Source organism: Tetrao urogallus (assembly GCF_951394365.1).
Source record: "Tetrao urogallus genome assembly, chromosome: 6".
Lineage (NCBI taxonomy): Eukaryota > Metazoa > Chordata > Aves > Galliformes > Phasianidae > Tetrao > Tetrao urogallus.
Window position 1 is genome coordinate 8,312,956 of NC_136819.1, and position 144,179 is coordinate 8,457,134.

At 38.8% G+C, this 144,179-nt stretch overlaps 2 protein-coding genes across 12 annotated transcripts; one reads left to right on the forward strand and one right to left on the reverse strand.

Moving 5' to 3' along the window:
* Window positions 1-3,232: 3,232 nt before the first annotated feature.
* On the forward strand, window positions 3,233-26,153 carry DKK3 (dickkopf WNT signaling pathway inhibitor 3; the record flags this gene model as incomplete). Its single annotated transcript, XM_079537104.1, has 7 exons — window positions 3,233-3,424; window positions 5,313-5,450; window positions 5,916-5,999; window positions 20,008-20,100; window positions 22,055-22,199; window positions 23,645-23,801; window positions 25,907-26,153. The coding sequence occupies 7 exons, from the start codon at window positions 3,233-3,235 to the stop codon at window positions 26,151-26,153; spliced, it is 1,056 nt and encodes a 351-aa protein (XP_079393230.1).
* Window positions 26,154-30,249: 4,096 nt separating this feature from the next.
* Window positions 30,250-81,071, reverse strand: USP47 (ubiquitin specific peptidase 47; the record flags this gene model as incomplete). Of its 11 annotated transcripts, none has more annotated exons than XM_079536635.1 (29): window positions 30,250-30,424; window positions 31,043-31,173; window positions 31,260-31,307; window positions 32,909-33,039; window positions 34,479-34,597; window positions 35,606-35,721; window positions 36,833-36,913; window positions 37,088-37,263; window positions 39,239-40,016; window positions 41,300-41,419; window positions 42,422-42,537; window positions 42,809-43,016; window positions 43,855-43,959; window positions 44,759-44,871; window positions 47,377-47,432; window positions 47,747-47,823; window positions 49,072-49,203; window positions 50,296-50,463; window positions 52,377-52,529; window positions 52,620-52,715; window positions 56,756-56,905; window positions 57,488-57,567; window positions 58,364-58,509; window positions 59,175-59,271; window positions 61,486-61,624; window positions 62,704-62,817; window positions 63,622-63,822; window positions 66,770-66,829; window positions 80,943-80,981. In XM_079536635.1, 29 exons carry the CDS (start codon window positions 80,979-80,981, stop codon window positions 30,250-30,252), a joined length of 4,125 nt encoding a protein of 1,374 aa, XP_079392761.1. The 11 variants fall into 11 exon arrangements, with proteins under 11 accessions (XP_079392761.1, XP_079392762.1, XP_079392758.1 ...); XM_079536636.1 differs by having other exon boundaries at window positions 61,486-61,621; window positions 63,619-63,822; XM_079536632.1 differs by having other exon boundaries at window positions 63,619-63,822.
* Between the last annotated feature and the right edge of the window lie 63,108 nt (window positions 81,072-144,179).

Genomic DNA, 144,179 nt, shown 5'->3' on the forward strand with positions numbered 1-144,179 from the left:
AAAATGGTCAGAAAGTTAAATACCAAGCTGACCCAGCAGAATAACTCTAGCTTTTTGTACTTAAGAGTTATTCAGTTCTGACATCCATGAGTTTCCATATTGGAAAGCCTCGGTGAGTAGGAATACTTTTTTTTTTTTTTTTTTTTTTTTTTTTTACTATAACTCAGAGCTTTATAAATTTGTGTCCCTATAAAACAAGGATCAGTAAAAATAGGAGATGTTTAATACTGTTATCACATCCTTATCTGCCTGAATAGTTGAATAGTCTTTTCCCCATAAAATACCATTAACTTGTATTACTAAAGCAATCCATTTCACAGAGGAAATGCTCACTCCTCACATGCTACACAATATTTTTCAAGACTGTAGTACAAATATGCAAATTATTTTAGGTCATAATCACTCAGTTTGTCACTTGTTGTTATTCCTCTCTGCCCTTGGCTGCTGTGGCACCTTGCCTTTCAAGCTGCTCTTAGCAGGGACTAAACTGCTACCAGAGCACAGTCTGCTGCAGACTGCCAGCTATGACCACCTGTAATGCTATAATGTGATGAGAAGTACAGCAGTAATAGCAGAGTAGCACAATCCTAGGCTGCAGCAAGTGAGAACAAACCCAAATGCAGCAGCCATAGGCACAGAAACAAAGGGGAAGAGGAGAGAGAGAAAAACAAAACAAAACAAAACAAAACAAAACAAAAAAACAAAACTGTTCACTTCTGGAAAGCTTCCAGCAGGCAGGGTGCACCAGCAAGATACCCTTACCTCCTCTGCCAACCCTTAAATGAGGTCTGGAAGGGGTGGATCCTGGCTCCATCCCTTCCGGTCACTCAGATGCATTGCTTGCACCTGAGCTCCCTGCTTTGGCCCTGCTTTCCCACCAAGTCCTCAATCACTGCTTCAGGCCATGACTCAAAATTTCCACTACATCACCCATCCCTGAACTGGGCAGCTTTCCCATGAGCCTCACATTGAAATCACCAGCCAAAAGCCTTGAATGGGTACTTCGGTGTAGGCATGCTGCTTATTTGGAGAGTAAAGGAAAGAAGCACTAGAGATGGTAATAGAGATGGCAGTGACCTCCTACCGGTGCTCACAAAATGCTCTGGAGTTGATGGGATCAGCCTGGCAGTGGGTCAGCCTGGCCATAAGGTACAGCCTTCTCAGGGGGAATTCACGTGAACTGCCAAGAAACATATGGCTCAAGATGGAAGAAACTGCTAACACCACTTTTTAATTCCCTTTCTTAGCTCTGCTCTCCCTCTCTCTCCTTTACTTTTTACTTCAGCAGGGAATACAGTCTTCTAGTTTCTTGAACTTTTGTCTGCTGGTGAAAGATTTGGTCTTTGTTGTATTGCTGTATGATGTTGTTTATACTTAAACACTTCAGAGGGATGCCTTTTCATAGGTTGGCCAGACAATTTGTTTTTTTTTTTATCTGCAGCTAATTGAATGATTGTTCACAGTACAATTGTTGGTAAGGGAAAAGAACTCAATTAAATGGTAAATGAACATGCCAAACAGCAGATGTTTGAAACACAGAACATGGGATATAATGCTCTGCCTTTAAATGAATAAACAATGTGCGGGAAGAAATAAATCAAACATGCACAACTCCCTACCCTACTGCTTTCAAGAACATGCTCTTTTGTCTCAAAATTCATCCAAGCAGAAGGCGGTTTCTGTTCTCTAGAATCACTGATTCAGATGACAGCTGCCTTTGACAGGAGTGCATTCACTGTGACATTTTTACTTCCAATCAAATGTAAGGATATTGTATTGAGGTTGACCTAAGTCTTACAGACTCTATGTACTATCTCTGGGATGTTCTTTTCCAAATATGTTTCCAGTTCAAATTTTATCAGTTTATTATACCTTCCTGAATTCATAAATTAATGTCTAATAATAAATTATACCCTGTCAAACCACTGTGTGGTTTTGTACGATGAAGGTTTTTTTTTTTTTTTGGGTGTGTGTGTGTATGTAAATATACATGCTCAGGAGATGTTCTCAAAATATTCAGTTACTCCTCAACACTAAGAACATTTAAATTCTTATTGTTATTGTGTCACTTGTAGCAATTGCCAATGGCATTATTAAGCTGGTCTAAGTGAGCAAACAGGAAATCTAACCATAAGGACAGAGAAATATGCTATCTAAGCACATTCCTGCCAGTGCAGAATCATTTCATGTGTTGTATTTCCTACACTGCAATGGAATAAAGTTATTTTCTTAATTCCTAACACATTTTATTACCTAAATGTCATAGTTTGAGAAGATTTTCTTAAAGAAAAAAAACAAAACAAAAAATCCACTATTGTACTGATACACTGAAATTTATGACATATCCAGAGGGAAACCTTCTGTGGCACCAAACAAAACTGATGTTAAGGGCCTTCTCCAACCTAACCAGAACCACGTTCCTGTGATTTGCTGTGGCTGGAAGGCTGGAGGAAGGGTTTCCCTCTGGAGACATGGGCTCTAACCATCCCTGCTGCTCTCTGCTAGCACTCTGCAGCAAGCCTGCTCAGTCTGCCAACAACACTGAAATTTATACTGGTGATAACTGTAATAATCCATTTGCGGGACATTTTCAGAACATATATTTTCTGCAAAAATACTTTGCTCATTATTACCTCTCCTCCAGGCTCCAAGGTTAAATGAGGCGTATGGGACAGTTTTCTCTTGGCACCACACTGCTCGACCGTCTGTGGAATCCTTGGGGTGCAGCATGGACAGGAAAACTAGCACGGAGGCAGGGGAAGATGCACGCAGATACAAAATGACGACGTTGTCTGGATTTTTTGGGGGGGAAACAAGTCTGAAAAGAAGCCATCGTGTAGGGCGAGGTGCTGGGCAGGCAGATGCCGGACGTATCAGCGGCTGATGGCAGCGCTGGTAACAGCTGCTGAGCTGCCTCGCTGGAGACAGGGAAGCAAAACTCATAACGGAGATGTGAGGCAGCTCCCTCCATCCTCTTTGCATTAAACCTGTTGGGAAAACCAACGGAAAGAAGGTCTGCGCCCTGCGGGGAACCCATTGAGCTTGTTTACCACAGCATCCCCCCACGCCCCGCGCCACTCGCGCTTTTCCCGCTCCCCGGGGGCTGAGGGGCCGGGCTAGCCGAGGCGGGCGGGGGGCTGCGAGGCCGGCCCGGCGCCGAGGAGCCGCCCGCCGCCCCGCCTCCGCGCCGGCAGCCCGCAGCGGCGAGCGGCGGTGGCGAGGAGCGTCGGGGATGCGGCGGGGAGCGGGAGCGGGGCCGCGGCGGCGGCGATGGCTGCTGCTGTTGGCCGTGCTGGCGGCTCTGTGCCGCGCCGCCGCGGGGAGCGGCGGGCGGCGGCGGGCGGCCAGCCTGGGCGAGATGCTGCGGGAGGTGGAGGCGCTGATGGAGGACACGCAGCACAAGCTGCGCAACGCCGTGCAGGAGGTGAGCGAGGCGCGGCGGGGCGGGCGGAGGTCCCTCTCGGCGCCCCCCGCCGCCTCCGGGCCGAGGGCCGCGCGCCTCCTTCTCGCGGCGCAGCGCGTGCCCCCACGGGGCTCGCGGCCGCGGGCGAGGCGCCCCTGCGCCTCAAGCACCGCTTTGAGTCGCTTCCGAGCTTCCTTACGCCGCTCCTCGGCCCTTACCCGCGCTCTGCACTGCGTTGGCGGTGCGCGCCGCGGCTGGCGCTGAGAGAACCCCCGTGCCGCGGCGGGAGGGAACTCTGCGGGCAGGTGTCTGAGCGGGCCCGGCACCGAGAGGCACGGAGCGTGGTGAGGGGACGGGCGCGGAGAAACGTTGGTGTTGTGCGGGAGCTGAGGCGGGCGAGGTGATCCCCGACAAGATGTCCGGCAACCCCGAAGAAATATGCGGGGAAGCGCCTTGTTTTTAACGTAGTTCCGTGTCTCTGTCGCAAATAACCTGCCCGGAGCCGCACAAGACCCCCACGAACGCCTGACCGCAGCCGCTGCCTCGCATCGCAGTCACGGCATTCACTCCCGCATTCCTCTCGCTGCTGGGCTTTTTTCCCCGTCGCGTTAAGATCTTTCCTTCCAGGCGCTCTTTTTCACTTAGAAAAGTTGCAGAGTCCAAAAATCCTTTTAGTCGCGGTCCACCAGGGACACGGGCCTTTGTTTACTGTAATTAGATCATTTCTGACCCGCTACTGTTATCTGGGTGGTGCTGGGTTCCATCTCATGGAGCCTGTAAACACGTTGAGACAGAACTTTTTAAAAAAGCATGCTTTGGAATGCGAAAATTATGCTTAGTTATAAATAAAGACATAGCAAAAAATTTCTGCCGATTTTACCATACTTATATTCTGGATTGAGGACTGGTCTGCACGCAACACAAAGATGGGTTCTCTGAGTTTTGTGAGAGCAGATATCATCTGTGTCTTCCTTATGGGATGGTTGCCTCAATTCCTGAGCCAATGCTTTGCTCTTAGGGAGGTTTGCAACTGTCTTTAAAAGTAGCGCCAAAAAGAGACATTTTGTCTTGGAAAAAATTCTATTGTTCACCCTGGCTGAATTTATCATGGAAGCATTAAGGTTGGAAGAGAGCTCTAACATCATCCAGCCCACCTACCACCACCAACATTGCCCAGTGAACCATGTCCCTCAGTGACACATCCACACAGATCTTGAGCATCTCCAGAGACAGTGACTCCACCACCTCTCTGGGCAGCCTGTTGCAGTGTTTAGCAGAAGTTTTTCCTAATTAGTTACAGAAATTGCAAATAATGAAAGAAAATAAACTTGCTCCAGGTCTATAGTGTTTACAAGGCTGCCCTTTTGCTGTGATTACTCTGTTTTCTGAATCAGAGAGTATTCTCCCATCTCTTCTGTGGTAAGTCTTCATCTGTCAAAAACAATGGGAACTGAAAGAAAGAATGAAATCCTGGCTGTGCGTACTCTGACCTATTGGACTCTTGTTGACTTCAAGGGGCTTTGGCCATGGCTCTGTCCTGCCAGAATATTTTCTCTTTGTCAGGTGGGAAGGACTGAAGTGTTCAATGTTTTTTGTGGGAAAAACAGAAAGCCTGTGCAGATACCAACCATCACTAGTCTCAATACACCTTATCCTCACAGGAATTTGACTTCAGCTGTACCATAAATGTCCAGAGCTCAGGGGTTTAGCTCCCCAGTGTTTCTGTAGTCCCATGAAAAGAACTGCTGTGTTTGCTGTCTGAAACAGCTGAGTAAGCACTCCCATACAGCGGGATCTATAGTAACAGCATCACACAATTAAGCAGGGCATTACTGAGGGCTGGAAAAGGAATGTTACGTGTTCCCTTTTGCATGATTGCTGCTAATTTTCATTTCGTTCCATTTGTCAGATGGAAGCTGAAGAAGAAGGGGCAAAAAAACTGTCAGAAGTAAACTTTGAAAACTTACCTCCCACCTACCATAATGAATCCAACACAGAAACCAGAATTGGTAATAAAACTGTTCAGACTCATCAAGAAATTGATAAGGTATGTGAAAACATATAAATGAAGGTGTTTGTCCTCATGATCTTTTCTTCAAAAGTGTTAATAATTTTGCATGTTTTGGGAAGAAATTTGAAGCACAAACTTTATTGGTTATGACTATTTTGTGATCTTACTTATTTGCTTTACTGATTACTTTAGAGGTATATGTCATAAAGTTTAATGTGAAATAATTATTTTGAAGATAAGACAGGTAGGGAAATCACATATATCATAACAGAATGATTATCTCATTCGTCTTCGTTATGGCGACATTTAAAATAGTCAAGGAGGGAGCTTGGTCATCTACTTCTATCTCCTCAACTAATTAAGGTTTTTATCTGAGTGCCTGAAGAATGGGGAAAAAGAAGGCAAGTTTTAATTATAGGGGAATACAGCAGTCAGAGTAACAAAGGACCATAACTAATAAATGCAGTTTAATTTCTTGATTTTTTGTGTGTGTCTTCTCAGGTTACAGATAACAGAACTGGATCAACAATTTTTTCAGAGACAATTATTACGTCTATAAAGGATGGAGAAAACAAACGGAATCATGTAAGTGAATACATATTTTCCTCTTGAAAGCTAAACAAATGCTTTCAGTTCATAATTCTGAAGAATGTGATAGTTTGTGACTTGACGTATCCGTATTTCCAGATGGTTTAAACACAGAAAACTACTAGGTGTAAGCAGTCAGAATGGATTTTATTGTAATTTGTTTTTGTTTTTAATTAGTTTAATATAAGAATGTTGTATTATAAAATATAAGGAGAGATTCAACTTTGTGGCTGGGGTGCTTAATGGGAATATTGAATTTGTCCATCAAATGTAAGCACTGTACTCAAATAGTGAAGATAGTTACACAGCCCTTTCCAGTGACTGTGCATAAAGCCTTGGTATAACAGTGCTACACAAATGCCCTGTCCATGCTTTTGGTTTCATGGAGAAATTCCTCAACAGACTGTAACACTTAGAAAACTTAAAAAATTTTCTGTCTTGAGGAATCAGCGGAAAAAATGTGCTTCTGTTTGCTTTTCAGCCTAGCCTTGTGGTAAGAGCTCTTTGTGAAATGTCATTCTGGGGAGGGGGAGAGCAGAGGACAGCTCCCTTTACCCCAGGAAACATGATTGTTTAAAGGTTTGCAAAGAAAATTAAAAGGTAGAAAATATTCTTTGCCCAAGTCTTGCAATCGCAGGTACATTTGCTTAACAACAGAAATCTAGTAAGAAGTTCTTGCCCTAAACACAAGCTCAGGACCTTCCTGAAGTGGAGAAGTGAACGTATCAGGTGATTCCACATTTTGTATGAAAATAAACTCAATTTTTTCACATTTCTGGATGAAAAGAAAATAACACAAGTGGTTTGTGTAATTAACTATAGCTCTAAGTATTAACAGTCATTTGAAAAAGGGTGGATACTGACATTTTGTTCTGAGGATGGAAATGTTGATAGCAGAGGCCCAGAGGAGGCAGCCACTGGGAACCAGACCTCTGTTCTGAAGCCATTCAGGTACCTTTTGGATTGGTGACTGTTTAGAACAGCATTTTTGTTTTTATTCTTATTCTGCCAAATAAAAGAGATAGGCACGTGCTATCACACAAACTCAACTTTTATGCTTGTAGAGAAATTGAATGCTAAAAGCCAGATCTGCTTCGTAGGTGTGCTTTGTAGGCTTGTCATGTAGAAGTTAATGATTTACACCGCTCTTGCTCTTTAGGTACAGAATTGGGTGGTAAGAATTCATCAAACACCTCAGCAAACAATCTACTCTAAAACGTGCACTGTTCGCAGTTATAACAGTAATTGATAATGCTTACTTAGTTCATATTTATTCTCTGGGGTTTTGAATCCTGAAGCAACAATCTGACAGGTAAGGAAATAGGTGTCTTAGGAACCGTGTGTGTTGGAGTGATAACTCCACATACAGACGAGTCAGATCCAGCACTGGAAAAGCAGCTTCACAGAAAATAAATTGGGCCTACTTTTCAAATCACAGTGCCCGTACTACCCTATATCTCTCTGCAAACAGGTACAAGCATACATATCTATGAAACAAATATATATATATATGCCTACATATAATGGGGATATGCCACTAGAATAACATTAGGCATAATCTTTCCCCCTCTCCTACTCCCTTTCCTCCCTCAGACAGTATTTCTTTCTGACTTTGCATCATAAAGGTATTCTCTTTAGACTGTGTTCTTTGTTACTGGGTGGCTGGTTGATAGTATTTTGGTGGTTAGAAAGACTATCAGTATTTTAAGCCTCCAGGAGAACAAGGCTGCTTGCCATTTCTGGCACCAAGACCCAGCTCTTGAGAGGTGCTGCGTTATTTGGAGGCGCCACTTACATTCCCAGACCAACATTCACTTTCTCAGATGTCAGTGAGGCCTGACAGTTACCAGCACAGATGTCAGGCTTCAATCCAGCAGGCATAGGTAGCGTGTTTTTATGTCTGTGCAGGGTTTTGCATTCACTTGATTTTGAGGTTTAAGGTTTAAATATTCTATAATTTACTTCATAGAATCATAGGGAACATAGCCTATCATCCAAATTAATGTAGGAGCTCCAGGAGAAAACTCAGTAAATACTGAGTACAGAACATAAAGTAATAGTGCTCTTTATTGTGAGGTGAAAATCGAAATATTTTCTAGTTTGTTGATTACTTCTATTTCAATTGTGATACATTAGCCTAGCCAATGAAAATGAAGCATGAAAAATGAAAAATAAAAGGAAATGAAATTTGTACTGGTAAGACTTGCTGCACAAAGATTAGTTGCTTTTCTTCGCAGTTGCATTCTGAGTAGTACTTTATAAAAACTCTCTTCTAACTCAAATCCTTTGTTCCTAAGTAAAAACAGGTTTTTAAATATGCTAATATGAAGGCAGTGTATACCAGGGAACTGGAGGAGTATCATGCACTTATCAATGGGCTTTGGCACAATAAAAAGCATTCCTTTGGGCCTTGGAAACAGAAGCTCTTCAGCACACAGCTACACCTTCTAATTGGTTAGAAAGTAAAGGTCATCTTTTGTGTTGTATTTCTTTTTTTCTTTTTTCTTTTTCTTTTCTTTTTTTTTTTTTTTTTTTTTTTTTTTTTTTTGTGGGAGAGTAAAGGGAGGTGATTCCAGTATGGTTCCGTGTAAGGTGTTTGCTTTCTTGCTCTCTCTGTGGACAGATGGGTGTCTGCCTATATGCACAGGTGTACTTGGCACTGCCTTCTGCAAACACAGCAGCTGATCAGTCATTTCAAACACAGATCCTTAGGAGAGAAGCCCTTTGATACTAAGCTATTATTTCTGCTGTCTGGAACACTGTGGCTCTGACAGTGAGAACAGTACTACTATGGAACTGCTTTTACAAGCTGATTTGATGCATTCTGGAAGTAATTGTGTTTGTTGTTTTTACTGACTAAATATGGCTTGACTCTGATAAATGAATTTAAGGAAGTAATTGAAGAACAAAAACTTCAGAGTCCTACAGGTTTAGTTGTAGAGATAGAACAGATAGCATCCCCGTGATAGTGACCATTTAAGGGATTTGTAAGCCTTTAAGTAAGATGTTTGTCTTTACTCTGATAGTAAGAAATAGAAAATAATTAATATTTAATTTCTGGGGTTCTAGTTCCCCTATCAGCTTGCAAGGTAGAACTTTCTAGAGCAAAATCTGCTTTAAGTGGCCAAGCTGTAGCACATAACCAAGCTGTCAATTCCCTGTGATTATACAGAACTGCTTGATTTCTTTTTGAGCAACTCATATATGATTTCCCTAAGCTTGCACTCTGGAATTTATACTGCTCCAAAGAGAGGAGTTTCTACCAGTGCTGAAATGAAAAGGAGCTTTGAAAATTGAGAAAGAAGCATTTATTGAATGGAAATTGCCATTTGTTCATCAGCAGCACTGCAGGGGAGAGGCTGGTGGCAGAAATTTGAATGTGCAGAATCTTGCTGTTGATGTCTGCCCCCTCTGGCATGTTAGTATCTCAAGGAAGATGCTTGTTTGGGGTTCCCTGTCCTGTGTTTGGGTTGATTATTATTTTTTTGTTGTTATAATTTTTCGCAGAACTTCTAGTCATAGTGACTTGCAGTTGACAACCTTAACCTGTCAACAGACAAACTTAGTGCATTCTTGTATTAAAATCCTGGTCTAATTCTAGCCAAAAATCCCATAATATCTAAACCTAGTAGTTTTTGTATACTTAATCATTCCATTCATTTGTACTTTTAATTCACTTTTCTGTTATATCAGCCAGCCTGCTCTGCTTGGCAAAAAATGCATGGATAGCAGTCGTTTAAAAGGGGGAACTATAGACAGGTGGTTAACCTGTCTGGTGGCAGCAATCTACCCATAGTCTTCAGATATTTGACTGGAAAAGACCTGAAGCAGCCAGCCAAATTGAAGCTCGTGTTGGGCTTTCCGATCCCAGTTAGTACAAGAGGATTCTGATAGTGATCATGGAGGGCCTGGATAGGGATACCAGTATACTGCTTTAAAATGAGCAAAACCATCTCCCAGCTTTTCTTAGGGAGCTGGGGCTCATCAGCCAGACAGGTTTCAGATATTGAACATTCTGCTGAAAGCCCCTTTTTTTCTCTCCTCTTTCTAGAATATGAAGCTGATGGGAAAGTGCAGACATAGCTTGTGAGGACAAGTAGCTTGTGTTTGTTAGAGTAGAAAGGGGTGTGATAGATGAGTCCAAAAGGAGAGAGGATGTAGCAGCCTAAGATGGAAAAAATGCACAAATAGCATTTTGAATTGCTCTTATGCACCTTCATGATGTATATATTCTTTGTAGAACAAAGGATATACCCTACTTTCACTGAAAGCTGTTATGGAATGTGTACGTATCCCTGAGTGTTTGTATCTCATATCATAAGCACAAAATGCATCTTACTCATGCGAAAGGTATTAAGGAGTTTAGTTCAGCACAGGGATGATAGGATGGCCTTAGTGTCAGCCAGGGTGTGCCTTTAAGACCAGAAGTTTATCTGATGTTCACTGAACTATAGCCAAAAAATCTGAATATTAGCCTCAATGCATGGAAAGAGCTGCTGTATGAGTTCGAAAAATGTGTGTTACTTCTGTTCATGCAAGAGGAATCTTCTCCAAGGAAGAATGGTGGGGAAATTCTGTGATCAGCTGAGGTGTCAGAGGCTGATTCCACGTCTTTATTTACTGATGTTAGTCCAACCCTGTGTAGAAGGCTATGGGTCCACAGATTATCAGGAATGGATGTTGTGTGCAAACATAAAATGATTTTGTAATACTATGAGGCTACAATGGCCATGATGTGAAGAAAAGCGAAGAAAAGAATTTCATGGATTCAGATATCATGCTTGGTGAACTTGAACAAACAAGCGTCAACAGCTGCTAGACCTTATCAGAGTGAAGAGAAGCAGGGTGCTTTTTGCTGAGAGACTGGGCAAACCAGGTGTTTTAGGTGAAAACACAACAACAAAAAGTCAGAGGAATACAAAGATCATTATCTCTTTTTTTTTTTTTGGCCTTAGAGTGTGGCTCAGATTTACAGACAAAGAACTGATATAACAGCAAATGGGTTACTCTAAATAAAGGCACCAAATGCTGCTTTCATTTGTGTCAGTGGAAGTCTGGAATAATTCAGATAACTTCAATGAATTTACTTTCCTAGTAGAAAAATAAAAAGAGTGACTGGAATTTCTTTCATGTTTTCCTGTGGTTCAAGCTGAAGAGGAGCTGCTTCACCATTTTTTTTCCTGTCTAACTCCTACCCTTTGAGTAGCTAAATAGTGAAGGGAGAAAGATTTTTCTTGGAATAAATTTCTCCTTACAAAAGGAAACAAACAAAAAAAAAAAACAAAAACCAAACCACCACCCACCCAATTCCTGTAACACACAGAACCTAACATTGATTCACTGTTCTGAGTCATGGTGTCAATAAAAACACAACAGTAAATCAATGAGTTTACTCCTAGAAAGCTACAGAACAGAATTCCTCTGAAGAGTCAGTGCCCATCCACTGCTTCATCAGTGTTCACCTGACAGTCATACACCATTCCTAAAACTTCCAGCGTTCTTGTTGTGGAAATCTGCCTTGTCTGAGACTTTCCATCTGGGGCAGTTATGCCATCAGGTTTGGTTATCTATTTCCTTGTTTGAGTATGGGTTGGTAGAAATCTTCTGCACATAAGCGATGGTGAGGGAGCAGTGTAAATCAGAAGAACAGTTGTTTACCTTTTCCTTGGTTTTAGCAGTCTTCTCACTTAGTCGTTGAGTTTAGGGAATGAAGGTTGTCAAAGTGTCCTACAAATAAAGTATAAGTTGTAGGGAGATATGAAAACAAATCATCGGGAATATTCTTTCTAGTTCTGTTAGATGTACCTATTCAACTTAAGAGAAATTAAATGCTCATTTGTGTCAGGTGACAGCCAGGAAAGTAAGACTTTTACATAGGCTGGTGACAGCTGTTAAGAGATTATGGTATCAACAGTCATTATACAGCAGTGGAAGTTCATCAGAAGTATTTCTTCTGGGCAGACACATGTCCACATTTTTTTTTTTTCCAGTGGTTTTGTTTTACACAGTTTATTCAGCTCTCTGGCTCTAGCAGTTTTAGCTGAAGCCATGTTATCTAATTAAACAGTAAGTTTTAGCTGTTAGAATGTGGCAAAGGTTTTAGGAAATACAGGCTGAATTGTCATGTGTAAGGAGGCTAGGATGTTGGCTCAGTAACACTTAATTACATATAATTACAATAAGCTTAAGCTTTTTCTAACCTTTCCCTGGACAACAGATTCATCAAAATCACTAGAATTACCTTGGCTTACCTAGATGTGAGTAGGAGGAGAAATAATGAATGTGATCCGTGATTGCTTGGCCTTCTATACAGAGTGAGCATCTGCCTGACCTCACGAGGGACTACAACACTTCGGTAGTGCTGAGGAAAACCATAGCAGTGAACTCAGGAGTTATCACATCATGGTGGCTTATAAGGAAAATCCCTCTCCATTTTTTTCTACCTGTTCAAATTCTAAACTTTATAACGAGAGCACGCCTCCCAAAAAGTGACATATTGTGATATATCATTATCGGTGGAAAGATTTTTGGAACGGGAGTTTCAGATTCGCTTGCCCTGTTCTGTGAATTTACATCACGTGAAGAATCCCTGAAAATTGTTCCCTTAGAAACCCCCCTCATCCTAGGGGCAGGAAGAGGCATCTTACAGCAGGTTGATAGACTCACATCTCAGTGTCAGGCAGTGGAGAATCTTAGTGAGCTTCCTGAATTCAAGATATATCAGAGACCTCAGCAAGGGAACTCTATCCTTAGGCAGACATTCATCTCATTTCTTCTCAAAATCTTTCAGCATTGGAGACAATTCACTCCAATGCTTTTCTACGTTCACTATAAAGTCTCTGTTGCTGTAATTTAAACCCTTGTATCTACAGCTCATAGAAAATACATTATTCCCTTTTCTCTATGGTAACAGTAGTTATCCACACAGTCAATTCTGTTATAGGCAAAAGCCATTGTAGGTGAATTCTTATCCATGCATTTCTGTTCTAGTATTATCTTAGGGCTGATGCCTTAAACACAGCAAGTAAGTTTTTTGAAACTGTAAGCTACTGAGAATGTGTATCACATAAGAGCAAGGCATGTAAGATTCAGGCTTTGAAACAAGTTCTGTAATGGATTGGCTACAGATTGGTAATACATCTTATTCCCAGTGTTCTACGCTTAACTGAGCTATTAAGATCAGCAAGGTGCTATTGAGTTCAGATATCCTTTGGTAGTGTTTCTCATTGTGCACAGATGTTTCACATCCTTGCTGTGTACGGCTACTCTGGATTGTTTTTATAAATATTCAAAATTTACATAGCTTGGTAGTGAATCATGGAAACTCTGTAGCTGCCAATTGCAGAGAGGAGACTCCTACATAGGAATTCAGTTTCAGAATGCACCATTTAATGAGGGCTGTATTTTTATATGGTGAACTAGATACATAGGCATAATGTTACCATAGAACTTTGTAGCACATATAGAACTTTGTAGTTTCACAGTGCTTCTGTAACTGTTACTATGTCTCAAGATATTTAGAACAAAAACCAAAATCCGACAGACCACAAGGATTTAGATGCATCTTTCGGTTATCAAAAGCCAAAGAATTGTTGTTCTTCCATTAATAGAACCAGAAGTAGGGTCATTTTTCAGTTGAGACTGTTTATTGCAAAATCATTGAGAGAATTTCTTTCATATATACAGATCAATATTTCAACCTCATTTGATGATCTCAAACTACGTGAAAAAGTTTTCCTCACATGAAAATTAAACATGGAGCACACCGCTCCATTGGTTTTGGGTCTCAAATTCTCTAACTTCAGAACATTCCTTTTCTTGTCTGATTACTGAGCCCTTGTATATTTACAAAGAAAAAAAAGAGTAACGGAGTGGGTGGCATGGCACTGAATTGCAGGAAGGCCTGAGGGAAGATTTTGTTGGAATTTCTGCCATCTTGCCTTGCTGATGGTACACACGGAAAGAACAGAAATGTCGTGCTACAACCCATCCTGCCCGCTCTAGGGCTGAGAAGAGAGCTCTGCTATTGCAGATAACGACTGCAATTTGTAGCCCAAGACGTATAGAAGGCTACATACATAGAAGGCACAAGCAGACTTCTGTTCCTTTCTTGGGCGGCTACATCTGAATTTTCAGGCTAAGTTAGTTCACTGCCAGATTATTATTTCTATTTTTTTCTTCCTGGCAAATTTGAATAGTTCTCCTGATATGCCTCCCCTGATAACACTGCAAAATAGATTGAAATAAGTTACATTACCTTGTTTTCTACTCAGGAGCATTTACAGAGACTATATTTAGTCTTGCCAGGATCAGATTATTATATTGCTTACTTAGAAGAACATAGAGAGAGAGGAAAATAAAGTGAATACTTCTGCACAGGGACTTGCCATTAAATTATTACAAGGTTTTTACTGTGAATGAGCAAAGCATGATCTGACAGATCACGTCTTCTGTCAGTATCCCAAAGCATTGGTCAGGAATTTTTTATTTTTCGCTTTTGTGCATAGTTTCTTTTTTTTTCTCTATAGTCTACGCTCATTGAAGCTGTGGATACTGTGATTTTATTTTATTTCTGACCCGAAATATGAAGAGCAGAAGGGTCTGATATCCATGACAGGATGACTGTATCTGTGCTGCAAGTAGATGAACAGAAAGCTGTGAACTTCTTACATTAGTTTTGGTGACAGGTAGCTCATTGACTACAACCTCCCCAATTAATGCCCTGGACTTTTTGACAGAAATGGCTAATGTAGCTGTTTTTGTTGCTTTTGGAACCTTAAGTCAAGCTTAGATGCCTTTGTGTAGTGTCCACTTCTGTCATGTACGCATACTTCACGTCGTCGATATACTATCATATAGAGAGCCAGAGATGTTAGCTTATTAAAATGTTGTTTTCTTAAAAGAAGGAAAGGTGAGATCAGTTGTATTGAGAAGTTCAAGGCAAAATTGAGGGAACGAGTTCTATTTTATTTGTTACTTTTGATCTCAGAAGCCACATTCCTCTTGAAGAGCCACATAAATAGACATCTTTCCCACATAGCTCTGGCATGTGATTAATACCATAATTTGCAACTCATGTCTGATCTTTTCAGTACGTCTTTTTTTAACAGTAGTCCTTGTTTTTATGAGCACTGTGTACTTGGCAGGACAGCAGCAAGATGTTTGCTCTGCTGGAAAGTATTACAGAGATTCTGAGATATTTAAAGGCAAATTAATTTGTATCTCAGTATGAATGCATTATGTGCTCTGTCTAGACAACTAAGAGATTAGAACTGGAACACTACTGCAATTCTGGTGCAGTTTCCATAAGACAATATTCCATTATGTGTATTTCTGACATTTTTTTAAATACACGTAATACATGTAGGATATAAAATAGCTTTTTATGTCTTTTTCCTTAGCAGTCAGCAGCTTTGGCCATCTGTTGGAGTAAAAGAGAGCAGCCCAACATGAAGTGGCCTGTAGAAATGAAGAACTAGAAGGGGATATGCAATCACAAAAGTAACCACTAACTTTCAGAAGTGCTAACTGCTAAGAAGTGCCAGTTTCAACACAAGCAAGTGCTTTTGTTGGAGCACTTCAGATACGGTTAAAATTACGTCATCTCGCAGATACAATCCAGTGAGCCCTGGGACTAGCTGGGAGGAAGCTTTAGCTACCATTTTTGGATGATAACAAAGACTTTTATGTTGGAGAGGAAGTTTATTTATATTAGGGGCTTTTAAGAAACTCGTAAAAGGGCTTTTTGTTTAGAGAAGATTTTGGAGCGTGGTTGTCGTCGTAGAATGTAAGAGGTGCCGTAACGCATCCTCCAGGTCGTACCAAAACATCTTTCTATATTTGCTGAACCAACTCTCTTTTTAGCTTTGCTTCCTTTGTTGTGTAACTCCTGACAAAACTTTATTACCTTTGTGGTATCGGCGATATTTGTCTGTTTATGGCTTGTGAATTTGAAAGCCATAGAGGTTTAGGAATGAAATCTTTGGCAAAATGGACTGATTTGGCTTACAGCTGTACTGACAGTGCAAAGGCAAAGAAAAAAAAAAAAAGCCTGCTTCTTTTTCTTAGTCTCAAAAGGTTTGTAATCACAAAACACAACTGGATCAAAGAAAGCCAGCAAAGTAGGCCATATGGCTCACAAAGGGAGGAAAATGCTTTTTTTTTCCTATTTGAATCCCACTGATGTTCTCATGTCAGAGCAAGCAGTCGGTGCACCATGTCATAAAACGGCTACTGAGTTCCTCCACTACTATTGCATCTCACCCACAGGAACATTTTCTGTTCTATACGCTCCCCCTGAACCTCTGTTGCCAGGTCTGTAAAATGTATTAGTCACCATTGAAAGCATGAATATAGTCACTGACAGCTTCTTCCTCTGCTTTGGGTACTAAGCTAAAGTGTTGAGAGCCTAGAAGGAAAGCATAGCTTAACTTCAGGTGGTAATTTGCCCGTCCCAGACAAACACAGGCTGAAGATATGAAGAGAGAAGAGAAAACTTCATATGAAATTATCTTTGAAGAGGGACTTTTTGGTAGAATGTGGGAGGGAGGATGAGTGGCGAGAGGGAACAGACCAGCCAAATGTAACTTCTTAATTTAAAATCAATGGTTATTTTTAAAGTCAGAGTCAGAATTGTCATGTAAAATCAGAATTTTATAGTCTACGCTTGAGGTGTTATAAAAATATGTAGTTAATTAGGAATGAAGGAAAAAAAAAAGAGCAAAGTGAAATGATTTCTGTACATAATATATCACAGCAGATGGGATTGCTGAGGTTTCCATAGCAAGCAGCAGAAACCAGATAAACACTGCAAATAAAAGAGAGTTTCTGCAAGTAGATTAGTAGATCTGCTTTCGTAATTTCAAAAGGGACATCCTTTACTTCTCCCTCTTTATCCTTAGAGCGTTACATGGGCAGAGGATAACATGATTCAAACTACAGTTGGCTGCACTCCGCCAAAGACAGTCTGCCTGAACAGCCTGTATTGCCTTCTAGGTCCAAGGCAATTAGTGGTGAGGTGTAAAGATCGTTGATCAGACTGAAAACTTTTTTCTTCTCTGCCTTTCCATGCACATGGACACATTCAACAGGAAGGAAAATGCCCTTGTCGAAGCCAGTTACACCACTTCTCACACTCAGGCGAGTGTTTCAGATTTCTGGCAGTTGAATTACAACCATGCTTCACTACCAGCACCATCAATCACTTTTGAAAATCTCAAACGTGGAGACTATTCATTTATTAAGAAAGAAAGTGACAGCTTTGGCATAATTTGCCAAGGACAAGAAAACTGAGTTTTGTTTCAGCAGCTGTCGTTTCAAAGGTTTAACTCAAACACAAGGAACCTTTTCCACGAATTTCAGCATTTCATTGTTTGTTTTTTTTTTTCCCCTTCCTTTTTCCTTCCCCCGTGGGTTTTGGAACAGATTCTAACCCTCTGACCCCCAACTTGCTTTCAGGTGTTGCTGAACATTCGCTATAGGGTACAGTATCACATTCTTCTCCATCCTGGCATCAAGCTGTGTGTATATACTAGTTACTCATTAATGAGCAGGCAGTTCTGCTTTCATTCTGTATTATTATTTAGTACTACTCAAAGAGTGTATTCCTTGGCTGCTAGGTTAAATGAACTGGGATAACATCTTCAGGGACTTCAGACAGGTATACATCACTAAAAGTGCAGCTAATTCTGTCTTTAAGATGTCTGCTCATCTCGTGTGCTCTGTTGCATATCACAAGCCACTTTCTCTCTCCTCAGTTTCAACACCTCTTGTAAGATCAGTATGTGTACAGAGAAGTTAGGCTGATAAGATTATCACGTTGGAAAAGATAATCAGAGATAAATGAAAAGCACTCGCCAGTGTTCTAGACTCACAAGAAACTCCACAAGGATCAACCTCCAGAAGAGACCTTTCCTCAGTGCCAGCCAGCCCTTAAGTGGGTCTAGGAGAGGTGCAGCCAGGCTCCACTCCTTCCAGTAGCATAGGAGAATTGCCTTCACCTGTGCTCCCAGGGCTGGCTCAGTGCTCACCTCAGGTGATCAGTCAGAGGTTCAGGCCGTGATTCAGCAGTTCCCATACACCTCTGCAAAAGCAGTGTTTTGGAAAATACCTCCCTTTGCAGGATTCCAGAAAGACATGGAAATGTTCAGAGTCCATTGCAGCTGATGATGATGATGCTCAGTTTTGCTTCTTATTTAGCAACTGTTGAGTCTCAAGGTAGCCTGATTAGAAAAGACCTGCAGCGTGGTTAGAAAGAATGAAAAAAAAAGATAAACAGTTACACATGCAGATCAATGTACAAGGATTACTGAATGTTTTACACTGACTTTGGATTATAAAATCTGAGTGAAAGAAGCCGGTTTGTAGCGTGGCACAATTTTTCACAGCTTTAAGAGTCTATGGAAACAAGCTTTTTACATGCCAGGAAAGGAAACTCTGAAGGGTTTTTTTTCCCCAGCTGAAAAGCTCATGAAATCTGGGGTCTAAACTGGTGGGATATTATTTGATAAGGGGGAAAAAGCCTTTGAAAAGGGATTCAGTAGTTCAAGAGAAAGCAGCAACTGGAGAATTGCAACTCAGCTGTTAGCTGGCTGTAGAGGTAGAGAGAGGGTTATTCCATAAGCTCAAAAATAATTATGGCAATATTTCTCCTCTGTGGAAAGGGACATTTGGAAAAACTGACTACACAGACCTGGCTGTCTGCCTGAAAGCGGAGGTAACGGGAATGAAATCGTATAGTTTATTCTGAGTCTGGCTTATACAAGGGGATTCATGAAAGAAGCTGACAAAGCTACAGATAGAAAATTGGCCAGGAAGAATATGGAAGCTGAGGAGAAGTAGTGGCTAACTGCTAACTTGGAACCACGACCATTTAAAGATAGTGTATAATGTCAGGATTTGGACCCATCTGATTCTGGAGCAGCACAAAAGCAAACAAGCAGAACGTGCCATTACTGTGCTGGAATAATGAAGCTGCAAAAGCATTATGCTGATTTATAGCAGCCTAAATCCAGTCACACTAACCTCTTAAAACAGCTGAAATGACTGCTTCTTAACCAGAAGCATGCAACCCAAATGTAACTGTACTTGAGAAGACTACCAGTAGGCTGTGAAGCACTTTCTGCAGAGAACTTGGAGAGTATTTATTTATTTATTATTTTGTATTGACTAATAACAAAAAGATAGCATCACCTTAAGATGGTACAGACAGGTGGATGCAGTAGGATGGACTGAGGCAGAAACAGTGGCTATGCCTTATTCTTGTCCTGTTTCAAGCCTGGAGAAATCACATTCCATGTGAACATACGTTCCATGCAAATACGTTCCATAATTGCTTGATTTTCAAGAGGTGACCATTAGGAATGTTTAATGTCATAGAAGCACTACATTTTTCAGCACAGAAGCTGTTGTTTGCCTAAAAGCTCATGTTCTGCAAAGCTGCTTTTTTTTTTTGTCTGAGAAGAAAGTAGGGATCAAAGCAGTTATGAGGAGAAAACCACACACCTCCCTTCTACCTTAGGGCTGTCATTACTTGCTGAGGGAAGTGAGCCGTGCTGCTGAGATTCTGAGATACTCTTCTTGGCTACTGCTGCTGGGGTGTAGCCTCTTCCCTTTGCTCTTGTCTCATTTCAAAAGACAGCAAATAACAAATCATGATAAAACTCTAAGTAAAACAGCTTTATTGCAAATGTCTCAGTGTCTTCAAGTTGTGTATTCTTGTTGCTTTTTCTTTTCCCCATTAAATAACAGAACAATGACAGACATAATTTTCTCCAGGTTACTGGTGTAAATGTATAAACTGGTATAAACTGGTATAAATACAAGTGTAGTCACTTAATGCCCTGCAGCCACATTGTCCTGTTACAGAACTGGGGCTGTATGAAGAATCAGACAGCTTTTTTCATGATTCCCAAATAAGAAATAGGATCAGTCAAGGCCTGGTATTTCAAGAAGAGGTACAGTTTCCTGTCATAGTGGTAAACTACATTTTTATCCTTTTCTTCAGGAGTGTATCATTGATGAAGACTGTGAAACGGGAAAATACTGCCAGTTCTCCACCTTTGAATACAAGTGTCAGCCCTGTAAAACGCAGCATACAGTAAGTGCTGAAGTGATCTGTGGTTTTATGGAGTCTTTAAAAGCTTACTACGTGCATTACTAATGTCAACAAATTAAAGCTGTCACTTAACAAGACGCACAGCTTTCTGTTAACACAACCAAGTTATAAGGTTTTTGTTCTAATAAGCTTTTGAAGCTCTACTCTACTCCTGCTGACGAGTTTATGTTGTTAGGTTGCCTAAGGACAGCATAAACAAATGCCCTCTAGATAGCCAGAAGAATGGATACAGAGCGTGCCACTTCTTCAGGCTCAGCTGACAGTTGGTCATCTCCAGCTTTTGATTCTCAGAGCAGCAGTCTGAACTCTTCCCTGCACCGACAATTTGTGCAGAGCTGTAATGCTGCTGTCCCCATAAATGATCTTCTTACGTCGTTTACCTTATTTGAATCCTTGAACCTAAGGAAGCTGTAAATCCCTGTCTTTTCAGTTGAGAAATGATCTTGGCAATAGCTGTGGCTGTTAAATTACCTCCTGCAGGTGGCAGCGCCTGAGAAATTCAGGCTTCTTCTGTGGTGAAAATTCAATTTAAAAGTAGTCTGCTGAAAAAGGGCTTTACCTAAATGCCCCTTTTCACCTATGTTCCGCTGATGGCCTTTCATGAAACAAATTGTTCTTCAAAGCATTTGCAGGCCATTAAATTACAGCCAAGCAAATCTTGCAGTAAAATTATGTGATCAATTGGATTATGAAAACCTTTTCTGAAATTCTGGAAATACCTGACTGATCATTTCAAGAAGCTGCCCTGGCTTCAGTGGATTCAATGCTTACTCAGGTTGATGGCCTGAATTACAAGCTCTTGTCATTAAGAAAGCTTATTCTTCTTGTCTTGCAGTGATCATTTTTCATGGTAGCACGGAGTAATTAAAAATCAGCTGGGTGTTACTGAAACTAAAAGCTCTACTTTTCTACGCACTGCTCAGTAGGCCATTTGTAGCAGAGAGCAAAAATTTGGTCCTAGCTACACTCCTGTTGCAAAGTGAGCTCAGACTGAAGGTGGCTGTATCAGCTCCCTGACCTGGACCCCCCACATTTACATAAGACATGCTATTACATACTACATAATTAGCAGTGTAGTCCTACTTCTTGCCCTGGGTTAAGTACCTCCCATGGGACTCACTGGCAGAGAAATTCTGACTTTGTATGGCTGCCCAGACAGGGCTTTACACAGACAGAAAAAAAGCTGTGAAAATGCTGACCTACTGGGAATCTTAGATTACTATCAAAAACCTAAAAAAAGAAACAAAATATCTTAGTGCTTTCATTGGCTTGATTTATTACGTGTGTATAGTTGAAACACTGGGACAACTGTCAGTCAAAGCTGTGTTCACCTTGAGATTTGCACTTCTGATTTTCACAGAACCTTTTCTCCAGAGAGATATTTTTATAAGATTCTTGGGTACAAATGGAATCTGGTTCTTCTTACAACTAAAAATTAGATTTTGGTAAGATTTTTTTTTTTTTTTTCCATTGCTCTTTAAAAGCAATCCTTCTGAACAAATTGTAAACGGTGGACTGCATTTAATAGTGGAAAAAAAATAATCAGTGATGTTTTCCACTGGCAATGTTTATTATTTTTCTTGATGCCAAAGGCTGTCTATAAGTACAGGACACTGCAGGATGTCTGGTTGCTGACCAATTTTCATGACTATGCTAAAAACCAAATCAAATTTCATAGGATTGAAAGCATAAAGGTATAGAAGGAGTGCCGTTGCTCTGATGGGGATGTGCCTAACTAGCAAATACTTTTATATGTACTCGAGTTGAGAGCCTGGAGAATTCTGTTCAAACAGTAGGAATATTGCATCTACGTGTTTAAAGGAAGTCTATGCAGCCATCTTCAGAAGCAAGGTCTAGATTTGCCTTTAGCTGTCTGTTGATGCAGGCAATTAGTGCTACAGTGACAGTTTTGTCATCTGCTTTTTCCATCTGCAAGCATTGCTCACGGGATGTTGAATGCTGTGGAGACCAGCTTTGTGTGTGGGGTGAGTGCAGGAAAGCCATTTCAAGAGGAGAAAATGGCACCATTTGTGAGAACCAACACGACTGCAACCCAGGAACGTGCTGCGCTTTTCAGAAAGGTACACGAGTTTTGCTTTTCATCCCATTCATTTCATAATGCAGTATTAAAATTCCGCTCTTTTGCTCAGGTGAAGTGGTTAAACGTGTTTGGACTGGGATGTGCACTGTCTTAACTTTGTTATAAAAGCTTTAGTCACGTTTGGAGCAAGAATCAGCCCGACAGAGGTGCACAATAGCGAAAGAAAAGCCGAGTGCACATTAGAGGGGAAGAGCATGAGAAGCACAAAAATATACTGCCACGAAAGAAGGACACAGTCGTTTAGAAATCACAGAGGTCTGTGTCAAGTTCTCACTCAGTATAGCAAAAAACAGAATTTTAAATCTATGAAAGAAATAAATGAGATTACTGTAAGTAGTTTTTTTCTTCGTATCAGAGGAAGCAGGCCATCAAGTTAGACTACAGCTGTACTTCAGACGTGTCAGCTTGGCACGCAACACACAGCACTGTGCAGTGCTGAATAGACAGACAAATGCAACGATGCTCCAGATTATGTTGTCCATCTACACAGGAACACAGAACTTGGCTTACAAGAGAAAGAGAACAAGACAGCAGACCTGACATCAGTCCTGAACCCTGCCTAGTCAGGGCTTAGCTTCTGTTCTCTGCCTACCGGGTTCTTCAGTTCTTCACAGCGTTTAACCTAGGACACCTGAACTTACCAGTAACAGGATATAATTACAAATCTCTTTTTACTCCAGGTAGATACTTCAGTGGTTTTTTTTTGTTTGTTTGTTTTTTTGTTTGTTTGTTTGTTTTTAATTCCTGCTAAAACAGCAGATAACTTAGTACTTTCCCTGAGAGTTGGCATGCCTGCCCCCTCAGAGCCTGCTGGTAGATCAAGCTGCTAGGGCTTTTCAGGAGAAAGAGGGAAAAAGCTCATTTGAAACACCAAAACTAAAGCCAGAGGGGTCTGTTCAATTTTTCCATGTTAATTTAGAGCATTACATAGTGAACTTCTAATGTTAACTAAGTTTGGTTTCAGCAAGTTTCAGAGCAGTTTTGGCTTCATGAATTGTCTTCCTGAAACAGTTACAGATGTTGACAAGCTTTATCAAAATGTCTTTGTAACCTCTGACCCCAAAATGAGAAAGACAGACCATTCACTATAAATGCCTGTTGCTTTTTTCATGTAGCATGAGTTTTGAAATCAGAAACCAGTAAGTCATATACATATGCACATGGATACACTGACCATTACAGAATAACTCTGAACTCTCCACACTTTATTCTGCCATACCACAAGTATATAAACTTGGAATGTCTTACTACCACCTAGTGAAATGAACGTTTATTTATAGCTCCCTAATCTGTAAGGGGACTTAAAAAGACATCAAGACTTTTTTTTTTTTTTTAAGTATCTTGCACATATATTAAAGATCAGCTCATCTCAGTTTAGCAGACAGTTGTTAACTTCTCGTAAAACTCATCTGCTCTGGCATGCAGAACTGCTGTTTCCTGTGTGCTCTCCATTACCCGAAGAAGGTGAACCCTGCCACGATCCTTCCAACAGACTTCTCAACCTGATCACCTGGGAACTGGAACCCGACGGAGTCCTAGAGCGATGCCCATGTGCAAGTGGCTTGATCTGCCAACCTCAGAGGTAAAGATCATCATGTGAGCAAGGGAAGTCCTTGAGATTTTGTTGGGTTCCTCTGATGCAGACAGAACTCGCTGACCCTTTCATCACACTACAGAATGTTTTGACGGCTTTTCTCATCACTAGTTTTGAAACTGTTTCAGACTTTATGCTCTGTCCTATGCAGAAGTGCCTGAGTTTGGCAAAGGCTAATTCCCCAAGTGAATGAAGTCTGTGCATCAGGCTTCTACGGCATTTTAATTAAAAAAGTACTAACAGATGTTTAGTTAATCAAATATCATTCCAATTTCATTCTGCAAGTACAGCCCTCGTCCAACAATCTTCTGTTAGTCCAGGCCTCTATTGGATGTTTCACTTGCTCACATTACATACATACATTTCAGTACATTCAGTAGGATTAAACAGGCATGGTTTTGTACTAAGGATCAGCTTCACAGAAGGTCATTTCTAGCACAGCAAAAAAATCTGACTTTGCTAACATTCAGTTAGACTTGCAGTTTAGACTTGAAAAACTTCATACTGTGCAGACCTCTTCAGTATCTTCATGAGTTTCATGGAATACGAAATAGACTGACTCCATGTTTTTCTGCTAGAAGCTAAACCTTCTCACATATCACGGCTTTAATCAGTCTTTAGAAGGTGAGTTATCTGCATTACCAGCAATTTCATTAAGGAGAAAATGAGACCACTGAAGTTTTGCACTAAAAACTTTCGGAAGACTTAACACGTTACCTGTGAAAGAATAAAGTTTGTTGCCACGCTGCTAATTTCATTACGTTAGCTTTTAACAAGACAGCAAAGCTGTGATAGAAACGTAGGCTATACATAGGTTAACATTTTCTTCCTTTGGTGCACAACTCTAGTTCTTATGCACAGAAAACAACTGGATAGTAAAGTTTCACATACATGGTCTAAGGAAGCAAGCAGAACTGATCCCATCCATCCTGCAGCACAGGAACTGCAGTTAACGTGCAAGTACCATTAGTCTCAGTTAAGGTATGTCAGCAGATACTACATTTAGGAAGGAGAAGGATACCGAAAAACACAAATCAATTAGGAGGTGAATTAAACAGAACCATCCAGCTATAGCCACACAAATTTAGGGTTATCATAAGTACATAAATATAGTACATACCACCTGCCAGTGACTCACGGCAACGTAATGCTGATTCTGTGAACTTGAATGGTGAATTGAGAGAATGTACTTTTTATTAAGAGAAAGCCCACCTCTGCTTTCAATGACTCTTGGCTAATATCATTAGTAACTGATAAAGACATTGAAAATACTAGATTATGTCCTAGAGAACACGGATAGTCTTCCCAGAAATGAAAGTCTCAGAACGCCTAAAAAGCAGAGCACACAATTAAAAATGTACACAAAATAAGCTTAAAGAACATCTTCAGTCCATTTACCCTTGATGCCAGTGAAAGAGAGACTGCAGCTTTAAGCACGTGTCTGTTGTGAGGTGCCTGGCACACGCAGCAGTCACCTTGCAGTCTGTAACAGGGACGTGTGACTATGCTGTCCTATGCACTGCAAAGTAGACTCATGATGATCGAATTCCATTCCTCTGCCACAAGTCTAAACCATTCTTACTCCTTTTAAAAGTTCCCTGCATCACAAGTGGGACATCATTTGCAGGCAACCAGAGCCACTTTTTAGGCACATACACCTATATGCCTACTCAGATCCAAATAGATAATACTTAGTTCTCCCAGCTTCACGGTTTCGTGACAGACAGTCTTCTGCATTTCTTTTAAGCCAATCTTCTTACCTTAGTATTACATTAAAAAGGACTAACCATGATTGATTCTTGCAGAGGGGCCAGACTGCGCTGATGTCCACTGCCACCTTGTGTCGTAGTATCAAACATGCTTTGCTATTAATCACTTGGTTCTCATTCTGTATGTAGAGAACTCTCAACTTTCCAGCTGTGAAGAATGCAACAATCAGATGTTTACAAGGTCATCTGTGGTAGACCTGACAATTCTATATAGCTAGTATGCTTTTACAGGGGCAGGATATTATGAATTTTATTAAGAACTAGCAAAAAAAAGAACATGAGAGAATGTAATATATGACCAGATGTCTTTCTTTCTTTTTCCAGCAGCCACGGTACTACATCTGTGTGTGAACTGTCCTCCAATGAAACCAGAAATAATGAAAAAGAAGATCACTTAAATATGGATGAGATGCCATTTATTAGTTTAATACCCAGAGATATTCTTTCTGATTATGAAGAAAGTAGTGTCATTCAGGAAGTGCAGAAAGAATTAGAAAGTCTGGAGGACCGAGCAGGAGTGAAGCCTGAGCATGACCCACCTCATGACCTATTTCTGGGAGATGAAATATGAAGTTCAAACACCAGACAGTTTAGTTAGTTCTAGAAATTTTTGTCTACTGTCTTGCTTTAACAGATACTGCTGGATAGAAGTGCAATAAACATCTTCATTGAGCATCCGTTTTTGTGCACCCAACCTGCATGTTCAAACTCATGTTGAATTCACTCAATCTTTGGACCAAACCTCCCATCAAAGACAAATGAGAAAGCTATCAGTGTCTCCTCGGATTAATACTTTTGCTTGTACATCAGAAATAAACGTATCAGTACTTGTACTCATTAAAAAAACACATTAAGCATACATAATTTCAAGTTATTAGCGACTACAGAAACAACTTCTAAGGATTTCTTGTACACACACTTGGAGTTATTTTTCTGGACTAAGAACCACTTTATACCGCCTCAGTTTCCAATTTCAGCAATTGTTTTTCTTTTTTTTTTTTAAATAAAATATGATAGGTGAAGCTGCAACGTACAATTTTGGGTGTCACATCACCGGAAGGACGGAAAGAAGGGATGCTTACCCTTCTTGATGAACGTACTCAGAGCTCCTTCCTTTTTCTTTTGTGTGTAATGCAAGTCGTATGTTCAGCATCAAACTTCACTATAAGAACCACTGTTCTACAGGTGCAGAGTGTCCCTTGAGTTCTGCTCTTCCACATGGAGTAGTCCTTGCATTCTTCCACTGCATGAGGTCCTACTATTAGGAAAGTAGCCTACAGGATTTTCTGCATAAACAACAAATGGTGTTTACATATCTGTACATACACATAACTTCTTCTAGACAGGAGGCTTCTAGACAGGAGTTTTCAACTTGGCAGTTTAGGGCTTTGTCTCTCAGTGTCAAAGTGAAGTGTTAATAATTGCAGAAGAGCCAAACAGGCTAAATACAAAGCATACAGATTTTCTTATATACAGACATACATAGGAATACAGCTGCAGTTACAAACAAGCTATGCCTTGTAACTAAATACAGTGCCTAAGTACATATGGCAGCATTCTTTATGAACATACCCCTTAGGGTAATTCCAATTAAGGTTCTATACACTATTAATTAAGGGTTCTATACACTCTACTCCATCACTTAGCCTTGGGAGATAAAGAAGCAGCGAACACAAACTCCTTACTTCAAGCAAGCAGTGAGACAACTTTCTTGTTTGTGTTTTGAGTCATGCTTCTCCCTCTTCACTGTCTATATCCAGAGAAGATTCTTTAAGAAGTGGTTACTGCTTTTAATATATTTCATAGGTATTAATCTGTGGTACACGTGAGTATCAGCATTACCATTTTAACACTGTTGATTTAAGAAATCAGTATCAAGCTAGAGTAAAATCTGATTTCTTTCACTGACTCTCAGCCATCTCAATGGTTTGCTACAATGGTTCTTCCACTGTTAATGACTTTTGAGAGTATGGATTTCACCATCCATTACTGAACATGCTGAAAGATGTCACAAAGCTCCAGCCACATATTCTCAGAGCTTCTTCCCAAATAGCATCCCCTACTGCTTATGGGGAATCTGAACAGCAAGTGAATTAATGAGCAGCTGCTGATTGCATGCTAGCCTTCAAGACTCTCACCACTGCTGGTCTATAAAAGACTTTCAACAAATTCCTGGGGTGTTGGAATCGATGTGAATTGTTTTCACTAGGAACAAGAAGGATATTTGATCAGAACAGCCTTTCGGTTTATGGAATCTTTTCCACCACCAACTCTCACACCAACTCACACACATGCATGCTCTCTGACGCGGTTCACATTTACCTTTCCTCTCTGTCCCTAAAACTAAAATTTGAAATTCCTGTTCTTTACAGACAATTCATCCATACAACGAAATTTCACTGTGATTTCCCTGGTCTAAAGTAGCACTTCAAGAGAGCAAAGACTACCCTTAAATATTACCCTACTTAAGAAGGAAGATGTAATTCTCCCTTCAAGTTTCCCAATGCCCCAGTCCCTAATAATACGCATTGCTATTAATCAAATCTCCATATAACTAATTTAATTAGAAACTCAAGGGCCTTTTGTTTCTTTAAAATGCAAACTCAAAATGATCAGAACGTAAAGGAAACGCTGAAAAGTCTCCCCAAACAATCCAGAACGTATTCCAATACGTTTACACAGAAGGAAGTTCACCACTGAACAGGAAATTATGGAGGACTGAGGGGCATCTCATCGAGACTTTTGTAAGACTTACAGGTTTACAATGAACTTCAAAGGAATGTGTTCAACTGAAGCTTCCCAAATGTGGCTAAGGACTAAGCAGTTTTTGGAATTCTTTTCTTAGCCCTACTTGTTTTGTTCCTCTTCCAACAACTCAGGATACATGGGGCAGTCTGAACATACATAGTTGGAAGCTTAACAAAGCTGCTCTACCTACGGGATGGTGCGCACTCTATGCTTCCTCTGCTTCCCACTCATTTATATCAGAGATGAGGTGGTACAGGTCAAAAAAAAGGAAGAATGAGGGAATTCCTCCATGCAGCGTCTGGCTCTCGAGCTGCTAGATTCCTCAGGCTCTTCATGTTGCTGTGCCTCAGCAACCAGAAAACTGAACATTCAGTTCTTCAGACTCCTTTTTTCTCTCTGTAGCAAAACGTAGCTGCCAGCCATATTTGGAGCCTAACAATTTTACTGGGAAGGAATTCAATGCTAGCAAGGAAACTTAAAAACACAGTGTGAAAATAAGCCTGCAGGAACAGCAGAGAGGCTACAAAATGCTTCCCATAATACTGGGTACGGAGTGTGTGTGAATAGACACACATATACAAACAGGCTTACAATTCTGACATTGCCTTGGGAAAGCACATTTCCATGAAGTAATTCTGACATTCTTCAAACAAAACCCACAGCATTTAATGAATAAAACACAACAGAATGAACAAATGTTTTATTGGCATGTTCATTGTTGTAAACAGCATCTGGCATGAAAAAGTTTACCAAAATCGTTTGATTGTTATAAATTAGGTGCTTTTCCAAAAACTAAGGAGAATTGTTCTCTATTGATCTTTATGGACCAAAGCAAAAAAAAATGGCTGTTCCTAGGCTTTGCAAGGACATCATGTTGACTGCATCAATCTCTGCATCACAACCTGAACTACCAAGTTTATATGCCGAGGTGTTAAAGGTTGCCCCAGTACTTAACTACATATAGCTATGGAATCAAATCCAGGCAAACATAAAATGAATTTCAATGGGTGGAGAAGAAGCAAACTTGTAATAGTCTCAAAAACAAGATGTACAAAAAGTAGCTAAAACAGAACGAAAGCTTAATTAACAAGGAGAAATACAACCCTAAGGTACCCAGCACTGTCAAACAAAATGAATACAAATTTAAATAGGCAACTACATTTTCAAACTCAATGGATGGTGATATGTGAAAAGAAATACCATGGAAAACAGCTGAACTGCAGTTCTGTTATATGGACAGGGCAAATTTTATTTACACATTGGATGAAATATCATAGAGCTGCTCACCAGCTTCCATAACCTGCTAAAAACCAGTTTACCTTACAACAGCGCTTCTGCAAAAAGAACCAACACCTGCTGGCCGCTTCAGACAAACCTCTGAGACCACCTGTTTCGTGGAAGAGTATTCTCAGACCTCACAACTGCAGCACTTCCATCACATCTTCAACCCCTTTTCGCTGCTTTTTAGAACCCAGGTGTTAACATATGCTTCAGACTCTCTGATGAGGTAATGTGTGTATCAGTGAAACAAACAAAAAAGGATTCTTTCATGGCCTTTGCACAGCTTTTATTATTAAGCTATGATATCCTGTTTGAGGCTAGTTTCACTAGCTACTATGTGCACACTGTCCTCAAAAATTTCCACTCGTTTCCCTCCCCACCCATTTTTTAGTTCTAATCTTTTATTTGCACATCCCTTTTAGCTTTACAGTACATTTGACTATAGTGCACAATATGATTCCAAGTCAAACAGCGACCCAACAGGGCACTGTGCTGCTGATTGGTAGCACAGCCCAATCAGTGCTGGTGTCAGCGCTTTACACCTAATGAGCGTCCTGCCGTAATGGCACTACACAGTAGTAGTGAACCTTCTTATTTTAAACAAAAAAAATTCCCCAGGGAAAATGCTATAGCAAATATCAGTCTTGAATCAAATCTTTATTTGGTGCTCCATCCAGATAAATTTTTAGTGCTTTCTCTTTACGAGGAGAGTAGGTTACTCGGTGTCCAGTTTTCTGGAGTCTGCTGCTTTCTTTTTTCATCAGTTCGTTTCTCTGTTCATCTGTTAATTCCATTAATTCTTCGGTTTTATCCCTAAAAGGAAAACACACGTCAAAAATCTACGTTCAATTAACTACAATAGTGATTAGATTTCTTTAGTTCTCCCCTGCTGGTGCAGCTTAGTAAAAAAAACAACCCAAACCAAACCAAGAACTAAACATAACGTTCCACACAAATGCTTCTCTTCTCCAGTGACTAATATTAATCCTAGTCTGCTTTTTATTCAGTATTCCTACAGTAGACCAAGCAGAAAACAGCAAGAACCAAGACTATATTCCATCTACCTGATTATACTTACTCTCTGTGAATAATTATGACTGTTCTTATGACTCCACCACAACACCAACAGCTAGAGGAAATTCAGATACACTCAAGAACAGCAATTTTGTATTTAGCACTGACTTGAGAAAGAGAATTGAGCAAAAGGGAACACTGTTTATTTTCTTAAAACAAGCAAACCCAAACAGTTAGTAGTCAGGTTTGTATGAAGCTGAGAAGCCCAAATATTACAGTTCCATGTTCTCAATCCTCTCACACAAGCATTTCTCCTTTAAGAAAACAAATAGAATGGTTAAGCTTCTGTTGATTGCATCACCCCTCGAATCTTAAGCACAGATTTTATGCACTACTATTCTGTAATGAAGTACGTACCTATAAAATATTACTGCACCGTCATCACAAATGTACAGAGGCCAGACATTCAGTGTCGATACTTTAGGATTCCAGTCCAAGTCTTGGTGAATCTCTAGGACAGAAATGTCACATGGAAACGTTCCTCTACCCTGAGAAGGAAGCAATTGCAGATGAAAAAGTTACACAATCACATACACCAATTAAATGCAGAGGAAAAAAAAGAAAAAGATCTTACCTTTGCAAACTCAATATTTTCTAAGGGTATTCCGCTTAATTCACTCAGCTGTGAAGTGAAAAAAATGGATGTAAGTACTATTCTACAACATCATGCTACATCTACACAAATCCACAGACCTGCCAAATCTAGAAGCTAACATACTCAAGTTGTCACATGATGTAAAGTGTTAGTACAAAATTGCAGTGACAAAGTGCACACTTTCAGAACTTTTGAAATTACCAACGTGTCACACCAGTGACACTTCGTGTGGCAGTTTCATCACATTCCTGAATTCATAGCAAGGCAACAATAAAATAAAAACAATTAATAGAATCCACGACACAAAGTCACCAACTGCCTCGAGTTAAATCTTTAGGTCCAGCAGTTTCCTTTCTGTATCAAATGTAAACTATCACAGTCAAGGGGGGAAGCGCATGAAGCTGTAAAATACGGATGCCTTAACCTCATCTACATACACCACACTTCCTACCATAATCAAGAATGATAAGGCTTGGAAGGGACCTGCAGAGATCATGGAGTCCAACCACCTGCTAAAGCAGGTTCCCTACTGCAGGGCACACAGGTAGGTGGTCCAGGCAGGTTCTGAGTGTCTTCACAGAAGGAGACTCCACAGCCATTCCAGTGTTCTGTGACACTCACAGTAAAGATGATTTTCCTCATGTTCACGTGGACCTTCCTGTGTATCAGTTTGTTCCCATTTCCCCTTGTTCTATCACTTGAAAAGAGGCTGTCCCCATCCACTTGACTCCCACCCGTTAGGTATCTGCTGAGCAATCTCATGGTGCACACAGACTCAGCACTGCCTTGGCCTTAACTCGAAGAGAGGCTGCAGCCTTGTCTCCAGGGCAGCGCAGATATTAACCTGGATTTGTTTTTATCCATGGCTGATTATTTCCCCAAAATTCGGGGATTTCATTTCTAAGATTCTTGCCTCAGCTCTTCTGGTATGCTGAACTAAAAAGAGCAGACTAATAGCCAGCTTAAGGTTCCAACTCTCATTTCCTTAGCAAACAAGATTAACTCAACAAATACTAACAAAACCCAGCAAATTTCTGAAATATATCAGCCCTACTATCTGCTGATAATTTGGCTAGCAGAAAAGATCTGGATGAACACCTCTGTTACTACAGATGTCAAATTCAAATTTATCATACTGGTGTGACCAACAGAATTAGCAGCATTCCTTTAGAGAGGCTTTCAAGTTGCTCCCTGCAACTTTTTCCTTTCTTAAGAAACCCAAGAAAAGCTGACTTCCTCTTCAGATAAAAATGAAGATGAAAGCTGAATGATGCTCCTCTTTCCAGCCTATACAAAAAATCCTATTAATATCTGAATTAAGACTGGCAGCCTTGATAACAGGATTTTTGCTGACATCAACATCTATGGGGTCCTTCTTCCATCTTAGTATTCCTATATGTAAACAATCATTCCTAAGAACCACATGATAAACCAAATTAATCAAATAGCCCCATTATAAAACACACTCCCCACTCTAGACTTCTGCTAGTATGGCACACACTGTTGAAAAGTTCCGGTCTTAGGAGGAAAAAAAGTACTAAAGTCACGATACCGCTGTGCTTCCCAACAGAAGACATGAATAAGACATTCAGAAACCATGAGAAACTTGCATGGTTTGTAGATTTTACCTTTTCTTTTAATTCCTCAACACCGCTGCTTTCTAGCACTACTTCCTGGAAGGAATCTAGCTTCATCTCTGATGGCCTCCATCGTCTTGATAAAACTGCAAGTTGTGACATGGATTTCATCTTTTCTATTCCTTAGAAAGAGAAGAAAGTTTATGACATTAACACCACAAAGTGGTTTATTTAAAATTAGGAGTTACCCATAGCAAATGCACACTCAGGTATTGAAGGCTCATTACACACACATACAAACTGCCCATTAAACATTACGTAACTGTGAAAATGCTGCAGGCAGCCTACTAAGGAAGAGGAGAAAGAACAGGAAAAGTGGGACTCGGACTTAATTTCAAGCAATCTGCCATAGACAATATCCCTTACAAGCAGTGCCATGTACTCCTCTGCAGGATGTGTTCTTCCATCCCATCCAGCTTAGTCACACACAAAATATCCAAACACCCAGTCAGAGGCTGACCTTCTGATCTTGCATTTGCACGGCCTTCCTCTGCAATCTGGTAATTATTCATGTGCTTCACTTTTCTCAAAGTAGAGCTTTTCACATTTCACTTCTAGCTTTCACACACTAACTACACACTTGTTACTGAAGTCTGCTTTACACCTACCACCTTTAAAATATGTATTGCCTCCAGATTTCTTATACCAGGGCTTTCTCTGGTAGACAGGGTAACGCCATGAACATCACAATCAAATAAGCATAAATAATACAAAAGGGCTGATGTTACCACTTCTAAACTGGTTTAAAATTTAATTTCACCTATAGAATACACAACTTCAACATTTATGTCTACTATTACGTGCTTGTGGTGCATGAAACCACCACTGTTCAAGCTTCTAAACATCTTCTACAATTCTATGACTGCGTTTGTGCTACCTTTCAACACTTAAGCTGTTGTCCAAAATGAAGGTACAATCAATGAAATCCTTCTTGGCATGTCTGAAGCAATTATCTAAGCTTCCTTCAGAACCACAGAACAATTTAAATACGCATGTAACACTGACAGGACATAAACCCACTATTCCAAGGAAATTAGCTGTAAAATGCTCTAAGTCACATTATTTACTTGACTAACGTGCTTAGCTGAAAAACAAGATGAAACAAGTGCTGACAGAACTTTAAAGCAGTTGACCTTATGCTCCTCCAACAACAATTCAGGTGTGAGCCGATACATATTTCCAGTCCATCTGCAGGACTGCAGAACCTCCAATGTTCATTTTAATATCTTGCATGTTTTGACATAATTGCTGAAACTAAAAATACCATCATTCATCACTTGTCCAAAAGAGCTCACTGTACTGGAGCAACAGTTATGTTGGACTTCCTGAAGCATGCATGCTTGTGAAAAAGTTTCTGAACAAATGCAATCTACATTCCTTATCTATACGTGATGAGAAATGGCAGAGAAAAAGCAGCATGGCCTAACTTTCTCCCTTAAGTTGCCCCTGAAAACACACGTCAGTTTAATTAGTCTTGCATGAAAAAAGAAGGGAATTGCATTTTCTACTGTTCTCTAAATAAAAGCTCTACCATGATCTTCACTTTCTGTATAATTATTACCATCAAGTATTTCTAGGAAAACCTCCCAATTGCTTGAAATATTGATATCTTCTTCATAGATATGATAATCCAGAAACACAGTCCCTGGGTTCTTCCAGGTTTTCTTCCGTAGACGAAACCTGTAAGTAAATGACAGAGGAAATTCAACCAATTAACAGTGTCATGGAGTTACAAATGGAACATTGTTTTTTTTTTCTTTTTTTTTTTTCTTTTAGTGGAACTGAAATGTAACTCATTCACATGAGGGTAGGTAGGGCTTAGCAGCAGTAATTTTAACATCCTGAGATATTCCTGACAGCATGCTGTCACCAGTCTGGTAGAGCAGCATCAATCAAAGAAAACAAGCCTGCACATGCTTGCTCAGAGCAAGAAATCCATAAGAACTTGGAGGAAGAAAGCAACTTCTTATGCAGCATAGGCAGAGTACTACCAGAAGCTTCCAAAAGTTATCCCTGCCTTTCTTGTTGTTTTTGTGTGAAGAGATTAGTATGGAAGACTGGTATCTGGTTTACATTCTTGGTTCTACTGCGTCAATATGCACGATAAAAGCATGAGCTTTATTCAGATGCAACTAAATACTGGTATGAACAACTAAAATGGAAATAAAGACAAGCAGAACACTAATAAGAATGGTTTCTACACACAGAAGCCAAATACTGTTATGTGCCCAGGAGCACATATAGCATTAGACAACACAATACAAGTGTGGCAGACAAAAATCCTTTGGCCAAGTCATAGTGACATAAGTAGAAATTACCTGGTCCAGATCTACATTTTTACTCCTTTTCTCAACAGGAAACGTTTTTACTATTTTATTCTTTTTTATGTGAACAGATTTACTTAATGCTCTTCTTTCTGAATAAAGCTAACATTTCTTTCATCTAAACCTGTAGTCATTTTGCACACAGACATTTCAAGGTAGATACAATTCCCTCTATCATTTTACATGGAAAAAAAGCCAAAAAATGGTGAAGTTAATTCTTTTCACAATTCACAATTGGATTTAAACACCACAGTAACTTATTTCCGCTCCTTTGCTAATATTCTTCCTTCCCACGAGAGAAAAGATACACACTTTAAAGTAATATTTAGTCATTTAACTTCAGCCCTGGTTGCAAAATGTTTACCTGTCAATTGTTAAGTCCAGGCCACACTGTTCTCGAAGCTGAGGGAGCAGCTCCTCTTTGGACTGCCGGACGGTCATTCCCTTCGCAAAAACTGCATCTAGGAGAAACTTGCATGGCTGGGAACATGGCAAATAGAAAACATTAGAGAAATTATTGATAATACATATCATTAATGATTATATATATAATAGATATTTATATATAAAATATAACTAACAGAAAAAAGTAATTTGTCTTCTAATCTTGTCTCTGCCCTTGAGGCCAGTCCCACTCACCTAGCAAAATAATTATTTTCTATAAACAAGACTGATTAAAATCAGGATTCAATTACAGTGCAGTCACCCTTTGACAAGCCCCCCAAAAACTACCAAATGCATGCCACTGCAGAAGTAGCATCAGGTTCCCTTATTACTAATTGCTGCCATTATATTAACATTTCAAACAATTTGGAAAGTGCTGATGAAAGAGCTTTCAAGATAAATAAGCCACAGGATGATAAATATGCCACTCTCTTGGCTTACACTGGGCAGATAGGCCAGAACACCACGACTGGAAGTTATTCTTGGACTACTCTCACCGTCTGCTTAACTAGTTCAGTTTCAGTACCACATACTTTTCCTTTATTAATATATATATATTCTGCAGTTTGGTCCAAACCATGAAATCAGAAATTAAGATGCACATTACATCAACTTTTGAAGACTCCTATCTGTACAACGAGATCAACTTCCCACATCTCAAAAGATGCTACAAGCAAGTGAGCCGTATTACTACAAGGTATTTTTGTTTCTACACTCCTTTAGGACTGCCCTGTGCAGAAGGGATAGGCACCTGCCTACAGCCACCACCTGCCCTGCATGATTGCAGCAAGTTCTATTTGTTACCTATTACTGAAAACAGCAACAAGAAGCCAGGACAGTTTTTATTTGTAAAGAGTACTACATAACTAAACACATTTAAGGAAAACAAGGAGCGATCTTTGTTTGTCCTCTACTTATACTGCAGAAATAAAGATGTGAAAGGCTGCAGATCACATTCCAACTGCATATTCTAAGGCACATGAAAAAAAATAGCCTGAAATTCCCTTTCTTAATCTAGGGAAAGCTGCAGAAAAGCTCAGAAAAAAGGGTTCTATTTAGCAAGGTTTCAGAGGAAAATCCAAGTGCCACAGCACTTAGTATAATTTTCATAAATCACTATTAATCAATCTCATTTACAACTCCTTACCTCTGGTTCATTTACCAAAAGCTGATAGACTTTGACTCTGTATTCACCCTTCTTAAGGGCTCTTCCAAGTCTAATAGTTATCTGTAAAGATAAAGTAGTGTTAGAAGTGGCATTACAATCAAAATCACATTTGATAACAATACCAAGATTAAAGCAACGATTTAAACCAGCAACTAACAACAAGTTGCAGTTATTATCTTAAACTTGGCTATATTGTACCAACGCATTTTTTCCCCAAAATAAGTTCTGAATAACCTTGTTGTCATCAGAAAATGATGAAAGTGTCTCATTGAGCCGAACACTCTCAAACTCTTGATTGTTGGCATAAACTCTAAAGACTTTGAAGTGAGAGGATGGAACTCCAACAAAAGGCTCCAACTGTTGCTTGAAGGCAGACAGTGTAATTCTTTTATCAACGTGCACCACCAACCCTAAACAAAAATGAAGATGAAATTAGCACGGAGCACTCAAAGTGAAAAAACACAGTCTATTATTTTCATATATATAACCCTACTAATTATAAAGGGCATTCCGGTAACTTGTACGAGCTTTGTTGCATTTGAAATGTTTATGGGCTGATACTCCTGAAGACACAGCAGTTCCAAACTGCCCTATTTTTCTAACAGCAACATTTTCAGAATGAAAAGGGTTGGTTATAACTCTATTTTGGAATGTCACATGGTATCACAAGGCAAGCTCAAGTCTAGATTAAGGACTTTTCACACTGAATAGTTTTGCATTTACAAAAACATTCTGGTTGCATAATATTCTAGAACATAAGTAACTTGCCTTTAGAAATCGTGTTTCTTAATATATGTAGTTTGGATATAAACCACAAACTATACTGTCTTGGTTTCAAGAGGGTCAGAATTGATTTTTCCTTTAGTGTTTGGTATGCCATATTTTGGCTTTCAGAGCCAAACAATGCTGATAACACACTGATGGCTTAGCTGTTGCTGAGTGGCAGCTTCAGAAGGCCAAGGATATTGCAGTTTTCAGTTTCTCATATTGTCTTGTATGTCTCTACTGTATGACATCGTGTGAAAATAAATAAATACAACCAAAGGGAATTGGCCAGGACAGGGACAGCTGCTGCCCAGGGACTGGCTGCTAATCAGTTGGCAGGTGGTGAGCAATTGCACTGTGCATCACCTGTTCTGTAAATATCTATTATATTATTATTACTCTTATTATTGTTTTTAATCTGAACCCACAAGTTATTCTTTGCCATCCTACTGGGAGGGGCCGAATGAGCAAACAGCCGTGTGGTGCTGAGCTGCCCACTGGGGTAAACCACAACACTGAGTACTTTTTATTTCCAATGAGTCCAACACAGCCATAGCGTACAACAGAATTTGCTATATGAACAGTAGTTGACTGAGTTATAAAAACCCGTCCATGCTGCTGTACTAAGAAAAGCTTTCAGATGTCCACTCGTACAGAGCACCACAAAATGTGCCAAAGGTACTCTAAATAACATCTGCATTTAACCAGACCTACCAAAAAAAGGGAAAATTCAAGCAGTTCAAGCAAGAGTAGCAACAAAGAGAAGTCTTCCCAATCCACCCCTTCCATGAGATGGTTTTTTTTTTTCCCCAAACTCTTGTAACAGCTTCACTAAAATTTCTCTCAGTGCAATTTTTATTAAAGAAACATTTTCACTTCATTAATAAGATTGAATCCTTATCTATTATTCTTACATCAGGATTTCTGGATTCAGTGTTAAGCCTTTGCCTTTCAAAGGTTTATTATATCCAGCTGTTAATCTTTCTTCTGTTAATCATAAAACATACAGAGCCACTGATTGCTGTTTCTGAATAATTTATCATCTTTATGACCTTAAGATCTCTCATGCTGAATGCACACCACCATTCTCACATATGCCACATGCTTCTTTTACCTTCTGTGTTTCAATTAATATAAAAGCAACAGTCTACTGAATTAACCGATGAACATAAAGCATACTTGAATTTTCATCAGGTAGAATGATTTGGATTTTTCAGCTTAACTGAAATGTTAATAGAATTATTGCTCTGCGAATCACAGTAATTAACCACGTTCTGAAACAGCCAAACCATCCTCAGCACATAAAATGACTTTCCTTTCACTGCAAGATAATTCAACTTCTCCAGAAAATACCTTCACCAGGAGAACAGATGCATCACAGACAGATGTAACATGTTCTTAGGAAGAAAAGACAGTGTTTAAGTACACTGAAAACCTAACTGATATTGTCTGCTTGCAACTGAACGTGGCACATCTCACCCTCGCACTTTCATTAGCTTTAATTTGACATAAAAACACGTTTTTCAAAACTGTAATTAGACTTGAAGGAGCATACAAATTAAAAAATAAACTAAACTTCACGAGCATTTAAGGCACACGATAGTAGACAAAGATACATACATTTCTGCTTATCTCCTGAACCTTCATCTGCAGTGTAGGGTTCTGACTTGAAGTACACATATTGTGTTTCTCCTCTACTCTTGCCGCTTTCATCATATTCGCTGTCTGTTCCAGAATCTTCTTCTGCCGTGTCCCAGGTTTCTTTCTTCCCCTGATTTGCTTTTGATCGCCTACTACTTGTGATACTGTGAGAATCAAGTCCGTTAGCCAAGGGAATCGGGGCATTGTCCACATTGCATAGAGTATCACTGCTGTGACTAGAACTGAGGATATCGCTGTCCACTGAACTCGTACTCCTGTCATTATTTACATCTGAATCCGACCGTTCCTCAGACTGGAGATTCTCTGGATCAGAAATCTGAATTTGGTTTTCAAGTTCTCTGTTTTCTACCGATGCTGAAGAGTCTATTTCATTTGAAGGGGATTCGATATTTTCAAAATCGCTGGCTTCTGTGCTTTTGCTGCTGTCTCCATTATCACCCTCCTGTTGCTGCTGCTGCAGGGACAAACTTTTAAGCTTCTCAGTGCTTTCTTCCAGAATTGCCTCAACACATTTCATGTTGCCTGCAGGTCCTTTTACCCTTTCACAGGCTTCATCCAAGTTGCCCAAATCTCCAGTCTTCTGATAAACGGATTGTCTAAACTGAGATCCAGGCGACTTCTCTGGTAACGAGACATACAGCCTGATTGTATTTGCATGACGATCCAGAAGTTTCCATAAGTGAGAATCCGTATATGCCACGTGACGATCTAAAGACTCTGAACTTTCAATAAATACCTAAACATAAAATAATAGTGGTTTTACCAGGTAGCATTACATTAAATAATAAAAGCAATAGCAGCAAACACATAGGATTGAGCATTCATTACATCAATAAGAAACGCAGTCTTTAAGCAAACATTTTTAAATGTATCTTAAGACAGAAACTAAGGAATCACAGCTTAGTAACAATTTCCCTTTTTTTATTTTCATAATCATGCTCAGATTAGAGTGACCTGTAACCAGGCTGACCAGCTGCACTACACATTATTTACAACACAAAGCTTTAATCTGTACAGTAACACTAGCAGCAGTAGTAGCAAGATCAACAAGTACAGTCTTCACTTTCTAGTACAACATCGCTAATAAGAAACCTTGAAAGGCATACAAGGGTAAACAATAGAGCAATTGAGAATACAAGCAACCAAATTTCTCTTTTTCCTTTCTCAAAGATCACCATGTGAATGTGAAAGGCTTTAAAGTAACTGGATAACAAGTCAGTGACATTATTTTGCTCCTTTACTAATCTTTGCTCATCCACTATACTGTGATCTTGAGCCTAAGTTTCAAAGCCAAATGACACGTAACATAGCTGGAAGGTGTGCTACTGTAGTACAGAGAACAACACTACCAATGTTATTTAACTACAAACATTACTTAAGTTTTCAGTTGCTCTTTTTGTGAATGCTTGTCCTCAGTAACACACTAACTTTGGGTTAGTCCTGAAGTGGTCGGGCAGTTGGACTAGATCTTTAAAAGGTCCCTTCCAACCTTTCTATTCTATTCGAGCTATAACTGGAAATAATAAGTCTTTTCAGAAAAAATACAGAATTGGCTAGGGGAATTCCTGAATTTAAGATTAAGATCTACCAAGAACTTGCTCTTAGCTTTGAAGTTTGCTTCATAAGATCTTTAACAGTGTTGAGAAGCTGATCGTAAGATTTAAAAGCTAAGGGTTTCAGAGTAATGCTAACCACTCTGTCCTAGGAGATGACTACAAATCTCTGTCATAAGGATTTTTAACTCAGCACCATATGAACCTCTGATTCTGATATAACCAGATTTCTGATTATGAATCTGCTCTACCTTGTCATGTACACTAGGTTTTATAAACAGCCCACAGAATTTGCTGACACTGTAATATCTTCTAGTTTCCAAAATATTAAATACTTCAGAGAATAGTAAAATAAGTGACTGCTATCCTTTGTAAATTTTATACAGGCTTCCCTCCCACTTGCAATACAGTCTTGTAAGATAATGCCACGTAGATACATGGACAGTTTCAAAATCAGAACATCTACCTTATTGCTTCTAAAAAAGCCTTCAGCTTTCAGCGTTTTGCTGGGAACATTCAGAAGACGCAAATCATTGTAGCACCGTTCTAACACCACCCGCGTTGTTTCAGCAGGCAGATGCGTAGCCTGAAATAAGACAAGCACAGGAAGTTAAAGTGCATTATACAATTTCAAATACTGCAACATGAACAATCATTTTAAGTGAAATGTGAAGTTTCGTATTGATTTAAGAATTGTAAAGACAGCAGCAGGAAAATCACCACAAACTGTGCAGTCTCAGTTGCTTTCTTCCATCCTTTGACACATAACAGCTTTTTCACAAGACCGGGAGACTAAAATGGCTTGACTTTGCAGACAACTAACAAACTTGGCAACTAGTAATAAAATCAATGTCAATACCATTCTAAGGGTACAAAACCAGCTGAAAATCAAAAATATTTTCAAGCATCAGGTTTTGTGCACATACCCTTAATTCAAACCTCATTCTACAATGAATATTATGAGGTTACACTGAACTGAGTCATACAGAACTAAGAGAAATGGCTGTTTTCTTCCAGTTAAATGGAAGCACCAATATTCCAAGGCCCGAGACAATGTCAATTACAAGTCCATAGTCAATTCTACAGCTTTCTAAGTGGCTGCTGGGATGAGGAGGGTTTGTGGAAAGCATATGGGCAACTGTGGCTACTAGTTTTAATTACCAGAGCCAATGGGGGGAAGTTGCATGTTGTATCAGTGATATGGTTAAAGAATTCAACAGTTCTGCTATTGACAGAATAACTTACTGATGTGATTGAATTTACAAGTCTAAAAGAAAACCGGCTTGACCCTTCAGCTTCTCCAAAGACCAGATTATCTGGTTAGTTTGTAAACATCAGGGCCAGACAGTAGCTAACTCTGTGCAAAAGTCAGGGTAGACCTACAGACAGATCGAGTAGACTGCTCTTTTTAGCAGCAGTAAGTAAACAGACAAGCTCAACCGCAACAACTAACCAAATCTTATGACACACGGAACAAATTGTGCTGTAAAAGTGCAAGGTCTTTATAGTTTTTAAAGTTACTACATATTTTTAGAGCAAGAATAAATGAAAATTGTGTAATACATATTTGTGAACAATGGTAAATTACCTTTGAAATTAGCTGTTTGAATTCTGAAACTGTCTGATTCAAATAAGCTCGTACACTTATTGGAGGAGCAACAGATTCAGTCTTCAGGTCAACTACGTGAACTTTTACCATGACCTCTGTAGGGATGAGGAGAAAAAAAACCACAGATATATCAAGAAAATTCAAAAGGCAAAAAAAAGAAAAAGCGTACCATTGTCTGATATACTGGTTAAGGGGTTTCATTAAATCCATGCAAACAGCAATGAATTTGAAAAGGTGTACAATTTCAGAATTTCATTTTTAATGCCAGAGGCAAAACTGTTCTATATTATCCAAGTCTTATTTCCCTACCACCATGTAATACATCTGTTTCCCCTGTCTTTGTCTATTTGCAATCATGTGACTTACCACCAGGCTTATAGCACTGGAAAATTTGGTCAGGTCTTCTTGTTTCCAACAGTAAGTCAAACATGTACGTTGATTTGACGCCTCCAAGCAATAAACCCATTGGTGTATCCTCTTCTCCTTCGTAAGATCGTTCCAAGTAGTCATGGAACTCATCGTATTTGACAAGACGACAGCAATCCAGAGGGACGGCGTCTTCTAAATCCATCAGCTAAACAGACAAAAAGAAATGCCATTTAATAATGGCTTTTTTTTGGGTTTAGTTCTTCCCTTGTAAGCTAGAAATCTCAGTGCACACACATTCAATCATTTAATCTACTGTGTTTAAAAAAAAAAAAAAAAAAACAACAGGTACATTCACAGTGTATGCTATACATAAATGATAAACACAGCCACAGAAGCCTGCATCACAACCCAGAAAAAAGGGGATTTTGAGATGCAAGTATAGGAAAACACGCTATATCAGATACCAAACAGCATCTTAGACATCTGATGAAGTTATGTGCATTAATCTTCCAAAAGAAATGTTAAATTATTCCAAATCCATACGGCCTTGCCTGTAGTCCATCAGTCAAAGATGCGTATGTCAAGAACTAGGAGTAGGTAAGCAAAAATACCCTTCCTTAGCTCTTTGTAAAAACATATGCTTTGGTGCCTACTGATGTTCTGTATTAGCTATGCAGGATGTTTCTTGAAATTACTCCCTCACCATAATTCCATTGCAAAATTCTTACTGAAATATCAACATAAATGACCAAAATTCTTTCAACCTACGGAGGCTATGGAGAGTCTACCAGAAATTCCCACTGTGATTTTAGAATAAGGGTCGTATTGCCTTTTAAAAGGGCAGGCTGTATCACTCCCAACAGACATCATCTGACAGCTAACAACAGACAAGTCAGTCAATACTTCCAACTAGAACTCCACTTCAAAAAGGAAAAATAAACCAACAAACAAAACAGCAAACAATCCCACAGCGCTAGAAATTCAAACATCACAGTAGAAAAATTATATCTAATAATTTTAATATTCTAATATGCATAGCATACCTTGTAAGCTATTCCCACAGCCTCCTTCAGCGTTTTATCCTTATGAACTTCTAATTTGTTTTCCATCATTATCTGTTTTGTTGGATGCATACAGAACAATTTAATCTGTGAAACAAAATAAAGAAAAAATTAACAACAGTAGTTTATTGTACATATTGAAATAGATTAATTTACAAACTTATTTTCAAACTATCTAAAATGTATCCTCAGCTCTCATCCAGCTGTAGGAAAGCTTCCCTTCAGCTGGTTAAACAGCTGCAGACAGAACACACAAACTGCACAGTAGATAGCACTGTATTCTGTCACACAAAGTTAAAATTAAAACTTTCCCTCCAAAACAAAACCAAAATGTGCATAGGAAGAGCAAATGTGAAATTCCTTTTTGATGTATGCACATTTCACAGATGTAGGAAACCTTCCAATAAAGCTAGTTGGTTCTCAGGAAGACTGGGTAACAGACATGCTTGTAAATTATAAATGTCGTTTTGTAGTTATCTAATTTGTTGCCAGAAAAAGAATTCTTCCTTTCTGCTAAATTATTTGTTTAAATCAGCCTATGAAACATCAATCCACAACTCAAAGGGTCACAACACTTGAAGATTTCATAGCATGAGCAGTCAGTGCATGGCATTTTCAGCAAAACACATTTTGCTGAAATCAAGAGATTCTGAGCTAGAGTTGGTTTTTGTTTTTTTAAACACTAGCTCGTTCACATGGAAGATATGAAGTCAACAAGAACCTCTAGTTATTACCTCTAACAGGTTCCTCCACAAGCTTCCAGTAGATATACAATTCAGATGTACATTTATTACGAGCACATTTGCAATGTAATAACAAATAACAATTAATAGCAGAAACAATACATGGAAAATTACTGCTATTATTATTCAGTAGAAATTCTAACCTTGCAAGTGTTGCGCTCAATTTCCCGTTGCCTCTTTTCTTGCTCTTCCAGTTCTCTCTCTTTCTGCACCAATTGCTTAATATGGTCAGGATACTCGTGTGACTCAAGAAACTCTATCAGAAAAGAACACAAACAACAGAACAATCTGTCCTGTTCCCTTTTTCAAGATTTAAATGGAACTGAAATCAACTGCTTCCCTTGGCAAACTATGAGGGCTGCTCCAAAAGCAATGCCTCCTATTTTATTAGATTGGCCCACCATGTCATAGGCAGATGTGGGTGGTATGACAGAGACTGATCCCTCCCACCAATATTCCCTTGAATTTTGTTGCCATGTGACAGATGGCAGCAGAGGCGCTGTCTGACAGAATGGCATCTGATATGGAAAAAGGGATGAACAAAGGTGTTTCACTGAATTCATCCATGCCGAAAAAATGGCACCACTGACGCTTATTGAGACTTACTGAAGGTCTGTGTTGGAAAAGTGTTCTGTAGCTGAGAATTTATCAAATAGTGCTATTGTGTTCTATCTGCTGTAGTTTCCATTACTTTCAGGGCAACCTATATACATCAGCAATATCAGACCATGTTATTAGTACAGGAAAGTTAATATTTCAGTACTGGTAGGGAAGTTTTGCCATTGTAAATAAATACACTACAACTGACTGCTCACAAGAGTGCTTTTATAATAAAACAAAAATCTGTTCTAAAAATGATTGACCTGATGAAAGTTAAAGTATCATCTTTATTGTGATAAAACATAGCCCTTAGTACAGTGTACTTCATGATATTTTGTCACATAAAGTAGAATACGCAATATTTCATCTTAAAAACGCAGCCCTCACAATCCTGCAAGACATCACCAGAAGGATCTTGGCAAACAGCTTCTCAAGGCTAAAAAATGGTTTTAAGAAATGTGAAATAACAGATTCAGTTTCTCCATGTTAAGCAATTGTCCATCAGAGAAGATAATGGAAAATCTTTTCCAAAGAGGGTTCTTGGCGCAAAGATTTTCCTCAGGAGTGTTAAGTTCTATTTAGTTTTAACCTTCACACAACCTGTCATCAATTCTTGTTTCAATTACTTAAATACTGAAACAACTGTACCATTTTTTCCTTCAGACTTACTACTTCATCTATCAATAGATGAAAAATTGTTTAAACAGCATCCTCCTTGCGCTTACGTTCAAAATGAAGATAATCAAAGTGTCTGCTTCAGGTACTATTACTTTAAAAGCAGATTTATTTCTACAAGCACACTGTGCACATACCATGAATTCTCAGAAACGGAAGCCAACAAAATTGGTTTTATGGGATACTTGAGTATTTTTTCTCCAAAGAAAATGCCACTGTTCAATTTTATGGTGAAAACAGTAGAAGTACTCTGTTTGATGAAATAGACTTCCGCAGAAAATGTGGTTTGCATTTATTATGCTTCAAGACACAAAAATATAGTGACATAGAAGTAATTGCAAGTTATTAATTTTATTAAAAAGAACTATAAAGTTAAAGTTTAATCTTTGATTTTTTGTTTGTGTTTAAAAAAGTTCATTTTAGTTATCCCTGCACTGATAATTTCTATCCTTATTCTTCCTAATGATCATCCTCAGATTCTCAATATTTTGTTAAAAAAGTTAAAGGACACTGGTAACTAGTTCATATTTCTTATCAAGTATTTACAGCATTAAAATACAAGAAAAAGTGTGCTTTCCCCCCCCCAAGGATCTTCTACTCCCTTCTCCACTGGACATACAACTTCCTATTATCTGCACATCAAATGCTGGAATTCAACAACCAGCTCAAAAGCTAACCTCTATTCTACCAAACCATGATTTTCTACTGCATCACTTCTGTGAGGTCAAACAGATTTTAACTGAGAAACATGATTATTTTTAAGAAAAGAAAATATATTTTTATAGCTTCCACAAAAGAAATGTATTCTGAAACTGTATAGTTGTTAGTAACATGAACGATCTGACACCCTATCTGAATGAAGTCTCCAAAGAGATATTCCAGTTTGAATACAAATAGAATCTTCATTTTTCACTGAGACATTTCAAAGAATAATCAACCTGTCAGCTACTACATGGTGCTGGGCATCTTCCAAACTCTGATGCGCTAAATCAGACGTAAGGAATAAAAAAGAATGTAACACCTCAGATCTGTGTCTTGCTCTATAACTCAGAGTATCTTGCCTGCTAAGAAGCTAAAAGCAAAGGCTGATTGTATCATGTAAAACCTAGCTGACAGGAAGTTCACGACTCATTTTTAAGTGAAGAAAATATTTTTTGTTCTGCTACCAAGAATGGCAATAGCAGAGCACCTCAGTTTATTCAATCAACCAGCATATCAGGCATTCAGATCCATAATGTAAAAAAAAAAACCAAAAAAAATTGGGATGGCTACATAATTATTATGAATTACAATTAACAGAGTAATGAAAAGCTGTAAAAGAGTCCCCTATATGAAAGCTACGTCAGCTTACCTTAAAAAAAAAAAATAAAATAAAATCAACACCATCAAGCCCTTCTCCCCCAAAATTAGGGCTCTCATTCACACAAAAATGTTTCCCTACTCCAAAATAGGATCGTATTAGTTTAGAAACTCGAAACATACTTACTTGCATTCCTTGCTGGATCCTTCAGTCTATATATTAGCATATATGCATTTGTGGAGCTGGTGGAGAAAAAGAATATTTACCTGAATTTATCAGATAGGAGGACATCGTTCATTTCAAAAGTTGGTTTATTTCCCCATTACTATCAGTAAAAGCTACATTGCACTTATCTTAGTAGCACTCAAACCACAGAAAAATTTTCAAAAGTCAACATTATGCTATTCTAAATGAACTTAAGCAGCAGTCACGATAGCTTTTAACATTACTTGGAGTATCAACTCTTATTTTGAAGCTAACCTGTTAAGCACAAGTCTTCAGCCATTCCTTTGCTTACATCAGCCACCAGAAAGGAATGTAGGGCTGCAGGACTTACCTAGCAAAAGCACTGGAATAATAGCCTCTGCTTCCAGAAGACCCACCATATGTTTTCTTAATATCTTCCTGAGTTATCTAACAGAAAAAAAATAAAAAATAAAAATAAAAAAAAATAATAAAAAAAAAAATCAATGAAATGATTATTTGAAAAACTTGTGATAATTGGTACACACTCATTCTCATTACAAAAGATGGCATTACTTATTAACACAATATTAATTGTTAGTATTTCAAAAACGTTCCAGATCTGCTTTTTTATAGACTGGAACAAAAATCTGTTTCAATGTGATGATCAGCTTCTTCATTTTACAGTGAATTTCACAGATCTACAAATACACTTCTCCAAGCAAGGAAGTATTCTCAGCGTATATAGGAAGGCCAAACTCTAAATCCAGCAGTCTGTATGTGGATAAAGGCTTCTGTTTAAACCATCCCTTGCTCAGCATCAAGATTTTATTGGCACAGGATGAGAACTGGCCATAAAGTCTGGTATGCTGGAGCCTGCTTTTTACAACCTTCATCATAATAGAGAGAGAGAGAGAGAGAGAGAGAAAGACAGAGAGAGAGAGAACTACTATGCTTAAATTGTTATGGGAAGAATGTGCTATATTCTACTTATACAGAAAACAGAGGGTAACACAAGGAAACTGAAGGAAAGATAAATGTATCAAGTAGAAGCTACAGACCAACTGCTCCAATCATATAGGCTGAATCAGAACACAGATGACCTCACATCTCAGTCAGCTGAACCAGGTAGACTCAGCTGTGACACTGTCCAGACAACTAATGTTGCAGGTTGGTTTTACTGCACAGTTTGAGCAAAAACAGATCATGCCTCAGACAATGGACTAAAACGCAACCTGACCAGCAACTATCAAGAATATAGAAGGGGTCATACTGAGAACTGGTGCCACAGTGTAATTGACAGCTGGTAAACAATGGTCATACACTACCTGATATACACTGCTGCCTGCAAGTAGAAAGTGTGCTGTGACTTTGACTGCAATGCAAAAATTCAGGAGGGGTGAGGGGAGAATAGAAATAAAAAGGCTCCTGCTTCAAAGAGGTAGGGGCTAAGATCTGTAACCAGCACCAAAAGCATGTGGCAAACAAAACTGGAAAGGGAGGGAGGCAGCTGGAGAAAAAGAAAAACAATTAATAGTCCTGCTACTCTCCACCCTTTGATTCACCATAAAAAGGATACATCAAACAAACAAACTAGAGTGCAACAGCTCTGTCAAATGCAGGCGAAAAATCACATGAAAAATAGGAACACACTGATTCATTTATATGTACCTAAGACAACAAAAGCATCAGTTTTACCTTGCTAACATGTTGATCATTAAAGCTGTACCACTGGTCGTCACTAAAAGACTTTATACAGGCATAGTAATGGCCACCAGCAGCACTTCCAGAATGGACCATAACAGAAAAGAGTTCATACAGTAAAGAATTCTGCAGAGAGAAGAAAAAAGGTGTAGTAAAATACACTAAGAAAAGGTAAGCAAACTATTTTAAAAGTATTTTAAAACATTAACTCAAGAATATAAATAGTTGTACGTTACAAGAGAGATCCGTGCAACAGGAATGCATTACTGCAGCAGATGCAGTTTCAACTCCAATATGCTAAATACTATACAGGAGTATATAATAAAAGAAATAAACATGAGTTTCCCCCTTTGGCTGCAGGAGAGAGTTGGAGGAAGGGGAAAAAAAAAAAAAAAAAGACTTCAGACATGGAAGTGTGGTTTTTGGGACAGCATTAATGCACTAAGTCAATTAATGTGTCTCTTTTCAGAACAAACTCTGAATGTGAAAATAGACTAACAGAAACCTACAGTAATTTCCATACCTAGAAAGAAATAGCAGAGTAACACAGTGAGACATGAAATTAGCATTACTGAAAATAATCCTCAGGCTGAAAAATACATAGACTCTGAAAATATAAACTATGAGGGGCTCTGATTCATAAAAAATGAATCAGAAAAATTCACAATTTCTCTTGCTAAACTAAGATACTTTTGCAGCAAATGCTGCAAAAGCAGCACGCTTTTGACCACACTCTTCAAAATAAAACACTGCTTATTATTTCCATTTGTGTTGGACTGACCCCATTCAGTAACTAAGCAATCACTCAGCCTGCTCTCCCTGAGTGGGATGCTGGAAAGAATCCCAAGAGTAAAAGTAAGAAAACTTGTGGGTGGAGACAACCATTTAGTAACTGAAGGAAAGAAGACAGAAGTGGCACAAAGGCAATCTCTTGCTACTTGCTATCAGCACATCAATGCCCAGTCAGCTTCTAAGTAACATTATTTTGTAAAGAACAAACTCCCAGCTTTAACTGCTGAAGATATTAGATGGCATGGAATATCCCTCTAGTCAATTCAGGTCACCTTGACACTGTATAAGAACTGTGCAGTATCAGCTAAAAACACTGGTGTGGTATCAACACTGTTTTAGTCACAACTCCAAAACTGAGCATCATATAGGCTCCTGCAAAAAAAGTTAAATCCATACCAACCAGATGCAGTACATTTCTAAACATACCTTTTCACTGCCTACTTTAGCAATTCTTTCTGCTGCGCTGTTGCTTTCGAGGCAGATTCCTTCATCAACTCCATCATCATTAGAAAAATCATTGCTCATCTGGTCACTGTGACAACTGCCCTCATTTTCTGCCCCGCTATCAGTGCAACTCTCAGTCTGAGGAGACTTCTTAAAAATAAACATTAATATTATACAACATTTGAAGTCACACGGAACAAGAAATCACATTTGAGAATTACAAATTAAAATCTGTAAAATAATGAAAAAAACTAAATCCTACAGACATCTGCAAATCAATGCAAAGATCTGATTTATTTCTGTCACAGCGTATTTAGTCTGCCTTTTAGATCAGTGTTTCCACATCTTGCATGAATCTAAATGGTAATTACTTGGCAAGCTTACATCAGTTACTAGCCTATCCCATTTACAAAGTTTATTCAAATACTTCTAAGTCTAATAGCAGATGAGAAAATGCTGTTATAACATTCCCACATTAATTAGAAGTGATTGAACCAGAAATATTTTCATTCACAGTCAAACGTTTCCCGTCCCAACTCAATGGACAGAGTTCAGCAGAAGACTTATTACTCTTCTAATAACTTACAAGCAAGATGTCACCCACAATACAAATGCAGTTCATTAAGTACAAGCTGATTAAGTACAGGAAGTGCTATTTCCTGATTGTCTTTACTCCGGAAAATTCATCTGATTTTCTAAAAGTTTATAACAGTCTCCAGTTCTCCCAGATCAATCCCAAATCATCCTCATCTGGCTCCCTGTTAACATTCTGAGAGCTATGGAATTGTTTACAAGGTATAACTTGTAAACTGCAAGGTTTTTTGTTTTGGTGGTTTTTTTTTGTTTGTTTTTAAACACAGACAAAATATTTTCATTTGCATATCAATATAGTATTTCTCTTATATGACAAACAGGAGTCCACTCCTGGGTAAATTATAGACACTAAAAAGATGCTATCAAGTGACAATGCTTTCATTGTCAGGCATGTTAAATACTTCTTGGTGAACGTAATGGCACAAAACAAATCTTGGCCAAAACTAGAAACAGAAAACAGAAGTGAATTTTTTTCTCCCTAGACGGAAGAAAAAAATTCATGTTTTCTGGACTATCTTCCAGTATTCTGTTTCAAAACTTTATGTTAGCTCTTGTAAGCAAAACAGATTCACACTTACATAACATTTCACTCTGGATTTGTACAGGGTAAAGATCTGAGACGTACTTTTAAATCCCTCATTAAGATGTCATAGAATATCAGAGTTGAAAGGGTTGGACAAGGATCACTGCGTCCAACCCTCAGCTCCACACAGGACCACCCAAAACCCAGACATCTTAGAGCACTGTCCAAACGCTCCTTGAACTCTGGCAGCAAAGTGCCATGCCCACAGCCTTGGGTAGCCTGTTTCAGTGCCTGATCACTTTCTGGTCAAGAGTTTTTTCTAAACACCCATACTAACCTTCCCCAACGCATCTCCGTGCCATTCCCTTGGGTCTTACTGCCATCACCAAGAGCAGAGCGCAGAGCTGCCCTTCCGCTCCCTGGGAGGAGCTTTAGGCCACCATGAGACCTACCCCTCAGCCTCCACTTATCTGGGCTTCTGTGAGCAAACCAAGGTACCTCAATCATGTCCTCACGTCTTGTTCCCTAGATCCTCCATCACCTTTGTTAATTTCCTTTGGATGCTCCTTACTAGCTGTGTGTCTTTTTTGACACAACTCAAAAATGCACACAGTACTTGAGGTGAGACTGCAACAGTGTGGAGGAGAGTGGGATAATTTCCCCACACAACTGGCTGGCAGTGCTAGGCCTAATAAGATAAACCAGAAACATGCTTCTTTATGGAAGCATGGAAAACCTAACAGGAATTAGAAAACATGCTCCCATTACAAAATACGGAAAATCCTCTGACAGACATGAAAAATTCCGATTAATACATTGCCACGGCTAAAGAAAATTTTACGTAGGTGAAAGCTAAAATGGCTTTCATAAGTCAACCCTTGAATTTCCTCAACAAGAAACTTCAAGAAAATGGAAGACTACTTTTCTTTAAAACAAAAATCTTTACCTCATCTTCAACATCAATGAAGATACTCATGTCTAACTCCTCAGGAAAAGTCATACGATCATTCAGTTTAATTCTGTGCATAGTGGTATAATCAAAGTCAAATCTCTTCAGTTGTAACGTCAACAGATATGGAAAATGCAAGAACCGCAGGCCCTAAACAAAGCAAAGAGAAGATTATGCTACCATTGCTAAGACTAATCTTTAGCAAAAGTAATTTTCACAAATGATCTGGGCAGTGCTTACCTTCCTTGCATCACACTTCTTCTTACATCGCTCACAAAAATACTGATTGGGGCCATCAAGAATCTCAGGCTGAATGAAAGCATGCAATGCTTCTTCCTAATAATGAAAAGAGGTTACCTGATTTTTGAAGAACTTTTACAACATATGTATAAATAACCTTATCATAGAGTTACAAACACACACAAATTACTTGCATCACCGAAATCAGAAAATTTGAATAACAAATTCAGATTTTTGAAAACTGAATTAAGTGTCATTATGTGACTTAGAGGTTTCACTGTTTATCACATATATTGTGAGCTGTGCTTTAATATTAAAGCTCCCCAGAACTTGATTATTTTTGAGCTATGCAATCATTCATCTATTTTTCAATTGTTATATGATTAACGTTGCTGTTCCTCAAGATCATTAATTTGTATCTCTTCCAATTTTCTATGATGTAATCTTTAAAGCAAAACCAGTTTTGACTATTAGGACATTTATTAATACAATTTCAAATATTCTTTCTAGTAATAGTCTATAAAAAAAAAACTAGTGAAAAAATTTCTACCTTGTGCAGTCCACAATACCTCCTGCCTGCCAATTTTGTAACTGTTACCTTTGAAGAGGTAACCCTTGGGAAGTCTCAGAACTAGTAAACATTTCTAACATCCCCAGTACATACACTTCAAAAGATACCACAAGAGATGAAGTAATAGATCTGTATGAAAAAAGGCCATTTCATCTTTCTTGTACTTCACTGAAGCACAGGTTGGAAGGAACTTCTGGACTATCTCCAGTTAAAGTTTTAACTTTCAGCATAGTAAAATGCCATAATAAACACTTCAAACTAATTTTTGCGTGGCTTAAGATAGGTATTTAAGAATCCAGTTTTCTACACAGAAATGCATCATCATGCAGTTAGTAGTTCGATATGAACGTACATTACTGCTTGTATTTACTTAATATCTGTGAACAGAAGCAGTATAGAATCTTTATGAGAAGATGCATAATGACTAACAATTAAGCAAAGCTTATTAGAAAAAGCTACTAATTTCCACCTCAGATTTTTAGAGCTCATACAGTTTTTCCACATCCAATACATACAACTAAAAATAAAAGACCTTACTAACCTAGCTTAGATTTCTAAGACATTAAACAAAAGTAAGTACCACATCATCCATATTCTTATTTTCTTTCATAGTTTTAGTTTGGCCATGACACCACATACAAAGCAAGTTTACAGAAAAGTAGTTCTAACTCGTCTCTGCTCAAAAAAACAAAAAAAATCTACTAGCACTCATACTTAAACCTTCAGCAGAAAAGTTACAAAAGATAATGATCTCTAAAAACATTTACAACTCTATTTGCCATATCTCCAGAATACCGTTATCAATGCTAGTTATCAAACCATTTTTGCCCAGATAAGTTATGGATGCCCCATCCTTGGGGTTGTTCAAGGTCAAGGTTGGACAGGACCGTGGGCAGCCTGGTCTAGGGTAGGAACCCTGCCCATAGGAGGGAGATTGGAATTGAGGTTCTTTAACACCGTTCCAATTCAAGTCATTCTGTGATTCCATGAATTTCCACTGTTTCTAGTAACAATTTCAGCACATCAGCTAGATCCTCACTGAATCCACTCCTCTCTCAGCTATTTTTCACCTGCAAAATTCTTATGGCTTAGAGTAAAAAAAAAAATATTTTTAGGTCCAGTCTACTAATGCCATCAAATTCAGGCATACCATTTTCTACAAAATCAATTGTGTTAATTGTTGCCCTTGTTTACCTACCTAAAATAAGAAGCTATATATTTTGTCTGTCACTCTACTGATGTCAAAGAGACCAGTTCTGGTTTTTTAAGCCATGCAGATAGTTATTGAAAAAGAACACTCTTCAGATAGGTACTGACAAGACCTCAGTGCCCAAATGAGGTTACAGCTGTGCTACTGTAGTATATGAGGTGAACATGGGGTATAGAGAATTGGAAAAAAAACTTAAAATGCAGACCTTAAAGACAAATACTTTTAAAATTATATCATTTAGGTAATAAAAAAAAAATCTAACATCCTTTCAATAAGTTCTTTAGTGTTCTCATTTAAGTAGTAACATATATTTACAATTGAACAAAACATTTCAAGCAGATTCATTTTTTTGGTAGTACACAATGTCGAACAGTGGGATAATACACTTCGTGTGGCATTTCTACAGATTAACCTTACTTTAAGCTTGTACATCCATTCTCTCTTATTAGAAAGTAATGGAAAATCACTTACCTCTAACTAGAGTTCTTTGAAGGTAGTATCCTCCTTAGATCCCCTATCTTGGGTTGTGTCGCCTGCTGCAAGTTCCCTCAGGAGCTGACTAGCAAGGTCTAAGAAGTTTTACATTCCCTTCTATAAGCCCTATTAGCGCATGTGTGAAGTTTTTGATTTCTCACTTACATCCTTTTACCTACACCTACTAAATCACCATCATCTATGGATCAATGGAGGATACTACCTTCAGAGAATTCCATTTAGAAACAGGCGATTTTTCCCTTCTCCAAAAGCAAGTATCCTCCATATCTCCCCACTGCTGAAGACTACAAAACTAAAAATCACATCTGCCATAAATAAAGACAAGTGCAGGGAGGAGAATCAACTTAATATAATCAGAGTAGAAATTTAAAAAAAAAAAAGCTCAAAAACTGAAGCATCAATACAAATTGCAACCATGTAACTCCGTAACAAGTCTTGAAAACTATTTTTCTTGGAGTATAGAAAACCCAATAAAGGCTGATTGAATACTACTGAAAGTAATCTGATATTTAAGCCCTTTTTTGTTCAAGCATCCTGCATTTTTAAAAGTTCACAAATAATGTGTCTTTAAAAAAAAAATTTTTTTTTCTTTTGTAGAAAAAGAAAAGTTCTCTTATTCTTTTGTAGACTTTTTCTACTGAGGAACCTAATTTCAATTGGAGACACATATACAACATATCGCTGAATGCAGAATGCAATTATGGAGTAAAGCTTTCATTGTTTTCCTTAATAGACCTGAAAAATTTTATCATCAAATAACAGAAATTAAAGAATCACGCTTTATGGTATGTTTCCAGAAATGTGTTAAAAGGTGAAAAATGATGCAATCTATATAAAACATCACTATCACTGGAACTGCAGCTCAAAACACAGCTTTAAAAAGCTGGATGTTTCTCAGAAGTTTAAAACACTATAAAAAAGAATTCAAAAGATCTTACTAAACTGAATTCTTTTTGTGAGATCAGTGTCCTTCATATCTTTACTGCTTCTTAAGACTGGTATTTGAAATACAGAGCACCTTGAGCTTACAAAGCAGTTTAATCTAGATTCTGACAATTCTTAACAGAATGCTGTTAAGAACTACAAAATACTAGTGCTTAAAAAAAAAAATGCCAACATACTAAAGACAAAAGGTAAGAATACTTGAATTATAATAAGTAACACTGGTAAGCCAATTATGCAACATGTGATTGTTTAAATCAACCTTTACCCAAAGACTTCAATTTATTCTTCCTTTCTCACAACTTCATCCATATTACAGACATTTTAAGCCACAACAGTGGATTTCCATTTGTAATAACTTATTTTCATGGAACAGTGAAAAAAAACAAAACAAAGCTTCCACAAATATACTAATATAAATGCTTGCCAATGTCATCACTTATTTCAGAAGTGAACTTCAGTAAGCACAGCAACAACACTGCAATTAAGCTAAAAATTCAGTCCATCTTCTGTTCTTTTACTAAGATTTTCAACAAAGCTATGAAAATTTAGCAGATGTGCCAATAAAGAGAACAGCCCAAAGAAAACTTAACAATCTCAAAAAATATTTCGGGTAAATGCTGAAAATCAGGAAGAAAATAACTGATTACTTCAGCCTGAAGGTAATAAGGTTGCATTTCCCCTCCCCTTATACATGCACCAGTAGGACTCATTGAAGGGTAAAAAAAACAAAACAAAAAAATAAACCAATAAGCCAAAAAAAATCTTCTAGAACTTGCTAGCTGGTTCACTGCACAAAGACGAACACCCCAAGATGGAGTATCTAGGATGATACTTACCATGTAACAAATTATACCACTGTGGCATTATGTATTCTATGTGTATGGATGCACTATTAGTCAGCATAATAGTACACACCACGCTAGCAAATGCCTGGTTGGAGCCATATGGACGGATGACCAAAGGAATATCCAGGTACGTGTCGATTCTCCAGCCTTCGTAGCCACATTCTAGACATCGTACATAGTCTTTCAGTTTGCCTTGATACAGCTGATTTATAAGATCGGCCTGAAACACACAGACATGTAACACTGCTTTAAACATAAGTAAAAGAACGTTTCCTCTCTTCAATTTTACAAGAAAATATATTTTTAATTTAACTGCAATAGCTGCAGTCAGCACTGTCATTTCCCAGCAGGACATCCAACACCCGACTCTTGTTTTCCCCCATTTCCCTGATCTACCACTGCAGAGAACGTGCCTCAAAACAGCTTCTCAAACCACGTTACATAAGCTTTGCAGCTTGAGCTGCAAGATCTCACTAAGTAACCTAAAAAATACCACTAGTGAGAAAGTTATGAAGTAGTTACACAACCACTTCCTGCGCTTCAAATAAAGAATATCCAAAGTCCAGAATCCTTCACTTTTAACTGGTGGAAAAAAAAACACAACCACAAACACTCAGAAATGTAGTGTAGCTCCAATAAGAAATAAGAACAGCATACAAGAAAGTTGGCAATTTCTGAAGTCTGCCAATAATCTTGTATTTAAAAACAACTTTTTTTTTTTTTTTTTTTTAACAAGGATGTGTAAAAACAAGCATAAAAACCACCACACCCTGAATTACTGGAACAGTATTGATACAATTACCTGTTCTGTTTGCTTCCATTTTTGCTCCAAAGCATCAAACATAACTCTACAAAGCTCCTGTACATCATGTTGTTGCCACGCTGTTAGAAATTGAAAATAATGAAAATAAGAAGTTATCTACCCAATATGAGAATGCTTCCCAAAGCTATCAATTTGTTTTCAAGTCTCTTCCACATTTACTGCACTAATCTCTGTTGGGGCAGCACTCAATTCCACAGGCAGGTAAGTCAGCAGAACAAGCAACCAGTATTTGTGCATAAACACGAACTCTGCATATGAACAAGAACAGCTATGTACACAGAAGTGATAATATGCACTATTTTAAGACAGAACATAAATGGTTCTGATTAACCCCTATTTCATGCTTATCCCTCAGAACTCTAAAAGCTGCTGTTCTCCATCCCATTCACCCTTCCATTACACGAAATGATTTGTACTATGTAATTTCTGTGGAAAATCAGCTGATTATGGAGAAAAATTGTACTAGATAAGTTTCACAATATTATTTAATTTAATGGAATTCATAATTTTCATCTTAACTGAAACACATGCATTTGACATCAGTGATTCAAAATAGATGCAATTTTCTTCTGAAGAGCAACTTGTTTAAATCTATTAACAACTGTAATGATGTCTTAATTACAAAACTAATTTTCTCTTTAAAAGCCTAGAACTCTCAGATGTTATTTCTTTAGAAAAAAAAAAAAAAAAACCTCTACAATCAAATATCAATTTAAGCTACTTTGCTTCCATAAAATCAAAGTGGATTCTAATCATTAATTTTAATTATTTAGGTATTTTTCTCCATCACCATCAGTGTAGGCCATCAGCAGAAACAGCTCAAGTAAATCACACAAACTTAAGAGCTGCAATTACCCTCACTACTATCCCATCCAAAACTCCGCGTAACATCTGTTGTTTCAATTGCTCTTTTCTTGCTGGTCTGCAGTAAAACAAACAGCCTTTGAAGCTGGTACGGGATACTTGTCACAGGATCCTCTTCAGATTCTTCAAATTCCCATCTATTCACAACAAAGTATTTGACAATTAAAACTACTGTTAAAATATTATTCAAAAGGACAAAGCAGTATTTCAAGAGGTCTGTCAGTTCAGAAGTCAAGAGAAGCTCTCTCAAGGTGAATTTCTCAAGGAGAGCAAAAAATAATTCTCCTTCAACAAAACCACTTTCCATTTCTGCAACACAAGACGATGCTTTAAGTGTATAAATCTAAAAACATACTAATGAAATAATTTTGAAACCGCTTACTGTACTATTCAGACATGAACAGTACCTATGACTTCAGATGAAGTCATATGTGTTTTTGTTTTCTAGATGCAGCACATTCATTTAAGAGCTTGTGTGTGCCACACCTGAGGATGGTAGTAATATCAGGAGGTGCTAAGCAGAGAAGTTACACTAGACTATCAGGTTTGAAGTATGAAATCCTCCCCCCTTCCCCAGAAAATTTCTCCATTCCCTTCACGTGTTCTGCTCTTTGTCTATCTACATCACTCTAATAGCAAACTCTGATTCTTTAGTGGGTAAAGTTCAGATGCATTTCAATATCCAAAAGACAAAATTTTGACAGGAGACATTCAAAAGGGTTTCCTACCACAAGATACCGGAACAAACGTGACAGACTTACTATAATAATTTTAAGAACCTGTCTGACTCATATATACTCACTTATATAATGCATTTCTAAATTCAGGAGTCATGAAAAGTGTTTGCAAAAGGCTGTTCAGATAGCAAGTCATTGCTTGGTTTACCAGACCCACATAACCTAAAAACACAAAGGAGATGGAAATAATGTAAAAAGATGGCAAATCACTAGGAATTAAAACACATTTTAAAATAAATCAATTCTAGGATTATATTCACTAAGCATTGCATCCAGCTGTTATCATCTGTCCTCATTTGACTACAAAAAGTGGGGGAATATTGCAATCACTCATTTCAAAGAGAGCATTAAAGACACTGTTTACACAACAGATCATTTCCCCAAATTTCACAAAGCTGTTTCAGTCATCATGAATCATATATCAAAATGACTAGCAATATTTCATGTTGTCTACTCCACCAACAGACATAGGTAAAACTAGAAATATGTTAATACTTGAAGATATTATAGAAAACTCTAGAATTTGTTAAAAAACATTTTGTATAGCAGCTTGCTCATTGCCTGTATGTCAACTAAAGAATATCCTAGTTGTAATTCAATTCTGTATCTGCATGGATTGCATTAAATTCTCTGAACTATAAATCAAAGACCTACACAGTGCCCATGTATACATCTTTCACAATCATCTTCCACACTAACTAAAACAGCTACCAAATTCCAGCTCAGTTACTAATTGAAAAGAAATTTATATTATTGTCATTTTAACATTTTCTCCAAAGCGTATAACATTAATAGCTGATAAGTAAACAGAATACAGAAGCATAATGTAATAAAGAAATGAAATATTCTTACTTATTCCCTTAAGCTCTTAGTAATAGTATTAAATACATCTCAATTACTTGTTAGCAACAAAAAGGCAGATACTCCATACCAACACATTCTGTGAAGATACTAACTTGGGCAACATATATATTGTTCCTCTAACACAACTCATCATTTCAGTTTTATTACATGGAAAAAATGTGGCAGATAAACATTCTCATTTGAAAAGAAAAAATCTTGACAGACATGAATGGATGTAATATAACGCTGTATTTGTGTCTGCTCACATATCATGCTATTAGAAGTTGGTTTCACTAGTGAGCTGAGCTGTAACATTGTGAACACACAGTAGCATATAAGAAAGTAAAAAAAACCCAAAAACACTAATGCATGTTGCAGAACTCAGATTAACAGCTCAACAAACACCTAAGGATTAAAAAAACCTGCCTTGAGCAGGGGGTTGAACCAGATGACCTGCAGAGGTCCCTTCCACCTCAGCCATTCTGCTGCTTCTATGAAAAACTCAATTACAGCTGAGCGGTTGTAGAGAAGATGGATAAGAATATGAAGTAAAAATCTAGACTAGTATGAAACACAACAAGAACACCCCAATCAGGTATTTCATGCCTGTAAGAATTTAGCACCTATCCATCTTCAGATACAGTGCATAGCTTGTTAGCATGACAAAGCTATGACTATAAAAACATTGAGGAAAATCTGAGCTAGTTTTTGTTTCTCTCTCTCTTCTGGCAATTGCTTGAACATTTTTTTATGAGCCAGAGCTAGGAAGCAAACACAGCAAAAGGCTGTGATGCACAGGTTGTGGGAGGTGGCATCAGCTGCCAGCTGGGCACAGGCTGCCTCGGCCTGCCCAGCCTCACAGTATCTGCCCTGGAACCAAGCTGCACTCCCCTTTCCAAGAGGGAGTTTCTGCTCACTGCTGGCATGCCATGCAGGGGAGTAATGCTTCTCCTGGGGAATCACAGCAGAAGCAGAGAAATCAGAACTGGAGGGCTTACAAGTGTGTTAATTTTAAAAGTGTGTTAATTTTAAAAGTGTGTTAATTTTAAAAGTGTGTTAATTTTAAAAGTGTGTTAATTTTAAAAGTGTGTTAATTTTAAAAGTGTGTTAATTTTAAAAGTGTGTTAATTTTAAGTAACAACTGGAGCGCAAAGATTTGAGAGCAGGCTGTCTGAAAAATATCATCAAGTACTCAATAAGCTGCAAGTGAAAACACATAGCTTTCTTGGGATGAATACTTTTCAGTAACATAATCACAACTAGTCAGCCAAGTAGCAGATTAACACTGAAATGAGAGGGATCCCTGGCAATTAGAATTGCATCGTCACAAGTAGAAGCTGGGATACAGCTCTTCTGTTCATAAAATATGAGAACAGCCTGGAAAATGTAACAGAAAATGTATCAGTGCAGAGTGGTTTTTTGTGATTCTTTTTTTAGTAAAGTAGAATTAATTTCAAAAATCCTGAAGATGCTGCTCTTTTAAAGTACGATACTTAGAAATCAGCAAAGCATTTACAAGAGAGAACACTATACCTGTCTCTGACTTGCTCAGGACTGAAGAGTAAGAGTAGCTTTGACTGACATAGTTATTGGTACAGCTAATAGAGCCCTCTCTCGGAAGAGGACCTATAAATCTGTCCTGGGCACTGTCTTCCGTTGTACCTGACTCCTCCTAAAACAAACACATTTTATGCAGAAATTAGACAACAAATTATTTCTCTCACAGCTTAAATAAATAAATAAATAAATAATTGTCTTAGTATATCATTTTTTAATTAACACAATAGAGAAGATTTACAATTGTTAATGTAACTTAAGTTCTGCCCTCCAAATTTCCAATGCATTGAGAAAGCATTCTTTGCATTAGTGGATAGCCTTTGCAATACTATACATGATCAAATACAGTACTCTAACGCACACCACAAAGCAAGTTTGCAATTTATCATCTCCTGTTTCTCAAGTTTACTGCACTGACATCCAAAACAAGATTTTCATTCACTTTTTAAAATGAAAAAAGTACAATTCAATATTCTTTCACAATTACACTGCAATTCTAACTTGCACATATTTAATCTTTCCTTCTCAGATAATCAAGTCTACAAAGGCTAAGTATGCTTTATGTTGAAATATGAACTGAGTAACAACTCTTAATACATCAATGCCTTTCTGATTCATGATTTAAATAAACCATGACTGTGTTTATCTTTCAATGCATCACATCTTTGACCAACAGCAAATTTCAAATATTTTATTATGGCAGACAATTGTTTGTAGCAACACTGACTGATCAGGTTCTTTTTATTAACAACATTGAAAACAGCTAACTCTGCTGTTGATGCCAGACTACAACTTCTGAGAATTGCCAGTGGCCTAACACTGCTTTCAAACAATCATAGGAAAAGAATAAAGTATATGATGGAATTGTTAAGATTGGGATTAACAACAATGGATTGTTAATTCTCTCTAAACGTGTCACAGATCAATCATACGATCCTAAGAAGTTAATCATACCAAAGCATTAATACTTGATAGGCATGAATAAAAAATGACTGCTCATCACTGCTAACAGAATTGATCTTAATTCAAGATAAACCTAGGAGTGTTACATAGTCTAAAATTCTGTTGAGAAGTCTCCTGAGGTACAGTTTATATGAAATACATACCCCAGTTTTATTTTCTAACAATATTATATGAGCAGTGCACACGACATAAACCTTCCCACCCAATACTAAACCTTAAGAATTTACTAACCTGCATTATATGAGGTTGCTCACCATCTTTGTCTGTCAAATGCAGAAAGTTCTTCTTCCCTGGCTCAAAACCAGCATCAAGAATACTTTTGTCACTGTTCTGATCTATTGGAGTCTGTTAAAAAAATAAAGCGCTTTATTTTTTTAAACAGATTTATATGCAATTAATAGATTTTGTCCAAGTACATTGCTTGAAGTAGCTTCTGGCACACTAAGATGAAATGAAAATAAATAACAATTACCCAGTATAAACAAAACTTAATTCATCATTAACACTGGAAGAGCTTGATACACTGTCCCACTAACAATACTAAGTGTTATAATACAGTTTAAGACTTGAAGTTGGGCAGTCTCTTCAGGAGACAAAGACACTGGTCTACAAATTTCCTGCAGAATATCAAACCATCAAACCCTTACATAACCTGCACACAGTTTTGTTTTCTAGAAGAAAAAATATTCAGCAAGCATAAATACGTACTGAAATATACTTATGTCTATTTCTCAAGGAATTTCATAGTCTTTTAAGCACATCTCTAAGAGTAGTATTAAATAAAAACAACACCAATTAACAGCAAGTCATAGAAACAAAGTTAGGGTTTTTTTTTTAATGATACATTCGAACAAGTATCAGAAGAAGCACAGGAAGTTACTACACGGTATTATTTCTTAATGATTAAATCCCTATATCAATTAAGAGCACAATTTGAGATTAAAATGTAGATAGAATACAGTAACGTCCTGGCAAATCAAAATACTGGTGTCAGCCAGTCTGGTGCACCTATTACTAATTTTTATAGTGATTACCTTAAAAATAATCACTATTTCATATCCACTGCAAAATGAATAGCACTACTCTATAATGTTGAGTCTTGAATATTCGCTTATCAACAGGAAATTAAAAGTATTTTTGCCATACCAAATCAGTTACGTTGTCTCCGTTTCCCCACACTAAATCAAAGGTTCCATTCTCATAGCCCACTTTTGAAGCTACGTCTTCAAACAGCTTTTTAAGTGGTGTGGAAGCTGGCACATTCAAGGTAACGCGTTCATTCACTGTCTTTGAATTTGTGGTATCTTGTATTATACACAGCACTCTGGGCTCCTCAGCAGCACTTTCCACCTAAAATGACAGCAGGCAACATGTCAATGAGTAAAGCTAAGAACACCTTAGAATTCAATTAAAAAAAACAACAAAATCAAGATTTCACCAAATGTGGGAAATTTATTTTATGATTTAAAGGATCCTTTCCTTCTCTTACATCTGCTTTCACAAATAAAGAATCGTGCAGTTTTGAAAAAGTTATGTCAAACCCTTCATTTTCGAAGAACAATAAGGAATTTAGATAGGTAGAGAAGAACCTCAAGTTCTGCACAGAACGTTTGCCTTCAAATATATAGAAGAGTGCACCGAAGCAAAGACAAACTTTCAAACCATCACTTCAATCTGATGTTTGGTTCTGACATGGTCATAAATGCTGCTTTTGTGATTTCTAGGAACGTAAACCAGATCTCCAGGCTTCCCAATCAACCTGGAAGCTACCCAATAAAACAAACAATTCTCCTAATCATATCACAACCAACTTTCTTCTACCAAATCCACAGCTGGGTGAGTTGTAGGAGCAATTCTTCCATTTGATTTAAAAAAAAAAAAAAAAAAAAAAAAAAAAAAAAAAAGAACATTGGCCAGACTACTAGGAAGTTAATATATCATGACAAAAATATTTAAAACAGCAACTTGAATATACTTGAAATTAACAAAGTGAAAAAGGCAATGAAATGAAGGTAAAATTTTATAGAGCCAGAAAATTCCCCAATGCTTTCCTGCACTGAAAAACCAAAGGGAAGCAAAGATTTAAGAAAATACAATCAACTCTCTGTTATCCAAAGGATACAACAGAATAACTAATACATAAATACGGGAAAGGTGAGGTCAGTAAAAGGAATAATTAGTCCCAATGCCTCAGTCTTTTCAACTTGTAACACAAAGCATTAGTGCTGCATATCAGATCACTCAAATGTCACTCCAGGGCAAAGAGCACATCATCAAAAGAGGCAAATAGATGCATGCAGTTCCATCACCATTTTCAGTGGATAAAACATTAGCAAACAGCAAGAACTGTGCACATGCTAAAGCAGTCAGCCACGTCACAAATATGCACAGAATAAAGAACCATAAAGAACTAAACAAACTTGAACATTCTTTGTATTTCTACATGAGCAACCTCATCACACAGAAGACCATAGTGCTGCAAGATCCTCATGAGAGGTCCTAAACACAAAACATTTTCTTCCTCATGAGAGGTCCTAAACACTTTCGTTCACCTCTTTATTTTCCAAAACAAGATCAGTTGGTAGTCTCCACGCAACTCAAAACCAAAACATCAGGTAACTGCAGCATCTACTTCCATTGAGTACATAATAGAAATGAATGAGAAATGACAGAGAAGGCAAATACAGCTACTTACAATCTGCAATACGTTATGTTTCCTACAAGACTGATTTTTCTTAGAGATTTGAAGCCCAATTTCCCTGGGTTTGTCAACTCCTCTCAAAATTTCAACACAGAACGTTAACTACTTGCTCAAAAATATCCAAGTCCCCACTTCCAGCTAGTCTGCAACATCTCCACACATTTCATCTCTAATGGAGAAAGAGAGGTTTATGAACTACCTTCTGAGAAGACACACAAAACTACCCCTGGAACATTAACTACACATTAAAAAGAAAACACTTCAAGAGTCATAAACAACTTGAACACACGCAGACTAAAATCAAATTCCACCAGTGATTGCTTCTCAGGTTAAGTTATTTCCATTATATTTTTCAGCACTGACTTTTTTTTTTTTTTTTCCAATCCAACAATCAGCATACAATTTGACTCTTCCATTTTCTGGTTTCAAAAGAGAAGCCTATGGTCTGGTGCAGGTCCACTTCCTTGATTCTTCTGCAGAAGACAAGCAGCAGACAAGAAGCAGTGGATTCGCAGGACCATCCCACTCTTAGGGCCTGGGTTCCCCTGCAGCAGCAGGGGCCTGCTCTGGGACTAAGCCCACCTCCTCCATAGCACAAGATAGGTTAGAGGTACTACACTACCCATACATGCCCTGAAAAAATTACATTAACCCTAGTTTCAAGAATTCCCAGTAATTTTGTGCTGAAAGAACAGCAGCTACAACTGCTATTTACATGAAGTATGATGGTGCTAGGAATAGAAGTTCTCAATTTGAGACCCAGTTACTTTTTGTCATAATGCTTTTACACATCCAACACCACAACTCTCCTTTCCTTTGCGGAAGACAGCACTATAAATTCAACTCTTCCTATTCAAAACTTTCTCCCCTGCTTTTGGTTATAAATTAGTCATGACTAACACTGGAGTTACTACTAACATGCATTATCTGATAGAGAAGTACGTACAGGAAATAAGATAGAGAACAATTTACTGAAGATTTCAGAAGACTTGCTTGTGCTAGATGTTCCACACCAGACACTGCTCATTCACAGCTGCAATTCTGACAGACTGAACTGGTTTAACTCAGGTATAGTATAGCAAAAAGTATTAAGCCACTGTTTGAGCTGTCACTGTTTCATGTTCACAGTAAACAGATGAAGCAAAAATCATCTTGATCCAATTCTGTTCATGCTTTGCATTCGCACATGCTATCTGAACTACCAAACTACAACACCTTGTTTGCGGCTACTTCACAAAAAAATACCATGAAAGGCAGTATTAGCCAGAGATCAACCTTTAGGCTATTTTGACAGACTCAGCAAACCAAGCCCTCAGAGTAAACAAAACCTAATTTCAATTGCTACATAATCTGGTACACAAGACAGCTACACGGTTACTGTTTTTGATGAAAAACTAGAGGGCTACAGAAACGCACTCATAAAGGCACATAAACATAACAGCAGAAGCTTTGAACTGAAAAGGACTAATACACACAATCTTGGTATTCAAGAACATGCATAAAAATTCAAAAGCTCATGCTCAAGTTAAGAAATCTAAGCGACAGCATCATGCTGTTACTGTGAATTATTTTATAAAGTTGATTTCATCTGTCTACCTGTGAAAATTTCTTCTTCAATTCAGCAAAGGTACTTTGTCTGCAACTCCAAAACATATCCTACAGCACATAAAAACAAAATTAACAAGTCATAACTCTTTAAAATCATAATTGAACTTCTTTTGCAAGAAATCAGTTTTGCAATATAAAGCAGATTACTACTTGATTCCAACCCACCACTCACAGAAAAACTTCAAACATCGCAACAACAGCATTCAGTCCACGTTACGTGAGCATTTCAATTCTTATCAGAGATGTTACATGACACATTAGTAAGCCATGACACTACAGACTACACTGCACAGAAAAAAAAGTATATAAAAATCCAGCAGTAATAATTCAGGAAGTAACTTCATACTAATAAATTCCTTCATTACATTAAAAAAAAACAACAACACCTTTTACCTCAAATAGCTCCAGCGCAAGAATAGCATATGAACCTGTAATTCAGTTTAGTTCATTACAAAGCTGTCAGTTTCCTATGGAAGTGCTCTTTCATGCCTCAATTATTTCCTATGGAAAGGCTGGATGCGGCCTGTCCAACCCGCAGCCCGCACAGCACCCGGCACAGCTCACACCATGGCCGCCCCTGCACTGCGCCATCACAGCAGTGGCTCAGCAGCCCAGCCTGGAGCACACCCAAAACCAAACGTGGGTGAGTTGTTGGCCAGTTAACCAGAGCAATGGGAAGGTACAGCGCAGTGCCAGCTCAAGTTACGGCAAATAACTGCAGGCGTTTCGATACAGGCTAAATAGCAATCTGTGAACAGAAGAAAATTTGCAGCTGTGCTTTCCATTCTGATAAAGAAATATAAGAAGAGGTTACAAAACTGCTCAAAAATCCAATTTATATTTGTGACTCTGTTTTCAGTGGACATAAATTACCTGTACATTTTCAAATGGAATGTGTAGAGGTACAATCAGATATTCAACTCAATCACATCTCTCCACTATATTTCTGTAAGACCTCCCTCCCCAGTGAAGGATCCCTCACCTCGCAGTCCCACTCAGTTCATGTCATTGTTTTCTGTCAGTACGCACATTTGTGAACAATTATTGTCAAGAATGAAGTACAAGAAGAGTAAAATTTCATCAAAAATCTCTGATGAAACCCTTGAGACCTCATCACAGAGTTGCAATCACTGCTATTGAAGAACCAGACTGATGCATTATCATCACAGAAAAAGGGTCAAATATCCCACTAGCTTTACTTCTGTGTTACTAATTTTTTTTTAATCTTTTACTAAAAATATTTAGTTAAAATATGTTTTGTTACTTACACACATTAACTGTAGTATATATTTTACAGAGGCTGCTCCAAAAGTAAAGTCTCCTACTATATGATGTTGGTGGTACAGCAGCGGGGACTAAACCTTGCCACCAATAATCTGTTACATATTGCTGCTGTGTCACGGATGGTGGCAGAGAAGCACTGTGACAAAGTGGCATCTGCCACAGGTGAAGCAAAGGTGTGTCACCTTAATACTTCTTGTAGGAACGTTTGCAGCCATTAGCATTCATCTGTGCTTGCTGAACATTTACAGAAACCAAATGGTGTGGATATAGTGAGGCAGTGACTGGTGGGTTTCAGCAGTGGTGACAGAGGCCATGGATCACCCCCCCTTGTGTATGTTTTGATGAGCACAACATCCAGGTTCTTGTTCATCACTGGCAAGAACACACAGCAAAGAATGTTGACTATGTTGAGAAAGGTTTATTGTTGCTAAGAACTTGCTCTATCAAACTAAGTTTCTGTGCTCATTTGTATCTGTTGTAGTTTCCATGAAAACATACAGAAAGTATATAGAAAGCATTACTTTTGGAGCAGCCTCCATATATGTGGTCCAAGACCATACCCCTTTACTCAGGGCAGCCCAAGCAAGCCAGAAGGTTGGACACCCATGATGTTTATTAACATGAATCCATTTTGAACTATAACAATCAGAAAGATCAATGCAATGGAATGGCGATACAAGAGGTGTAATGGCAAAGGGACTAATGCAACAGAAATGTCTTACAAGAGAAGGAAACTGGGACTGCTTATCCATCCCTGAAGAACTAGGCTCACAGGGGAAACTCCACAAGAGAGGGATTTCCAGAAGGAGGTCCTTCCCCAGTGGCAGTCAGCCCTTAAAAGAGGTCTGTGAGAGGTGCAGCCAGGCTCCACCTGGTCAAAGATGAGAGTTGCCTTCACCTGTGCTCCCAGGTGCTCAACCAGCAGTTCAGACCATGACTCAATAGTTACCATGCATCAGCTGAAGGCAATACAGGGATAAATTACTGACTTTCCTTATTCCCAAAACTTGTAAAAGAAAAGTCTTCCTTAGCATTACCTATACAAAATTATTTTCCACCTTTGGACAAATATCAGATTATTTTCTTATTTTTCTGAAGGAGACAAAAAAAAAAAAAAGAAATTTGGAAGGAGCAATGATGTTATCTGCATCTTTATTCTCCACTGCATACACAGTCAAGATGAACAAAACACAAACTGACATAATCTTTATTAACATGCCTTATTTGCCTCACCAAATGACCTACAAAACCAGCCAAAATTAGACCACTGCATTTTCAGCAGGATGACACATAAGACAACATTTTCTTTTATACAGAGAAGTTCTGACATTCTAGTTTTAAAGCTGTAATAATCCCAAGTTAGTTATTCTATCTAGTAACTCATCCTTACACACACCACACAGGTGTGCAAATTCAGATTTGACAGACTTTTAAAATAAAAAACAATTCACACATTTTTCTCGCTTACTCATTTCATCTGCTCTCAAGTAAAAGCTGTAGACATTTTAATGAAGACTTGAAGGTGAACGGAATCCCTGAAGTATGATTTGGAAGCACCTGATTTTTAATACGAAATTCAGAGTTTATTACCCTCTGCTGAAGACTTCAGCCTTTCATTTTCACCTCTGGTTGGCCTATATGAATGGATGGCCCTTTCTTTAGCTTGAATTCTTTCCTTCTGGAGACAGGCCCATCATATCTGTCACAAGGGCACACAGTTTTCCCATACACTATTCGAGTTGGGACATGCAGCAGAGATAAAGGGAAGGACAGGCTTCAGACATCACTTGAATCTGACAGATATATCTAAAGGATATTTATTTTAGAGGAATGCTCTTACGATGGGTTCTCAGTGATACTTGATTTCTCAGTGAAGGACTGCTGGAAGATTTTCAAGTATTATTTCACTCCAAATGAACTCTGAATGGCAAAAAATCACTTGCAATCTTTCACTTAACACAGCAAATACAAACTGAGCTTACAAATTGTATTATTTACACAATGCTCAGAATTTTTGTCACCAAAAGCCTCCAACTCCATTGACAAATCACACAAACGTGCCAACATTCCAAAGGCAGTATTCTACACTTCTCAATTAAAATATTCACTGTGCCCCTATGAATATCCTTACTAAAAACAATCAGTTTAATTCTGTATTTTACAAAGAATCTCTTTTCAATGTGGAAATGTACACTTCAAAGTGAACTTAGGAGAATAAATATTGTGCTACACAAAATCTTAAGCTTTGCCCTGTTTAGAATGACCCTGGAATTCACCAAACATATTTATTATGCCTCACAAAGCAGACTGGCAAGCTAACCATAGAGTTCATGCACTCTGAGCTAACGTACATGAAGGTAAATACAGAAATACTCTATTGTCATTTCTGGAAAAAAAAAAAAAAAAAAAAAAAAACCAACAAAGAAAACAAAACAGTACCAAGTCCTTGGCCAAGCTAGATGCTGCCGCATGGCTATAGTGCAATTCAGCGTGCCCAACAACCACAGCTTAGGGAAATAAATTGCATATGCTCCACTGCATAAGCATCTAAATAAGTGAACATTGGCAGCTACTTCTTCATCATCAACAAACTTCCATTTATATAAAGGAGATTAAGATCCCAAATCTGCACTTAGAAAATTTCTGACTATGTTTAAACCAGATTTGGAAAAAAAAAATTGTAATAGCAAACAACAGGTCAAATATCGGTGGATATTTCAGAGAATCATTCTATTTAAGCATTTTCCTCATGTAGCTTTCAAAAATACATGGCAGATTAGCGATCTATACGAATGCCTGTCAATGAGAACAGGTAGACTGCAAGGCGCAGGACAAAAACACTGTTCTGCTAAAATAATTCAAGTTGTAATTCTGTATACACTGACAAAGGAAGCACTGTTATCAGTGGCATTCACAAGACAAACAATGGTTTTGACAGTATGGATCCGTATGTGCCAAAACAATACTGAAATGCAAAACTGTAGTGGTGTAAACATCGTGTTGTGACTTGCCATTTCTCATCTCTGAACTACGTTAATTAGAATTCTGTCGCATACATACTAACCTTGCAAGCATAAACCAAAAAGAAAAATATACATATATTTTTAAGCAACGGATGGCAAACCCAACATTTTGACTCCTTTTCTGGAGTTTCATAAAACAATTTTCAGAGATTGGAAGTACAAGCTGGAGCCAAACTTAATGTAGACTATCTACAATGTTTCCAAGCTTCATTATTTCAAATAGATAATGACAGCATGAAGCAGTAAGCAAAAATCACAAGTTTCTAGAGCTTAAATAACAGATGTGCAAAGTTTAGCTGCCAAGTGAAGTCAATGGCCTGCTGAGATTTAATATGATCACTTGTAACAAAATTCTTAAACGTCCACACTCCAAAAATAATTGTCACAAATCACTGCAGTACAGAGGGAAGATAAAGAGACAACGGAAGACATAATGCTCACATTCACAAAATGTCTCGAATGATGAAGCCCAAAACAGCAATTCTCAAACTTCACGTCCCACCAGCAGCTTATGGCCCTACACACAGGGTAGTACTGCCTATGACATCACTACACGTGGAACTTCAGGGTATGAATTCCAAATCTGTGTAACTGCTCAGGTGCAAGTTTCCAGCAGTTACAAAGTTAAATTTTGTAGCTTAATGCACACATAAAAAAAGTAGCCTGTTCCCATAGATTTTACTTCTAAAAGTAAAGTTCTACTTTAGTATCACTTTAGATTTTGTGTGTAGAAGCATTCAGACATTACAATTTAACTTCCTCTTTTTCAGCCACAAGTTGCTACTGGATCAGACCCTTCAGAAGCCACAGCCATACTCCAGAGCTTCTTCACATACTCCAAAAGGTCCAATTCATTAATCTAGATACATACCAACAGCTTTGCTTTTTGCACAGAACATGATGGAGACCAAAGACCTTCGGAACACACAGCAGGAAAGGAGAGAACAATTGCAGACCATAGCTGCCATATCCACTCTAACAACCCTCTTAACCCTGTGCATTTTCAATTATGGATCTCAGCATTCTAACAACCCACAGCTCACTTCCCCCCTGGGCTGCAGTAGTTGTGCTCCATGCTTTTGACAGTGCAGCAAAGATCCAGCTTCTCTGCTACAGCCAGGAGAGCAGATATACGCTTCAGAAATGAAAAATGTGGCTCTACAACCTTTGGAATGAGCAAAGCATTGAACAAAAGTCCTCCATCCCTTTGGACACTGATGCAAATTACAAAGCTAATAAAGAAAAAAAAAAAATTGACTCATGTTTGCTGTATTTTAGAAGAAAGGCACAAATTCTTTTAGGAAATAAAAGCGTACTGGTTTCATTACAACAGAGCATCTCACAAACTGTTACAAAAGATACCTCTGCAGCCTAAAAGGAGTTAATTGGGAAAACAAAGCATGCAGAATTCAATGCTAATGTCTAACGTAAAACTTTTTAAAAATTATTTTAAAGTTCAATTCTAGTAAACATGACATCATTTTTCTGAACACTGGTATCATAAATTCACAACGAATCACTTTGAGCTGTTAACTAGATGTATCTTGTGTTACAGTTTCCTCTTCAGCAAAACAAAAACCCACAAAACTGATACATTCACACTTTACTAGGAACAGCAAGTAGACTGGAAAGTAAGGGGAAAAAAATATTTTAACTTTAAATAATATATATATGCTTTGATTTTTGTTTAACCTCACTGTTTATCAACTTTTAACACCCACCTGCTGTGCTGGATCAAAAAAGATTTCAATCAACATATTCACTCCCCACAATTAAAGAGACTTTGAAGGTATCATGCAAGGAGATTCAATAAGAATTTACAAAATATTTTAGAAAACTGTCAGAGTCAAAATACGAGACTCAAACACACAGACTGGCCCAATCGTGTCCCCCATGATGAAGTTCTACATTCAGTTTCAACCCTGTGAATGCCAGAGTTAACTATTTCACATCACACACAAATTGCTTCCCTGTTTCAACTCCAACATTTGCAGCAGTACACGCTTGGTTACACCACTTCCCTCTACTTCAATCTACAGCATTTAGGTGTGTTTTCATCTCTGAGTACTTGATAAACCCTAACTGAAACAAATTTATGCCTAAATGAGATACCTAAAATCACTGCCATTTAAAAACAATTGTGATACTCTTATACTATAATACAAACATACTTGTCTATTTTGGAAACTCACCAGGATTATTGAATTTACAATGCACTGAAAGCATTCCACAAACGCAAGGTAGCCTGAAAACTTCAAATACAACAACACCTCACTTGTCCAAGCAATTACAGCTCAAATAGTTGCAGCGACTGCTAGAAGCAGCAGCTGTGTTCCTGCTTGCTTATTTCTAACCCCCAGGCCCCCTTTCTTAAGCTTGCACAGCTTCTCATGCTGCTCCATGTTAAGCTGCCTCAAGTCGCTAATCCTTCTTAAAATTAACTGCTTCTTGTTTTGTGTTTGTTTTTCTGCTGTGTCAGTGTTACTTTACAGAATGAGAGGAGCAATTCCTCCTTCTACTTTGTATGACCTGGAACATAAAAAATAGCACTACTCCAATGATCACATTGCTTTTTTCTTCACCCAGTTTCCAGCTTGCTGTAGACAGAGGAGAACTGCTGGATATCATGGAAGAAGGCTGGAGCCACAGCTAAGAATAATGACACTGGCCAGATGATCCCCCAGAATGCCTTCCTCTAGTGGATGACCTGATGAAGACAGAAGAGGGAGGGCATGAAACTGCAGCAGAGCCACTGGATTCTCAACTGCATTGGAGAAGAGGTACATGTTTCACTTTCTTTACTGCTGCATCTGAGTCTCAGGGCAATTACTTGGTTTTCAAAAGCAGGAACCTTTCTGTGGTAACAAAACTTCAAAGAAGTTAGAGTTTGATACCTCAATGAAACAGAGTAGCAAGCTGGCTGTTAAAATTCACTCACTAAATGTCATTCAAAATAAATACAGTTAAGTTACTATTTCCTCTACATACTTTTAAATCCAATGCTTCCAACTTACTAAATATGCCTGAAAAAACACTATGCCTCAGAAAGAGTGTGCTACACAACTAGCGTTCACCTTTGAGAGACTGCTTCTACTTCTGGGGATTACTGGGTCAACAGCAGTGTAAATAGCACTTAGAATAGTAGAAACAACAGCCAGAAAAAGCTGGTATGAGGCCACAAAAATATATTTATCCTGAGCATCTGAAGGACTGGAAAGCGTATGGGGGGCATGTCTGAGGACAGCTGAATTAAGAGATAAAGGCCTCTATGTTTTCAGAGACTTGACTCTTTGTTCTCTATTTTAGAAGACCATATATGCATCTTAAGAACATCTCGAAGAACCTCTCTTACTCTTCCTCTGGTCCTTTAGTCCTTCAAACATGGTAAATTAGAGGTGATTTAGAGATTTATTCTTTCCCTAAAAATTCAACACAGCAACTGTCAAAACCAAGAAGTATGAATGTTTCTCTGCACATCCTACAGGAGACATGAATGCTAACAAATGAAAAAATGAAAAGAAAATCCATGGATAACACAGAATACATTCTCAGAAATAACAGATGAAATTTTACCATTTAATCAACTAAAGCACTGGACATTTTAGGTATTTCACTTCTATTTTAAAGGTTTTCATCTCAACGAATCATATTCTTTCTTTCTGTGACTCTGAATCACTTGATTTCTACAGACTTTTGTACCCAGACTTACAAAATAGAAGTTTGCAGTCCTGAGACCATCTACAAAATCTGAAGACGCGTAAGTCCATGGGATCTTGTGAGATGCATCAGCAGGTCCTGAGAGAACTGGGAAATGAAGTTGCTAAGAAGCATCCATCATATTCCAGAAGTCACAGCACACTGGTGAAGTTCCCAGTGACTGGAAAAGGGGAAACATAAACCCCCACTTATGAAAAGGGAAGACTTGGTAAGCTACAGTGCAGTCACTGACCAGGATTTTTTTCTGGATTTAAGAGTTGTAAATACATAAAGAAAACTGTCTGACTAAGGGAAAAATGGTCTTTCAGAACAATTCTAAAGTAGCTATTTTATTGCAAAAAATACTGGCAGATACACTTAAAATATAAGTTTCTGTACATTTGACATTAGAAGGCATGACTCCAAAGTTAATTTTTGTCTACCTGCTGCTGGAGAGAGAAGAAGTTGGAATAATGGATCAGCAGAAATTCCTCATGTAGTTCTCCAGCTCTACTGCACTGAATGAAGGATAGGTCAAGAATATAAGCACCAGGAAGCCTAGGCATAAATTCTATCTGCTGCCATTACTGCAAAGGATTCCAGAGAGAACATGAAACACTGAAGCAGAAGCCTCCACAGAAGGTATGCAATGACAATGCACGCACAACAAAGGACCTTGTTTTTCTCATGTTTTACTAATTGATGAAAACATTTTGTTTACAAACAAGAGACTAGCTATTACTAACAACTGTTACACTTCTTTATCTTTAATCTCAATTACTACTGATCAACAGTAACTGTGACAAACGAATAAACATATGCCTTCAATTCCTTTGGCTCCTGCAGCATTGTACCAGACTTCTTTAAAAGTGCAAAACTCAAAATCAATCTCTTCTCAGATGTTATCTACTGAGAACACACAGTATATCAAGTACATTTCACATACACACCTTACAAAACTAAAGCATTTACTAAAACAGAATTTATGCTTGAATCTTTACATTATCTCCAAGGTGCTCTCATCACATCTTCCCAAGATGTGAGATTTCACATTCAGGTTCTGTTCCAAGAAAATCTTCCTTTTGCCATGCAATGACTTCTTCAGTCACAGAAGATTGCCTTTTTAAACAGTATGGACTGTGGACCTACAGAACAATTTATCTCAGAAGAAGCATTTTTGCTTAACTTAACAATGCTGAACACTAAACTATTTTACAGAACTGATCATCTGAAAATGTATCTGCAGCCATAAAAGGAGCCTTACAGTCACATAAGTGCAGTCACGATCCTCAGACTAAGTTCAATCAAATAATTTTTACCATTTTACTCCGTAGTTTTTTTAGAACATGGACAACATGTTCTTTCTGAAGTTATTTCAAGAACCAGTGCTAAGACCTTTTCTTTGACACAAGTGTATTACATGCCAAATATTGCAAAACATGAACAAAGAATTGCCAACAGACTGTCACAGCGCATGAAGCTGTGAATAAGTTGGATACCATTTTATCTGGGTTTAGAAGAAAATCTGAAGACTTGGGAGTTTCCAGTTATCATATTATTAATTATGATGTACCAGCAATGTTTTGAGAATATTGTTTTTATCAAGACAAGAAAAATATAATAAAATGCTAAGGAAGCAGCTCACATGAAAGCATGCTACATGCAAATAAATAAAGTATAAAACATCAACTTCAAGTGTTTGCAAAAGAAATCAAAGATTCACAAAAAAAAAAAAGAAAAAAATCAATTATGCAACTCAATCACTCAATTTTCTAGATATAACTTCCACACAAGCTTCAGACATAAACCTCCAAATACTTATGAATACAACAAGAGTAGAGCTGTAATTGGATATCTTGTTTCTACACATTTTCTTTCTTTCTATTACTGCATTTAACACACCAGAAGTGTTTATGTTTTAACATAAACTGTTAACATACAGGAAAAAGGTTTAAAATAAGACTTTTCTATTTCAGTATTTATATATACTGAACTCATGGCAGCCTAGAATTTAATACAGACATATTTAGAGTACAACCTGCATCCACGTGATTACTTCACAGCTTAGAAAAAGTCCACTACTATTTTGAGAAACAGCATGGAACTGCTCAAAAAATTAAGGACCGTACTTGCAGTGCATTTAGTAACTTTAATCAGTGATCCACAAAACACTAGAGAACACTATTCATCATGTTTAAAAATGCATTGCAGCAACAAAAAAAAATAGCGTTACGCTACTTGTCAGATCACTCTATTTAATAACAACCTTAGCTAATAACATCTACAGACTGATGTTCCAGTATCAAGTAACAACCTCTTAGGCAAAAACTTAACAGATAATCTCAATAGATAATTATCTTGATAGTCTTTCTTGTACTACATATTACGCAATAGCAAAGGGAATTAACCTGTAACTCTAGGAAGCCCAGTGGCTGAACAAAGCAGGGAAAGATCTTGCACATTACTCTCGTGCCCTGTTCACCTAGCTGCAGTATTCTCTGAGCATCATTCAGTAAACACCTGTTTGCAAGCACCAAACAACTCAGTGGACTTCTGTTCAGGTTCTGTTTGCTAAATTTGACTTCCCAACTTGTTCAGTCAGTGAATGTGGGATTGTGAAAGACAAACTACGTCATACTTTACAACAAAAATAAAGCATGAGAAAGAAAGCAGAGGAAAACTGTTATGTTACACTACCTGTAACTATTTGTTCTTTGATTTTAGTACATCGAGAAATATAACAAAGGCAACATCAACATTAGAAAGAACAAAGTCCTTTCGCCAAAAAAAATGCCAATAACTTACTCTGATTTCCTGTTCTTCTCATGAAGAAGTTTGTGTGATATCTATCAAGAAGCATCTTCGACTTGTTCAATGCAGGAGATTAAAATGGATTAATTAGTGAAGGGATGAAAAAACTCATTAGTTAGCTGAGAGAACATACACTGCCTTTGATTAAATGGCAGCACTACAAAGCATACGTACTTATTCTGACAGGTGTACTTTGAATAGCTCATGCTGGAACTTGTTGAGAAAGTATCTGCACAACATTCAATTAATTAGTGGCACAGACATTTCAGGAAGCTCATGGCAGCATCCACTTTTTATATTATGGCCAGTTATGAGCAACTCAAAAAAGTTAAAAAAAAAAAAAGTGGATACAACTTGATTTCCAGTAAAAGTTTCTGTAAAGCGTACTTATCAGTAAAGAAATGCTTACCTCTTTTACCAGCTGTGTTGGTTATAATATTGTATTATTTACTATTTGGGATTTATTTGTCAAATATAAGTTTCAGGTCTACTTTCTTCTCAAGCACTGGAAGCCACACAAGTGTTTTTCCCTCCTAATAGCACCACTTATTTCCAAATTGATCCTACTGATAATTCCCTGCCTCCCTGGATAAGATTTCATTGACCAGGGCAAAAAATTAACTCCTAATAACAAAAGAATTCTTCAAGACTGTCTAGCATTTACTAGGGTGAGCAGTGTCCTTATGTGACCCAATGACTTCTGTTTTACTTGGTATAAACGAACACTAAATTGAATCTTCTCCAAAGATACAATTCTCTCTTCTCAGAAGAAAGGGAATTAAGAATTGCAAGGAAAGGGAGCGAGAACCACTTCACACAGAATATGAATACTCATTCCCCCATTATTAAGGAATCATTGCTCACACAAGCAATGAAACAGTCAGGAAAGTATCAGGCAGTGAGTAGTAAGAAAGCAATAATTAGCTTACTAAATACTTATATAGCCTGGACAAAAATCCCTAAATACAGTCTAAATACTGAACAATTACCTGCTCTAGTACACATCCTCCAAATAAAAAAAACATGCAATACATGCAGTTCAAAAAACAGCAATCTGCACTTCTGTAAGCACTTATAAACAACCTAATACATACCTTACTGTTCTGACAGCAAAGACTTAACATTGATGTGTCCTAGTGTTATATTTATGGTGACCTCAAATAAGCCTGTAGACAAGAACCAAAACCCTTTTCCTGTCATTTGATTAGTCATTCCTCAGACTGGCCTAAAACAAATATTATTTTTTTTTTTACTCCTTAATACTGGAATGCAAAGGCAAAAATATGGCTGCACACTCATCCTTTAGCAGATGCTGGTTCATATCTCAGTTTAATCTTTGAAACCAGTTAAGACAGACAGCTATATAAGTGATAATTACTCGGATCTTTAGGAAGGGGAAAAAAAAAAAGAAAGAAAAAAACACAATGAACAGTAATCCTTCATTCATCCCCAAAGGGCAGAACTGAAGCTCTAGAAGACCTGCTTTGTCTCCAGCCACTGCTAGTGACTTATTAATATTTAAAAGATGGATGAGAACAAGACCTGCAGAGTTCTGTTTACTTGTAACTCAGTACTCTCAACCAACAGTGAAGCTATTAATGAATCTCAGACTTAACAGGAATGCTGTAGCATAATATTCATTAAGTTTCTATCACTGAAATGAATATAAAATATCCTGAAAAACACTGGACAAGCTGAAGATAAATTTCTATGATATATAATCAGATGAGCTTAACACTTGATCTTTCTCCTCAATTTGACTTGCATCCCCACAGAAAGTTTGATCAGCTTCTACAGATTCCAACATCTTGAAGAACTGATGCTGTTCCATTTCATTTATTTACAAAAGGCATAGGACTACAATAAAGAACTTGAGAAAACTCACTGAGAAAAAAGTAGCTCGCAGTAATGTTGCCTATGTAAAAAGCTCACAGATTTCATACCATATGCTTAACATAATCACATCTATAATCACACATTTTAAGTATTTATCTTCCTTTATCCATACTTTTGCTCTATACAGATAGAAGTGCATGCAAAACCCCAGACCAATGAGTTGGTTAAAAATACACAGCTGAATCATACATACAGTCTGAATACAACTTTAAAGCCAAGTGATACTATTAATACATATAAGAATTTAGCTGAGGCTGTTTCTTTATATTAATCAACTTGACTCTTCCAGTTAGTATAAGTACAACAAGGTTTCTCCTTCATTTCTGTACCAAAATGAAAGAAGTTACCTTCATTCCTCCTTATCTGTACAATTCTACACCCACAATTTGCTTCTAAAATTCAGTATTTAATTTAGTTAAACAGTTGTGCTCATGGATATCACTTCATTTTCCTGAAGCCTACAAACCTGCAGTCCCTGCCTCACAAGCCTTCCCAGGCCAGCGACATCTGATGAAAAACAACAAGAAGAGTTTGCATAACTAAGCAAAAGTAAAACAGAAAAAACTGAATGTGCAAGGAAAACTGAATGTGCTCAGGAAATGAAGTTTCTGCCACCACTGCTCTAAGCACTCCCCAACACGGCCCACAGCACTACAGGCTCCTTTTTCTGAACAGTATCTCTCAGGCTTGACACGTGTCATTTGCCTATCGCTGCAGGACAGAGGCTTCGCCTTCCTCACACAGCCTCTTATCATCAGCCTATGGCTGAAAACAAGCCTTCTCCCTTCCTCCCCGCACCAAGGAAGAGACGAACAGCCCACTGTATATTTACTCGACCTACTGCTGAGTCGAGCCACGTTTTCCGCGCTGCCCGCCGTCGGCAAAGCGCTGCTGCCCGCACAGCTCCGTACCTGAGCGGACCACACGGCGCCAACCGGGCGGAGACACTCCCCGGCTGCCATTTCGCAGCCGCCCGGGGGCTGCCCCGCATGCCGGGGCCCCGCACTTCCCACCCCTCCGCCAGCTGCCGGCCCTCACCGCACTCCCCGCCGGCCCCAGCAAGGACAGCTCCGCACCGGCCTCCCACCCCCGCGAGCGGCCCCAGCTGAGCGCGGTCGCCGCCGTCCCGCCCGGCCCCAAAGGCGGCCGCCACGCAGCTCAGCCTCCCCCCGCGTGCCATGACACAGACAGGTGCAATTCCCCGGCCGGCCCCGCGGCCTGGCACAGCCCCGGCCTCTCCCCAAGCCCTCCTCCCCCAGTCCGTCGGCCTCAGCCCTCGGAGCCCCGCGGTCGAAGGGCCTCCCGCCTCCTCACAAAGACGCGCCACCCCCCCACCCCGCACGGAGACGACCAGGCCGAGCCTGCCCGCCGCCAGCCCCGGCACCTCCCGCAGCCGCCGGGCCACCGCCACCCCTTCGTGTGTCACCCGGCCCGCGCTCCCCTCGCCTCACCTCTTTGGGGACGAGCTGGTTCTCCTCGCTGGGCACCATGGCCGGTGGCGCGGCGCTGGGCCCGCGGCAGGCAGAGCCGAGCGTCGTCGCCGTCGTCAGCAGCAGGAGGCGGAGAGACGCCGCCGGCTCATCCTCCTTCGCCGCCACCCCAGCCGACGAAGGCTTCCACCCCCTCCGCCAGCGCCAATCAATGAGAAAACGGCCGACGTCCGCTCTCTCGCGAGAGTTGGAAGGCCCGGCCTCAGCCCACAGAGGCCCCGGCGGGTCGCGGCGGTGGTGTGGGCGTGTCGGCGGGGTTCGCCGCCTCGGTGGGTGACGGTTCCACGTGGCTGTGTTCATGCAGTCTCTTACTGAGTCCGGTGCTCGCCCTGTAGCAGTGCACAACCTCCACGGGAAACCGAAGGGCAGAGCCCGCCCCGAGCTCCCCCTGCGCTCGGAGACCTCGCAGTCCTCTCTGTCCGTTGGGGCGAGAACGGAAAATAATCGTGTGCGAGGAAGCCGCCTCTTTCCTTTCTCAGCTCTGCTCGCTTTGGGGGCGGGTGTTTATTGCTCTTCCCAGTCTTCCAGCGCACGCGAGAAAGTAGCAAAGGATTAAGCCGTGCCGGAAGGACGGGCAGCTGTGCGTTGCCCGGCTTCACACCTTGTGGCAGGGGATCGGTAACGGCTGCGAGGGGATCCTCGCGCCCCTCGTGAGGGAGAGGCCCCGACCATTGGGCGGGAGCTTCTGGCGCCGCGCGTGCCTTTTCACTCGCAGTAGTAATGGGGGCCGGGCAGGCAGGAAGAGGCTGTGCCGGCTGTGCGCTGCCTTTTAGTCAAGATTGTCGCTTCATTTTACTTTTTCTTGTATGCTTCTGAGGTAATTTGCCTGTTCAATGTGCAAATTGAAAAAGGAGCCAGCTAGGCTTGTCCCCAGAAATGCAGTGTGCTTTTAGTGGTGAAGTCACGCTGTGGATACCTGAAGCGTGTTCACTTTGGTGTAGAGTGTGTAAATTGAGGGATAGCATTCCATTTTCAAATGGAGTATTTCTGTGGCATCAGTTAATTGTTGCACTCAGGTATCAGTTTTTCCGCCTTAGGCACTCAGAAAATCAAATACTAATCCATAGAATTACAGAAATGCATATTGCTAGGAGCATAATCGTGCTGTTCTGTCTGCTTGACTGTGTAATAGTGAAAAACACTTTAGTTGGCTAATGAAGAACAGCCAACCTGATGGATGGACTTCCTTTGTGGAAATACTTTTCTCATTATTTTAGTGTCCCCTTGTGGAAAAGTACAGAATTGAGGATACTTTTGGGATTTGTATCCAATAAACTTTTTGAACAGTGCTTCAAAGGCATCATTTCTTTGAACAGCATTTTTATTTTCATCTTGCCAATTTGCGGTAGTAGATGCCCCACCTCATAGTTTTTATAAATAACATTCCTGGAAATCAGCACAAAAATCCCTTTGAAAATAGCATAAAACAGTTTTTCAGCATGTTCTTGAAGTGGCCTTGATTGCATGACTTTACAGGGCCAACTTTATACAGTAGAGGTCAGTAGGACCTCTGGGAGTGCCACTCCTGCCTTCTGGGTTAAAACATTTAGCTCTTTGCAGCCTCTCATCTCCTTGAGACACCTGAGCACTAATAAGATGAAATCAGGTACCAGTACAAGAACATGTGAATCCCTTGCTTTTAAGGATACCCAGTGTTAGCACAGGGTTGCATAGGCAGGGCTGCCCTTTACAAGTGGTGAAAACCATGGAATAGGTGTGTGGGGTTTTTTGTTTGTTTTGTAGGAAAGTTTAGAATTAATGCAATCCTATCTTTTGGAGAACAATAGTTTTTTTTTTTTTTTTTATAATTAATATTAGTTCTAATGCTGATTAGTTTTTTTTAGCTTTTTTTTGGGGGGGGGGGGAAAGGATTTTTGTAAGGATCTCAGTGGGTGAAAAAGTTAGAATTGCTGAAAAAAAAAAAGAGAAAAGGTAGAGTTTATCAACAGTTGTCAGTATCTGGAGAAGCACTGCCTTCTGGTCATCTTCTATTGTCCAGTGGTATCCAGAGATCCATGAGATTAGCAAGCAACATGGGATGAAGAGCCAGAATAGAGACAAGCTTCCAACAGAAGGTGATAAAATCATCAGAGCACTGACTGGGTGACACCAGCAATGGTATGTGACCGTGATTGATGAGGCTGCTGTTACTTTTCTGTCTGTAAATGCCTCTTTTCTTTAAGGGACCAAAACTTCTAGAGTTTTTTTTATTTGTTTGTTTGTTTTTCTTGAAGCACTGTGATCTTACAGGGTTTTCTCTTACACTTTGAGTTTAACAATGGGTAAAGCCATGGGGCTCAGTGAGCACAGAGGAAGTATATTGATCTATTGGGATAAAGTATTAATAATCACAAATGTGTCTAAAAATGTGTAATCACAAATGTGTAGAAGTTTTTGTTTTATGAAGAAATACTATTAGATTCCATTGCCAGCCTTTAAAACTGTACCCAAAACTGTAGCTAGTGCAGGATGTGTACATGAAACGTCTTCAACTTCTGTTGAAGATACTTCTGTACATCTTCAACAAAGAAATAATCTACAGTTAATAATTAAATCTTGAGGAGCTTTTGTAATTTGATTATGTTGCAGTATCTAATCTCTTTACATGAGCTTTATTAAGAGAGATCTTCATAATTCAAGCTTCCTGAAGAGAATCCTAGCCTTTTAGACTGTTTTAACACGATAAACATGTAACTTGTCTTTAGTACAAAAGAAAAAATTGTTATCTCTAAACAGAAATGCTAAACATGATGCTAGATTTGTGATTGTGTTTGAATTACTTAGGTTATCTCTTGTCAAACTACTGTTCAGAGATGTATTAGTGGGAGTCACAGGTGTTGAAAAGTCAGATTTCAGTTAGTGACACTTTACTAGTTTTAATCAGTACAGTACTGTAGTGCAAATACTGAGTAGGTGCAAATACTGCCTGAAGGAGTGATGGAGCAGCTGGTGGGAAGGTAGGGCCAACCCAGGGGAGCTCAGCTGCATGCAGTGCATCTGAGTGACTGGAAGGAATGGGGTCATGATCCACACCTTCCCAGACCTCATTTAAGGGTTGGCAGTGGAGGGTGAGGGTATCTCTTGTTGGAAATCCCTGCTTACTCTGGGCCTTCCTGAGGTAAGTAGCTTGCTTCCTTTGTTTTTGCATCTGTGGTTGCTGCATTTGGGCTCATTCTCATTTGCTCTAGACAAAGACTTTGCTACCCTGCTGTTGTAATGGTACTTTCCATTCCATTATAGCATTACAAGTACTGATCACACTAATGCATATATTGTATTAGTTGGATTATAGTTATGTTAGATGGTAGGCATTCATTATAAGTGATGATGAATTTTTAAATTAGGCTGTGAGAACTGGCTGGTTCCCCCTTCCACAGCCTCTTTAAAGATTGCTTTAATCATCTCTCTGTAAGAAATTGCTCCTGTATCTAGCAATTAACGAGTAATGAAGAGAGTTTTAAAAACTAAATGGAAGGAGTGTTGTCCATTTACTCTTTGACATGCCCAGCTATGTGCCAAAAAGTCTGGGGGTGTAAAACCTTAAGAAAGTAAGAAAGAACTGATACTTTACTGTCTTTACCAAAATAGTGTTATTGTGCCCTTTTCAGGTAGAAGGTCCATGTAAAGAGGGTTGTGTAAGTTATCATTGATTTGGGGTGTTTGCTCTGAAATGCTTCAGTTTCTGTTTGAATTTCAAATAGGCTGTTTGTGAAAGATCACTTCCTGTTTTGGGGGTTGATGGCCTTATCTATGGCTTTCCTCAGTACTCTGTTAAAAACAAACAGTAAAGCGAACAAACAAAGAAGTGAACCAAAGTTTGTAAACATTAGCAAGTTGCTCACGAATATCAAAATGACCTATAGGTATTTGCTGGCACTGGTGATACATCTAATGCTGATGCAGTGTTCTCTTACACCTCACCTGCAGTGTCAGCACTTCATGGGAAGCTAGCAGAAAGCCTCTCTCCCTTTCAGTCTTTTTGCAAGATGGAAAGATGTGTGAAAGTTCCAGATATCACAGTCTGGCTGTTTATTGCTCTGCTGACTGCTTTGTGGTTTGAGCCTTGAATAAATTTCCCAAACAAAGTTTTGAGGTATTTCTTTGGAAGTCTTGGACCATTGTTTTGCCTTCAGACTGCCCTATTCAGTGCTTTTAATTGGGGGAGAAAAATAGAAGTAAAATTGGATGTTGCTTGTATGAATGAGGGAATGGAGGAGAACAGGTAGAAGTAAAAAAAGTAAAGAAGAAATAGTTCAGATTTTTTTTGTATCTTTTAGAGTTGTTTTTACTGAATTTCCGTTTCTTTGATCCTAGCTCTCTAAATCAAAGCAAGCCAGGAGGAGGCTAAAGGGCAAAGTTTTTTGTAAAGGGCATGCTGACTGCACTTGAACCTCTTCTGTTGTTAGAATGAGGCTTTTATATATATATATATATATATATATATATATATTTTTTTTTTTTTTTTTTGTATTGTTGCTATTTTTTTTTCAACATTTTGAGACTCGAGGTGGATTTAAAGTAGATATGAAGTGTCTTCAAGTAATTTCATATGGTCTTTAGTCTCGCCTATCTAAGGAAAGGTATAAAGAATTTTAGCAAATAACATCTATTTTCTAAGATTTGAGAATGCTGTGGAAAATACGAAGTTCAAAAGGGAGAAAGAAGGGAAGATGGTTTTATTTGTCTAGGAAGTGAGTAGGCAAGTAGCTTTTTAAAGTTAAACTTCACAACATTTAAGAAAAGACGTTCAGTTTTAAGTTCAGTACTAAATATTATATTGTGCTGTTCTTAAACAGTGTTTTCTTCTTTAGTCTGTATAAGCATGCATCTGCTTTTGTCCTCTGACACTAATTTATGCCAAGGCTTAATAAAACTAGTAGGGGATGGTTTTAATTAATTATTAATCAGAATACAACGCACACTGGCATTTTGTTAAAGATTATCTTCTTTTTCTGGTTTCAAGACACTGAATTTTCAGATACTAGGTTAGGATATTAATTTTCTTTTCCATGATAGTATTAATCTTATTTGTGAATTCCCAAATGAGTTTGAAATAGCAGTTGCAAAGAGAAGTAGAAATCCGCAGAGAATTTTGCAGGACCATCAATTCCTTTATTAATGCTGGATTTTTCTTATCAGCATGACCTTTCAACATGACCTATGTGCTTAAAGCTACGGAATACTTCTGAACATTGTCGATCAGAAGCAAGCACAGTTCCAGAGTATTTGACCTCTTGATGCGCTTGTGAAAACCTTCCTGGTGTTACTGGCAGTAAACCACATGCAATAGTAGGATGATTTTCCCCTTCAGACTTTGGGAACAGATGTAACCAGGAATCACGTAGCATTCGAGGGATCCAACAAATCTTGCACTGACTTAGGCTTGTGGCCAGCTCTTCTGTCTCAAATGTGCAGTAGAGAGGAAATCTGTGTTCTATTTAAATGTACGAGACAGAGATACTGAATACATCCTTTCTGGAATCTGGGCTGGTATGGTTTTGAGCCTGCATCTATAGCCATAGAGGAGAAGGCGTCTCTCTGCACAGCAACATAACAAAGGCTTATGCATGAAAAGGAGAGTTGCATTGAATGCATACCACGATGGTAATGTCAGTCACTGAAATGGTTCAGTTATGTCAGAGGCTTAAAAAAAAGCTCAGTGACATAGGCAGTGTATTTTAAAACATTGAATTAACACTTGTTGCACATGAGTCACCGTGGAAGCGCAGAAGCTGCACTAAATAGTACAACGTAATATGCAAAAATAAGTAGCTTAGCTTTACATGGAGCCTCCCTCTGTGGATGCTCAAAGTATTTATACCTGCCCTTGGGCCCAGGAGAGTTGAATAGTTCGGGTTAGATTTAGGGGTTTCTAGTGACCCCTCAGTCTAATTCTGGTGATATTACTGGCAAGTGCTATTTATACTAGTTACAGCTCTTTGGGCAATGCTCAGTGAGCATGCTTTTCTCATCCAGGACTGAAAATCTAGGTGGCTTCTGCCTGGTTGAAACACTTTCTTCACCCTTTGATTGCGAGGTTCTATGGCTAGCAGTGTGCAGCACTAGCTCACAGCTGTGTGGGCTGGGTGTGGAAAGAAACTTTGTGTTCTGCTGAGTTGTCTTATAACTGATATAGTATTGCAGGGAGTGAGATCAAGGCTCCTTGCAGGGCTCCTTCCTGTCCCATCAGAGGGGGACGTGTTTCTGTGGCTCTGTGTCTTTTTGCAGAGTAAATATCAAATCTCTGCAGCTGGAGCATCTTGCAGTGTGTCCCTACTGCAGCTATTATATTGTACATGCACAGCTGTTGGGAGACTTGGTCTGAAGCCTGTGGTTTGCTCTGTTCCTTCCAGCTCAGCCTTGTCCTTGTTTTACAGTAGGCTGACCCCTGAATGCCTTCAGTTTTCTGGGGCTTTAAGGCCTGTCTGTTTCTGTTGTGGGGTTGGTGAACTTTCTTGCATGAGTTAATGTAGCTTTACCTTTGGCAACAGCAGAGGGAGCTGCCAGAGGTCTTGCATAGTGTTTAAAATGTCAGCTGCCTGTTATGAGCGCCTGCCAGGACTACAGCTCTGGCAGGGTCAGTGTTAGTATGGACACAGCATGAGTCAGACTGGACAGGAACTTCTGTACAGAGTATCCTGAGACTGGTAAAACACCTTTTGAAATTTCCCACCAAGTTATCTCCTGTGTTGCTCAGATAATATATGAGGAAACACTGCTGGCTCTTGACTCAGCCAGAATCACAGGCTGTTCTGCATTCAGACTTGAATGGAAGTAGTGTGTCAGTGTGGGGTCTATGTTCATAAAATAGTGCTGTGGATCTGGTAGTTTTTCTAAGTGAAAGGTTGAAGCTAAGTGATAGGCAGTGAGTCTTAAGAATGTAGTTTCTTGAAAACCATCTCATGGAATCACAAAATCTCAGGGATTGGAAGAGACCTTGAAAGATCATCTAGTCCAATTCCACTGCTGTAGCAGAAGCATCTAGGTTAGGTCACAGAGGAGCACATCTTCACATAGGTCTTCAATGTTTTTATTGACCTTTTCTTTTAAATGCATAATAAGTCTGTTGGGCTGATGGTTTATGTGGGAAGACAATAGAAAAAGGTACCTACTGTCCGTCACTGCTTTTGTAAGATGCTGCCTTTGGAGAGCAGGTATGTTTCGTCAACATTTGGATCAGTTTGGCTGCAGAACTTACTTTAATTACATACATGTTTATGCTTATTCAGATCTCTGATTTGCTGATAGCACGGGATGTAAATTTTCTATACTGTTACTTCTTTGCAATTAATTGTGACAATTGGTGTAACTTAGGTGCATGCCCACTTGCGTTTCACCTTTAATTTGTGCCAGGTTTGTTAATTGAGCCTGATAGTTAGAAAGAAATCCCAAGTTTGGAGTAGTTCCAAATCCATTCATGGGACCTGACTCTTCAGCAGAGGGTTCTTTTACACAACAGTGTTAAAGGAAGAGAGCGCCCTGGCATTTTGTTTGTCTGGGGAGTAATGTGGTGTGCATCTGCAGAATTCATCAGAATTCGTCTGAATTTGCAGAATTGGGATGATCTATGCCAGACTAACTGATGCAGTAGCTGCCACAGGTTTTTCTTATGAAATGATGCATGCATCTTTCATGCCCTTAGCAGATAGGCAGTTTTTGTACTCCTTTTAGTGATGGAAGACTTACACAAAGCTGACTAAATCAGTTTTAAAATATTAAAAGATGTATAGAATTGCATTATTGATACTGCCAGTGACAGAAATATTGGAAATAAAATTCCAAATATACTGGTAGACAGTACTATTGTCAGCAAAAGAGTGAGTCAAAAACATACATGGGCATGTTGATGTTCTAGTTTTACTATCAAGGAAAACTTGTGCGAACTGTAATGTCCAGATTTTGTTCTGTATCCAAGATCTGGGATGTATTGTGCTCGACTTTGCCAAAGACAGGCTGAAACTGTGACTTTTTTTAATCTCCCTATATTCCCATGTTATTCATGCTTATGTCTGAGTTTACTTAGGATTGTGTTGTTATAGTTTGTTTCAGGATTGAAGAGGTTAATGAAGCTTGAACTACCTCATGAAGACATTCATATTCTTGTCAGCCTTGAGATTCTTGTAATTGTCTGCAATCACAAGTCAGAGAGCTGAAATAAGATTAGACAAATTTTACAGTTTCTTCTGTACACCACTCAGCAGTTATGGCAATTTTATAATGCCTCTTCTGGAAGTTGAAGTGACAGCTGTTAATAAATAGTTTACCAGCATTTCCTGTGTTTGAATGAATAAAAGTGTTAATAAAAACTTGTTTTGGACTTGTTTTAATGATTTAATATTTAGAAATAAGAAAATTGTAGCAGAAGAAACAACTCTCAACACCTGACTGCTAGCTGAGTTTCACTTCTGTGGGTACTTAGGCCAAGGCTTTCCTTAGGAAGTTTTTAGTTTCAGGCAGCAATTGAATTTGGGGAAACTTCAGACTGATTACAAGTCACTTTTGGTGTGCTGGCTACTTCAAATATGTCATGTGATTGAGAATAATATCATTCATTGTGTTTGAATTACATGATACTTTTTTGTAGGCAATGTTATGTTGCAAAACAGTGCTTACATAAAATGTTTCAACCACAGAAATAGCTTGGTACCAGTATGTGGTATGAAAAGATCTTAAAACCATGATACCTGTGGGATGTTGACAAGCAGAGGTAAGGAACTAGGCATGAACTAAAAAAAAACACAAGCCAGCTGTTTTTACACAATGCTCACTGTGTGTAAAGTCAGGAGATGCATAAAGTATGTCTTCAAATACGTGGTTATTTTCTTTGGCTATGTAGACATTACATTACCTGTCATTGTTAAGTCCTTACTTACTGTGTTCAGTGCATCTGAGTTTTGCTGCAAACTTAAATTTCATAAGTATCTGACAAATATGATTTTAAACTGGCCATTTTCATTCCGTTATGGTGCATTTTCTTACATGTAGGGTGAGGAAGGGAATGCTTTCACTTACACTGCTTTTTATTAACGCTGCCTAGCACTCCTGAGCAAATATTTTGTCAGCTGAAATGTCTAAACTTACATCTGTATTGTTTGTCAATCCTCAGGTAGTGTAGGAATGAATGCTGCTATTTTGAACCTCGAGTGGGAAATTTTTTTTTAACACTGAAAGTAACTCATGCAATCTTTTCTATAGCAAACAAGATGCGTCCATATGTTGAAAGAAACTAGACGCTGGGATTCTGTGATGAAATGTACTCATGTCATTTTGCTTCTTTGAGTTTATAACATACTTTAGTCTTGTAAAAATAGGCAAAATGTCTTGGTTTTCTTGAGCAGAATTAGACCCTCTTTTATCCAGAGAGGTCCAAAGAGGTTTAATGTCAGTACATCAGTGTCTTTATTTGCACGAGTCTATTTCTATTTTAAATAGTATGCTCTTAACATATTAACAGGGTTTTCTTATTCATGGTGAACATTATCTGAAACATCATCTAATGCATATGGAAAGAATATGCAAATTTCAGGTATGGGAATGGCACCATAGCTGCATGTGAATACTGGATTTACTATGGGTGATGTGACTCACAGAATTTAAAACATAGCATTTTTCATATTAATTTCATGGCTTTCCTCTTTACTAAATTTTCTCAGTTCAACCAAGAAGTAAACTTGCTTATTTTATGTAAATTTGAAGCTTCTCTTGATAGAGAACCCTACAGAAAAGAGCATGACGAAGTCTGAAAGGGATGGGAGAAAGAGAGAGAAAAGGGGAAACAAAGAAAATTAAATCTAATTTCTATAAAATAAGAGAACCTGGATGCAGGGTAGCAAGAGATCCTCCAGTCCATGACATGATTGTGAAGCAAGTGTCTTTAAAAGAACAAGCTTGCTACAGTCCAACTGATCATTTTTTTTTTTTTTGTTCTTGTTGTTTCAGTTTGTAAGTAGATTCTTGGAAGGTATGGAACACTTCTCTGTGGTCCCTTATGGGAAAGAAGAAACAGTGAAGCTACTTCCTGGTACTGAGGTAGGTAATGTGATGATTGAGAAAGCTTTTGATAAGAATGTTGTCTGTTAGGTTATGAAAATGCCAAAATGTTAACGTTAGTATGAAGTAAAACCATTTCTGCATTTCTTCATCTCAGCAGCATTTTTGTTGCTGAGAAAACTGAGCATAATGTGCTGAATCACATGAGCAACTTTAGGTGTCAGATACTTTGCAGACAGAAAGTTCTTGATTCTGCTGCAAGCTGTTTTGGTAGTAGAATCAGTTTTGAGCAGGAAATTAGATAAGAATGTCAATAGGCAAATGTAGAAGCTGAAACTTATTTCACTGCAACCCTCAAAAAAAAAAAAGCAAAAAAAAAAAAAGCAAAAAAAAAAAAAGCAAAAAAAAAAAAAGCAAAAAAAAAAAAAAGCAAAAAAAAAAAAAACGAAAAAACCACCCCTCTCACTTCTCCTGTGCTCTAGAAGTATGTCAGTTTTCCCAAGGGTCTTTGAACAGGGATACTTGTGATGAAAGGAGCCACGTGTCTAAGTGTAATATGACATTAACATGAGGAAGGGAAATTCCTCAGCGTGAGCGTGTGCAGTGCATACAGCACTCTCACTGTTCGTTAGGTAGGGAAAAACTTGCAAACTGCCTCTAAGTGTGGCTAGACCTCAGTTTGTCTTGCAGGATTAGAACAAGTGAAAATAATGCAGAAATTGTGGACACTAGTGATGGTTTTGCATTTCTTCAAGGCATTTGTAAACATTTGGATCCACTGAATGATATCTTCCTGTGAGTCTCCTGTTTTCCTGGGAAAAAGGAAAATTATGTTTTTACCAAGTCAGATAACTAATGGATTAAATTTTATAATCAGACACCGCTTAATTCATTTTGTTTCTTTATGGTGAAAGATGATTCAGACGGTGAATTTTCTAGAATGCCATGTGTGAATTCAGTGCCAGAAAACAGGAGGGGAAAAAAACACCAGGAAATTAATAACACTAAAACATCCTTGTTGTTCTTTGCTGAGTAAGCTGAAAGGAATGTATTTACATGTGTTTACTGGAGGATGCTGAGACTGCCTTATTTCAGTGCAGTAGAATGTAGTGAGTGAGTTGAAAAGAAATACACTCATACTGAAATTACTACAGCTTTAACAGAGGTGAAGGATGCTTGATTTACCTCTTTGAGATCTGTATTTTGTCTGTACTCTGCACAATAGTACTCATATCTGCACAATAATGCACTCATATCTCTGCTCCTTTCTGCCTTATCAGCTTGTTAAGATGTGTTAGTAGAACACACCTCTTCTGAGATGGGTATAGTTTAAGTTCTTAGCTGAAGAACAATGCCACCGATTATGTTTCAGTTTACACTAAAGTTCTGCAACTAGAAAGAAAGGTCAAATAAATAGGAAAAGATCTAGTCAACGCTAAAAACTGTTATGCTGTTCTTCTATGATACTGTAGGAGTCATCCTTGGTTTTGTGTTGCGTGTACATCTTGGGTATCTTTGAAGTCATGGAATAACTTATTCTAGGTTATACCAAGATCCAATCTTTTTTCTTTTTAAGGTCTACCTGGCAAGTCTGCATTTCTGTGTAGCTAGAGTGTTTTGACTTCTCTGAGAAAGGAGAATAAGACAAAGTTGACCTGAATTAAACTTTGTTGGATTTAGTTTAATCTTTTGGATATGAAAAAGTTCTTACTATTTAAAAAACAACACAATTTAATCCAAGAATAACAAAGGTGTTACGAAAGTTTTATACTTTTTTCTTCTCTTTTTGTGACATACTAGTATTTTTCATTAAAAATTCATAGTAACTTTAAATTTTAACATTGCAGCTATTTAAATAAAATGCTTATAATAATATTACTGTATGTTTTCTACTAAGGTATGTTTTCTGTGAAGCCATCTACAAACTTGAAACTCAGTTTTTTACTGCGGAGGATGCTATCATTCTTCATCTGCCAATCAGCACCACCCTTATTTTTTAGTGTTCTGCTACAACCTGAAATACTTAATGCATAGCTCTAACAGAGCAGTGATAAGCTGCTCTTCCATTAACTTTGCATTCTCTCTTTTCCAGGTCCTAGTGAAATACTCAGGGTGCTTTACTTTTCTTAGTCTGAGGACCTCATTTTTCAGATAAGACGCTTGTATTTCCTAGTGTCTGACTTACTACTAGATCTGAAAGTGCCAAATATTCAAGAAAGGCTAAAGTATTAAAATCCTATTTGTTCAGTTTGTAAAGTAGAGTGACTTCAGTTTCCTATTTATATAGATCTGTGAGATTCAGTGTTGCTGGTGAGAAGAAAATCATGTACTTCCTATTAATAACAGATGTGGAGGCAACATGGGGTTTCAGATGAAGGAGCAACTAGGAAGTTTTATAGCTGTAGTTTTGTAATCTTGATTAGTCTGTGTGTGACTTTTCCACTCCTAGTATTGAGGCAAGTAACCTGTTCCTTAAGTTATCACGAATTTATGTGCCTATGTGTAGAATACTTGGGCTATTGTAGTTACCATGGCCAAAGTACAAACAGAAGCATTCTTAATTACAGAATCGCCAAGGTTGGAAAAGACCTTCAAGATCATCCAGTCCAACCATCCACTCATCACGAATAGTACTTACTAAACCACGTCCCCCAACACAAAATCCAAACGTTCCTTGAACACCTCCAGGGTCAGTGACTCCACACCTCCCTGGGCAGCCCATTCCAGTGCTTAACCACTTTTTCACGTAAGTAGTATTTCCTAACGTCCAGCCTAAAGCTCCCCCGGTGCAGCTTGAAGCCATTCCCTCTAGTTCTATCACCAGTTACATGAGAGAAGAGGCCGACCCCCAGCTCACTACGACCTCCCTTCAGGTAGTTATAGAGAGCAGTAAGGTCTCCCTTGAGCCTCCTCTTCTCTCCAGACTGAATACTCCCAGCTCCTTCAGCTGCTCCTCATAAGGCCTGTGCTCCAGACCCCTCACACCAGTTTTGTTGCCCTTCTTTGAACCCACTCCAGGACCTCAGTGTCTTTCCTGAAGTGCCCTTCGTAAACCCATGCTGCTAGGCCTGATTCCCCTGCTTGCCCCGCACATGCCATGTGATCTCCCTCAAGACAATCTGCTCCATAACCTTCCCTGGCACCGAGGTCAGGCTAACAGGCCTGTAGTTCCCCGGATCCTCCTCACAACCCTCCTTGTAGATGGGAGTCGCGTTGGCAAGCTTCCAGTCTTCTGGGATCTCACCAGCCAACAAAGAGTGCTGATAGATAATGGCGAGTGACTCAGCTGTCATCTCTGCCAGTTCCCTCAGCACTCTCGAGTGAATCCCATCCGGCCCCATGGACTTGTGACAGTCCAGCTGGAGTAGTAGGTCTGTGACTGCATCCTCCCGAATCACAGGGGGTTCTGTCTGCACTCCAGTTAAGATTACCAGGTCAGAGAGTAGAGTACCCTGAGGATAACTGGTGAGACCTTTAAAGACAGATGCAAAGAAGGCATTCAGAACATGGCCTTTTCCTTATCCTCAGTGGTCACATTCCCAGCCTCATCCAGTAAAGCATGAAGATTCTCCTTAGTCCTCCTCTTACCGTTGATGTATTTGTAAAAGGGTTTCTTGTTCCTTTTAACCCCAGTGGCCAGGTTGAGTTCAAGCTGGGCATTTGCCTTTCTGATTTTCTCTCTGAGCATCTTAACAACTTCTCTGTACTCTTTTTAATTAAACTGGTAAGGTGAAGATAATGTGGGAAATAGTGTAGGTGACAGAATATATTTGTAAATTTAAGAAAATTACTACCAAAGTACACAAAAAAGAGGTGCTGACATCCTCTAATTTTTTTATGCTTCTACTTAATTTCACTGTGGTAGCTGACCTTCTCAGTACTTCTTATATACTCTTGGGATCATCCTTTTGTAGAGATGTTCTATTTTGCATATAGCAATATTTTCAGAGCAGAAGCTCTCTTCATTGAGTTAGCACTTAACATAGTGGAATTTGAATGGTTAGATGTTCTTGTGAAAAGGTTAATAATATTAAGGATTTATTCTCTTGCGTTTTTTGTTAGTTGGCTGCTCCTTAGAAGCTTCATGCGCTAACCTAATGGAAAGGACTGTTCATTTATCCTCATGGGGATAATTTCAATAATTTAGTACCATGTTCAAGTGAACAGTGGGAAAGATGAGAACTCAGTTAACAACAGGAGCATCCATATAGTCTTTTCCATGTAAAGTCGCTTTCATTTTCCCATCTAATTCTGGTGCAATTGAATCAGATGCAGGGACTGAACAAGAGTATTACAAAGATATTTTCTTTTCCCATACCTCACATTCGAAATTGTTACAAGATGCAGAGTGCTTGTATTTTTTTCAGTTCAGATCAAGAATGTGCTTTTGGAGTAAAACTCCTAGTTATTACTACTTACTCTCTGGATTACTCTGTGAAGTAGTCTTTTAAATGCATGTAGTCTGTGGGTGCCAAATCCCCAATACCAACCAATTTGTTCTACATACCTCTTGTATAGGTGAAATGATCTGTAAATTCCCTACTATTGCAGAGAAACTGTAAAGAATATCCTACATTTTCCCCCAAAGTAGAAGTACTAGGAGTTTTCTTTTGGCTTTGCTTATTTGCTAAGGCCTTTTAACATTTTTTTACTTTGAAGTATTTCACTGTATGTATTAAAAATATTTACTTGCTGAACAGTGATATTTGCTGCAGCTAGGAATGGTAACAAAAGAAACAGAAGCAGTTCAGTATGTGGCACCAGCTTGAAGTGTGAAGAATAGATCAAGAAAAAAAAAGAAAGAGTTTTCTAGGACTCGATGTTGTTGAGGGGGCTAGCTGTCAAAATTGTAAATTGCATTTTGTTTTTTAATTTTTCATTGTACTTTCTTAGTCATTACTTTGGGTGGGTAAAAGCTGTATCTTAAATTACACAGACACTATTATCTGCTGACTTACATTACTGAAAAATGCTTAATTGCTCTCTTGCAAAAGTCTTATATTAAGAATTCTTCCACTTTCAAAAAATAATTTTACTTTTAGAATGTGATTTTATTTTTTTTTTCATTTTGCTGATACTGGAAATCCAGCTAGAATAAAAAACAGGTAGGTAGTCTGAATTTTCCTCATGGATTAAAAGACTGGCGGTAGATGCTGCTGTCTGCATGCATGCTGGATATTTGGAGTACAGCTTGTAGGCTTTTCTGTATGTCTTGACAACAACCAACCAACTGTAAATGTAGATGCTTAAAAGAGGGAGGAAAAAAGGCTTTGAGCAAAGAAGAGGTAGGATTTTATAACAGTGCAAGTAACTTTGTCTCTTCATTCCCCTTTTGCTTCAAATAGAGTCATATAGTTCACTGCATGTGAAGAAAAGAATTCTGACTTCAGAATTTGTGTCAGAAGCTCACATCAGCTCTGAAGAGTTCTGTAACCCAGACCTCTCACAGTTCTTGTACAGCTGCTCCCAGCTTCTGGCATTGCTTGGAGCAGTTAGGCAGTCTAAGCTGTAACAGCTGGGTGGAACTTCTAGGAGGCTGTTTCTCAGGGCTGATGAACAGATGGAGGCTGCAAAGGGAATGGTGGAGAGCAGGAATAAAAACAATTATCCTTTCCTTCTTTTGAAGGGACTCTGCAGATTCCAACCACTTCTGAAGATAGGATTCTCAGTGGAGAGTTGATTGGTCTGCTCAAATATGTGAGTTTGTGTAACATAACAGAAATCTTATACTTAACAGAAGATCCACTTGTTCAAGCAGGCATGGCATCTGCACCCATGGTTCTGACTATTTTCTAGTTGGTCCAAGATAGCAAGGTAAGCTCAGGTGTATTGAAGAGGTGAAATAAATTACAGCAAACTCACTCAGAGGTGAGATGCACAGAAAAATCAGATCAAAGATCTGGGGGGGGAAGGGAACTTTCAATGTTGACAGACTGCTTTGTGAGATACCTCTGCTGAGTCATCTTTTTTAGAAGCTCTCAGACCCCAAAAATAGATAAAAATCCAAAGTTCTCAGATAACCAATATCAGGAAACATAATAAGCACTTTTTTTTCTACAGTATAGCTGACATGTATGCATGAGGATACCTCATCTCTATTCTCTCCCTTTACGTGCTCTATTCCTAGGTCAGACACATTCATATTAACAAGGATTGCAATGGTGATGCAGAGCATCAAAAGATTCAGGGACTGTTATCCATGAATCCAGGGTAATAGAGGAAGGAGAGAGATAATATGTTCTAATTTATCATTAAACATGATTTTAGGCAGTGGTTCAGACAACAAATGAAAACAGGATTTTGAGACTGCAGACACTGGGTATACGGAAGTCACAAAATCAAGTGTGTTGTTTAGTGAACAGAATGCACTGTATTTTAATGAGGAGCAAGTAGAATGCCTCCTGACTGAGTATGCTTCTGAGTAATTATTAAGATCAGATCCTGCTGTGAATTCAAACAATCTGATTTGGACAACAAAAACATTGTCTAATTACTTACAATTAGATTTTTCTGGTCTACAGTTTTCTAGCAAGGAGCTTGTCTTTGGGAAATAGAATAGGATTTTCCCTCAGCCCATTTTCTGGGGATGAGGGAAGAAGAAATGGTGTTCTTGGCTCACGTGAATTGTGCTGGGGTAGTGATGTGAGCTAATAAATGTGTAACACACAGTCTTCAACTAGTAAGTGCCAAAATGTCTGCTAATTGAGGCTGTGCTGCTTTTCATTCTAAGATATCAAAACATTTTAAATTTGTATAAAAAGCTGTGCTACTTAAATCTACACAGCAAGTTTATTTTATACTGTATTTCAAAGGGAAAAAATAAAGATCCGGAGCTGTAAGACAGAAAGCAAGAACAAATATGGTGTTGCAGTGACGTGGAAACCGATACTCCTCTGTCTACTAGCCAGTTATTTTAACTGTAAGGGAAGAGTTTCATTTTAGTAACACCTGCAAATTATTTTAACTCCTTGTAATATAACAAATTTCCATGGAGGGAGAAAGGAGAGGTTGCTGCCTGTTGCTAAAGTGTAAACCCAAATAGCATAAAGCTTTTTCTGATGTAAAGATGTTTGCAAAAAGGCACGGATTTTGCAATCAGGAAGAGCAAGCATTTTTCTTTTTCTCTAGAATTCAAATCTTTAGTTACGCTTACAAAATTAATTTTAAGAGTTTTTCGGTATTTGCAGGTGAAAGCTGAATACATGTGCAGGCTCTGTGGCATGTGCTCATTATAATGCTATTAATTTTCTTTTTGTACATTACAGATTTTAAACAGAGAAAACGAAAGTACAGCAGATTCCTGCTGAAGGTGTGTAACATTGGTTGAAGTAACCTTTCCAGCCGGAAAAACCATGATTAGAAAGTTCTACTCAGCGTGGTAACAGTTAGCATTGCTTTAGTCCATGCTATTAAATTCAACCACTTGTAGGTGGTCATTGTTCTTTTCTTAAAATCTGTGTGTGCTTATGAATTAGAGGCAGATATAAATGAGTGTTGTTGGTCCATAGCCTGGCTTTCCGGTGAGAAATCGCAAGTGAAACATATGTGCTATAAATAGTCCCCATTTATTTTGTTTCATAAGGAACTTAAACATCACTAAAAGGGACTAGTAGTAAATACTTATATTTGTTCTCTTAACCTCCACTCAGTCCCATCATCCACAATGTCAAGGATGGATATAACTAAATTTGAGAACTGAAATAAACATTTGATCATACAAAATCCATTGCATAGTGAAAGGAAGTGGAATTGACTGACTTCTAACACAGGGAGAACATAGTTCTTTTGCTTTCATTCCTACCTGAAATGCAAGTTCTCTTAGTTTTGAATTTACCATTGCAATGTTGAATGTTCTGCATTCTGAATTAACTAGAGGCAGGGCTTACTTTTAAAAATTCTTAGTTCTTTGACAGCATTGCTCTTCTCTACTTTGTGTGGTGGAAGAGAACATGTCTTCTGGGCTTGGGTGACTTTCCAGTTTACATCAATGTTGATTCCTTACCTCTGTGTCTCAAATTCTGAATCACTTAGGATAGAAAATAAATTTTTGATTTTTTTTTTTTTTTTTTTTTTTAATATTTCTCTCACAAGATGGCAGCATTGCTTCAGGAAATAAAATTGCACTTGATGTTTAGGGTGTCTTGAAGTCTTTATAATTTCCATTTTATACTGTGTTAACTGAATTTACATCAGTCATATGATTGGAAGAGTTTCATTTACTTGCTGTGTTTTCAGGCTTTGACATGAAACAAATGGAAGACTGTAATGAGTTTTGTGATTTGTATTGGAACTACATCACTGTTTTGGTTTTATTTGTCATTATAGTGACTCTAGTTAAGACTGTAGTTGCATTTGTGAGAGTTTAGCTCTAGGTAAACCTGGAATACAAATGCTTCAATTGCACCGAGCGGAGATAGTTTACAGGAAATTCATTATCAGATTCATGTGTATTTCCCTTTCTGTCCACTGAGTGCTTTTATTCTTTCAGGCATTGATCCTACTCTCTGATGTCAATGACTGTGTAGAGTAAGTTCTATAAAGGAGATACAGGCAGCAAACAAGAGGGGAAAATAAGTAATTTTTGATTCTTATGTTTTGTTCGAAGCATGAATAATCAGGAATGATGGAAGAGCTGGCACCATTTCACCATCAGAAGCACTCACCTTCAGCAAGTTCAGGGTAATCCCTTAACTTGATTTTTGGGGCAGCACTGATGGACTTGAACAGCTCAGCTGCATCCAAGGTAACATAAAGGGGATGTGGACTTCTAAGGGAATTAGATTTATTTCTTATTGTTAAATCTGATCTACGACATTGATATTTCCTGTATAAAGCAAAAAACTGAGCTGCCCAAGAGTATAGATTTTCTGTAAAACCCTCCTTTCTGTGATTCTTATTTCACAGCATGAGTTGCCAGCTGAAGGATAATATTTTCTAATTCCTATGGCAGTTTTATACTCTGTTCAGATATTCTACTTGGTGAAAATGCTAAGAAGACCATTTTCATTTTTAAATCAGGAAATTATTTTCTGTGATTGCCTGAAGAAATGTCTCTTTTCTACCTATAGTACTAAAGGAAATAAACCTTGCTATCCTGAGTAGCAACTGTTATTATTTTAAGGATGGATTGAGTGGTGTGTGAGAACACTTCAATAAAAATTATATGAAGTCTTATTTTCATTTTCTTGAAGACTGTGCTGAGGAAAAAAGGTAAGCTTGCCTTTCTTTCCAGTTCTCAAAATCTAGCATGCTAATATACAGTTATTACCTAGAGGTGGTCACATAGTTACTTCTGGGACTAAGGTGAAATTAATCTGCAAGTGTAATTCTCTGTCAAGCCCAAGTCCTTCAACTTTATGCTTAAAGATATTAAAATTCATACTTTTATACTTTCCCAAAATGCAATGTATAAAGTGCTTTTGTAGTTTCTTCTTTATTGTTCAGAGAGAATTTTATTGGTGCTGTTCAGCCAGTCTCTAGAGATTCAGAGTACAGCCTTCCAAACACTAACTTACCATTAGCATCACTTACTTTCATGACTTTGAGCACATTTTCTAATAGTGCTGACAGAGGAAAGATGCAGATGTAAGTGATGCTATCAGATTGAAGTCAGACCCTTGTGTGATAAAGAATGCTGAATTCTGCTTTTTTCTTCATACCCCAGCATAAAGTCTAATTGAGTATAAGAAATGTACGTGATGGTATCCTCATGTGTAGAGAGAAGCTGTTCCCTCCACTTTTACAACTTCCCAGAATATATGCCAGTAAAACTGAACTGGAGCATGTGAACAATACTGTGTGAGAGCTTCTAAAAAGTAGTTCAAATGCTAGAAGTTATTTTGGTTCCTGCAGGGTCAGCACACCTCCATCATTCCATCTCTATTTCTTTCAAGAGAGCATCAATCTAACCTTCTGGTCACATAAAACTTGTGATATTCTCCTCCATAAGCACTCTCTCTGCTGCTTGCTCCTTCCCTCACCCTGGCAGTGGAACAAGTCTGGCTTTGACTTCTTTCAAAGGAAAACTCTTTGAAGAGTTATATCATTCAAAGTCTGCAGCAGAATATTGCAAAATTTTGTTTAGGGAAAGTAAATAACTGAGATTTTTTAAGTGGTAAAATGTGGTATTGATCACAAATTCAAATCTAGTCCATGCAATTAAGTCAGAAGTTATTTTTATTTAATAGACTATATGAAACTTAACTTACCCGCTTCCAAGTGGGTGAGAATTCCTATTATAAATGGGTCTCATATCTGATCGGTGGTCACCATATGTTTGGTCCTTGGTTTTTTTATTAATGAATATGTTTTTCAGTTTATTTTCTAGAAAGCGTTTAAAAGGTGTTTGGCTTTTACCATGTGCTTCAAAGCTATTAAAAGCACCCTTGAAATGCACTGGTGAATAAAGTACTCTTTATCTTTAAAGCATCTTTACAAGGACACTTGTGAAACAAACAAAACACTTATATGATGTAACTTTTAGCATTTGTGTTTACGTGACCCACAGACAAATGGAAGATATTATTTTTAAGGACTCCATGGTCAACACTTTTTGCAAGTGCTAATAAAAAGGAAGTGCCAAGAAACAGAAGAGATTGCATTTCCTCTAAGCCTGAGTAGCACATACAATAAAAGTATGTTTAAAAAAAAAAGGGGGGGGGTGGAAAAGGCAGCATCTCAAATGGATTGTGGAAGTGCTAGCATTATTAATTTTAGTACAGCCTATTTCTTTTCAGTCCTAGAATAAAATTCATCCAGGTCTGTGTTATGATTCAGGTGTACATTTTTTCTAGGGTAGTTCTGTAGTTATTTTCCACTCTTGAAAGCCGTGTTAGTTGACTAATTAAAAGGAACATTTTCTAATAATTTTCATAACTTTTAAAAGTTATATTAAAAGGAACATACAGACAATAACGGGCATCTCCTTTTTTGATACCTCACTTCAGTTTGAAGGAACTTACAAAGATGCTGTTGAATATAGCCAACTACCAAAACTCTCTTCCAAGTCAGTATTAGAAATACTAGCATGTTGTGCTTCAAATTCATATCCTATTTTACTTTTCTGTGGTTTAAGTATTTATGCTGAAATTACAAAAATAAGCAATGATGGACATTTAGATTGGTTCATGTACTGACAAAGGTTCACCATAAGAATACAGATTATTCAAAATCATGCATTACGTAATAATATTCACAAAAATGATTTTCACTTGAGTACTGCTGAAAATCATTGGATGAATCTGCGTTTGACTTCTATTTTTCATCAAATGAGATGTAAAGAAACCCCAAACTTCTAATGAAATTTCCTGACTGTCATGTAATGTGAATGTCTCAAAAAGTAAGCATATGGTTAAACTGTCATTAATACTTTTGGTGTAAAATGTAATTTGGGGGAATGTATGTTGCATTGTGCATAGCAATATTTCTACTGATAAATGAAAGGATTTATTGGAGCTTTCTGGTCGAGGTTCCATTTTCTGCTGCAATAGATAAGCATATGTTATTGCTTGGAAAGATTTTATGCTGGTATGCTTGAGGTTAGCATCTGTTCCATTTGGTGTGCATAAACTTGTAAATGGTTTACATGTAGTAACTACAATGCACATTTCCTGGTCCTAAGCATTATCTTTTATAGCAGATTACTTGGAAAGTAGCACCGTAAGTCATTTTTATACTTTCTGTATACTGCTAAGAAAAAATTATTCATCTTTCATCAATTAGAAAGTGGGCAAGTTAAGTTATACCTAAAAGCAAAATTATTAAGGTAAAACTTATATAAAGATGGAATATGGAACAATACCTATATATAACAATATCTATATGGAATAATACCTTTGTGGATAAGGCTGTCCTAAAGAACAAGGGTTTGTGATTTACTCAAGCAAAGGACTTGGCATTTTTTGCCGTGATCTTAAAAACCTTTTCTAAGATTGATTTCATGGGAAACAAGGCAATCTGTTCGAGTAGTATTTTGGTTTGTTTACTTGAGAAAAACTTACATGAAGTAACTTTTTTGACTAAGTTCTCAAATTGTTGGGCTGATCATTCAGGAATGATTTATAATAAATGAAGTAAAAAGGAAATTTGTAGGCTATGAAGTGTATTCTAGGCAATATGATTTGGCATTTGACAACAACAACAACAAAAAAACAACATTAAGCTTTCCTAATTCATTTGACTGTATCTACCATAAAAAAGAGATAATTTTAAGGTTATAAGTATATTCAAGCTACGTATCCTAAGAGTAAATATTAAATGTGTTTACAGTTAATGACACTTGCTAAGTGAAAGATTGTAGTTACATTTAATTGCATTGTTGAAGATGTATACAAGAAGGAAAAATATTGTCTATGAAAAACAGTAAACTGAGAGATACTGGAGAAAAATCTGAAGGGCCATAAGATATAAAAGAGCCATAATGAAAAATCAAAGGCATTTGCAGATGAAAGTGACACTAGGAGAAAGACGGGCCAACGGCCTTTTGATGTCTGGGTGACTCATGAGTAGTGGGGATACTGAAGAGAATATTTAGGGATATCTGACTGGGGAAGAAAAAGGTTCTTCAAGAACATTTGGCTGTCAGGAAAGTGGGTTGAGCAGTGAAATAGGAGAACTGGGGAAGCTTTCAGTGTCTAGAATGTAAATTTAACTGAAAGAAGTCTTAACAGCCCAGAATTCATGAAGGCCATCTAGGTCCAACTCCACACAATGCTAACTAAGCAGTGGATTATTTGGCCTGCACACAAACAGCGCATATGTGAGAACAACTTATTTAGGAATCACGAGAGCTGTCTCTGCAAATTTGTAACTGAAATAGAAGTTATACATTTGAATGCAAGGATTTAATTGTTTATGGTTGGGCTGCTGTGGAAATTCTAAATTCCTGGCACTGAACAATGCATGCAAGGAATTTTCTTGTCAGTGACAACATTAAGATAAAGCATCTGACAGTATCTAACACTTCAGTTGAAGGTAGCTGAAAAAAAGAACATCTTAAAATATTCTGGGGTCAGCTATTTATGTTTATCTCCCAAACATTATCCCTGTGCAAGAATAAAAGTTGTAAAGCTGTAAATGACTTGGAGTATTTGCACCAGAAGTGGTGAGCAGAAGATGTACACAGAAGGAGCAGTTGGAAGAGAAAAGAGTATTTGTTTCCAGTGCTGAACATGGAAGGCTCTATTAGTTAGCCTCCACTGTCATAACTGTCACCATTATGAATGTAAGAGGACTGCCCTGTCAAGAATGGGGGGCAAAAGAGCAACTATTTGGAGGCAAAGAGTATGCTAGATATAGAGATTGGATGGAAATGAGTAGAACAGTCTGGAATAGAAGAAAGGATAGATAAGTCATGTGTGAACTGTTAAAGAATGCTAAGACAGGACATAGGTAAGAGGCAAGAGGGTAGAAAAGGGGATCAGAAAATTGGTGGGCTTGAAAAGAAGAGGGAAAAACAACAGTCATGGAACAGTGAATGTGAATGAAAAATATAAGGGAGTTCAGGCATGAAAGAAATAATAGAAAAATCTCTTATGTTAGAATAAATGATGTTGTACAGTTTGATCCATGAAAGAATGGTCATATAGTATGGTCTGTAATGTCTCAAGAAAATCTTTGCTGCCTGCTCAAAGGAAAGCCCAGCTAAAGTAGAAAAGGCCAGAAAAATCCAAAGTGCCCATGGGTTAAGAGAAGCATCTCTAATAATGTACTGTCAATCATTTTTAGTCTGTAATTTTTCCTGTATATGTTTGTAGATACTACTGTTGCTTCTGATATCTTCCTTCACTGTGTTTCGTTCTCTAGGGAATCCATTCCTGCAGGGTAGGTGTGAGATGGCCCCTGACTTTCTCCAGAACAAATCTTGATTTAGTTATGGGTAGTTCCTCTGGTCTGCTGTCCCTGCTCTCCTCAGCTGCTTTGGGACTGACCCCAAGGTCAGTACCCCAGGTACCCAGTCACTTGGGTGGAAATGGACGAAAGGGGTTGCATTTAATGCAGAAGAGTGCACTTGGCACAGGGAGCTGTGACACAAGCTGAACATGACTTGCTTCAGTTTTTCAACTCCCATATTTAAGCTAATGTTATTAAAACTAAAGCAGATTTTGTTTCTGAATTCTTCTCTACAAGAGCTCTGTGCCAGGTATGGGGAGAGTTTCTGAGCTTCCAGTCTCAGAGGAGGAAGAAATGGAGCTGTGTACAGCTCATGTATATTGATGCATGACCTTGATGCTTGCATTGCCAACAGCAAAAGGAGAATATTTGAAGTAAGATTAGAAGAATAATCTACTGAGAAAGCGAAACCTTGGCAGTACTGTAATATAAACAAGCACTAACGCCTGTTGTGAGACTAAGGCCTTTAACTGTGTTTTTCTAAGAGATAAAAACTCCTCAGACCATCCTATATCTAAAATAACTTTCCATGTAATAGTACTGAGTTGGCAAATGCTATGCCTTTTGTTTACATTTGAGATGTTGCTAAAAAAAAAAAGCTAGATGCATAATTCAATATAGGTCTGTAGCAGTCTATTTAACAAGCTCATCCCTTGTCCAGAAATTAAGTGGCATAAGAGGACCATAGTACCTTTTATGATCTCTTGATGAATAACATGCAGTGCAAGTTGTGCATGGGTCAGATTACTAGAGGAAATCTCTGGTAAATTTTGTGATGGTGTATGCATATAATAAACTGAAATTCTTTTAATACTGACATACAGTGCTCAGATTAATTATGAGGGCCCTAACAAAAGACACCTGGTATTTATATTGAGCATGAAGTAGCCTTTAAACCACTCAGTGTTCCTGAAGATAGTTTCCATGTTTTAGTCTGTTAGTTCAGCTCTGAAACATGCTGCTTAATGGTATTGAAGTACATATGTTTTAATATGCACTGCAGGGTATTTCCATTTGTGGGAAATAAACTTTTTAATTGACCAACTAGAAATTCAGTTTGGAACCAAAAATCTTTTTTTTTTTTTTTTTTTTTTCTAACTTGTCCTGAAGAATGAAGATCTTGGAGACTAAATTCTTCTTGGCAAATCTCATCTTCCAACTATAGACAAATAGGGTGATATTTGTTAAACATTTGAAATAAGTAACAAAGGAAACTCAGTGTGGATTACATAATGAATTTAGATTAATGTCTGTGAAGATGGTAGCTTAATATAGATCATGTGAGTAGTTTTGTCTTGATTCAGACCAGCTGCATATGGAACATCAAATATGACGTTGTTTAAACAGGCTAAAACCAGAGCCTTGCTAATTCTGAGCTGTGATGATTCTGGTGGGCTTACTGAAATAAGTTATTTTTGGCAGGAAAGTAAGCAGATAGGACGTGAAAATTCACAGAGAGCTTATTTTTCTGTTTGTGTAGGAAATGGGAAATCAGAAGGAATGTTACAACTGAGGATAAGGTAATGTAAAAGAACAAAGATAACAAAGTAAGATAAAACCTCTTCCTCCTTGCGAGAAGGCATTCGGTTGGTGGAAGAGATTAATTGGCCTAGAAGGGATTATGGGAGTATTTTCAAAATTTGGGATTGTTATCTGGAAAAGGCAACCATCGAGCTCCTTGGGGGAAGTTCTGTTTAGCTCTCTTCTTATACTTTCCAAGTTCTTTTTTTAAAGCACTCTTCCTGGTGGTCCTTATAGTCATGTCACCTAATTTTTGGCAGCAGTGCGTGAAGTCTTTTGTAGTAATGAAATTCCTGTTTTTAATTTGAAATACAATCATAATTATGCTTATAGATTCCAAATACTTGTGCTAATGGATGATGTTAAATCTATCCATTATTGAGGATGAAATAAGCCATGCTTATGTGTTTTTTATATAAAGCTTTCACTTCTAGTTCAGTGTTGGTACTGAATTTGTAGCCAGTGGAAGCGTGAAGTTACAAAATTAAAGTAGAGAGAAAGGCTAGGAAACCTAGCATTTGAAATAGATATTGAAAAATTCAATGGGAGAGTTATATCACTGCGTAGGATATTCTTGAAATTTTTTAATGGATTGCAAGACTTGTTAAACCAGTATCTTTGCTAACTTGTAAAACAAAATATCTTCTGTTTCTGCTCAATTGCATGGGAGTAGAGGATCGCTACTACTTATATGCAGAGTTGGAGAAGTATTCTTTCTCCTGTCCTCTCACGCATTCTTATTTTTGCATTGAAATTTGTTTTTTTTTTTTTGTTTAATCTCTGCTGGGAACTGAAGATGGAGGACTGAACATGCTCCACTGCAGTTTCTAGAGAAAAATTTCAAGATCCTGCTTATGTTTTACCTCTGTGCTTGGCAATGCCATCTGGCTTGTGGTTGTCAGATTTGAAGGGAGAAAACAATTTTTTTCCCAATTTCTTCTCCTTGTTTATACTGGCAGAGGCTGTTGGGATTCTTTTTTTTCCCCCATGTTCTTCTGTTTTTCAGAGTGAAGTTAATTGCCTGGGCTCAGTTCACCTGTTTCGCTGTAATTATTTGACAGTGTATGACCTACAGTGTCACTAAATCATAGAATTGAAAGGGCTTGGAAGAGACCTGTAGAGATCAGTGAGTCCAACCCCAGTGCTAAAGCAGGTTCCCCACAGTAGGTTGCAGAGGAAAGCATCCAGTTGGCTTTGGATATGTGCAGGAAAGGAACTTTCCGTGTTCCACTTTGTGCCCATTTGCCCTTTGTTCTGTCCCTGGGCACAGCTGAAAAGAACCTGACCTCCTTGACTTCCACTTCAGATATTTATATGCATTACTAAGATCCCCTTGTTCTTTATTTTTGTTGAAGATGAAAAAAGCCTTTGAGCATGCTATGCTAAAGGTATGCATTATAAGTTCAGAGTGTTTTTCAACTATTACGGGTGCACAAACAGAATCTCTTGCTGCTAAATGTTTTGGGGGGGTGTAGTATCTACTATACTGAGACTTATATTGTAAGACTTCAGGGAAAGCTCACCTCAGTGATCAAGGAAGTCCCTCCCACCATATGCATTTTGGTGCAAATGATTAGTTTTCTGTTAAGAAGTATCTGCTGCAGTCTTAAAAGCAATAGTATCAGTATTATGCTTTAATTTGGAATATTTTAAAAGTTTGGCCTTGAAATTTGGAGTAATTTATATGCTATTTGATAGTTTAGGCTATAAACTCAATCTGGTTTGGCTGCATCAGTAATAGCACTGTACTGTTTAAAGCCAGATTTCTCAGCAAAGGAACTGGACTTCCTGGGAGAAAATATTTGAGGATCAGTGATCTTGAAGATATTTTCCAAAAGGCTTTCAGAACATTTTTATTTTTCGTAAGATCAAAGCACTCCTAGCATTTTAAATACCTTTCTGTATTATTTAGAAAGTGAAAATTAATATGTAAAAGTAAAGGATTTCAGCTAATTGAGTATGAATTATATTCTGAATATGCCACTGTTAAATGTTTGAATGTTAAGGACATTGAATATTATGTAAGTGATTAAAAATTCTCATTAATTAAAAAAAGTGATTGCATGATGATGAATACAGGATATTTTCACACAGAAAAGAATGCAATTCTTGAACCTGCTATATTGCTTTCATTTTTGATGTGGTATTAGAAAGATGTGGTATGATAGTGTTTTTCTTGTAATAAATGACTACTTGAAAACTACACAGGGTAAATCTGAGAAACAGTTATGGACTCAGAGCAAGAAGACTCATCAGAGAAAATGTGTAGCAGATGTTTAATGTGGGCTGTGATGTGACACAGGTGTTTCTCTTAATTTTTCAGAATATATAGATACAGTAACACATGATGTATCCGGTAAGAATAAACTGCTGGTGCTGTACAGCTGCCTTTGCTGGAGGAAGGCCTTTATCTCACGTAATTACATTGACAATTGTATTACAGCAGGGCTATCTACTAATGGGATGATTTGGTCGTAAATCCAAAAGCCATATTGCAGCTGTTGTAATGTTGAGGTTGTCCATGTACGTCTGCCCTGCTGCATTTCCTGCTCACCCTCAGGAAAGAAGCCAACTGGATGCGAACTGGCTTTTGTGGGAATGAGAGCCTAATTTGTGTAGGGGTCACATTCCATTGTAAAATATGTATGGATGTATCACTGGGAGTCATTACCAACATACTATACTTTTTCTTGTGCTTTATTGTGTATACTAGCTCAAGAGGAAAATCAAGTGACAGATTAATGCTATGCATCTGCAAAACCCCTTCGAGAGGAGCAGATGCTGTTGCCCATAAATCTGGACCTTTGAAGAGGCTAACGAGGGTGAAGGTGAAACAAATACTATGCTTATCAACATATTACCACAGTCTGCAGGGATTGATTCTCTTCTCTATAACCTACAGGTTATTTTCAAAGCATACAGAAATCTATTTTGAAATTAAAATGGAGTATTGATATTTCCATTATTGCAGAATAAATCAGCCAGTGGAGAGGAATGGGGTTTGATGGCTGGCTTTTATGCAGTTACTATGGCAGGTTTTGAACCATTCCTGTCTGGATTCTGGTGGTTTTGTGCACTTACACACTGTTAATGAGTGAATTATTTGTTTCAAATTTCTTGGCGTATAACTCATTTCTTGCAAATTCAGGATTAAATTGCAATAATTTTGTCAGTAGACTTTTTTTAAAACGTGTGATGTGTGATAAAATTGTTCAAGGCATGTGGTGGTTTCCTGTATGTGTATAAGGATCTTCTGAATCAATCCAAACATTGAAAATGAAGGAGAACTTCTGGCGTTCTGTGGGACTTTTGAGTATTCCTGATGGTTTGCCAAGGCTAACTCAAGCTGAATTGTCTTTACCCTGCTGTGTGCACACTGCGTTCAGTCCACTGGGGGCAAAACTCATCCTGGGTCCTTCAAGGTCCTGCTCTAGTGCAACTGCTACTGTTCTTCCCATCTTCTTTCTTTCATTACAATCCCTGTTTCTATATACTTTTCATGTCCCCTCATTTAATTTGTCCAAGTCCCTTACTTCAATTCCTTTAACAGGTATATTATCGGGAGAAAATAAAGACATTTTTGCTTGGACTAGCAAAAGACCTTTGGAGGCATGAACAAGTTCAGCAGACATGAAGGCAGAAAAAACAAAAGATTGCAATTATTCATGCCGGACAGACCCTCGAGATGATCACGAGACGTCTAGCTTGTACACCTGGCATGGGTGTACGCATGTGCTATGAAGACCATTGGCCAACCCCGCCAAAACTGAGGCGGCTTGGCAGAGGTGAGTGGAAAGGAACCATGGGTTCGTGTATGACAAAGGAGCAGACGGCGGATTGCCAGTTGACAGAAGATCCCATCACTTATACATGGAACCCGATGTACGTTGTCCCAGTCGTGAACAGCCGGGGGAGACGACCTGCACAGAAGGAGGTGAGCGCCAACATCGAGCTGCATGTCACGCAGGAATGGCTCCACGGCAAGCTGGGGGCAGGGTGCAGTGGGCGGCACATTGCTGAGCAGCTGCTGATGGAGTACTGTGCTGAGATGGAGGCCCCATGATGGCTTCTTCCTCATCAGGGAGTGTGGGACTTACGTTGGGGACTATGTTCTGTCCTTCTGGCACTGTGAGAAAGTGCGGCATTGGCGCATATACTGGCAGCAGGACACTAATGGCCAGAAGTTCTTTGTGACTGACACGCAAGTATTTGACAGTCTGTACGACCTCGTCGCCTGCTGCTGGGAGATGCCAGTGAGGTACAGTGAACTTGGCAGAGCCGGTGCCTCGATCCAGCATTCACAACAACACAGACTGGGTGCTGCAGGATGGCACCAGAGGGACGAGCCCAGCTCCAGCGCCATCTACTTCAGGGCAGTAGGGAAGATCCAGCACTGCCAAATGTGGCAAGAGAGTCACATTTAATAAGGCACTTGACCAAGTGCACATTGTTCAACTTCATCACCCACAATAGAAGGTTTTTGTTCTGCACTAACAACAGAGTCTGTGTCTAATTGCCACAGTTAAAATTTACTTGTCTTCCTCAACCTGTATGAGGATCTTTGGACAGGATTTCAAAAGGGCATAGAGGGGTTTTACCAATATTCCATAGTTGTAGATGGCACCACCTCCTTATTACTAGGAAATTCTGGAGCTCCTTAGCTGTTTGAGGTTCCAGAGTCTGGCAGATTGTTTTCTTCCTTGCTGTTTCCTAGGGTTTGGGATCCCGCAGCAATTCCATAACGCAAATGGGTTACTTATGGCTGTGCCACTTGGGTTTTCTGTGGAGAAACTCGATAGCCATTAAGTCTGAAAAAGTTTAGTAAGCTAATTGTCCATGTTATGCATTACCTCCTTTGTTTTGGTAGCTATCATGTCATTCATCTCTTTGAATTTGAGAGAGTACTGTTTAATCCAAACCAGCTGAGCTCCCTGTTTTATTCTGAATGCTATTGGTGCTGCATTCTCAGCCCTACCTGGGGATTCTACTACCCACACCCCAGGATAAAGTTGATCCCTTACTTCGTCTGTGTTCTGGTCCCAGCAGGGGTAATGATTAATGCTAAACTAAGCACCTTTACTAACTGTTCTTTTTTTACCTTAAATTCTAATTTTCCTTTAAACTTTATTTCAGTTTGCAGTTGTTTTAGTAAATCTTGCCCTAATAAAGGTGTTGATGAATTTGGCATGTACAAAAATTTGTGTATGCCTAACTGTTTGCCTATACTAAATTGTAAATGTTTAACAAAGTAAACCTCCTCACTTTTGCCAGTGGTTTCCCTTATGGTTACAAATTCATCACTTACTGGAGTAAGAACACCAAATTAGTTTCTTCAGCTTTTACTACAAATTCCACACTTTGCTGTAATTCCTTCCTTAGCTTAATTTTCTCCACCCTTAACTGTTACTGCAGCTGTTACCAAATCCAGTACCACTTTTTTTTCACGAACTGCTTTTCTGTTCAATGAGGGCAGAACCCTTCCGGACCCTGAAAGCCTCACCTCTCAGCTCTTCCTGAGGACATCTCTGGGTCGTAGAGCCCTGCTCTCAGCTCCTTCCTTCCAAGGCTTCCCATGCTAACACTGGTATATCCAGTTTCCTAGATCTCTTTTCCCAGTTTTTAAGAATAATTTGAAGAGTAACTAGGACATTCTTTTGTTCTGAGGTCATATTATTCCCCATGGTAACGCAATGGCCTACCTTTGTCTGAAGAAAGGCAATCAGAGCTGTTGGAGACAATGAATCCTCAGGTTGTGGGGCTTCTCTCAGTGCACCCACGCTTTTCTCACTGTCTGCCACACTTTTCTCAGTGTGTTCCATGCTTTTCTCAGCGCCCTCCAGACCAATCAGTCTTCAAGTCAGTCCCAGCTTCATGTCCCTGTTTGGGTGCCAATTGTCAGCGCTCAGTCGAGTCAGAGAGCTCTCACAGTTTCTTGTAGCATCAGAATAGTTCTGCTTTATTGTGTTCAACATACATCTTATATACCATTCACTTACAAGCCAGGAATTCCTGTCCCTCTAATCAGTTCATTGGCCCAGTTTCTCCCAAAACACAGTGATAAAGGATGAAAGGTAAGAATTCTTTAGTGTGATAAGATTAACAATGCATGCAAACAGAACCTCCTGTTTACCCTAAGATGCAAACAGATACCATTTGCTCTCTGTCTTAACACTCCAGACTCCCAAGGTTTCACAGTGATAGGGTCTTATCAAGGAGTCTGATAAACTCTTTGCTGACTTGCTCACAGTTACATCTTCCCCCACAAGTAGTGGGACAGACCGACTTGTAAAGAAGGTTTTAGCTTCATTTCTTGAGAGAGAAACCAGGTTGTGAGCCGAAGGGTACAAATAAAGGTACAAATGAAAAAGGAAAACAGGATCCATCCATACAAGGAGGAAAACTAAAACCAATGAGTCTGTGGGTTAATGCAGAGATCTTAGTACCAAAGAGAAATCTGGAAAGTCAGTCCTGAAGCCAGCTATCCAGCCTGCTGGTAAATGCAGCAGAATTGCAGTTACTAATGAACTTGATAGAGGTGCTAGTCTTTTTTTTTTCTTTTTTTTTTTTTTTCCAGCCCTTGCAGAGGAAAGAGTATTAAATATGTAGTCCTATTTTTATAAGTTATGCAGAAGTCTGTGTCACCTGGACTTCCAGAAGTCCTCAATTAGAGGCAGACCTGTGGAAGGATGTATTTTGTCTTCTCGTGCTCCCTTTGGTCCCACCTGTCTCCATGGGAACATAGAGAAGAAGAATTCTATTTCTGTTTTTATGGCTCAGGTTGGCATTGGATCAGAAAAAGATGCACAAGACGTATGGGCTTCTTAGGGCTTCTTGGAAGCTGAAGGAAAACAAATGTTTGTTTTCAAAGTCCAGTTTGATAGGATCTGAATATGGTGAGGAATCAAGTGCGTTATGTGATTATGTATTATCTCACTTCCATTGTCTGGAAGGAATGCTCTTTTACTGCATCTCCCACATTACTGTATGCAAGGAAGTCCTGAATTCAGGTTTCCAAATCTATTATTAAAAGAGTAGTGCTTGTCTTTTCTTTCCCTAGGCAAAAGTGTATGTGTTCTCAGTGTAAAATGAGTAAGATATTATGAATAACTTCTGAGTAATGCATAGATGTTTGCATTGAAATGTAACTGTGTGAGTAATGTATGTCAACATGGAATTGCAGTCAGAATGGTAATGAAGTATAGTCCCATTGGATGCAGGTAATTGACAGACTGGGGTTGTTTTCAATTAAATGCTCTCCCTGACTGGTCTGAGGAAAGTAGGAAGGATTTTAAAGCAAATATAAGCTAATATACACATTATGCATGGAATTAATCCATTATTTAGTAGTAAATTCTCACTAGTAGAAAGCTGTCAAGACTGCATGGTGAGCTTTGACTATAATGAAGTTCTCCATGCTCATTTTGTCATCCTTCTTTTTCCATGATCACATTTATTGAAGAATTTTTCATTCTCCTGCCCTTGTTCTGTTGTTGGGAAATGAAGGAGGTCCTAGGTGGTGAAGTAATGCTCAAATTGTTCGTTTTGCTTAAATTCTAATGATACAACAGTTTATCCATATGCTTATGTTAGCCCAGTATGTTCCTAATTAGCTAGTAGTAATTTGCATAGTAAATATCTATCAGCATTGGGCAAGTTCTAGGTCATGTTTTACTTTCTACAACCTTACAAAAGAGCGTGCAGAAGGCATTTTTGAAAGATTAATCCAATGTATCATTAGAGTTTAAATAAACAATTGTTTTTTTTTTAGTTGGAGATGTAGAAGAATCAAAGTATGTCAAAAACTTCTGTGACCCAAGAGTACATTTCATCTCTGTGTAATCCTCGCTGTGTTCTGCAGATGAGTCCAAACCAATGCTTTGTTGCCACTGAGTTTCCTCTGACAGAAAATTTGATCAGAGATATATATTACTGTAGAGCATGTGGTCCATTTTTTTGTTTCATAATTAAAATCAGATTTTTTTTTCTTCTTTTTTTTAGAAAATGTTGCAGAAAACCTAGTGGGACTGAATGGGAGCTTGTCATACAGAAACTCACTGCAACCTTCTGTGGGCTTCAAAACTCAGAGTGATAAAAATCTCTGCAGCTATGGTAAAGCAGAGTAACAAAGAATAGCAAAGTCACCTTGACTGGAGGTTGTTAGTTGCAACTAAATATAAATAGAACCTGAATCTTTATTGTGCCAGCTGGATCTAATATAGTGTTTTAGTTTCTAAATAGGAATGTTTAATATGATGTTAATCAAGTAAGTCCCACCCCCTCAAGAAGTTTCTCAGACTAGAAGTACTTAGTGTTTTATTCAGTAACTGTGGCTTTTGCAAGATGTTTGCCTGTATTTTTTTCTGAAGTATAGCATCATATTTACAGTTAAAAAAAAAAAAAAAAATTGAATGAGAGAGCTACAAAACTGAGTGTATAATATGAGTTCCTTAAGTAATAAGTAAATTCGTCTTCCTGCCCAAGTAGGCCGGACTCCTCATATAGGCTTGTTGGCTTTGGCTTTTCACTGCCTCACTATTTATAGTGTCACTTAAGCCTGCAAACAGTGCTTACAATGCTCCTAAATCAGTACAGCTGCTGAGCCGTGCCACTGCTAACATGGGAGTGTGTAACTTTACAGTTGTGACAGTGGAGCACTGGGTTGTTTAATCACTATTTTAGTGAGGATATTACATTGTACAATTGCCTCTGACTTGCAGGAAGTGGCTTAATATTACCTCTTTCCCCTTCCCCAAAGTAAAGTATAACTCACATGCTCCTTGTGCTGGTTGGATGTTCTCTGTGAGGCTGCTCTGTTTCAGTGGTGGCTCTTTGCAACTGGGAAGGAATGGGGTGCAATGTTCCTATATTCACACAGTTTCACAGGGCGTTGAACACACAGATGAGTACTGCAAATGGAAAAGGAATTTCCTCAATGGCAAAGGGAATTCCAAAGTAGTCTAAGGTTGAGTTAGGCGATTGTCAGGTCTTTTTTTGTTGTTGCTTTGTTCTTGATTGGTTTTGTTTTGGCTTTTGTTGTTGTTGTTTTTGTTTTCCCCTCAGGCCCTCAATCACTCCCACACTATTGAAAGGGGCCAGAATTTAATTTAAAAGTCTGTTTCAAAATTTGCTGAGGTCAAAGGAAATCTGTTACATTTAATAGGGCCTGAATTGCATCTTTTAAAAAGTGCTGTTGAAGAGTTCTAAGATAGAGCAGTAGATGTTTTCTTGATTATGCATTTACTTTTCATTCACAGCTTTACCTGCTGCTATACAATAAACTGAGATACTTGCTTGCCACAGGGGATATGTATTAATAGTTACTTTGAGAAGATGTCCTCTGCAAGAGCATCCTTTCTAATACAGAATGAGCCACAAGTATCACTGGAATTTTGTAGCCCATTAAATATACAATCCTTTAACTATCCTTGAGCTAGCAATACTGTTTTCTTCTGCACCACTGACACTGCTGAACTTCATAATCATATTCTGCTAAGAACTTGGTCTATTTTTATTGGGTGTTATAAAGGTCCTACATGCTCAAGAAACCAAAGGGTAAGATGAAGCCTTGTGAGACAGCATACCAGACAACCACCAACACTGGTCTCATCAACTTGCCTTACCAAAGGAAAGTGCTTCTTAACTCAAGTAATATAAATAAAGTCTTTTTAAAATAAGAAAAAGTAGTCAATTTTGAGATTGCTTTCTTGGAGGAAAAAAAAAAAAAAAAAAAAAGAAAACTTTAATATTCTTATAGTCTCAGGCAAGACAGACTTCAGTTAGTACATTGGGGCAAAAGGGCATTTAATTTTGCCTTTAGTAAAAGTGGATTGTATAGCTGTCAAGTTGTGGCATGTATATGAAGTGCTGAGTAAAGTCATTGCTGGGAGTGACAAAATTAATATGCCAAAGGAGATGAAAGAATGCAGATCCATCAAGTGAACCTGTTAAAATTGTGAAGCAAGTTTTAAACAGTGCAGATGCCTTGACCATCTGCTGAGAATTGTGTGTGGACATAATTGCACAGAACAACTGTCGTTTCTGTTTTTTTAGTAAAACTCGTTTTTCAGAAAGTATGCAGCCAAAGGAAGCAGCTTTTCCTTCTATCCAAAGCCTGTATCCTTGAAATAGCTCTGTATTCTTTGTTCACCACTTGGTTCCAAACAATCTGATCTGTTCTTTGCTCTTTTGTGTGTAAGGATTTACATCTAGCCAGTCCTTTAGAAATTGGAGCCTCCTGTGGTTTAGGATGGCCAAACTATACATCAGATTTTATCTCAAAAGTACTGAGATACTCTTACCTATAACGATGCTATCAGGGCTTTGTTTCTGTGGCTTATATCACTAGAACCGTAGGCAGAATTGTCTTTGCATTTTGTGGCTGCTTGTCCATTATTTATTAATTTTTTGATGGAGTGGGAGATGGGAACATTACTGTCCCTTCAAATGCAGTCGGAGCTGGAGAAGCAACAGGGGTCTATTTGTAAATAGAGAAGTTTTAACTGGACCTAATGAAGGCAGCAGACATTTTCTTATGCTCAAGCACACCTTAATTGATAATTTTTGGTAATAAGTTTGCAAGTGTAAACAGTAAATTTCAGCCTCCATTTTAAAGAAGGGATTTTTCACTGTCAGCACAACCACAGTTTTGTTAGAAGCTCAGTTTTATGTGGCAGAAACAAAATATTCTATGACTGGACTCCATTGAATGATTAAATGCTCAAGTGAGGAGATTTGCTGTGAATTGTTCTCAGTTGCTCAGTCTTGTGACTTTGCATATTTGTGATTGTGCAGTGAAAACATTGGAGATTTGTGGTTAAGTAGGTAAAATAGGGTTGTCTCACAGGCATTTTCATTTTCATTTTACATTTGTTACGTCAGTGATGTGTTTTGATCTTTGTATATTTATCTTTTGGGATCAAATGTATTTGTGGAAACCAATGTTTTTCCTGTTTAAACATAAAAGGCCTTCTGTAAAGCTGGAGAAAATGACTGGGTTCACTGAGAGGTGTTCAGGGTTTTTCTTATTTTATTGTCAGCACTTTTTGTAGCGTAACTTTAAAGTCATAACTTCATCAACTTGACCCTGGCGTACTGAAACAGATATATAGACAGATGCCTGCATCCTAAAGAATTTCTTTCTGCCATGATTCGAAAGTGCATGTAGCTATGAAGCAGTGACTTCAGGTTCTGCTTTCTTTCTGTTGTTTTTTTTTTTCATTATGTTATTTGTGCAGTCATTGTCTTTTTGTAGTTGGATGTAAATTTGGATTTCAACTCTTTCTGAAACATAAAGGAAACTGCTTTAAATATTGCATGTATGATGATAATATTGGGTTATTTTGTTTGTTTTACTGAAGTCACATTTTCTGTAATGCGCTAAAGGAAGGAACAGTGAACGCAGGAAAAAATACACTGTCACACTGGTTTTCCACACAGATGTTTCTTAATACCAGTGACATAGGCTCTTGTATCATGCATGTTTAATGGCTTCAGGAGCTAATCTGAGTGCTTAGTTCCAGTATTTGAAATTTCTGCTCATATTTCTTGTAAATGGTGTCCCTTTTTCAGGAAGGAAAGGCATGCTCGTAGCTCTGCACTGTATCTGGGACTATATTACCAGTGTAAACTAGCATCTTGGTGGACTGTGCTGGCATTTGTCCTCAGGTCTGTGGATTGCAGCAGGTACATTTATAAGGTGGTAGCCGTGTCTGTTGCTGTTTTGTTTCTCCAAAATCCTTTTCAGCTATGAAAGCTTTCCAATAGGTATAAGGAAAGCCAAAGTAAGCAATTTTAATTCCTACTTAGGATATTACTGAAATGAGAAAAACACAGAAGAAAAATTGCCTCTAGGTGTCTGGTAAAGCTATATGCATTGCTTCAGCTTTTGAGTGGCTGGCTGTTGCTTTTTGCACCTTTGAACACACAGATCTGTAGACTTAGCTCCGAGCATTGCTGAACCATGTGGATATATTTTCCTTTCAGCTGTCCCCAAGGCACCTGGGGTGTCACAGGTGTTGGTGTTCTGACCCATGAGCTCTGTGTTCCTGCTGGGGATATTTAGCAGGTTGCTTCCAGTTCTTCACCAGGAGCTGCTGGGAGCTGGTGCTGCAGTTGTGAGTGCTGAGCAGCCTGCTGCTGTTTGTTTTGAGCATCACAGGAAGATTCATGAAGAACTGCTCTTAAGCAGATTCAGGCCATGAATTCTTAAGGAGACTGGGCTGCTAAGAGCTGGGGCTTTGCTTCTTGATATGATGCTGTGTGAAGAGATGCTTAGACTGGTATAAAGCCGGAGATAGCTTATGACTCCCCTCTTGAATTTTGGTAGAGCAACAGAAATCTGCCTTTCCTCTTCCTCTGGGTTAAGTGTAGTGTAAGCAAGTGACTTGAATACTGTGAATATTTGTTCTATGAATTTAAAAATTAGTTTCAGTGACTCTGCTACTGCTGGGGAAAGTAAAGAATGAGCACGACAGAAAATCCATTGTGATGTGATGCACAGAACAGTCTGGAAGCATTTAAAAGGTTTCTGTGGGATGACCCGTGTCATGTTTCCTCTGCAAATGTTTTGCAGGAAATTAAATGAGTATCAAACCATTTGGGGGGTGGGGCGGAAATAAATTGTAACATTCATCATCCTTATAGATCAATAAAACAGAAAACCTGCTTGTAGGGGTTGGTTGCATCATACTGAAGCATAGCAATGCATTAAATATAGCTAGAAAAAAAATCTGAAAATACTATGTCTTGTGACAGGTACTTAATCTTATTCAACATTAAGGAAAATCATGTAAGGGCAAAAATGTTTTAATATAAAGAGTCTTGAAGCAAACCTGCTTGTATGTATAAACAGCCCCTGGGGTCTTGGGGCAGAAATGGTCTGAATCATTCCTCTTTTCATTTTCTGCCTTATACATCTCCTTTCTTTTATTCATACGCTCTCTCTCCTCAAAGATAATTAGTATGCTATTTGTAACTAGTCATTTAGATGCAGGTGCATTGCTGTAGTACAGGGATGTTTGGAGTTCATGTTAACCATTGAAAAAGGCTTGATAAGAATCTTATCAATTGCTGTCAATATTTTGAGAAAACGAGATATTTTCAACAGATTTTGCTGAAAACTTTCACAATTTTTGAACAGCTCTAAATACCACTTTTATAGTTCATGGCTTACCTAAGGTTATCAGGAAGTGCATTTCATGCTTGAAGTACTGCGTGCAGAGGCAGATGCGGCCCCAGCCTAAATGGGAAAATGCATACTCACATCTGTACCTTATGTTGTGAGCACAGACTGCATTTGATGAAAAGGATGGGGATGGAAAATCTTGCTTCTAACACCCCCTGGTAAGCTTCTGTCTGATTGTATCAGTGATGGGCCAGGCTAGGGATCTAGGGATACAGCTTCATTTCTGATTTTTGAGATTGTCTCTTGGTTTTTTTTTCAGTACTTAGCCAGACATCTTTGTTGAAACTTTTTTTAATAGAATCATAGAATGGTTTGGTTTGGAAGGTACCCTTAAGATCATCTAGCTCCAACTCCTCTGCTATAGGCAGGCACACCTCCCACTAGAGTTTTCTCAAAGCCCCATCCAGCCTGGCCTTAAATGCTGCCAGGGAGGGGGCATCCACAGCCTCACTGGGTAACCAGTGTCTCGCCACCCTCACAGTAAAGAATTTCTTCCTAATATCTAGTTTAAATCCACCCTCTTCCAGTTTAAAACCATTTCCTCTTGTCCTGTTGTTACCTGTCCTTATAAAAAGTCCCTCCCCAGCTTTCCTGTAGGCCCCTTTCAGGTACTGGAGCCTTCTCCAGTCTGAAAATCCCCAACTTTCTGTCTGTCCTTGTAGCAGAGGTACTCCAGCCCTCTGATCGTCTTTGTGGCCCTCCTTTGGATCTGCTTCAACAACAGCTCTATGTCCTTCTTGTGTTGGAGGCCCCAGAACTAGATGCAGTACTCCAGATGGTGTATCATAAGAGCAGAGTAGAGGTTCAGAATCGCCTCCCTTGACTTGCTAGTCACATTTCTCTTGATGCAACCCAGGCTGCAGTTGGCCTTCTGGGCTGTAAGTACGTATTGCCAGCTCACGTCGAGTCTTCCATCAACCAACACCCCAAATCCTTTTTCTCAGGATTGCTTTCAAGCCATTCTCTGCCCAACCTGTATCTGTGCTTGGTATTGCCCCAACCCAGGTGCATGACCTTGCACTTGGCCTTGTTGAACTTTGTGAGGTTGGCATGGGTCCACCTCTCAAGCCTGTTCAGGTCCCTCTGGATGGCATCCCTTCCCTCTGAAGTATCAACTGCACCACTCAGCTTGGTGACATCTGCAAACTTGCTGAGGGTGCACTTGACCCCACTGTCCACGTCTCCTACAAAGATGCTGAATAACACTGGTCCCAGCGCTGATCCTGAGGAATGCTACTTGTCACTGATTTCCACTTAGACGTTGAGCCATTGACTGTAAATCTCTGAGTGCAACCATCCAACTAATTTCTTACCCAGTGAGTGGCCTATCCATCAAATTCATTTTTCTTCAATTTGATGACCAGGATATCATGCAGTACAGTGTCATCTACTTTTTTTTCCCAGAAACCATTTCCAATGCAAAAATACTCTCATCAGTTCTTGCAATCCTTGTTATTTAGATTCCTGGAGTACAGCTTTAGTTAAAAGTTAGAAAATGTACTCCAGAAAGGATTCTTGGCTGCAAAGATCTCTTGCAGATTGTATGCCAACTGCTTAACAACTGCTTTTTATACAATCTCAGGGAAATTATTTGCTGGTTACCCTTGGGCATACTTCACAAAGTGGGCTGTAGTTCTGATCTCATACTTGAATTGTGGTTTCGGTTTTAAGATATATCTTGCTAATTCTTCCCTTCCTGGTATAGAAGCAGAGGGAGAGATTTGAATTTGATCAAAATCTTTTTGGCTAAGCGCTAAAATGATTTCAGTTCTCTTTGTACTAATCTTGATTGCCAAAATCTGTGCTAAGACTTGTCTTTTTGTTTCATTCTGGTTAAAACTGTTTTTAACCTTGTCTTTAAAATCAGTGTACTTTATAGCTATATTAACTGTGGCATCATTCCAAGTTATGTGTTACGACACCTTTTGTGAGGCCTATGATGCTCTTTTTCCAGTATGATGGGAGCTTCAGTTTCTCTTCCAGTATTTTGAGTCGTATCTTAAGCTTCTTTCTAAAATTCAGGTTTAAATTCATTATTAGGTGACACAATTGAAAAACTGTAACTGTTGATGTTTAGAAACTAAAGCTGCTCTTTAAGATTTTTATCTAACTAAACCTTTCTCTTTTCACATTGATTTCTTCAGATTTGTTACCTTCCTTCTCCCATTTTTTCTAGTATTTTGGTATTTCACTGGAAGGATGGCTTTTCCTTCTTTTTACCTCTGATTTCCCAGGAGGTAAGGTAGCAGAAATTTGCTGATGAGATTCTGGTATTTGTGTTTGTGCCTTCCCTCAGGGGTTGTTTTTGAACTAGAGGTTTCCAGATCAAGTTACAGAATAGGCACCAGATGGTCTGGAATTATTCTTTAACAATCTATAGATAACTAAACATTCAGCAAAAACTACTCTATTTTTAAAACAGAGCACAGTCTTTCATAAAAGCAGAACATAGAGTTTTAGCTTACTTTTCATAATTTGTATCTTCACTTTTATTCCTTAACTATTTTTCTTTTTCTGTAGTATCCTCTTTTCTCCTGTGGTACAGAGGCTGACAGCTGCTTTGTATGCCACTTTCTCATTTAAAATAAGAGAGTATTATCCTTGTGGGCTATAGCTGGTGTTGGTTTCTCTTTGCTTGTTTGTGCTTTTTTTTTAGGCTTTAGTACGAAGTGAAGAATAGTCAAATAGTTTTGTGATCTGCACTTTAAGTAGCTTCTACATGCTGACTGATGTCATGGGATAAGGAGGGAGACAGATTTGTTCCCTAGCATCATGTTATGGAACATGAAGCAGATTGTGAAAATTGCAGTAACTTACTGTTATGGGCTCAAATTCAGGGTTAAATATAGTTCAATTATATTCTAGCTTACACTAAGCAGTATCTAGAAAATGCTATTCTCCTGTTTAGGTATCTGAATGTGAACTACTGAAGTTGCTGCCTCTGTGGAATAAAACTTCACAATCTCTTATGTTTGAAGAAGTAATTCAGCCTGACAGTACAGATAGTTTTTCTGAGTACCTGTACTCAGAGGTGCATATCAAAGAAGATAACAGTGCACAGTCCTCTCTGAGGGGAACAGATTTTGGTCTTTAACAAATGGATCAAATCAAAGTTCTCAATAATGTTTTTCTGTCACGTGGATATTACTTAATACTAATCTAACTCCTATTTATTAGATTGTGGATTAAGCAATATTATTTGTTCCATTCTGGAAGCATTGTCATAGAAGTGACTTCACTCTAGAACTGAGGGGTCACAATGCAGTAGATGTGTTTTTGTAATGCAAAGATGAACAAATACTAGCGGAAAAAAAAACAGTAAACATTTTCCCTATTTCTTAGACATACCTAAAGATTGTTCCAAATATTATAATTATTGTAACTCCTTGAACAAAGCTGACTCAGATTGTCAGCTTGTGATCTGATTCAACAAAACATTAGGCTTCTGTGGCAGAGTTATGACCACGCTGCTCATACGTTTTGCTGATTGGAAGCCAGTGTATTTTTAGCTCTTAGAATTAAGCTCCAGAAGCAGATATTGGATCCATGTTATCCTGCAATTTTTTCTACAGAAATGGTGAGATGAATTAAGTAAATATCTACAGAACCACTTAACAATGAATTATTAATATACAAGGGCCACTGTAGTGACTGTTGTCTAGCATTCTGCTTCTAAAAATATAAGTGTCTTTGTAGTATTTTGCTGTACTTTAAACATGGTGTGTTTTGGGAATAACTCCATAGTTTTGGAACTTGGGCGTATGATCATCCCTAAGAAATTCCTTTAAGACATTTAGCATTCAGAATTATTCTTAATTCTAAGATTTTTTGATTTTAATGTTACACCTTATCTTTTGCTGAATAAGTGTCGTTTACCAATGTGAAATATTTTTGCTGAACCTGCATCAGCTGTTTTTTATAGAGTTAGAAAATGATACAGAAGGACACAAACAGAAGATCTTTAAAACAAAGACTATCTTGCATAACTGCCGCTGCTGTTGATGGTGGTATCAGCAAGGATGCAGCCTCAAAGGAAAACAAACGAGAGAGGGAATTTGGTGTTTAATTCTTTTAGCTCACAACTTTGCAGGGACATCCAAGTAACTTCTACAAATAGGAGCAGGGTACTTCTGAGCCTGCCTTTTTGGGAAAGTGCTTAAATTGGATTCTGAACGTAGTGTTACCACTGAATTTCCTTAGACTTCCTGCCTTTCTGAAGTAGGACATGCGTCTGTTTTAAAGAAATGGTGCTTAAAGAAAAATTCCTTTGTAAGTCACTAGGAAAAGTTAGCTTTCAGCAGCCTTTTATAAGGTGCTGTTTAAAGTATAGTCAAGTCACTGAGAGACCTCCTGCTGGCTTGGAAGTCCAGAGGCTACATGCTGTACTGGAAGTTCTGTTAGGTTTGGCTGTGAGAACATATTTAACTGGAAGAAAAGTGAAGTTTGACAGTAACTGGAGGCAAATTCAGACACACAGAAATATGCAATGCGTTGTTTTCTGTGTAACTGAACAGGAGATTTCTGTACTGTTCAAACTATGTTTTGTTCAAGTTGCTTTTTAATAGAATTTTGTGTACGTAACACCTTGAAAATGCTAGTTGGGAGGGATCTGAAAATTTATGATTCTTTAGCCTACAGCAAATCTTAACCATTGATATTTGCAACAAATTCTATTATAAATAAAACGTAACAGGGATACGTTATGAAGGCAGAAGAAACTTTCAGTAGTGCAGTGTTAAAGCAAAATGTGAAGTAATGTTTTGTTTCTAACAACAGATTTTCTCCCCAGAAAATGTATGAATAACTTTCTGTTGGATCACAGAGTATGGTCAGTAAATAGCACTGGAAGGAGCATTCAGGGTACAGTCCAGTGTACTGAGTTTGATTATAACTGTCCAATTGCTTGAGGAACCAAAATGGGAAAATGGGAAAATCTGGGCAGACAGAAAAGAGGAATGTCACTTTTTAATCTAGCCACTTCCCATCATGGCTGCCTATGCCAAGAAAAAGCGGGAGGGAAAGGGGAAATCATAAGGGGAAATCATCTCTTGGTCTCCAGGTCCAAAATAGTTCAGAGAAAAAGTGAGGAAAGCTAGAACAATAGTTGTGGGGAGAGGGGGGGAAGTGGAAAGCCACTGAGAAGTCTGTTTTTATATCCTGGATCACTCATCTAGTCCAGACCTAATTTATTTGTATTGATTGTAAAAGAAAATCAGCATCTGGTATGCCGATGCATGTACAGCAGCTGATTTTTCGAATAAAAGCTTGGTCTTTTCTGTTTACATATGCCCTTTAGGTCTGTGGAAATAGCCACTGTTCCACTTTACAGGTATGCTGTCTCTAGTACGTGTTTTTAACCATTATTCTCACATTTTAAAGCCATAGCAGTACTTCAAAGTGCATGATTGCAGAAGAAGTTGTTTGGCTGTGCCTACAATGTAAATGCTTAGTTATAAGGTTTGTAAGAACTGTGCCTTAAATAGTATTAACCTGTAAGTGCTCAGGATGGGAGAAGTGTGATGTGAACAGAACATAATTCTTCAAAATACAATAAATTTATGATACAGAGATGTCTACAGCTGTAGCTCAGGTGAGTTTTAGTAAGACAAGTGCACTGAAAAGGAAGAAAATTATTGGGCAAGTGCTTAAATTAGTTCTGCAAGAGTTATTTACTGCGCTGTACGTTAGTATCAGGCAGTTCACATTTGCTTCACATTTGTATTTGTGCTAGATGCACAACTGAAAAGACCTTAGTATTAGATTTGCATGGTGTAATCCTAATGAGTCTTATGAGGAAAAACTGCAAACTTACATCATGTTTGTTAATGTGATTTAGAAGGCAGAAAAAGGTCTTGTGAATTATTTGTAAAAAATAAAATAAAAAAATAATAATAAAAAAGAAAGGATGATGCAGGTGAGGGTGTTTTTCTAAAAACTTTGCTTCTTGTGGGTGTTAAAATATTACTGTGCTGGCTGGGACATTCCAGTAAATCTTGGTAACTCTGAAAGTCAGAAGCGTGCTGTTGTGAGATGCTCTTGCGGTGAAGCAGTAAATCCTGGTTCTTTCTTTTTAAGGTCAAAACTGCCTTAACACTTACACAGGTGGCGTTAACTTTCATTAATTTCCATAGGCATTGAAAGAAGAGAGAGAAATCATCTAGCGCTTCCAAAATTAGATACACCATTACTATCTCCTAGGTACTGGAGCCTCTCCTATGACTCATTTGTAAATACTTGTGTGCATCTGTTCATATTAGTACAATTAGAGCCTGTATTTGCATTCCATTGCAAATGAAATTCAGGAATAATTCAATTCTGCTTAATACCAAGCAGAGAGAGTGTTTTAGTCCATGCACTGTTATTTCAGCCCTGTTATGAAGGGAGTGGCAGCTCTGCAAAATGGCCTCTGAGTGAGAATTGCATAAATACTTCTCACCTATGGTGGAACTGAGCATTGTCTTAACTGCAACTTCATCCCAATGATTAAAATTACATCTACCTCACTGAGCAGAAAAAGGCTTAAGAACAGCGTGGTTTAAAACATGACCCTGATCCGATGTACAGAAACAACAGAAATGAGGAGTAAAACAAATGAGGAATGTTTCCTCTTCCTCCTTTCTCTGGAGGTGAGTTTCTTTAATCATGTTGGGGAATTTTGATCAGTATCACCTGGCATTCCTTTTTGTGGATGAAGTCCCAAATGTGAATCTGCAAAACTTATATGAGCAGCATTTTAAGTGAGTTGGAAAGTGAACCCTCTGCTCAAAGGACCTGAAATCACAGTTGTCATCTGGGTCTTGAACTGTCCATCCAGATTTCCTGAAGATGATTGATTTGCTTCTCTGATCTGAACTGATGAGAACTATTGGTCACAATTTAGGCAAAAATGGATGTTCAAAATGTTGCTGGTTTAAGAGAGCATAAGCATTCCACTGTTGATTCACAGAGCAGCATTGCCATTCTGTACTTTCAGTGAATGTTTAAATGATGATTATGCATGGTGAGCTGCATGGTATCCTAAGGGTTGGTTGAAAACATTGGTATAGCTTCACCCTGGCTGGAAGAGTAGCAGCGGACAGTAAATGCTCTCACTTGGCCTCAAAAAGACAAATCAAGGGGGAGAAACATGCCTGCTTTTCCAAGCTATATCTCTTCTACAGTTGTTAGAAACAAAGTGGTATCTTTGCAGTAGTTTCATATAACTTCATTTTGTATTTTGTGTGGCTTTTTACAGCTATTTAGCTTTTTTGAGTCAGATAGTTAACTGTAGAACTGAGCTCAAGTTGCTGAACTTTGCCTGTCGTAAATCTGACTTCAGTAATGATCACTAAACTGAATGTCAGAACCTTAAATTCATTCCTGCCTTCCCCAAACAAAATTCATAGGACAATAGCAGGTGATTTAATTTGACCACCTCCTTCCCACTTCAGCAAAATACTTTTGAAAGTGGTTGCTTGCGAGATAGAAAAAAATGGTATTTGTTTGTAAAGGCAGGACTTTATGCACAGTACTAGGTTGAATCTCAGGAGCTGATTCTAATTCTTTCAGTGTTGTATGGTTTTGTTCTGAACGTAGATCTGTACGTAAAGAGCCTTTCTCAAAGTTGTTTCTCTATTTGTGCTTCCCAGTTCTTAATAGTTTTATAGACTTCAAGGTCACCAGGGGCTGTTAAAGTTGTCTAGTTTGACCTGTAATACTGTCTGGAGATCCTTCAATATTATTTCCCCTGTCAAGTATTTCACGTCTGTGCAAGCTTTGGATAAACCTATTTATGAAGAACAAAACCATGACTTGGAAGACAAACAAGTTTCTTCAAGTTACTTAGCCTTTCCAGAAATTTGGCACTTTATCTATAAGTGTCATTCACTTTGTCTGTAAGCAGACATCTTGGTCTTGACATGCCTTTTTAAACTAGATATATGGGCTTGGTCTATGAATGCATTTGTATTATTAAGACCAAATAAGCTCTTCACTTTGCTTTGGCAGAAACAAGCAGACTGAACAACTTCAGCTGGTTGTTTTCTAGGTCTTGAAGAACTCTTGTTAACATCCTGAGATTGATTGGAGCACATCTCCAGATGTCACAGATCTCCCAGTATGTAATGATAATACATTCAGTATGTTGTATCTTTCTGTAGGATGTAAAGTTCACAGTAAGTGATAAATCTCCAAAAAATGATATAACATATTATCTTAAAAATCTTAAGACTTAACCACGTAAAACATATGGTTAGAGCATTTGCTGTCTCAAAATCAGAATTAAATTCATTTTCCTTGCAATTACAGAGTATAAATCAACCCCTGGCACTAGTAAAATCATATGGTGGAAGGAGGTTGGTTTTTTTTTTTTTTTTTTTTTTTTTTTAAATGCCTACAATCTCACAAAACTAAACAAAGTAGATTAAAGTTGTAATGAAAAAATTATCCTTTAGCTGAGACCTTTCTATACTGAGCCTTAGCCTAGAGCATGTTTTTTATAGCTGAGCTATAAACCTGTAAAACAATGTTTCTGGTTAAGCAGAGCCAACGATCTGCAATAGCTGAAAGCAGACTTTTTGGTATAAAGCATCTTGAGATTGGTTTGAATTTCTAATACATATTTTCAGCATGTGAATTCTAGAGTTATATCAAGTTTCCTTGGCTGCTTGATTCTCTGGGAGGAAAGCATTTTGAGTGACTGATGACTATTTGTTGAATTCAGCAGAAATCAATTCAGCTTATGAGCATATTTCTAGTGAGGGACACTGGACTCATCTTTAAGAAGCATTATTTTTCAAATGAAAAGGGAGTCTGTTTTACTTAAAATACTTGTTAGACTCATAAGTCACCATCTTAATAGCACATGACAAAAGCTGTAGTTATGGAGGGAACCCTTTTTGTCATGCACTGCTTGTAATTCTTATTCAGCTGTTTTCTTTACTAGTGCTTTCCTAGTGTGACTACTTTTCATTTAATTTTCTGGTGTTTAAATAGTGCTAATTTATGAGAAGGTAGCTTCTAATAAGCAAGGTGTATAAAATGAGGGCTGGTTCAGTTTCAGCTTAGTCAGCATTGTTCACTCAGGCAGAACTTCTACCAAAGTTAGTTCAGCTTAGCAGTGCTTAGCTCAAAAACCAACGTAGCTTAAGTAGTAAGTGCATATCCTGTCTTGCCCTAGGAAAGCTCCTTTGCTGCTCTATGCTAATGACACTGACTGCATAGATAATGAAGCCAAAATTCCATTTCTGTTTCAACTAGAAAAAAGACCACAGAAGGAGCAGGGAACATTTTCTGCAATTTGCCTTCCCGAGACAGGAAGGAACACCAAGAGATGTCTCTTCCCATTGAATTTCTTAGCCTTTGCCCATTTTTGCATTTCAAGCCTGTGAGGATGAGAAGAAATATATGACTGGGGGAGAGAGGAAACACATGACTGATATGGGCCAGGCCCATATAGAAATCTATCTGGGCAATTGCTCAGGTGCCCAGGGAGCGCACTGCCAGCTGGTACCTGTAGACGGACTGTGCCTCTGCCTGTGAACAGTAAATTGCTGGGCCATGTGATGAGTGGGGATGCAGAGAGCAGCCTGGAGCAGTGGCACAGTGGCCACAGAGCAGGTCTGTGCTTGACCTCCTGCTGCAGCTCCTGGCTAGAACCTAGTCAAGCAGGGTCTGAATAGGTACAGCTTTTTTCTTCAGGAAAAAAAGCCATCCCAAGATGGATGATTTCATTCTGTTTCTAACAGATGAGGATTCGGGCTAAGATGATGACAAGGAAGGAAGTGATACTGTCAGTTAGTTTTAATAAAACTTTTCTGCAGTGATAGGATAGAGATATGAAACCACAAATGAGACTGTCGTCTGACAAGGCTTTGCCTGCAAAAGCAATATTATGAAGATAAGCTTTCAGTGACATTCTTTACCTCAGGCTACTGGCAGATTAAACAAGTCATTTCTATTGCTATTGACATTGATGCAATATCGTCTCTTTCTCATATCTTCTGTATGCCTTGTCAGTAAAAACATGATAATTCCCTTCACAATCACCCAGGTGGTTCTACAAGGCAGCAGCGGGATGGTGAGTCACTTAGCTTGCTTGCAGCAGCAGCCACTTGTGGTTTGAGCAGCATCCATCCAGGATATTGCTGATGTTCTGTATTGATGATGTGAAGTCATCTGCTTCAGGTGTGTACAGCTCAAACTATCAGGAGCAGTGGACAAAAATAATCTATCTAGGTTCTTTACGTTTGGTGTATTAGTTAAATTGCCACAAACTTCTGTGACTTGATTTTTCATGTTTTCCACTTTGATATATGAAGAGAAGCTTAAGTGGGGAGGGTTTCTAAGCACCCTTATAGAAATTTTAGCAAGAAGTAGGATAGAAATGGGATGTGCATATAATCAGTGCTGAGGAACATTCTCTAAAAAAGAAGAATTTGGATGCAAAATACCAGCTCTGATGTAAACAGTACCTAAAGGCAAAGTGGAAATAGCTTAAGAAATATCCTTGCCTGTGGCTGTTTTTCAAGGACTGGAGAAGATAATTAACATAATTGCTCACACTCACCCTACTTGCAGCCCTGACATGAGGAACCTAGGGTACTGTAAGCAAAAAAGCACAGGGTGAGGTGGGGATGTAGCTCAAGTATGCTATGCCGTAGCTGTTTCCCACCATGAACCCACTGAAGGGGTTCTGAGAAACAAAGCGTTATGCTAGTGCTTATGAAGGCTGTAATCAAGATCTAGGAGGAAACCTCAGCTGAAGTCCATGGAACACAAAGGGGCTTTCAGAAATTATTTTCTCCTGGTCCATTTCTGTCCTGAGCACCTCATTCGGAATGGAAATGATTTCTTATCCAACTCAAACTGCGGAACAAATGGCTTGAAGGATTTTACTGTGTGTGGAGGATCTGAAGGCTTTAAGAGACAGATGAAAACTAAGTTGGCATGTTGCTATGGAAAGAGAAAAGGCAGAAAGTTTTCAAGATAGATAAAATATTTGTTAGTTAGTTTGTTTTTAGATTTCTAGTTTTCTCTATTTTTACAGTGCTGCAGTCATTACATTCTTCAGATAAAACTAGGGAAAATGAGTCTGTCATAATGTGGCATGACAGACCTGTGACATCTGTGTTTGAACATTATTCTCCAGCAATGAGCAGCAGTTCATTAAAGAAGCCGTGTTCATGTTGTGTACCAGTCACTCCCTGAGCCTCCCTTCTTGTTCATATGGAGACTGTAAGCAATGATGATGATGAACCATGCTAGTCCATTTATTAGCATAACAGGAATTATTAACTGTCATAAATGTATTATTATGTCACCATTAGATACCAGTTATAAAAGTAGTTGATGTCTGCATGATGACTTATAATGGATTTGGAAAGGAACTAAATTGGTCATTTATTGACCATACAGAACAACGTTATTTATTGATTTGGCTCAGTAAGTTTGATTCTTTTCAAGCTGAAATGAGATCCTAAGTTTTTAATGGTTTAGCTAGTGTGCAAGTGGATTCAGGAAAATGACACTTTTCTGAAAAACTGCTAAACTTGCAATAAATTTATTCTAGGCTACATTTCTCTTTCAGGTTCACTGACTAATTACTTTTAATCATGTTCTTGAGACAAAAGCATGAGAAACTAGAGAAGCTGATGCCAGCTACACTGAAATACTGCTTCCAAGTAGCATGTGGCCTGTGAGTCAGCAATAAACAAGGCCATCAGGCATATGCAGACTGCAAAGCTAGGGCACGTGTTCCTTTTGTCTGGTAGCTCCACTTGGTAGAACACTTGCTGTCTCAGGTTGCAACAATAATTTAAAAGGCTGAAGAATGTAAACAAGTTTAATTTCACGGGATGTAGTCTTCTCATCGAAGTTGATCATATTTATCTTCACTGTATAAAAACGAATTTCTCTTGGTGGAGAATGTGGGCAAAAGCTGCTTTTTAGCTTTTAAGACAGATCTCTCTCTCTGCCTTCTGAGAACTTCATTAGAAACTTATCAGTTGCTGTACTGCAAAACTTGACCTTGAAAGTCCAGGCGGACTGCCTATGCTCTGGGATATCTGCAAACTTTGAGCATGGCCATCTTGCTTCTGTAAAGAGGGGAAAAAAAAATAATGATTCTGCTTTCCCTTTTGGAGCTGTTTTCAGAAGGAACTGCTAATTTTACAGAACTTGTGTTTTTTTTTTAAACAGGCTCCCAGTCTCTCCTTTGAATCATTTATGCATTTTTTTGAATACTCATCTGATCATGTTGTTAATCTCCCTGAATGTACTGTTCATCACTTTACTTATTTCACTCATTATCTGGTTTTATGGTATTTTGTGGAAGTCTTCCCCAAAACCAGATAATACTGAGTGACAGGGAGTGGAGAGGCTTGGGAGAGACTTGAGAGAGATGGACATCCTCAGTGTACTGGAACTTTACTCCTAAACTCCTGCAAGATCCTGAGAGCCTAAGTGCATATTGGGCCTTTCTGAAATTGAGAGTTTCCAAGCTCAAAAAGGGTGTTTCTAAACCAAAAGGAAGAGTTTCTGGGAGAGGTACAAAATGAGCGAGAGTGTCTCCTAATCGAAAAGGGAATTTCCAGGAGAGAGTTAGAGCTGAGAGAGAGAATCTCCAGGTCCAGGAAGAGAGTCTCCTAGTCAAGAAACAGTCTCCAAATTGAAAGAGAGAGTCTCCAAGCCGAGAGGGAGAGCCTCTGGCTTGAGAAAGAGAGTCTCCTAGTCAGGAAAGAGAATCTCAAAACCTGGCAAGAGTGTCTCCAAGCTGAGAAAGAAGGTACCCAAGCCAAAGGGAAAGATCTCTGAGCTGAAAGAGAGAATTTTGAGGATGCCTTCCAGTCTGAGAGTGACTCCCTTCCATCTCAATGAGGTAGACTCCAAGCTGAGCTGAAGAATGAGAACATTGTAACTGACCGACAGCTCAACCTCAGGAGGCACCAGAATTGCTGGCGGTTGCCCCTGTATGTAAGAGGACAAAAGGAGAAGCAGATCTCAAGTCACTTAGAACAGAAGAAAGAGGAGGAGAAAACAGAGGAAGCAGACACTGTAACAGAAGGAGAGAGGTGCAGAGGAGTGGTTCCAAGACACAGTAGAAGCGCCCCTGAGTACAGGGGAGGGGCCCTCGAGAAGTTCGTGGTCACCATTGCCTAGGAAGGTAACAGCAAGTTCTGAAAGAGCTGGAGGTGAGCAAGAGTTGTTACCAATACTGGTTGATCTCTGAGAATGAATGAAATTCGAAGTCTGAGAAAAGACTTTTCATGCCACCCAAATGAACCTATTGTCACCTGGGTACTTTGATGTTGGGACAATGGGACTAACAGTATATCACTAGATAGTAGAGGAGCTCGTCAACTGGGTAGCATTGCTATGGACTCTGCCATTGACAGACATATTAGTACATGCCAGAATGTACTCTCTCTGGAAGTGGATGCTGTTAGCAGGAAAAGAAAAATACCCTTCAAAGACAATCTGATGCCTGAGAAAAAGAAATAGACTGATATGGAAAAAGGCATCCATTATTTGAGAGCATGTGCTGTGGTGGAAATGTTACATGACCGTGCATTCATTCCTGTATATTCAAACCAAGAACATGATCCTGAGAGAGTCAGGTGTACACTGAATATGTGGTATAAATTCACAAGAACTGCACCAGGAAAGTATGCCAGTACATCAGCAGCAATGTGTGGCAGAGGGGAAAGAGTACTGCTTTTAAATGTACTGATTAATAGACTTCAGAACTTTGAGTTACATTTAACCCATCTACGAGCTTGTGTTTTAGCTGTTGCAAAGGTAGCTGAAAAACTGGATGGAGTGGAGATCAATCAAGAAAATATGATAGACAGATTGTCTACTGTGCTTTATTCTGATGGAACTGATGAACCCATGGTGGTATCAGATGCATCTGATGGGGAGCAGGATTTCCAGAACAGCCTGCTGGAGGGGCTGATCAAATTAATTTCCTCCCAGCCTGCATCATCCAACGTCTCAGCTATTAAAAGAAAAAGGTCCTCCTGCTCGAGCAATTGACAACAGTAAGACTACGTTGTGTATTGCTTTGTGCCTTGCGTATTACGTACATGACCATGGAGAAGATATGAAGAAGCAGCATCAAAAACCTACTTCTGCACTTCAAGCACAGGTAAAAAAATTACAAGACAGATCAACCACCAGGGTGAACTTCTCCCAAAAGGTGATTGCTCCAGTTGCAGTGGGAAGCGGCAGAAGTCATAAGGATGACAGAGGTAACAAATAGAGAGGCCCTGCCCCCAGCCTGGAGGAGGGGGGGGAAGGGATAATAGAGTATATTGGACTGTGTGGATTAGATGGCCTGGCATGTCAGAACCACATAAATATAATGCCCTGATAGATACTTGTACACAGTGCACTCTTAATGCCCTTGAGTCACCGATGGACAAAATCAATTTATATTTCTGGGTTGACTGGGAATTCCTAAGAGTTAACTATGTTGGAGGCCAAAATAAGCCTCACTGGTAAAGACTGGCAAAAACATCCTATTGTGACTGGCCCAGGGGCTCCGTGTATACTTGGTATTGATTACCTCAGAAGGGGGTATTTTAAGGATCCCAAGAGGTATAGATGGGCCTATGGGCTGCTGTAGACACAGAAGGTATTAAGCAGATTAAGCAGCTGTTTTTTGCCTGGCCTATCAGAAGATCCATCTGTTGTGGGGTTGCTACAAGTGAAATAGCTACAGGTACTGATTGCTACAAAAACGGTGCACAGACAGCAGTACCACACCAACAGGGATTCCTTGCTCCCCATTCACAAGTTGATTTGTCAACTAGAGAGCCAGGGAGTGATCAGCAAAACTCACCTTTTAACAGCCCCATATGGCCAGTGCATAAAACCAGTGGAGAATGGAGGCTGACGGTAGACTACTGTGGCCTGAATGAAGTCACACCCCTGCTGAGTGCTGCTGTACCAGACGTGCTAGAACTCTGGTATGAATTGGAGTAAAAAGCAGCCAAGTGGTATGCACCACTGACATTGCTAATGCCTTCATTTCTATTCCTTTAAATGCAGAATGTAGTTTGCTTTTACCTGGAGTGGTGTTCAGTATACCTGGAATTGTTTGCCCCAGGGGTGGAAAAACAGCCCAACCATTTGCCATGGGTTGATTCAGACTGCACTGGAACAGGGTGTTGTTCCTGAGCACTTAAAGTGCACTGGTGAATTATTGTGTGAAGAGATACAGCAAGGGGAGTTTTTAAGAAAGGAGAGCAATTAATCCAGATCCTTCTGCATGCTGGTTTTGCTATTAAGTGAAGCAAAGTTAAAGGACCTGCACAGGAAATTCAGTTTCTAGGCATAAAGTGACAAGATGGACATTGTCACATCCCAACGGATGTGGTCAACAAAATCCCTGCCATGTCTCCACCCACTACTAAGAAAGAGACACAGGCGTAGTGGGCTTTTGGAGAATACGTGTTCCAAACTCTAGCCTTGTTGTAAGCCGCCTTTATCAGGTGATGCAGAAGTATAATTTTGCATGGGGTCCTGAGCAGCAGTAGGGTTTTGAGCAAATCAAGCAGTAAATGGCCTGTGCTGTAGCCCCAGGACCAGTATGAATAGGATGGGATGTGAAGAATATCCTCTATACTGCTGCTGGAGAGGAAGGTCCCAGTTGGAGTTTGTGGCAAAGAGCCTCAGGAGAGACTCAAGATCAACCCCTGGGATTCTGGAGTTAAGCCTACAGAGGGTCTGAGGAGTGCTACACTCCAAGTGAAAAGGAGATTGTAGCTGTGTATTGAGGGGGTTCGAGATGCTTCCAAAGTGATCGGTACTGAAATGCAGCTCCTTCTAGCACTTGAACTGCCAGTGCTGAATTGTATTATAGTCTGTTATCTTGTTTTCCAATACCATACTTAGTAATTTAGTTTGTTTCTCCTCGGATCGTTGCCACTGTTTTTAACTATTTTGGGTCCCCTGTTTCCCTTTCCAGAGGTGCAGATTCACAGTCCCTCCACCCCGCTAGTCACAGAACAGGGCCGAACCAGTCCAGTAAACCACTGATGGTTTCCTAGGAAAAAAAAAAAAAGAAAAAAAAGGCTGAGGGCACACCCTTCTGATTTAATTCTAGCAGAGAAAGGAATGGCAAGGGAAATAGACAAGGTGTAAAATTTCGGTTGTTTGCTTCTTCGCTAACATTCAATGCATATTAAACATTTAGCATATTTAATCCAACAGACATTGAACATGCATATGCTCACATTTAGCATATTTAATCCAATAGACATTGAACGTGCATATGCTCCTAGAGTTTCAGAAGTCAGAAGCATTTCCATGTCAATGACTCGAGCACTCACAGCCATCCTGTATGGCTTTTCAATACAGAAGACTGCTGACTTTGAAGACAGCCTTTGGCAAGCTCTTGCGTTTTGGAGACTTCTTGATTTTGTTTGGCAGTCAAATCAAGTTCTTCCATGGCAGATCAGTACTACTTGCCTTCTTTCTTTCTGAAGTCACAGCTCCTAAGAAAGGACTTGAAGGCCTACAGAGTCTTCACTGGTGGCTGAGATATTGTGGGATCTTAGTGAGCATTTGGTCTTTTCCTTGCTACAGTTGTCAGTATTTAGTGAAGGCTGAAATGCAAATCCAGTTTTCCAGACCTAGAAATAGTTGGAAATCTTTCAGCTAAGTGCTTATTTCAAATAAAGGCAAAACTTCTTAGGTGATAAAATAAATTGCAATCTGAAGAAGAAAAAAGCAACATTTTAATAGATATTTTGTGTTGAAATCCCCCTTGCCCACATTTCAGTGAAAACCAACTATAATTTTTAATAAAAAACATATTTGCTTTTATGTTGAAGCAAATCTGAAACAACAACAGCAACAAAAATGCATCAAATCCAAGCAAATATGTCCAGGCACTGCACATTGTACTGGTCTAAAATGAAACCCTTCTTGTCCCAACTTCTGTCTTCAAGACACCCATTTCTAATAACTCTTAAAAATAAAATCTCAGATGCTTATGTAGTGGATGAATTAGTGAGATTTTACTGAGAAACCTATTTTACAAAAATGTAATTATTCACATAAATAGCAATTTATCCCTTGAAAATCTGTACTTAACTTACAGATGTATACAGCTTCAAGCCTGCATGTAGCTGGCAATTGTCTGCTGCAGGCTGCCAGATAACATCTATGCTTTTCCAATGTAGCTTGCTTTCTGTATTTTACAACACAGAGGAATCGACTAGCAATGTCTTGTTAAATTTGCAAAGATGGAAAGATTGAAGGAGAAAGTCTAGACAGAAATGGCATGATGTGGCAGAGCAGAGCCTTGTAAAGGGGAAAAGGAATTTTATATGACAATGATGTATGTAGAAGGAGGAAGAAAAGTGCTTCAAGAACCTTCTGGGAAATGTAGCAGAATTAAATATGTTAACAGCACTTTACGTCTTGTTTAAACAGTTACAGATATTGGTAGCTTTCTGAATTCCAGTAAATATAGAAGCATGTAGTAATTATCCATCGGGATCTCCTGGCTGTGCAAAGAATTGCATTTTAGCTATATGGCTGAGTTATCCTTTCTTGTTCTAATGAGCTGTAACTCTGCTTTTATCTTCTTTGTGCTGGCTCCTTTCTGTTTAAAATTGAACAAAATGATACAAAAACGATGTGGGTGCTCCTTACAGAAAAAAGCAAGGGCACCTGATATTAATGTTTCAAGGCTCCGTCACTGGAATTGAAGAACTGCATCATGGAGCTGGAAATCATAGTGGTCAGGTTCTCAGTGGGCTGCTGACAGGATGGAAAATGTAACACAGGCTGTATTTCACAAGTACTTACGCTTTCAATTCTGCATCAGAGCTTATTCCCGTTGTTTGTAGTTCATTATTACTGGTTCGGCAATGTTTTTCTCAATGTACAACTCATTAAACTGGTAAATCAATCACTTGTGTGAGGGGAGGCAGTTTGGCACTTGCTTTGCATACACACTGCCACCCATGGCCATTTTTGTTTCAATCCTTGAAGGTATGGTAAAGGCAGGAAGCTTTCCCTGTAATTTAATTTTTAAAACACAAAAGTTGTTTGTGGTGCTCTGAGCAACTTTTTTTTTTTTTTTTTTTTTTTTTTTGCTGCACAGTGAGCATGCTAAAACTGATCAGTCCGAAACTGTAGGCTTTGGATTTACCATTGCTTAAAACTCCCAGCACCGCTGGGAGTTATTAGCCTGGAAAATGTCACTTTTCAAATACATTGTCAAATTGCATGCAATCAATCCCAATGACCTAATCTCTTAAACAATTGAGTTCTCTTCTTGCAAAACTTTATCTAATTATCCTTGGCTCATGAATGCAAGATGCAGACTTGCTTTCAAAGTTATAAATATCACAGTTCTTGTTGTCAGGAAACTTGTGATGTTATCCTGTAACTAGTAATGTGCTTGTCATACCAGACAGTGTAATTAGTGCTTTGTTTATCCTTTTCTCATTCAGATTCTTAGCTGATAGCATTGCCTTGCTCACAGGTGATACAGGTTTTATGGCATTTCTCTGCTTTTGCCATCTTTCAGAACTCTTTCTACAGCTCTGTATTCTTATGCCTGTTTTCACTGATCTGACAGCTATGGAAATTCTTTTTTTTATGTTGCAACATAGTCCAAACCACAAATTGTGTAAATCTGGAATTTGAGTTTAATCATTCCTTGTGTTCTTCTATAGGTCTAATAGTGATTCCTCTGTCTGCTCAAAGTGCCTGGAATTTCAGAAGCAAGGGTCCTCTGCAGCAGGTAAAATATATCTGCTCTTGTCTTATGGAACCATTTCTGGGATGCTCTCTTTTATACTACCTGGATTACACCTTCCACACATGAGCTGAAGTACATTTGCCTATAGGTGAGGGTGAAGAGCCATGAATTTGTTTTTTTTATTGGTATCTATCTAAATTTTGCCCTGAATTTCTGCCCTACATCCATTCTTCTCTGAATCATTATTTGCATCAGTTTGGCATAGATGAGCCTTTATGGGACTAATTACAATCCCTTTTTCCTGTTGGAATATTTTCCTAGGCATGATGGAAATAGAGTTATATGGGAAGAGCTTCTGCTGCAGTGTTGGTGCTGTTACTGCTTGTAGATAGATAGGATACTTCAGCTGCCTGCTAATAATCTAGCATCTGCCTGCTCAGATCTTCTGAAAGGTTATTAACATTAGAAATTCTGGGCTGTGGTAGCAGTCAGGTCTGCTTTTAAGGTTCTTTGAAGATGCTGATCAATTGTTGTTCGTGAATGGAAAGTAATGTAATCTTCAGAAATTATTTAGTTTAGGTATTAGTATAAGAGATGCACGTGTTAGGAACTAGGAAACGTTTCAGTAGAAGAGGAACAGGAAAGAAGGTTTGAAACCTTGATTAGAAAGGAATAGGCTGCTGGCCCTAAAAACTTGAAAAATGCTAAAAACAGGCAGATGACATGTAGAGGAGCACCAAGGTCGGACAGCAGTGATCTTTGAAATAGACACAGCCAATGGTCAGAGCACTGCTGAAAAGGCTGGGCAGAAAACAGCGTAACAGCAATGAGTGGGAAAACAAGTCAGACTCTTGATGTCATTTGACAGTGTGTCCAATCTACTTGGCAACAGACCAAAGGCAAAACTTACAGTGCTTCTCCGCCGGTGGTTGCAGCCTGAGAAATGAGATGGGAGAACTGGAATGATGGCTTCATACAAGTCTGGCAGGCGGGCAGCTGAGATACATTGCAGAAAGAAGGCAGTCGGTGGATGTGATGTTCTCAGGCTATCAACTTTACATAAATTTGCAGGGTGAGATGCGCAGGAGGTGAAGTGCCATTGTTTATGGAGTCTGAAATGAAAAGAACCAGAATAAAGTCATTGCTGGAAAAAGAGAAAACAGCATGAAAACCCTGTAGGTGGAAGTATCACACTGATAATAAAAATGAAGTGTTAGGATTGTATTATTAACCTAACCCCAGTCAGGATACAGATGGAGGATCAGCGATGTTAAGTAAACTTAGAGACTTGCAAATTGAGGACAAGTAGTAATAGTGAGTGTTTCAGCTACCTACAGAATGATTGCCTTTTCTATGGCAGACAGTAAATTTCAGGACGTAGTAAGTAACAGAAGTAACAGCTTCCCAGAGCAATTAGTTTTCAGTTCCAGAAGAAAAGATGTTGTTGTGGCTTTGGTCCTGATTAGTGCACAGGGCCAGCTCAAGAAATGTTTGAGAGAGCTGATCTGTAATATCCATTAAAATACGATTAGGTTTAAGGTTGCAGTAGGAGAGTCTAAACAAAATAAATCCAAAACACAAGCATTCAACTTGAAGAAATGAATAAGCATACTAATGAGGCAAAAGGTCAATGGGAAGAAAAAGCATTAAAGGAGGAGCTAAAAGCAAGTAGCCTAGAGGCAGCCTAGATACTTGTCAAAAAAACAGTATTAGAAGTCAAGACAAACTCCTTGCTGAAATTTGAGTGGGGGCAGGAAGGAAGAGTAAAAAAAAGTGATCTAATAAAAACCTTATGGCTCAATATATAATTGAGGTGATTGTCATGTAGAAAGGACTGGCATTTATAAATCTGTCCTTTGGAAGAGAAAAGGAAAGTCCATAACTTACATCAGGAAAAAATATAACCAGAAAATTAAGAAAGCTAAGAAAGAATTTGAGAAGTACCTTGAAAAGGATGCTCACATTCATGGTCTAGTTATTTATATATAACAAAAATATTGCCAAATTTGCCAAAGTAAGTCCTATCCACAAAAATGGTTCTAGAAAGGATGGTGGGAATGATAGTCTGTGAGTCTGACTGACACCTCTCAATAGGTGGTAAACTTGAAAATAAAGATTAAGATTGGCACATAGAAAAGCTGTTTGGGAAAAGATCTCTATTACAAATGGAGAAACATATGAGAAATAAGAAAAACTAGAGCTTCTCTGTTACCCTTTGAGTCATCTGGAGTGGTTACTGTATCAGGTACTTGCGCTTGCCATACGGTCTCGCCCATGGTGACTTTTGTCTATCTTGTTTTCATTAGTCTAAAATAAGAGAAAATTCATATTTTCAGGAGTCAGTAGGGAAAAAAACGATGACATTTCTGGCTAGAATCAGGTCAGACAATGGAGCGAATGGCAAGTGGTGAGGAGAGATGAGGTGTTGTGTAGACCAGATGGCAAAGGCATTTTTGAAGTCTTCCATACGTAGGAGTTTGCAAAGTAGCTGGAAAGAAAGATGGATAGAGAGAGTCCATACAAGTATGAGACATCTGTGGCTTATGCAGGAACAAGACGTGTATGAAAAAAATGAAGGAAAGCAGTTCCTTAGTTGGGTATTTTCTCGTGTGAGGATTCTGTGACTGTTCTTCCTGCACTCATCAGATCGTCTGGCCTCCTAAGCTGTTACTTGCCGACTCCATGCCTTTTTCTTTCCCATGCATAAGGGAGGCATGGATGATGGGCAAAAGGGTTAGTGAACATAAAGCAGAGATTGTAGCTTCATATCTATGTGGATGATACAGACCCTTGTGTTCTTGTCTATTTTGAACTTACTTACAAGCTCACACAGTAGTGAGGAGATAATGTATTTACCTTCCTAACTGCAGAGGCTGCTTTGGTAACTAAATAAACAATGAAGTCAAAAGGTCTAAATAGAAAACTCGGGATCTTAGTAAAGTCAATATGTTTAAAGGAGGCATATCTGTAAAGCATTTGAATAAAACTGGGAGAAAAAGAGAATCTACCGCCTGCGGAAAGAGGGATAGGCCACTCAGAATGAACACAAGGAAGTCGTTAGGATGTGTAGAGGTGAAATCAGAAAGGCAAAAGCCCAGCTTGAATTTAACCTAGCCGCTGGGGTGAAAAGGAATAAGAAACTCTTTTATAAATACATTAACAGTAAGAGGAGGACAAAGGAGAATATCCAGTCTTTGCTGGATGAGGCTGGGAATGTGACCACTGAGGATAAGGAAAAGGCGGAGGTTCTGAATGCCTTCTTTACGTCTGTCTTTAAAAGTCAGATCAGTTATCCTCAGGATACTCCTCTCTCTGACCTGGTAATCTCGGCCGGGGAGCACACTAACCCCCCTGTGATTCTGAAAGAAACAGTCAGAGACCTACTGCTCCAACTGGACTGTCACAAGTCAATGGGGCCAGATGAGATCCACCCGAGAGTGCTGAGGGAACTGGCGGAGGTGATAGCCGAGCCGCTTCCATCATCTGTCAGCCCTCCTTGTTGACTGGTGAGGTCCCAGAAGACTGGAGGCTTGCCAGTGTGACTCCCATTTACAAGAAAGGTCGTAAGGAGGATCTGGGGAACTACAGGCCTGTTAGCCTGACCTCGGTGCCAGGGAAGGTTATGGAGCAGATTGTCTTGAGGGAGATCATGCGGCATGTGCGGGATGAGCGGGGGATCAGGCCTAGCAGCACGGGTTCGTGAAGGGCAGGTCCTGTTTGACCAACCTGATCTCCTTCTATGATCTAGTGACCCATCTGGTGGATGAGGGAAAGGCTGTTGATGTGGTCTACCTAGACTTCAGCAAAGTCTTTGACACTGTCTCCCACAGCATTCTCCTGCAGAAGCTGGCAGCCCGAGGCTTGGATGGGTACGCTCTCGGCTGGGTGAGGAACTGGCTGAAGGGCCGGGCACAGAGAGTGGTGGTGAATGGAGTCAAATCCAGCTGGCGACCGGTCGTGAGTGGTGTTCCCCAGGGGTCGGTGCTGGGGCCTGTCCTCTTCAATATCTTTATTGATGACCTGGATGAGGGCATCGAGTGCACCCTCAGTAAATTTGCAGATGACACCAAATTGGCTGGAAGTGTAGATCTGCCTGGGGGTAGCGAGGCCCTACAGAGGGATCTGGACAGGCTGGAGAGCTGGGCTGAAGCCAATGGGATGAGGTTCAACAAGGCCAAATGCCGGGTCCTGCACTTCGGCTACAACAACCCCAGGCGACGCTACAGGCTTGGGGCGGTGTGGCTGGAGGACTGTGTAGAGGAAATGGACCTGGGGGTATTGATTGATGCTCGGCTGAACATGAGCCGACAGTGTGCCCAGGTGGCCAAGAAGGCCAATGGCATCCTGGCTTGCATCAGAAACAGCGTTGCAAGCAGGAGCAGAGAGGTGATTGTTCCCCTATATTCAGCACTAGTGAGGCCGCACCTCGAGTACTGTGTCCAGTTTTGGGCCCCTCACTGCAAGAAAGATATTGAGGCCCTGGAACGTGTTCAAAGGAGGGCAACAGAGCTGGTGAGGGGTCTGGAACATAGGGCTGCTGAGGAGAGGCTGAAGGAGCTGGGAATGTTCAGCCTGGAGAAGAGGAGGCTCAGGGGAGACCTCACTGCTCTCTATAACTTCCTGAAGGGAGGTTGTAGTGAGCTGGGGGTCGGCCTCTTCTCTCGTGTAACTGGTGATAGGACCAGAGGGAATGGCTTCAAGCTACGGCAGGGGAGATTCAGGCTGGACATTAGCAAGTATTACTTTTCATAGAGGGTGGTCAGGCAGTGCAATGGACTGCCCAGGGAGGTGGTGGAGTCACCGACCCTGGGGGTGTTCAAGGAAAGGCTGGATGTTGTGTTGAGGGACATGGTTTAGTGGGAGCTGTTGGGAATAGGTGAACGGTTGGACTGGATGATCTTTTAGGTCTTTTCCAACCTTGGTGATTCTATGAAAACCATGAACAAACCAAATATGTGCTCAATTATTGCCAAAGCTAGCATCTCTGAAATTCTAAAATGTGCTTTTCAGACACTACATCTGGTACCCAGGAGTGGGTTAAATATTTGATTCATTTTTTTCTAATATATTGACCCATCAAGGAAACATATATTTTTCAATTTGCTGAATTATCATTCTCGTCTAAACTGATCTATTGATCATTAATGATCAAGAAACCCTTAGAGCATGACAGATGAGTGAGAAAAATCCAATAACTCTCCACCATTGCAGAATACCAAGAAGCTAAAAAGCTACTATTGTCCTTATACCATGCCTGTGAAACACTGTATGAATTAGTAAACAGGATCTTCTGGATGGTAGGGCTGACCTTTAGTTCTCTTAGCATATCCAGAATACAGCCTTTCATTTGCAGTAGCTATTTCCAGACTATATTATACTTGTAAATTAAAGTATTCATGATAGTAATGGAGTAATGCATGCAAATATACTAATTGCTGTTTAGGATCTTATTAATATATTAGTCAATTAACATGTATTAGCTAATAATTTTTAAAAGATACATTAAGCATGTACACAGCATTCCATACCCTACTTTTTTAAAAAACAAACTCAAGCATTTTTAATGACTGACTATGTGAAATACAGATATCACCAATACAGATGCGACAGAATGTCTGTTATCATTCCTTTCCATGCCCGATTGAGTTAAAATCCTAGTGGTCCTACTGTTCAGCACTATGAAGAAGAAAAGGCTAATTTATTCCTTCTGTTGGATGTCATAGATACTGTAATTTACTGTTGGCTTTCAGACATTTAAGCAAGAAGTTCCATGCTATTGTCTGAAATGCAAAAAAGCAAAAAAGCGAAAGCTTTGAGGTGTCAGTGGTATCCAAACTGGTGCATGGTCGTAGAGCTTAAGGCATGATGTTTTCTGTAGATCTCCCCTTAGTAATGAGTCTCAAAACTAAGAGCC